This window comes from Macrotis lagotis, chromosome 5 (assembly GCF_037893015.1).
Source record: "Macrotis lagotis isolate mMagLag1 chromosome 5, bilby.v1.9.chrom.fasta, whole genome shotgun sequence".
Classification (NCBI taxonomy): Eukaryota; Metazoa; Chordata; class Mammalia; order Peramelemorphia; family Peramelidae; genus Macrotis; species Macrotis lagotis.
The window spans coordinates 219694875-219839053 of record NC_133662.1 but is presented as its reverse complement, the minus strand read 5'-3'; the positions used below and the strand labels follow the sequence as shown (position 1 = coordinate 219839053).

The window sequence follows — 144179 nt, the reverse complement described above, 5'->3', positions numbered from 1 at the left end:
GTCAGGAGGACCTGAGTTTAAATCCAGTCTCAGACACTTAATAATTGCCTAGCTGTGTGATTTTGGGTAAGTCACTTAACCCCAGTACCTTAAGTAAATTTTTTAAAAATACCTTAAAAAACAGAATAGGCCAAATGGTAAAAGAAGTACAAAAAAGTCAATGAGGAGAAAAATGCTTAAAAAGCAGAACTTTGAGGCACAAAAATTCACTGAAGGAAAAAAAATCTTTAAGAAGATATAAACATGATTATTATGGAAATGTTTCTTATAACCACACACTTTTTGGGGTTTTGTTTTTTTTTTTTGCAAGGCAAATGGGGTTAAAGTGGCTTGCCCAAGGCCACACAGCTAGGTTATTATTAAGTGTCTGAGACCGGATTTGAACCCAGGTACTCCTGACTCCAGGGCTGGTGCTTTATCCACTACGCCACCTAGCCACCCCAACCACACACTTTTAACCTATATTAAATAATTTGCTTTCTCAATGTGAGGAATATGGGGGTATTTGGGTCCCACAAGAATGTGAAGGGAAATTATTAATTTACATTACAAAGACTGGAGTCTGCCTGCATTGGTGTCTATGGGCAGGTATGTGACTGTAAGAAAAAAAACTTAACCTCAATCTGATCAAAATCTGAGATTAAATCAGGTCTGTCCCACCTAGTTCTGAGTTAACCTAGGGTCTGCATCCTTCTCCTTTGCACATGCTCAAGGAGATTACTGTTCCCTCCTCCCAGGGCTGAGTAAAGCATGGGGGCAAATGTATCAATTAGATTGGGACCCCAGACAATGATTGGGAGAAAGAGGGAGGGACTAGCCTTTCAAAGTGCATTTCTGGGATTCAGTGCTCTGCTCCCCTTAAGAGAGAGGTGGCCCTTTTGTTAAGACCCTCTTGATAAAAGCTATTTTAATCACTCTGATCCAAGTATACATGAGCCATTTGTAACACTTGATGAGGGGGTAATGCAATGGAAAGAAGGGAGAAAACTTGGAACTCAAAGTTTTAAAAATGAATGCTAAATCTTGCTTTTACATGTAACCAGGGAAAACTAAATAACATTTTAAGAAAGGGAAAAGGAAAAATCATTGGATTTATAGGCAAGAGATCTGGGTTTACATCCTGGATCTTACTATCTGGATGTCCTTTGGCAAGCCACTTAGTAATTATAATAGCAAGTCACACATTTATAAGATTTTTCTCACACTAATTCTCTGAGTTAGCATACCTATTATGTTCCTCATTGCATAGGTAAGGAAATTGAATCTCAGAGAAATTAAGTGCATTACAGCAAAGTGTTAGATTCATTTCTCAAACCTAAGTCTACTCATGTCCAGTATTCTTTCCAATATATCATGATGCCTTGCAAACAAAAATACTAAGTAATATTTTACATTTAAAATATATCATACAGAAATGAGTTCACCATACTACACTATATTGCTCTTCCCTCTCTCTATTATCTATATAACTAAACTATAAAGTGTAAACTCTACAAGGGTCTGGACTCTCAATCAAGTAAGGAATATTTGCAAATCACTGCACAGTTCTGCACACTTAGTAGGTGCTTAATAAATACTTGTTCTGACTCCTTTCCTCTTCTTCTTATTCATTTTTTTTATTTTCCCCAATATCTAGTAGAAAGTCAGCATATAAGAGGCATTTATTAAATTGATTTAAAATTGAATTGCATTATTACACTATCTACCGAGGTTCAACATCATCTTGGTGACTTTTTGAAATATTTCTATCTCAGAATAATCTTGATTCTTACTTCAACTTTCCTTTGCACTTAAATGTACAATAGATGCTAAAGTAAAATGCATTTACCAGTGCCCTCATTAGTTTTCAGCAAAGTTGAAGAGTAAGATATAAAGACATCTAAGGATAAAGTTCTTTCCTGAAAGTCTCTCCACACCCTCCTAGGGACTCAGAATCTTTGAATAACTGAGTTGCATATGAAGAAGCTATCAGACTCAGTGAATTTGTCTTCAGGGCACAAATTGTCTAGCTATCATTTTATCCCAGCATTAAATCCAACTGAAAGCTAAGAAATGTGCTGACTTGGTCACCATAAGTTTGAGTAGGATCCTTCTTCCCTGAGGGAACCAAGCTGAGTCATGAAATATCATTGAATTACAGACTTTATACTTTCTCTACCTCTTCTTGGAACTAATAAACGCTAGAACCATAATTCTAAGTAAGCAGGCTTCTACAAAATCCAAAGACAATTAGGGGTCACAGTGGATAGAGTGCTGGGGTTCAAGTCAGAAAGACCAGAGTTCAAATTCAAACTCAAACACTTACTACTGTGTGACCCTGGGGCAAGTCAGTCTCTATTTGTCTCAGTTTCTTTAATTATAAAGTGGGGGTGATAACAGCACCTACCTCATAGAATTATTGTGAATATCAAATGAAATATTAGGAAAGCAAACGTTGTAAAGAAACATTAGCACTTAGTGATACACTTCACTTCCCCTATCAATTCTAGGTTAAGAGTCTCTGACTCTTTCTGAAAAGGCATAATAGTCCTCCAATTGGAAAAAAACCACTTTAATATCCATTCAAACCTAAAACTGAAGGTGGTGGAAGCTCTATAAATAACCTACCAGAGAGCTAACCCAGTGGACTAACCCATGCAGAGCAAACACCACAGCTAATAAGGAGTCCGCCCATAACTGGGTAATCTGTCCAATCCAGATCAATTGTCATGCTCTGAAAAACCACCAAGTAATCTGCCCAATTCAACACATCTAATAGGGTAACCATACTCTGTGAGGAGCCAGTTTAGCTTCCAAATGGTCTTCCTGGCCCAACCTATGGCAAACAAATGAATGAATGTGATGATGATGATGTTTTGACCTTTGTTCTCGAAGATGACCATGACATCAGGGGAGATGATGCCCTGACAAGCACATGAATTGGATCTGAGTGAGGGGATGCTGGCTTACTTTCTCATGTGTACCTTGTCAGCCTCATTTTCTCCTCCAGAACCATCTAGGTCCAGTGGCCAGTTATGAATCAGGATGACTGGAGATGGTTCTGGATGGGAGGTAGTCAGGGTTAAATGCCGTGCCAAGGTCACCCAGCTAGTCAGGTGTCAGAGACAGGAATGGAATTTCTGTCCTCCTGACTCCAAGGCCAGTGCTCTATGTACTGCTCCACTTAACTTCCTAAACCAATGTGAATTGGCCCATTTAATAGCATCAGCTTGTCCTGTCCTCAAACACAAACCTTGATGAACAGTGGAACAACTCATCATCACCAACACCAACACTCTTCCTTAGAATAAATTTCATGAGGATTCTCCAAAGAATGTAAGGACATTGTCACCCGACAATTCCTGGAATTACGATTTGCCTTGCCTTGCTAAACCTGCACACAACTCACTATCGTTGCCCTTTAAATCTGCACCCATTCTCCCTAACTCCAGGTTTTTTAGAAAAATACTTTATAATCCCTTTTCCTACTACACCATTTGAGGAAAAGATTTTTCAAAGAACTTTTCTCAAGCTACTTGTTGGTTTTTAATGGGGGATCCCACCAATAAGTTCTCATGAGAAGCTGTATCAGGATTATTTATTTACAATGTTACTCCTAGAGCCAGGTATATCAGGTGTCCCCTCAGAATACTGAGCCTAAGAAGAGTTCTACACATGTCACTGATGCAAAGAACCATGGCCGTAGGGAATATTGAAATTAATTGGAAACAAAATTTTGTAAATCTTCACCCTTCTTCTATCACTCTGTTGAAACAGTCCATCTTGACCTCCAGTCTGACCTTGACCATGTTCTCATGGGTGAGACAAGCTAGGTTATGCAGGCACTAAAACAACATCAGAGACCACCCAGACTGGAATCTATGACATGAGACCCCTCCCCAAAAGGGAAACTCTCCAATGTGGGATTTGGGCAACTCCCAAGTCACCACCTCTTCCAGATTTAAGGAAATTATTGGGGAGGCTTGCTCTCTCTGGATTTGGGACTTCTGATTAACCTGGCAGCTGGCCTGCCAAGATTAATTAGCACTCCTAGTGGCTTTTCTTTAATCCCTTCTTAACTTCTCTATCACTTTCTTTGGAGTTGTAACTTCTTTTTTTTTTTTAATAAATCTATTTTTCATTTTACACCTGCATTCCTGAGTCAAGGAGTGATTCTTCACAGGGGAATACTGAATTCACTGCAACATAATTCCTGCATCCAATCGGAACTATAAGCAAGGAATATAAAGTGACCTGGATTTGGACCTGTTAGGGACCTGTATAAAAGTTTTACCTTGCACACCTATTAACTGAGCACTCTGAGCTTCATATTTTTTCAACCATTGAAAAAGTAGGAATAATTGTATCTGTCTCACTACATTGTTGAGAGAATCAGACAAAATACAAGAAAATATCTGGTCAAAATATCAGCTATTATTCCAGAGTCTAACTGGCAGGGTGAGTTCCCCCGGGGCACACCCAAGATAAATGGTCCCTTGTCATTGGGCTCTTGGATCATACCACACCCAGATAGAAGCCTGCAAAGGATCCGCTGTCATGCATTGTTATATGTGATAAAAATGAAGATGAATCTCATCCTTGTAACATGATTGGTTAGAGGAATTTGGCCCGATTAAGGGACTTTAGAGATTTGCAAGTTCAACTATCTTATAAAGATGAAGGGTCTGAAACTAATAAAAATTATAGTTATAGATTTAAAACTAGTAGGGATCTTTGAGGTCACTGACATTTGTTGCTGTTCAGTCATTCTTGGTTGTGTCTGACTCTTTAATATCTCCTTTTCCAGTTCATTTTACAGATGAGGATACTGAGGCAAAGAGGATGAAGTGACTTGCTCAGGGTCACACAGCTTATAAATATTTGAAGCCAGATTTGAAATTTTCTCTTCCTAACCTCAGACTTTGCACTCTATCCACTGTAGCACCTAGCCCCTTCATTTTACAAATGAGAGAAAACTGAGGTTCAAAAATGTTAAGTGATGGAGCAGTTACATGGTGCAATGGATAGAGTCCCAGCCCTGGAGGACCTAAATTCAAATCTGGCCTCAGACACTTAAAAATTACCTGGCTGTGTGACCATGAGCAAGCCACTTAATCCCATTGCCTTGCAAAAATGAAAAAAAAAATGTTAAGAGATTTCTTCAGAATCTCACTGTTTCCCCATCTGTAAAATGGGATTAATAATATTATCTACCTCATGGGGTTGTTGTGAGGATAACATGTATTAATATTTGTTAAGTGCTTAGCACAGTACCAAACACATTGTAAGGGCTTTATAAATATTTATTATTATTATTATTTTTATTATTAAAATATCAGAGATGAAATTTGAATCCAGGTCCTCCCCAATCAAAGTCCAGAACTCTAGACATACTCTACTATGAAATACTCAGAGAGTTGAAAAGGCAATAGATTTATTCTTAAAAACTTCCATTTCTTTTAAGACAGTTCAAATTCCATCCTTTATTTGAAATCATTCCTGGTCCCCCCAGATGCTAATACTTTTCTCCCCAAATCACTGTGTTTCTGTGTTGTATATACAAGTGGTTCTGCTATAATTCAGCATGTGTTCCTAAAAAATTACTGAGCTAAAGAAAATACCAATAAAATTTACTGGGTTTATGGTGAAAATGAAAATTAGAGGACACTCAAAGAGAACACTCAAAATCAGTCCCAAGGGAAGTCACTGCAGCTACAACATGGGGAGCCCCAGCCAAGAGATCCTGGCTGTGAGTGGGATAGTTGGGTTTGCCCTGGATTGTCTTGTGACTAGCAATGGGACTCTTCTGAAGTGCTCAGAGCCTATTATCACTTGGGTAGCTAGGGGAGAAATTAAAGGGGATTGGGTCACCATAGCTCTTTACTGGGGGGTGGGGTGGCACACTGAGAGTCTCCTCTTCTTCCCTTCCATGCTCTATCTCCAACTCTTCCCCAAGTCCCCCATCCCATAGCTTTATAACCCTTCCTTTAAGCAGCTATCATCACATCCTAGGTAGAAGAAAGTGACCACCATCATAATACTTTACCCTAGTTAGAGTCAAACATCTCTTCCCAGAGGCCCCAGCACTAGTTGGTGATATGGTGCCTACCTCAATCCCTTGGGAGAGGTCAGTCCCTTGATTTAGGCTCCTCTGTCATGGTGTGTTTTCCTAAATGACAAAATTTCACATGGGCAAATGTAAAATTCATGTTAAATTCAAATTGTTCCCTAATGTATCAATTGAATTAGAAAAAACACATTTTCAAAACAAGTGTATTAGTTAAACTATTTATACCCAAATATATATACATATATATATATATATGTATATATATATATATATATATATTATATATATGTTTCTTGCTGATCAGGCATTTTCAGTCATGTCCAACTTTTTATGACCCCATTTAGGATTTTCTTTGCAAAGATACTGGAGTGGTTTGCCATTTCCTTCTCTAATTCATTTTACAGAGGAGAAAATTAAAGCAAATAGACTCATCCAGGTTCACACAGCTGATAAGTTTCTGAGGCCAGATCTGAACTCAGAAAGATGAGTCTTCCTGATTCCAGATCTGACATTCTATCCACTGAGTCTACTTGCTGCTCTCCCTACATATTATCTCCTAACTAGACATAAACCTCTCAAGGGTAAAATCTTTTTTTTTTTGGTAAAGCAATTGGGGTTGAGTGACTTGACCAGGGTGATACAACTATTAAGTGTAAAGTGTCTGAAGCTGGATTTGAACTCAGGACTTCCTAACTCCAGGACCAGTGCTCTATTCACTGTGCTTTGACTTTGACTTTTTATGGTAGTCCTATGATTACCTATCATAAGACTTTCTAAGGTGCCATCATCCTTTTGGTTGTTCAAGTTCAAAACCCAGCTTTCATCTTCTATTCTTCACTCTTTCTTACCACTATCACTCAAATCCAATTAATTGCTACATCCTGTCCTTTCTACCTTCACATCTCATTCATATCCCACCTCACCTCAGCTATTAACAATCGATAGCTGGCTGGTCTCCCTGTTTCAAATTCCTTCCCACTCTAGTCCATTATCCACCCAGTTGTCAAATCGATTTTACCAAATCTTTAGACTTGGCTATGACACACACACACACACACACACACACACACACACACACACACAGAGAGACAACTTAATCACTCCAGTAGTTCCCTATGTCTCCAGGATCAATCTGTTTGACTTGGAAAGCCCTGCAAAACTTGACCCCTTGCTACCTTTCCAGTTTTCTTACTCCTTATAAAACCCCCATTGTTCAGTTATTTTCAGTCATGTCTGACTCTTTATAACCCCATTTGGGGATTGCTTTCACAAAGACACTAGAGTTGTTTGCCATTTCCTTCTCCAGTAAATTTTACAGATGAGGAACTAAGGTAAACAGGGTTAAGTGACTTGCCCAGGGTCACACAGCTAGTAAGTGTCAGGATCATATTTGAACTCAGGAAAATGAATCTTCCTAACTCTAGGTCTAGCACTCTATCCACTCTATTCCTAAAACCAGACACTCCATCTCCTGACTCCAAAGCATTTTCATTGGCTCCCTCCTATGCCTAGACTCTCTCCTCTTCATCTCTACCTCCTGACTTCCCTGGCTTCCTTCAAGTCTAAGCTAAAAATCCCACTTTATGGAAGGAGATTTTCCTGATTCTGCTTAATGCTTGTGCCTTTCCTTTGTTAGATATCTTCATTATAATCAATATATGTGTATATTTATATAACATATAGGTAGATATATACATGCATTATATAAATAGATATAGATGAACATGTCTATATCTATATATATACATATATGTGTGTGGATAGATAGATGTAGATATAGATTAGACAGAGCTATGTTTGTACACTGTGAACTCCTTGAAGGCAGCAACTGTCTTCTACCTAAGCAAGAGCTCAACAAAGATTCATCAACTGACAGAGTGCCTGACCTTGGACAATTCATTTCCCTTATTTAGACCTCAATTTTCCTCCCTATAAAATGAGGGGGGTTGAACTAAATAATCCTTAAGATTGTTCTGAATCTAAACGGTCATTTAAAAAACAAAGTAGTCCTCAGAATGTTATTAATTCAGAAAAAGCAGGTTTTACTTTGGCTGTTATCTAAAGGGGATGCACTTGGGAAAGTGGCAATGGGCTGAAGTTTGAAGAATGGGTAAGATTCCATCAAATGAGTCAAAAGGTGATTGCTAACTTTTAATTCTCACTTCTCCACCAGAACTCCACATATATCAACACTTTGTTCTTGTCAAAAATCATGAAGTTAAGACCTCTGAATCTCTTCCAAATGAGTGGGGTTTTTTTAGATTTTTCAAGGCAATGGGGTTAAGTGGCTTGCCCAAGGCCACACAGCTAGGTAATTATTAAGTGTCTGAAGTCGGATTTAAACCCAGGTACTCCTGACTCCAAGGCCAGTGCTCTATTCACTGTGCCACCTAGCCAACCCCCCAAATGAGTTTATTAAACTGATTTTCAAGTATGCCTTATCTGTATGGACCTATACCAAAGAAAGTCTGAGTATAAGTTACCCAGAGTTCCTGGGTAAAATAAAAGATTGAAGTTCAAAGGTATATTGAATAGTGTGGAGTTTAAGCCAAAAGAGAAGAGCAAGGGATGGAGAGAGATAGAGTCAGAGAGAGACATAGACACACAGAGATACACAGAAAGAGACAGAGAGAAGGAGGGAGAAGAGAGAGAGACATAGAGATAGAGATTGACTGGGGAGGGGGAGCTAAAAGGTGACAATTTGAGTCTCACAGTGAAGTTCTAATTCTTCTTGACGGCACCAAGGGACATCACACATGTATCCAGCTGTGCCCCCTCTATGTAACCTTTATGTTTCTACTGTTTGTAATTAATGACCAAGTTCGTTTCTTGGAATCAGATTGTTTCCTTTGGTGGAACAGCTCTTAATCTCTTTCAGATACATGGAAAACAATGAAATTGGTTTTAATAACTGGGGCAACTTTCTCATCCGCCAGGAGCCCTACAGTTTTTTTCCAAGAAACAGAACAACAGTGAAAAGTTATTATAGAAAACAAATTTTCAGTGCCCGTGGAAGATAATCTGACAGAAACCAGGTGGGGAATTGAGTTCACCCAGGGACCCAGACATCAGGCAGCCCCAATCCCACCCCAAGGGATTCAGGAAGGCCCTAAGCTAGATGGTGACTCCCTTGGAGTGACCCAGGGGCAGGAACTTTCCACCGGGACAAGACCTGACTCAACCTCTCCCAAGCAAACCAGACACCAGCAACCAAACTGCCAGCACAAGATTTTCCATAATGAGAAGCTTCCAGGAAAACTCCATAAATCATTTACAGTAAATTTAATAAAAATGGGTTTTCAAACATGGTAGACAGGTTAGAGAATCCTGGAGTGAAAAGCATAGCCCAAAGTCACTGCTAGACACACACACACACACACACACACACACACAGACTAACAGTCACACATACCTTCTCAAAGATCCCAGAGAGACCCATCTCTGTTCTCTCCCAGAACAAGGGATCTTTTGCCTGAAACCATCTGACATCCATACCAACCCTTGGCCTGAAACCATCTGACATCCATACCAACCCATGACCTGAGACCATCTGACATCCATACCAATCCTTGGCCTGCATCTGAGGATGAGTTCCTGGTCTCTGCCCATTCATGGAGACAGAAAGCAATCAAAGGATCCTGGTCATCTGATGGTCATTCCCATGTAGACTGTGAGAGGTCACTAATAATCGTTTATTGGAGCGTACAGAGGGCAGAAGAGAGGAAAAGGATGATCTGTGATTTTACAGAACTCCTAGGAAGGAAACTCCCTCCACCATCAGAGATCTGTAACCCTTCTGCATCTTAATAGTTTGAGACACATGACCAGACCTGCACTTTAGGGAATTCCCTTTGGCAAGCTGAGTGGAGGATGGATAAGCTTGAAATAGAGAGCCAAGTAGAAAGCTGCTATAATAGTCCAGGGAAGAGGTGATAGGTATTTAAATGCAGAGGGAGAGATTTATATGAGAAAAGTTATGGATTAAAGGAGTAAAAAGATTCAGCAACAGATCAAATAGCTAAGATACAGTAGACTAAAGAGTTTAAGAGTATTCTGAGATAATGAACCTGGATGATTGAGATAGTGATTCCCTTAATGGAAATAGGGAAATTCAGAAGGGGAATGAGTTGGGGAGAAGATGATGAGTTCTGTTTTGGCAAATTGAGTTTGATCAGCAGTTGCCTATTCAACATTTCAAAGTGCCTGTCTCAGACTAGGAAAGAAGAAAGTGATGGGGGTGGGGTGGGGGAGTTAAGGGAGTCTGAGATGAGGAGCTATTTTAAATGGGGGAAGGGGTTGGGGGAGGCAATTCTTAGCAACAGCTTCATTTTTTTAAAGCAAAGTATGAAGTAAGGGCCTTCATTGCAAAGACTGGGGAGGAAGACTTAAAGGAAGAAAAGGTTTGGAACAGATTCTGGGGGGAGTGGGAAAATGGGCAGAAATAGAAGAATCTTCTTGCTGTGATGAGGTTATAACTGACAGCAGATAGCAACGAGTTGTAGTAGACAACTAACATGGTTGTATGGATTCCTCCATTTCCAATCAGCAACAGCCACACAGGATCAAGGAGGCAGATGGTCAAAGTCACTCAAAATTGGGCCAGGTAGGAGTGGCAAAAATTGGACAAGAGAGCAAGGGAATTGAGAGTAGAAGACAAGGAGGAGCTGAATTAGTACATGAAATATGCAGTATCTGAAAAGGAGAAGAGTATAACCAGAGCAGAGGTGACAAAATACAGAAGGGCAAAATACAGAAGGGAAAAGAGACTGCTGGTCACTGTGGCCTTTACCCAGACATAGACTGTTAGATAGGGAAGAGAATCTGAAGTATCACCTAGTTCCATTCTTTAAGTTTACTGAAAACCAAAGTCCCGAGAAAAGAAGGGATTCATTCAAGTAATGTCTTGCAGACATTCAGAAGGAGCATCCAGGTTTTCCAACTCTAAAAATATACTATATCACATTCCTATTCACAGTTAATTATGCTTCCCCTGCCATAATCCTCTCACATAGACCCTTTTCCCTCTCATCACACATTTTTCTACCTTTTTACTTTGTCACAGAACCTTCAATCCCACCCCCACTTTGGGTCAGAATTCTTCCTTTCTCTTCCCCTTTTCCCCATATATAGAGAGCCCAGAATTGAGAAGTATGGAAACAGAGCAACAATGGCAATCTTGTACATGATTATAATAGAATACTATTAGATTATAAGCTCCTTGAAAGCAAAAGTTGTCTTTTTGACTTTTTGTATTCCCAATGCTTAGTGCAGTGTCATAAGAAATGATGACCAGGATGATTTCAGAAAAAACCTGGAAAGATTCACATGAATTAATGCAGAATGAAAAGAGCAGAACCAAGAGAACAAGATACCCAATAATGGCAATATTGTACAATGATCAATTGTGAATGGCTTAGCTAGTCTCAGCAATATAATGATCCAAGACAATCTCAAAAGAATTTGTCAAGATCAAAAATGTATCTGCCTGGGGGGGCGGGAATTGATAGAGTCTGAGTGCAAACTAAAACATACTATGTTTCACTTTCCTTCTTTCTTTTTTTTCTGGTTTGAGTTTTCTTCCACAAAATGACTAATATGGAAATATGTTTTACATGATTGCACATGCATATCCTATATCAGATTGCTAACTGTCTCAGCAAAGGGGTGGGGAGGGAAGGAGGAAGAGATTTTGAAACTCAACATTTTTAAATAAATATTTAAGATTGCTTTTACATCTAAGTAGGGGAAAGAAATTATTATTTTTTAATTTGTTTAAATGACTACCCTGATTGCCCTTACTTTATAATGCTGGAACTGGCTTAATGGGATCTCAAAAGCCCATAGTGAAATTTTCAATGTGTGTATTTACAATTCAGATAAAGAGATTAGAGATGGAGGCTTACTTATCCAGGTTCATGTCATGTGGCTAAGTATTAAATTTTAACTGCAGTTCTCAACAAGAAGGTACAACCTAAAGCCAGGAAAACTGCTCTTCCTGAATTCAGGCACTCACTAGCTGTTTGACCCTGGACAAGTCATTTTACTCTACCTCAGTTCCACATCTCTAAAAATGAACTGGAGAAGAAAATGATAAACCACTCTAGTATCTCTGTCAAGAAAATCCCAAATGGGGTTATGAAAAGTTGGACACAACTGAAAAAGGATTCAATAACAAGACATTCTCAGAATAAGATAATATAGGACCTAACTTAAGTAGACAATGTTTGACATGAAATGAGGTTTAAAAAAAAGGCAACTAGTTCAAGACAGACTAAAACACCCAATATAATCTAGAATCATGGAACTTTAAATTAGAAAGGTAAAATTTGGTTCAATGCTAACATTTGATAGATAAGAAATCTGAAATCCTAAGAAATGAAGTGAATTAATCAACTAAATTTCAATCCTTCATTCCATGGAAGAGCTACTAAGCCCTGGGCACTGATAAAGAAGACAGTTTTTACCATCAAAGAATATGCAGTATTACATAGTAAGGTAAAAGAGACATATATATGCATATATATCACAATATAATACATAATTACAATCATACAGTCATACTAAAATAAAATATTAAGCATATAATCACATTGATAAAAATTAATACAATCTTTTTGACACTATACAATAAAAATAGTGACCATCAGACTGACATGACACAAAATAACAATATGATCAAATGCAACCATATGAATACATAGTAACATTGATGCAAAATACATAGTAATGTTGATGCAAAATAGTAGTAATACGATTATACAGATACCAAATAACAGTCACGCAATCATGTAACAATAATACAAGGTGATTCCTTCACTAGCACCTTAGGAAACAGGGAATGCAAATATTATAGGGGGGTTTTTAATGGAGAAGGAATGTGAGTCTCAGAGAGGAAAAATGTGATAGATAATAAGATTCATCAAACTACGAATACCAGTCTTCAGAATTCTAACATGGGTATTTTTTCCCCAACAGTTAAATGGTCACTCTTGACTTGAGAATGATAAATCCCTAAAACAAACAAGCAATAAGCATTTATTAAGAGCCTATTGAGTACCTGGTGTGGGTAGCTAGATGACAGATAGAGATCTGGACCTATAGTCAGAAAGACTCATCTTTTTGCATTCAAATAAGGCCTCAGACATTTACTTACCCTGTTTGCCTCAGTTACTCATCTCTAAAATAAAGTACAGAAGGAAATGGCATATTACTCCATTATCTTTGCCAAGAAAACCCTTAATGGGATCATGAAGAGTCAAACATAATTGAAATGATTGAATAAAAACAACAACCACTTGTATTAAGCACCATATGAAGAGTCAAAAGACAATCCTTGTCCTCAAAGATCAAATGGAGAAACTTGCAATCTAATGGACAGAAAGTGCTTGCAGAATTCCAAGGGAGGGGATCTTTCTTCAGAAGGGGGCTATCAGGGAAGATTTCCAAGAATGAGATGACTCTTAGTCTGGAACTTTTAAAAATGCAGCAAGATGTTCAACAGGGTTTTGTATTGGGGAGGTGGGATGTTTCAGGCCTCGGGTAATAACCACAGATAATGATAAGCAGAGGTGACATGACAACCCTGTCTGGAAGTCAGATTTCTTGATTCCTGAGTCAGGGTTCTTTTCACTCTAAAATCTCCCAGGCTCACACAGAACCTCTGAGCTGGGAGGAGCCTCAGACATCATGTAGTCCAACTCATACCTGAACAGTAGCTGAAGCAGAAGCAACAATAACAATAAATACTCATACTGTGCTTTAAGGTTTGCAAAGGATAGTGAATGTTTTATATCTTTTGAACAGAAACCTACTATATATATGCATATATATATATGCATATCCAGTATATCTATAAACACAGGTCATTTGAAGTCATACAGAAAAAAGAATTTTCTCCTGCCTGCCAGGGCAGCCTACTCCACTTCAGAATAAGTCAGTTTTAGGGAATGTTACCTGACATTAATCCTAAATTTGTCTCTCTGCTGCTTCCACCCTCTGTTCCTTGTTCTGCCCTTAAGAGACTAAACAGAACAAATCTGATCTTTCTTCCCTTCAAACACCTAAGAAGAACTAGCATTACTCCCCCCCTCAGTCTCTATTCTCCAACTTCAACATTCCTAGTTCCTTCCTACTTTGATATGAACTTAAGGTACTCCTCTGCCCTGGTTGGCCTGTTCTTGATATTCTCCAGTTTCTCAGTATCCTTCCCAAAATGTGACATCTAGGACTGACACAACACTAGCTGGGGCGGAACGCATCAGAACTACCTCTTCATTCTATACCCCTCAGTGCAGCCTAGGGTCACATACTATTAAAGTCAGTCATACTCTTGACTCAATTGACTTTGCAATAGACCAAAATTCCAAATCTTTTCCAGGTCAGTTGTTGTCTATCTAGCTATACTTTCCCATCTTGGGATTATAAAAATGAGCTTGGAACCATCATGCCGTCTTTCATATGACAGGCATTATGATGCTGCTGCTTGCTGCCATCATCATCATCATCATCATCATCCCCACCACCACCATTTACATGCAAGCTAAGCTATGTGATTTTGGTCGTCACTGAAATTCTCTAGATCTCAAATTCTAGAGTTATAAAACTGGGATAACAGCACCAATTTCCCAAGGTTGTTGATCAAATGAGGAAATATACATATATATAATAAATATAATAAATATAATAAATATAATCTATTGCAAACTGTTAAGTGTTATATGGATATTGCCATTATTGTTTACTTGTTGTTACCTACATCGCCTCTGTGGACTTCACTTATAAAATGGCGGGGGGGGCAGCTAGGTGACACAGTGGATAGAGCACTGACTCTGGAATCAGAAGAACCTGAGTTCAAATCTGGCTTCAGAAATAATACTTACTTAGCTATGTGACCTTGGGTAAGTCATTTAACCCTGTTGCCTTGCCCAAAAAAATATAGAAAGGGGGTTTGAGGGTAGACTAAATGATCTGCAATGTTTATACTAAGACTAAAACTCAGCATTCCATGGATTCTATTAAGGGTCTTAGGGAACTGGGCTAAATACCCTGACTCACCCTCTAGCTGAACCACTGGCATCTGAAACAGCCTCTTGGGAAACTGGGATTTTCCAGTGTGTTTCAGATCCCCAGGGCCTCCACAACTGGGATGGAAAGTGAAAAAGTACATAGGGCATTACTCCATCAAATGACTGAGTTTCACATTCCATACTGGCTTTGTTTTAGGCCATCAGAATCTGTGGCAGGAGGTCTGTCTAAGAGAACTTCCCACTCCCACTCAGGGCAGATGCTTTGGATTTATACTTTCTGCCTTTTTATCCCCTTCTCTCTCATTCTCTTTTTTAGAGTCTGTTTTATTCTCATCCTGGATTATGTCAAGCATTTGAACTCCTATAGGGAATGAAGTTCCAGAATCTGCCCCTCTCCTAAGGAATTTAGGTCCTTACCTCCAAAGCTTCCAAGGTCCCCGTATTTTCTGGAATTTTCCATGGCAGAAAGAATGAACTTCTGCCTGCTACCCTGGGAACCATGCCCACTGGCCTGGCATCCTGAGGATTTTCCCAGTCAGCTTTAAAGAGGTCATTTCCAGCCCAATCCAGCTTGGGGAGGGATGGAGGAGGACCTAGAAGGGATTTGACCATTACAGCAGCCTCACTAAGAAAAAAAAATCACCTAGATACTTCAGATTTCTTTAAATCTAGATTCCTAAATTTGATGGCTCTGCTTTCTGGGACACAGCCTTAGTAATTTATCCAAGCCTATGGCAGAGTCTGGCTCCCTGAACTCTCCCCTGGAATTAAGATTCCACTTCTCACCCCACTTAACCTTTCATTTCCAACAGGATCTTGGAGTCAGAAGGACTTCAACGATCATGTTCAACCCTTTCATTCTACAAAAAAAGAAACTGAGACAGAGAAAAATTAAAAGAAGGGCTTTCCCAAAGTTGTACAGATAATAAATATCAAAACTAAAATTCAAACCCTAAGACCTCTAACTCGCAATCTAATATACTTTTTTGATCTTTTAATGTATTTATTTATTTATTCTTATTTTGTACAAATAATGTTTTTTCATACATTAATAAAATATTCTTGTTTAAGAGTAAAAAAATATGGAACACGAATTTGTATGTCATCTTTGCACAGGGACCGTGCTAATCTCTGTATCATTCCAATTTTAGTATATGTGCTGCCAAAGCGAGCACTCTAATATACTTTTGATGTTGTTGTTGCTTTTAAAAGCTTGAAATTTTTATTTATTTCTTTTCCAACTACATGCAACAGTAGTTTTTGCCAATCATTTTTTTTTTTTTAGTTTTTGCAAGGCAATGAGGCTAAGTGGCTTGCCCAAGGCCACACGGCTAGGTAACTACTAAGTGTCTGAGGCCGGATTTGAACTCAGGTACTCCTGACTCCAAGACCAGTGCTCTATCCACTGCGCCACCTAGCCACCCCTGCCAATCATTTTTTATAAGGTTTTGAGATTTACCATTTTTCTCCCTCTTTCCCTTCCCTCCCCTGACAGAAAGCAATCTGATGTAAACTCCATATTTATAATCATGCTAATCATAGATCAATCCAATTTAATATACTTTCAAACACAAACTCATTTTGAATTTAAGAAAATTGAGCCCTAGAAAGCAGAAACAATTTACTCAAGCACATACCCCTAATTAGTGCCACAGGTGGGGCCTGAATCCAGATCTTCTAAGTACTCTTTTCCCTACAGTATTCTAAATATCTTGTTATGTCTTCCATCTTTTTTCTCCCTCCTTGCCCTTAGGCAGCTAAGTTACAATGAAAAAAAAATCCACTGGACTTGGAGTCAAGAACTGAGTTCAAATTCTGACTTTGCCTCTTACTAGCTGTTTGAGTCTGGACAAAATCTTCCTTTTTTTTTGGCCTCATCTATAAATTGTATAGTAACAATATTTGCTGGAATTAATTTTTTTTGCAAGGCAATGGGGTTAAGTGGCTTGCCCAAGGCCACACAGCTAGGTAATTATTAAGTGTCTAAGGCTGGATTTGAACTCAGATACTCCTGACTCCAGGGGCAATGCTCTATCACACTGCACTACCTAGCCACCCCTGTAATTAATATTTTTAACAATAAAATTTATTAACAATATTTGTACTAACTGCCACATGGGATTATTGTGAGGACCAAAGTAAAATAACAAACATAAAGTTATTTGTAAACCTAAAAGTACTACATCAATGTGATGATTAATAATAAATATAATTCTTAGGCACCATGGCATAATCATTGACACACTGGATTTGGAATTCAGAAGACAAAAATTCTAATTGGTTCTTATACACTATTATGAGTTTCTCCTATTTATATAGATTCTCAGATCCTCCATCACCAACTGTATATCAGATATTCCAAGTTGGAATATTTGTTGGCATCTCAAATTTTACAAAATGGTGTAACTTCTTATTTTAATTCTTATTCTCTGTCACTTTTCCTGGATGACTTATGTCAATCTATTCCTCTGTAGCCCACTGTTCCTATAACATTCCAGAGGAAAGTGCCCTTGCCTGGCTTCCCTTTTCCTTTGTATGGATTTACTCATTCAACTAAATCTTATTCTAGACATCCTTATTTCTATAAAGGTTATTTCTATTCAAACTAGATCCCTAAATTAATAACCTCAGAGTCATCCTCAATTCTCACTCCATAGATCCAGTCAGTTGCCAAATCTTATCTATTTTGTTCCAAAACATTTCTCACATTTCTCCCCATTATTCTACTCATAGGTTACCATCCTAGTTCAAAACTTATCAACTCCGAACCAGACTTTTTCAGCAATTATTCTCCCTGCCTAGAATCTCTATCCTCTTCAATCCTCCACACAGCTGCCCAAGTGATCTTCCTAAAGTTCAGGTCTGCCATGTCATTCCTCTGCCCAATAAATTTCAGGTTCTCCTTATTACTTCTAAGATCAAATACAGACTCCTGTGTTTGGTATTTAAAACCCTTTATACCCCCCCAGCTAACTCTGGAATGGCTTATATTTTTTTAAATTTATTTTTATTAAAGATATAATTTGAGCTTTACAGTTTTCCCCCCAATCTTGCTTCCCTCCCCCCCACCCCCCCACCCCACGGGAAGCAATCTATCAGTCTTTACTTTTTTTCCTTGTTGTACCTTGATCCAAATTGGGTGTGATGAGAGAGAAATCATATCCTTAGAGAAGAGACAAGAAGTCTAAGAGGTAACAAGATCAGACAATAAGATATCTGTTTTTTTCTAAATTAAAGGGAATAATCCTTGAACTTTGTTCAAACTCCACATCTCCTTATCTGGATACACATGGCACTCTCCTTTGCAGATAGCCCAAAATTGTTCCCGATTGTTGCACTGATGGAATGAGCGAGTACTTCAAGGTTAAACATCACCCCATGTTGCTGTTAGAGTGCACAGTGTTTTTCTGGTTCTGCTCATCTCACTCAGCATCAGTTCATGCAAATCCCTCCAGGCTTCCCTGAAATCCTGTCCCTCCTGGTTTCTAATAGAACAATAGTGTTCCATGACATACATATAACACAGTTTGCTAAGCCATTCCCCAATTGAAGGACATTTACTTGATTTCCAATTCTTTGCCACCACAAACAGGGCTGCTATGAATAGTTTTGTACAAGTGATATTTTTACCCTTTTTCATCATCTCTTCAGGGTATAGACCCTGTAGTGATATTGCTGAGTCAAAGGGCATGCACATTTTTGTTGCCCTTTTGGGCGTAGTTCCAAATAGCTCTCCAGAAAGGTTGGATGAGTTCACAGCTCCACCAACAGTGTAATAGTGTCCCAGATTTCCCACAACCCTTCCAACAATGATCATGGAATGGCTTATATTAAATAAATGCTTGCTGATTGATTTATTGGTTGGTTGGTTCAGACAACAACTTATCATCTGATAAGTCATAAAAAGTGTGAGATCTAATTAGTGTGGGGAATTTCCAAACCACTTGTTATGGAATTTATTTTCAAAATAAATTTGTATTAATTTTTTTTTGCTTTTCATATCATCAAAATTTTCCCCAGAATCACTTCCCCAGGTCTTCTCAGAGAGTCATCCCCCATAATAAATAATATTTATAAAGGAAAAAAAGAGGAAGAAAGGGAAAATAAACTAATCAATACATGAAAAAAGTCTAAAAATTCAAGAACCACTCAGCTCTGTCAAGGAGTGAGGTGAGTGTCTTCTCAGAACTTCTTTGAAGACATACTTGTTCATGTTGATTTTACTATTTTTACTTTGAACTTTTTGTGATAATGCTCTTTCCATTTACATAGCAGTAGTCATTGACACACCAGGCATTTTTTTTAAACTGTCAAAGTCATAGATACATTGCTTATCATAACAGCCTCTCCTGGACCATGATTTAAGGAAAACCCAGGCAAGTTTCATTCATTTCCCCTCTTCAACCACTTTACTCCACAACCTCCTCTCCTACTGCCTCTAATTTTGGAAACTGAGATCCATAGTCAAATCAACTCTGCCAATTTTCCTGGATGGGTTATGCCAACCTACTCCCCCCACCTATAGCTCACTGTACCTATAACATTCCAGAGGAAAGTGCCCTTGCCTGGCTTCCACTCTCCTTTGTATGGATCTACTCCCCACAGAGGGCAGGGATTGTATGTGATTTTGTATCCATATCCTCAGAGTTAGCACAGTGTTTGCCACATACAGGTTATATTTGTCCTTCATTCTCAAAGAGACCATGACATCAGGGAGGTGATGCCATAACATGCAAGTGAATTAGATTTGAGTGAGGGGGTGCTGTGATAAATCACCAGTCTCACTTTCTCCTCCAGAGCCATCTGGGTCCAGTGGACAGATATGGATCAGGTCAACTGGAAGATGATCCAGGATGCATGGCAATCAGGATTAAGAGACTTGCCCAAGTAACATAATTGTCTGAAGGTCCGATTTCAACTCAGATCCTTCAGATTTCAGGAGCCAGTGCTCTACCCACTACTCCATCTAGCTACCCCTAATAAACACAATAAATGGTTTTTTTCATTCATTCATTCATTCATTCATTATTATCTTCATCAATGATATTTAACCATGATTCTCACAGACTCCAGTTTCAGGACATTTAGAAATGCTTTCGATGCATTCCAGAACAACCATCTCTAAGAGTCTAAGTGGAGTTATGAAAACTCAGACACAACCAAACACAATGTGAAAGGTATGCCATATGCTGGGGTAGAGAGATAAGCCAAACCAATTCCTGCCCCTAAGGATTGAGGAAGCTCTGGCCTGGAGTTCAGGAAACATCAGTATTCTAGGCTCTACTCTAATGATAACTTCCCATATTACCTTGGGCAAGTCACTTTCCTCTTTTAGAGATAAGTTTTGTCCTCTAGAAGAGCAGGAGGATATTGCAGATATATCCCAAGTTTCTTCAGTTTAACATTCAAAGACTAAATATCTCAGGGCTCATCCTCTTAGCTAAGATCAATGCCATCCCATCTGGTCTTTAGCTCATATAACCATGCAAGTCAGAAATATTGCAAATAAAATGTCTCCCTGGTGGGAAGCAGGGTTAGAGAACTTGTTCCTGCTTATTCAGTTTTAAGGGATTGAGGAGTGGAAGAAGATAGAATGGCATAGTGGAAAGAACACCAGATTTTGTTCTTGAGTTTAAATCCAGAGTGTGCTATTGTTTTTGTAGACTTGGACAAATCTTTTAAGTCATCAGTCAACAAGCATTTAAGTGCATGCTATATTCTTAGCAGTGTGCAAGGTGGGAAGATAGATAGAAAGAAAGATAAAACAGTGCCTACTCTCAAGGAGCTCACATTCTCATGGGAGGGACTGTGGAAATAACTAGGGGCATACAAGATACATTCAGAGTAGATGGATCTGATTCTCACATTACTCATCTATGAAATGACTCAAAGGTCCATTCAGCCCTAAATCCTATGAGATTAAATTAAAACCTACACCCTCTGTGCTTATGCCAATAGAAATCCTTAGTTTAGTGCAGGGATGGGGAATGTCTGATTCCCATTCGATCTGGTGCTGGCAAAGCAACCACAGGCGGAACTTGAAATTCAATAAATCTAGGAACATTTTAGGGGTGAATTAATGAAATGTTTGATCAAATATATAGTAGGCTAATTTTTAAGTTGATGATTTTGTATGACCTGCAAATGATACTACAAAAATCCAAGTGGACTGGCAGAAAAAAGATTTTCTACCCTTAGTTTAGTGGATGACCTTTAAGAGTTACTGTGGCTAAATTTATACTGAGATTTATCCTTTGGCAACACACATACTCTATCTCTGAAACACATTTGCTGACATATATGGAAGAATGAGATTGTAGTCTAATCGGAGTGCTGACTTTGGAGTCAGGAAGATCTATCTTCCTGAGTTCAAATCTGTCCTCAGATACTTACTAGTTGTGTGACCCCATCAAATAGCGTAACCCTCTTTGCTTCAGTTCCTCATCTGTGATGTTGTGATATTTATCCTTCATTTTTGCAGAAGACCATGACATCTGGGAGGTGATGCCATGACAAGTACATGAACTGGATTTGAGTGAAGGGGGCTTTGCTAAGCCACATTTTATCCTCCAGAACCATCTGGGTACTGTGATCAGATATGAATTAGGATGACAGGAGATGGCCCTGGATGCCAGGCAATCAGCATGAAGTGACTTGCCCAAGGTCACACAGCTAATACATATCTGAGGCAGGTTTGAGCTCCTGTCCTCCTGACTCCAAGACCAGTGCTCTTTCCACTGCACTGCTCAGCTCTCCTCAACAGTAAAATGAGCTGAAGATGGAAATGGCAAATCAGACCATTATCTTTTCTGAGAAAATACAAAACAGGGTCATGGGAAGACAGACATCACTGAAATTACTAATAACAACAACAAAAATGGAAGAATATGTATTAAACTCTTCAGAAGACCATCTTCTAACCCTGCCCCTCTGCACAAGGGAGAAAGGTCCAGGAGAAAAGGATAAAAGCCCAGAGAGCCTGGCATACACAAGTGCCCTCTCTGTGTCACAAGGAAATGAGAGTAAGAATCTCTTCCCTCTTTGAGGTCATGAAGAGTCAGACACAACTAGTCGACTAAACAACATCATATATAAGGTGTATTTTTGTACTGAAATACAGAGACAAACCAAATTAATACCTGCCTTGGGAAGAGCTTACATTCTACTGGGGGCCAGGGTGAGGAAGGAAGAAGAGGATACAACACATACATAAGGAAGTAAATTTAAACAAAATATTGATTGAAAGGACTACTTTCCATTATGGAACCATCAGGTCATATTCTTTTTTTTTTCTTTCGGTTTTTGCAAGGCAAATAGGGTTAAGTGACTTGCCCAAGGCCACACAGCTAGGTAATTGTTAAGTGTCTGAGGGTGGATTTGAACTCAGGTACTCCTGACTCCAGGGCCAGTGCTATATCCACTGCCGCACCTAGCTGCCCCCATCAGGTCATATTCTTGTCGATACTTGAATATTTCAGGGGATCTAACATCTTAACATGCAATAGTACAACTCATCTAGGTCATTCTTTGAACTCCAAGTTTCTATTGAAGTTCTCTCTGAAGAACTTTGGAATTAATTGTCTGTCATGGGAGATACTGGCACAAGATCACCCAGCATAATGTGCCCCCATCACTGTTATCTATGAGCAAAGCAAAATTGCAGTAGCTCAAAAGAAATGTAATTTGCACAAACTGGAGATATTTCCACTCCAAATGTTCATGTGATCTACTTGGCCTGACCTGTGGTAGTGTCCTCCAAGCTCATATTGGCCTCATCCACAGTTGGATACATTGTACCTTGACTCCAACATAATGATACCCTTTTGGTCTTCTTTGAAAAATGAAGGAAAACAACCAATTCCTTCATGGAGGAGCCAACATACAAAGACTAAATATATATGATTTTTTTTTAGTTTTTGCAAGGCAATGGGGTTAAGTGACTTTCTCAAGGCCACACAGCTAGGTAATTATTAAATGTCTGAGGTGGGATTTGAACTCAGGCACTCTTGACTCCAGGGCTGGTGCTCTATCCACTGTGCCACCTAGCTGCCCCTAAATATATATATGATTTTAAAAAAATAATGAATATGGATGAAATACCATCCATTACACCTTGTACCTTGACTCTGTAGCTAGCCTTTGCTACCCTTTGTTGCTCACCTGGTCATAGTAGACATTTTAAAAATTCTTTTTTGTTTGTTTTTGCTAGGCAACGGGGTTAAGTGGCTTGCCCAAGGCCATACAGCTAGGTAATTATTAAGTGTCTGAGGTCGGATTTGAACTCAGGTACTCCTGACTCCAGGGCCAGTGCTCTATCCACTGCACCACCTAGCCGCCCCATTTTAAAAATTCTTAAGGGAATTATGAATTCACAAACATCTTTGATGATATCTTCTATGCAAATTATCACATGTGAACAATTTACCTACACACACCATGAACTCCATTTCCTTTGAATTTCTTGGAAGTTTATAACTCTTCTAAAACTGTTTTGTTCTTTGTTTTACAACCATATAGCATCACTGAGAGAATTGAGGTAATCTAAAAAATGAGCTTTGCTAGCAGCTTAGAATCACTGAAAAGTGTTATGATATTTCTCATAGTGTTGAAATAAATTAAAAGATCCTAATTGAAAATTCTTCATTTCATTGACCACAGAAGAATCTCAACAAGTATTCTATGTTGCCCCAAAGCAGTGCTAAACCACACTAAAAAAACAGATAACTCTACCCTGGCCCCTAGGATAAGGCTTCTCCCCCTTTCATTCAACATTTTCACTCCTATTCCCTCTGGCAGTGTAATGAGAAATATCCATTAATCATTCATTCCAGGCAGAGCTGTCAGATGGCAGGAGGTAGGGGGAGAAGTGGAAAGTGCCCTAGGGGATTATGAGTTAGAAATAAAAACTGGCAGGACCACCCCTCCCCCATTGGGGAGAATTTGAGCAAGTTCCAACAGAAGAGATGCAAAAGGACACTGGGAAGCTAAAATGCATAATGAATAAATATAATTACTGAGAGATTTCAGAGTAGAGAACTGATCAAAGAAAATGTGTTAGGTTTCCCACAGGAAGTGGCGATACTGAAAAACAGTATACATGGAGTCAGAAAGGTGCATGATAACTCCTCATCATTAGAAAGAATCAGAAGAACTTTGGAGGTCATAGGACTGTTGTACATCTAGAGTTCAGCTTCTTAACATTTCTGTGCCATGGGTCTTTTAGGCAATCTGGGGAAGCCTTTGGGCCTCACTTCAGAATCATGGTTTTGAGGGGTTTTTTAATTATTCTTAATTGATGAGAGTGTTAAATATCATTTAGAGGTCAGTGAAAATGAAGAGGTAATTTTTTTTTGTCCCATCCAAGTTGACTTGCCCCTTAATCTATCCATAGACCAAGAACCTTCAAGAAGGGGAAGAGACTTCATAGGCCATTTCATCTAACCCCTTCCTTTATACGTGAGCAATTTGTTTCAAACAAATTTTGAAGAATTTGCCACAATACTCAAATCAATTACAAAGCACGTATGAAGTAAGAACCTATCCATATCCAAAAACCTAAGAAATAGGATATAATATGGTAGAGTGAGGAGGGGAGAGGGGGGAAAAATTTAAAAGTGCACAGTAGAGAACAAAAAAAAACTTGATAAAACACTAAAAAGCAGGGTAGCTTTGAAAATGATACATAGTATTTATTATGTAGTCTTTTTTAAAAAGTAAACTGAAATGGTTTTATATTGAATCCTCTTTTTATGTTGTGCTATGTACATGGAAATATTTTTTGTCTTTTCATATTTAAGTTCAAAATTAATAAAAAAATATTTTAAGAATTTGCCACACAAGGAGTAAGCCCAGGGTTAGGTTTCAACTGGAGAGCCAATGCTCTGTCCATTGTACTGCCTTGGGTCCACCCCACTCTCTCCTGGTCAGATGAATATCCTTCTTTCAGAGGACTAAACCACTGGCCTGGATCTGCCCTGGTTCCTTCAGCTGAGTGATCCAGAAGGGAAAAGATGAGGGAACTTAAGAGATGATGTTTTTAGTACCTGGTTATATAGGTAGATTTAAGAACACAATACTGTCACTCTCTGCTAACTGTAGCTTCCAGAGGCCTCCACCACTTTTACAAGTCTTGGGATAAAATCCATTTTTTTTCTCTTTATGAAGAAAAAAGGAAATTTCAAAATCTAAAATCCCAAAGAAGCAAACCACCCATCTTCAAGAGGATTAGCAGGGTAATGCTCCATCCTCCATTCTCCTCAGACTTGATGGTTCACTAACTTATTTGAAGTGTTCAGACTTTGCCTCCAGTGAATATTTGGCTTTGACACTCCTGTCAGGGTTGGTAAAATAGAAGCAATATCCAGTCACAGTCACACTAAGAGCTCAAGCTATAACACACCTTCTCCACCCCTATGTATATTTTGATATTCTCTTTTATTATTTTGATATTTCAAAGCAGACCCAAACTATTTAGGTAGAATCTTCAGGAGCTAAGGACACTATTGCTCTCTCCCCCTCCCACTAAACTTTGAGATAGGGGTCATATTTTATCTAAACTTCCTTGAACTGATGAATGAATGAATGAACTAAGTAGCTCACATAGAGCTAGACACAATAAGGACTTAATAAATACTTGTTGCTTCTGTTGTGGGAGAAATATCTCCTCTCCAAGTTCATATGGAAGGTAACTGATGTCAAAAATATATTTACTGCAATACAAAAATTATAGAGGCAAAAACTTGGGATTTTAATTATTATGCTCAAGCATATTTTTTTATTAATTTTTATTAAAGATATTATTTGAGTTTTACAATTTTCCCCCCCCATCTTACTTCCCTCCCCCCCACCCCCAGCCCCCATGGAAAGCAATCTGTCAGTCTTTACTTTGTTTCCATGTTGTGCCTTGATCCAAATTGGGTGTGATGAGAGAGAAATCATATCCTTAAAGAAGAGACAAGAAGTCTAAGAGGTAACAAGATCAGACAATAAGATATCTGTTTTTTTCTAAATTAAAGGGAATAGTCCTTGAACTTTGTTCCAACTCCACAGCTCCTCATCTGGATACAGATGGCGCTCTCCTTTGCAGACAGCCCAAAATTGCTCCCAATTGTTGCACTGATGGAATGAGCAAGTCCTTCAAGGTTGATCATCACCCCCATGTTGCTGTTGGGGGGTATACAGTGGTTTTCTGGTTCTGCTCATCTCACTCAGCATCAGTTCATGCAAATCCCTCCAGGCTTCCCTGAAATCCCATCCTTCCTGGTTTCTAATAGAACAATAGTATTCTATGACATACATATAACACAGTTTGCTAAACCATTCCCCAATTGAAGGACATTTACTTGATTTCCAATTCTTTGCCACCACAAACAGGGCTGCTATGAATACTTTTGTACAAGTAATGTTTTTACCCTTTTTCTTCATCTCTTCAGGATATAGACCCAGTAGTGGTATTGCTGGGTCAAAGGGTATGCACATTTTTGTTGCCCTTTGGGTGTAGTTCCAAATGGCTCTCCAGAAAGGTTGGATGAGTTCACAGCTCCACTAACAGTGTAATATTGTCCCAGATTTCCCACATCCCTTCCAACAATGATCATTATCCTTTCTGGTCATATTGGCCAATTGGAGAGGTGTGAGGTGGTACCTCAGAGAAGCTTTAATTTGCATTTCTCTAATAATTAATGATTTAGAGCATTTTTTCATATGGCTATGAATTGCTTTGATCTCCTCATCTGTAAATTGCCTTTGCATATCCTTTGACCATTTGTCAATTGGGGAATGGCTTTTTGTTTTAAAAATATGACTCAGTTCTCTGTATATTTTAGAAATGAGTCCTTTGTCAGAATCATTAGTTATAAAGATTGTTTCCCAATTTACTACATTTCTTTTGATCTTGGTTACAGTGGTTTTATCTGTGCAAAAGCTTTTTAATTTAATGTAATTGAAATCATCTAATTGGTTTTTGGTGATGTTCTCCAACTCTTCCTTAGTCATAAACTGTTCCGCTTTCCATAGATCTGACAGGTAAACTAGTCCTTGATCTTCTAATTTGCTTATAGTATTGTTTTTTATGTCTAAGTCCTGTAACCATTTGGACCTTATCTTGGTAAAGGGTGTTAGGTGTTCATCTAATCTAAGTTTCTTCCATACTAACTTCCAATTATCCCAGCAGTTTTTATCAAAGAGGGAGTTTTTATCTCAATGGCTGGACTCTTTGGGTTTATCAAACAGCAGATTACTGTAATCATCTCCTGCTTTTACACCTAGTCTATTCCACTGGTCCACTACTCTATTTCTTAGCCAATAGCAAACAGTTTTGATGACTGATGCTTTATAATATAATTTTAGATCAGGTAGGGCTAAGCCACCTTCTTTTTTTTATTAAGCTCCTGGAAATTCTTGACTTTTTTATTTCTCCATATGAATTTACTTACAATTTTTTTCTAACTCATTAAAGTAATTTTTTAGAATTTTGATTGGTAGGGCACTAAACAGATAGTTTAGTTTTGGTAGAATTGTCATTTTTATTATATTAGCTCTACCTATCCATGAGCAGTTGATATTTACCCAGTTATTTAAATCTGATTTAATTTGTGTGAGAAGTGTTTTATAATTGTTTTCAAAAAGATTCTGAGTCTGTCCTGGCAAATAGACTCCCAAGTATTTTATATTGTCTGAGGTTACTTTGAATGGAATTTCTCTTTCTAGCTCTTCCTGCTGTATCTTACTAGACATATATAGAAAAGTTGAGGATTTATGGGGGTTTAATTTATATCCTGCAACTTTGCTAAAATTGCTGTTTCCAGTAGTTTTTTGGATGATTTCTTGGGATTCTCTAGGCAGACCATCATGTCATCTGCAAAGAGTGAGAGTTTTGTCTCTTCCTTCCCAATTCTAATTCCTTCAATTTCTTTTTCTTCTCTTATTGCTGAGGCTAACATTTCTAATACAATATTGAATAGTAGTAGTGATAATGGGCACCCTTGTTTCACCCCTGATCTTATTGGGAATGCCTCTAGTCTCTCCCCATTGAATATAATGCTTGTTGATGGTTTCAGATAGATACTTCTAATTATTTTAAGGAACAGTCCATTTATTCCTACACTCTCTAGTGTTTTTAATAGGAATGGATGCTGTATTTAGTCAAAAGCTTTTTCAGCATCTATTGATATGATCATATGATTTCTGATAGATTTGTTGTTGATATAATTGAGTATACTAACAGTTTTCCTAATATTGAACCAACCCTGCATTCCTGGAATAAATCCTACTTGATCATAATGTATTATCCTGGTGATAACTTGTTGTAATCATTTTGCTAGGATTTTATTTAAGATTTTTGCATCTATATTCATCAGGGAAATAGGTCTATAATTTTCTTTCTCTATTTTAACTCTTCCTGGTTTAGGTAACAGCACCATATTGGTTTAATAGAAAGAGTTAGGCAGAGTTCCACCTTTCCCTATTTTTCCAAAGAGTTTAAATAGAATTGGAACCAATTGTTCCTTAAATGTTTGTTAGAATTCGCTTGTGAATCCATCAGGCCCTAGAATTTTTTTTTAGGGAGTTCAATGATGGCTTGTTGAATTTCTTTTTCTGAGATAGGGTTGTTTAGGTATTTAATCTCTTCTTCATTTGACCTGGGCAACTTATATTTTTGTAAATATTCATCCATTTCACTTATATTATCAAATTTATTGGCATAGAGTTGGGCAAAATAATTTCAAATTATTACTTTCATTTCCTCCTCGTTGGTGGTGAGTTCACCTTTTTTCATTTATGATACTAGCAATTTGGTTTCCTTCTTTCTTTTTTTTTTTAATCAAATTGACCAGAGGTTTATCAGTTTTATTTTTTTTCATAATACCAACTTTTGGTTTTATTTATCAATTCAATAGTTTTTTGCTTTCAGTTTTATTAATTTCTCCTTTAATTTTTATAACTTCTAATTTGGTATTTAATTGGGGATTTTTGATTTGTTCTTTCTCTAATTTTTTTAGTTGCATGTTTAGTTAATTGATTTCCTCTTTCTCCAATTTATTCATATAAGCATTTAGAGCTATAATATATCCCCTGAGAGTTGCTTTGAATGAATCCCATAGGTTTTGGTATGTTGTTTCATTATTATCATTATCTAGGATAAAATGGTTAATTCTTTCTATAATTTGTTTTTTGGTCTACTCATTTTTAAAATGAGGTTGTTCAGTTTCCAATTTGTCCTGGGTCTGTATCTCCTTGGCCCAGTATTGCATATGACTTTTATTGCATTGTGATGTGAGAAAGATGTATTCACTATTTCTGCCTTTCTGCAGTTGATCATTAGGTTTTTATGTCCTAGTATATGGTCAATTTTTGTATAAGTTCCATGTACTGCAGAGAGAAAGGTATATTCCTTCCTATCCCCATTCAGTTTCCTCCATAAGTCTACCATATCTAATTTTTCTAACAATCTATTTATCTCCTTAACTTCTTTCTTGTTTATTTTATGATTCAATTTATCTAGATCTGAGAGTGGGATGTTGAGGTCTCCCACTAGTAGAGTTTTGCTGTCTGTGTCTTCCTATAGTTCTTTCAGCTTCTCCTCTAAGAATCTGGGTGCTGTCCCACTGAGTGCATATATATTCGGTATTGAAATGACTTTATTGTCTACAGTACCTTCTAGGAGGATAAAGTTTCCTTCCTTATCTCTTTTAAGGCTATCTATTTTTGCAGCTGCTTTGTCTGAGATAAGGATTGGTACCCCTGCTTATTTTACTTCAGCTGAAGCAAAATATATTTTGCTCCAACCTTTTACCTTTACTCTATATGTATCTTTCTGCTTCAAATGAGTTTCTTGTAAGCAGCATATTGTAGGATTCCAGTTTTTAATCCACTTTGTTATTTGCTTACGTTTTAAGGGAGAGTTCGTCCCATTCACATTCAAGGTTATGATTACTAATTCTTTATTGCCCTCTGTGCTATCTTCCCTCTGTTTGTATTTTTCCCCCTTCCCCCCTTATCCATATTCCCCAGTATTTTGTTTCTGAATACCACCCCCTTCAGTGTGTTTGTCCTCCTATATCACCCCCTCCCCTTTCTTTCCCCTTTCCCTTTTTCCCTTCCCTTCCTTTTGTTATTTCCCCTTTTTTTTCCCCACTCCCCTTCCCTTTTCCCCTTTTAATACTTGAAAGGTTAGATGTTTTATAAGTTAACTGAGTATGTGTAGGTTGACTTTAAGCCAAGTATGATGAGAAGAAGATTCAGGTGTTTCCTCATTTGCTCCCTTCTTCCCCTCTATTACCATAGGTTTTTTGGTACCTCTTAGTGTAATGAGATTTACCCCATTCAATCCCCTCTCTCCTCCTGTCTCTTTCCTGTCCCCCTTTTTAAGGAGGTAGTGTTTTTTAGATCATTCTATTGAAGTCATAGAAAATTCTGAGTCTGTCCCTTCTAGTTCAGTATATTCTATCAAATAGAGTCAAAATTCCTGAGAGTTATTAGAGTCTTCCTCCCAAGTTGGGTTAAAGTCAGTTACACCTCTTTACATAGCAGTCTCATGGATAGGTCATGAATGTCCATCATTTCTGGCTAGGTATATTCTCTCTGTTAGAGTTACAATTCTCAAGATTTATGAGAATCTTTTTTTCCCCCATGCTGGGATATAGCCAGTTTCACCTTACTGGATAGCATTTTTTTCCTTTTACTCCCCCCCCTTTTTTTAACCTTTTCATGTGTCTCTTGAACCTCCTGTTTGATGACCTGATTTTCTGTTTAGCTCTGGTCTTTTCATCAGAAATTTTTGGAATTCTTCCATTTCATTAAATGTCCATCTTATTCCCTGGAAGAGAAGGCTCAGCTTAGCGGGAAAGTAGATTCTTGGCTGCATTCCAAGCTCCCTTGCTCTTCAAAATATCTCATTCCAGGCCCTTCAATCCCTTAATGTTGATGCAGCCAGGTCCTGCATGATCCTTACTGTGGCTTCTTGATATTTAGATTGTTTCTTTCTGGCTGCTTGCAGGATTTTCTCTTTTATCTGATAGTTCTGGAGTTTGGCCACAACATTCTTTGGTGTTTTCATTTTTATGATCTTTTTCTGGTGAGGATCTATGTACTCTTTCAATAACTACTTTACCCTCCGATTCCATGATATCAGGGCAGTTTTCCATCACTAGATCCTGTAATATTAAGTCCAGGCTTTTTTTTCTCTTCAATGTTTTCAGGAAGTCCTATAATTTTCAGGTTGCCCCTCCTTGATCTATTCTCAAGGTCAGTGGTTTTGTTGATGAGTTATTTTACATTTTCTTCTATTTTTTTCTATTTTTTTATTTTGTTTAACTGACTTTTGCTGTCTCATGGAGTCATTAGTTTCTGTAGATTCCATTCTTTTTTTTGCGGGGGGGAGTTTTCTTCATTAACCTTTTGCAACTCCTTTTCCATTTGGTCAATTCTACTTTTGAAAGAGCTTTCCATTTGACCAATTGAGGTTTTGAGAGAATTATTTTCTTTTTGCATTTGTCCAATTGAGGATCTGAGAGATTTATTCTCATTTTGTATTTGTACAATTGATGATGTGAGAAATTTATTCTCATTTTGGAATTGTCCAGTTGATGATCTGAGAGATTTATTCTCCTTTTGTATTTGTCCAATTGTACTTTCTAAGGTTTTGTTTTCTTGTTGCAAGGTATTAATGGTCTCTCCCAAATTTTTAAGCTCCTTCCTTATTTCTTTAAGGAAGTCTTTCTGTGCTAAAGACCAGATCGTATTCTCCTCAGAGGTTCCAGGTCTCTCTGAGTTAGGGTCTTTCCCTTCCAAGAATTTTCTATGGATCCACCTTTCTGCTGACCCTTCTTCATTTTGCTAAGACAGTTGGGGAGGGGCTGGTTCACAGGGGCTTGGGATCACTAAAGGCTTTACTCACTGAGTGCAGTTTCTCTGGCTGGCCAGTAGGAGGTGTTGGTTGCTTTCTCTGGAGAGTCTGTGACCTTGATTGAGGCCTTCTCCCTTTGCTTGAAGGGAGGAGTTGGAGCTATTGAATTCTTTTGCCTTCAATCAATGGTGGGCTTTACACTGGCCTGAGGTCATTTGTCAGCTGGGCTGGTTCTTCTGCTCACACACCTGGGCCTGAGGCAGAAGTAGTTTGCATTTGTTTGTTCGGGAAGAGTTCTGAGCTGTGATGGGACTCAGAGTTCCTCAGACCAGAGGAGCCCAGGGAAAGTGACCACAACTCTCCTGCACCGGAACTCTCTGCCATCCCTGTCCCAAAGCTCCCAGGGCACAGTTCCAACACCAGAGCCTCTGCTCCCTAGTTGACTCAAGCCCCTGCTGTCTAGCCCCACCACTGATCCAGCAGGTCCAGCTCTCAGGCCCTCAGACTCCCAGTTCCAATTCAGCTGTTAATCTGTCTGATCTGGGGCTGATCCTCCCTCTGAGCCCAGACTCACCCGCCCGAATTCGGCCAAAGCTGCAGCCGGAGACAAATTCTGAGGTAGATGTTCTTTCTCCTGGCTTTTCTTTCTGGGTTTTGTGGGTTGGATTGGGTGATAGATGGGGGAGAGATCAGGAGACTTTAGAACTGTGCCTGTCTTCTCTCTGCCATCTTGGCCGGAAGTCTTCTCTCCACCTTCTTGGCCGGAAGTCTCAAGCATATTTTCAAATCTCAAAGAAAACCTGAATCCTATTAAGAAAAATAATTTATTGAGAAGGGAAGTCGCTGCGGCCAGAGTGGAGCTCAGAAGCTGCCACCTCGGGCCTCGCCGCCGCCGCTCCCGCCACCCCCGGCCCCCTCCCAGCCCTCCCCGCCCACACGATGCCTTCGAAGAAGACCTTCAAGCAGCGCCAGACCTTCGAACAAAGAGTAGAAGATGTGAGACTTATTCGAGAGCAGCATCCTACCAAGATACCAGTGATAATAGAAAGATACAAGGGTGAGAAACAACTTCCTGTACTGGATAAAAACCAAATTCCTTGTACCAGATCATGTCAACATGAGTGAACTAATCAAAATAACTAGAAGGTGCCTACAGCTGAATGCTAATCAAGCTTTCTTCCTATTGGTGAATGGACACAGCATGGTGAGCGTTTCAACACCTATTTCTGAAGTCTATGAAAGTGAGAAGGATGAAGATGGGTTCTTGTATATGGTATATGCCTCACAGGAGACATTTGGAAATAAATCTTCAGAGTAAGACCTAGTACCTAGTACAAAGCTTCTATACTAGAATTTTTTAAGCCCTCACCCAGGAAAAAAAGGATGTTGCCAACTGAGACTGATCAGTTCATCTAATCACAGTTCACCAAAATAGAAGTATTATCTACTACCTTAGGAGTTTTTTAGTAAAGTTGTCTCTTGTATTATATGCATATGTAATATGTAATAATACTTGTTCAATTCCAAAAGCATATACAATATTACAGCTTTGGAAAACTCCTATTTCACCTAGGTTATCTTGTTTTTTAAGTTTTAGGTTTAGAAACATACCTTGAATTCTAAGTTGCCAATAAAATGGACATTTGAATTGCTGTAGTGACTTTTTTTAAAATAGAAATTTCAATTCCATTGTAACCTTTAAGCATTTAGTGAAATAACAGTCTTTGTTCATGGAAATTGCTAATTTTTATAGGAAGGTTTCTCTTTAACTATGTATCTTTAAGTAGGCTTGTCAAATGCCATATTTATTTTTTTAAAGTCCATTTACCATCAGTGGTTGCAGCAAAAACAGGGTAAATGGGGGGCAAAAAAGTCTAGCTTATTCTGGAATCAATGCATCTATTCCAGCTTAGTATAAACTACTACAACTTTCTTGCTGTCATCTGTTTGTTTTCTATATAGTCATCCAGAAAAACACCATGGATTCTATGGGTAAATTGATTATCTTTCTAATGCTTGGCTTCCAAAACAGGGAAGGAGGTTTCTTATATTATGGATTTGCTCTATAATGGAGAAAAGCAATATTACTGCATCTTGGCACTATAGTTAATAAATGTATACAACTTGTTTGCCAAAAAAAAAAGAAAAAAGAAAGAAAAGTAATTTATGTATTGCATTCATGCATATTTCTCAAAGGTCACAAAAATTAAAAAGAAGATAGACCCATAATTCCATCCTTCCTTCAGTGTCATCTAATTTGAACAAATTTAGTTAAACAGAGTCATAATCTCATGTATACCCTAAGGAAACAAACCTGGTCAATCAAACTATAGGCAAATTAAGTAAGTAAGGTTCCAGATTATAGAGATTACATTCAGAAGGAAGACAAATAAATTCATTGAGGGGGAGGATTTTCATGGCACCCAAGAGTCAGGAACAGTTGAGATTCTACCTCTAATTTTTATCTAAAGAATGTTTAAGGTTCTAAGTAAATTTTTGCATAACCTCAGAAAGGTTTTGGTCAGGTGAGGCTAATATTGGAAAAAAGTTGCAGGAGTAATTAAAGAAAATCAAATTCAAAAATTACAATTTTAATTGAATTGATAGACACACACACAGGCACCCCACCTTGTTATCTAAATATGTTTGACTGAATTACTGTTCCCCACCCCCAGTAGTCTACCATCATGTGCTTGCTTATAAAATTGTTTCCATTTCCCTTTGGCTACAACCTTATTTGATTATCAGTCTTGCAGAGCTACTTCTGGTAGGTGAAATCCTCTTGAGTTCTTGAGGAAGCCAGAGTTAAAAATTCCCCAACAGTTCCATCTCACAAAGGAAAAACCATCTGAACCCAAGAAACTCAAGTCTTAGGACATAGAAGTGGGACATAAATCTAAGAATTCCTACGTAATGTAACAGGAAACACAGAGGTGCCAAATGGGAGGGAGGGAAGGAAGCAAGGAAGGAAGGAAGGAAGGAAGGGAGGGAGAGAAGAAGGGAGGAAGGGAGGGAGGAAGGGAGGAAAGGAGGAAAAGGGGGAGAGAAGGAAGGATGGATTCATTAAGCACCTTCTAAGTCCCAGGCATTGTGCTAAGGGCTTTACAAACATTATCTCATTTGATCTTCAATGAAACCCTGGGATTATTATCTCCATTTTACAATTGAGGAAACTGAGGCAGAGAGAGATTAAGAAATCTGCTCAAGTTGACAAAGCTAGTAAAGTGTCTTTAGGATGGATTTGAACCAATCTTCCTCACTAATAAACCCAGTACTCTATCCACTATGCCATCTAGCTGCCAAAGCAAGGTAATGACTCTCCCTCAAAAATGTCCTTGCATTTTATGTCTATCTGTTGTTTCCATTCAGCTCCTGAGTGATTTGCTTTTGAATCCCCAACACCTAGTACAGTGCTATAGATAGGACCTGAACCTGGGTTGTCAATTATCATAGGGAACTCCAAGATGAGCAAACTCCCTCTCTCAATGAAAGCCCAAATTTTGTCTGCATCTCCTAATCTTAGAGACTTGCCTACATGGATCTTAAACTATAATAAAGGAGGGAAGAGATCATTTCAAATAGACATGGAAAGATATGAACTGATTAGGAATGAAGTGAGCAGAATAAGAAAAACAAGTTGTATTGTAACCTTGATATATTTTTGAAATTAATAATAATAATAATAAACTAATGAAGGATGAAAATAATAGAACAATTCATATAAAGTTGGCAATACTGTATAAGACAACAATCAGGAAGATCAAAGATCATCCATGATTTCAGAGGAACAATGATAAAACATGTTCTTTACCACGTGGCACAGAAGTAAAGAATTTCATGTGTAGAATGAAACTTATTTTTTTAACAACTATTAAGAAAATTTGTTTTTCTTAACTATGCATATCAGATACAAAGAATTTGTTTGTTTGTAGGTTTTTTTCCATGCATCAAAAGGTTCAGTGACTTGCCTAGAGTCTATACAGTTAGTGAGTGTCAAAGGCAGGATTCTGAATTCTTAGGACTTTCAGACCCACTTGATCTGTTATTCAACACTGACTTTCACACTAGGAGAGAATTGGAGGATAGGGTGATCACCCCTGTAATTCTGTATATTTAAATATTATTTCCCCAGGACATCACTAAAAGGAAGAAAAAACATTCTATGGTTGTGGCTACAGATTTAAAGTTACCCTCAAATGTAGTAGGGTTAATCCCACTATCTGAAAAGCTTCTCCAGAAAAAGGCTAAGACTTCCTGCTCTGATTAATTCCCCATCACAGACTGCAGTTGACTGGGCTACTGATCTTGTCTGAGTGACAGGGACCCTGGAGAGAAGGAAGAAGGTCGAAGGCTCATCAAGTTGTCAGCTTCTGGAACTAAGGCAAGATTAGATGCAGCAACCATGCTAGCCCCTACAGGGAGGAAGCGCCAGGATATGAGGGAACTGGAGACATTGGCCCAAGAGCCAGTGAGCAAGTGAAAAATTAAGAATGATTAGCAACAGTCTTTGCTGCCAGGAAACAAATTTCAGTTAGACTGTCTTGGTAGAGTACTTGGAACTTAGGAACCTGAGAAGAGGGGAAGAAGAAAAACAGGAAATCAATGAAAGGAGCACCAGAGTCACAGACCCTGAAATTCTATGCTCCCCATGAAACAGGCAGCAGGGCCGAGAGGAGATGGCCTGCAGATTGGCAAACCTCCCTGATGCCAAAGGATTAGGCCACAAGACAGGACTGTTCCTGCTCTCTCTGCTCCTCAGCCAGCTCCCCACCACCACCACCACCACCACCATAAAAAGGACAAAATATACAAGTTTGTCCCACAAACTAAGGGGATTTCAAAGACCTGCAACTAGAAAAAGAGTGAGTCCTCTTTCTGGATTTGAAGGCAAAAGACCCAGAGACTATATTGCAAAATCAGATTTGCATTTTCAAATTGCTTTGATATGATCTCTTCAGGATTAAGCTCTCTTTTGAATTTTCCATTAAAATGTTTTTCTCTCTGTGAGAGTAAATCATTGTGAGTAGCTAGGGGACAGTTCCAGAAGGCACTTTCAAAAGTTTAAGAAAAGGAAATGGCAACCACAGGTGGTAGTGCTGCTACACAGAACTACCTACAGGAAGAGCAGCCGTTCTCCCCTCCCTCTTTCCCAGGTTCTTCTCTTGAACCCTCAGCCCTACATTCATCCAGAGCCCTTTCTTTGTACTTAAAATTTTATTTATTTTGAGTTTTATATTTTTCCCCCTAATCTTACTTCCTTCACCATACCTCGCACAGAAGTCAATTTGCCAGTCTTTATATTGTTTCCATGGTATACACTGATCCAAACTGAATGTGATGAGAGAGAAATCATATCCTTTTCTTTTAGGTTTTTGCCAGGCAAACGGGGTTAAGTGACTTGCCCAAGGCCACACAGCTAGGTAATTATTAAGTGTCTGAGACCGAATTTGAACCCAGGTACTCCTGACTCCAGGGCCAGTGCTTTATCCACTACACCACCTAGCCGCCCCTGAGAAATCATATCCTTAAGGAAGAAACATAAAGTATAAGAGATAGCAAGATCGGACAATAAAATAACAGGTTTTTTCCCTAAATTAAAGGTAATAGTCCTTGGTCCTTATTCAAACTCCACAGTTCTTTCTCTGGATACAAATGGTATTCTCCATCGCAGACAGCCCCAAATTGTCCCTGATTGTTGAACTGATGAAATGACCATGATCATTGCCCCATGTTGCTGTTAGGGTGTACAGTATTTTTCTGGTTCTTCTCATCTCACTTGGCATCAGTTCATGCAAATCCCTCCAGGCTTCCCTGAATTCCCATCTCTCCTGGTTTCTAATAGAACAATAGTATTCCAGGACATATATATATATATACCACAGTTTGTTAAGCCATTCCCCAATTGAAGGACATTTACTTGATTTCCAATTCTTTGCCACCACAAATAGGTCAGCCAGAGCTCTTAACAAATAGGATTAGAGACCTATGTCCAGACTTCTGCTTTCCTATAGGTTGGAGTGAATCTGTAACAACCCTTCTGGAGCTCAATTTAGTATAAGCCCTGGCTTTCCCCACCAGGGCATCTAGATGGCACCATGACTCAGAGTTCTGAACCTGGAATCATGAAGATTCACCTTCCTGAGTTTAAATCCAGCCTCAGATATTTGCTAGCTATGTGACCCTGGGCAAGTCACTTAACCCTGTTTGCCTCAGTTTCCTCATCTGTAAAATGAGCTAGAGGAAGAAATGGAAAACCATTCCAATACCTGTGTCAAGAAAACCCCAAATGATGTAGAGGGATACTTATAGCAGCTCTTTTCTGGTGGTGGGGAACTAGAATGAGGGGATACCCAGCTATTGAGGAATAGTTGAAGAGATTGTGCTATGTTATTGAGATGAAATACTATTCTATTATGAGCAATGATGAACAGGATACTCTCAGTTAAAAAAAACTTACACATACAGATGCAATGGGAAATGTACTGTATACAAAGTACAGAAATGTTGTGGGGTGATGAACTGGGAATGACCTACATTTTCTCAGCTATGCTATGACCCTGAGGGACTTAATGATAAAGAATGTTATCCATTCCAAAGACCGAGCTGATGGAGTTTGAATACAGATTGAAACATGCTTTTTTTAAACCTTCTTTTTCTTGAGGTTTCTCTTTTTTTTTTTTTGAGTGGGGGTTATGTTTACTTTCACAACATGACTATTATAGTAATGTTTTTCATGATTATACATTTTCAACTTATACCAAGTAACTTGTTTTCTCAATGAGAGGGAGTGGAATGGGAAGAAGGGAGAGTATTTGGAACTCTAGGTTTTGGAAGTGAATGTTGAAACTTATTTTTACAGGTAATGGGGGGGGGGGAGAAAAGAAAAGGAAAAAGAAAATCCCAAAGGGGTCATGAAGAGTCGGACATGCTTGAAAACAACTGCACAACTGACCTTCCTAGTAGTGGTAATGGTAGTGGTAATCTAGACAAAATTGTCCCCTTTAGAGGCAGAGAGAGCAATGGAATTTGAATCACAGACCTCAATTTGAATGTATCAATCTGCTTTAAGTTGCCAGCATTAACCACTTTCCTAAGAGTCATTTACTGATACTGTATTTAGAAATTCAATTCAAACATTTATTAAGTGCCTACTATGGCTAAAGCACATTGCTAGGCACTAAGATGAGGAGGGGATAAAAAAATTTTTTTAATGGCACAGGCTCTGTCCTTGACAAATTTAATATTATGTTTTTGTTCAGTTGTTTCCAGTTGTGTCTGACTCTTTGTGATCCGATTGAGGGTTTTCTTAGCAAAGATATTAAAGTGACTTGCTATTTTTTCTCTAATTCATTTTACAGATAAGGAAACTGGGGCAAATGGGTAAATGACTTATTCAGGGTCACACAGATTTGAAGTAGGGAAAATGATTCTAACACTCTATCCATTGTGTCATCTAGCTACCCTAACTATTCTGCCAGAACTGTTTAAATTATGGTTAAAATTAAGAGGCAGATTTAGTCTGAGTTTAAGAGAGAAAAAATTACGAACAATTAGTAAAATACTAGAATTAGAAACTGAGGGCTTAGGGTAGCTAGGTGGTGCAGTGAATAGAGCACTGGCCCTGAAGTCAGGATGACCTGAATTCAAATCTGACCTCAGACACATAATAATTACCTGGCTATGTGACCTTAAGCAAATCACTTAACCCTATTGCCTTCAAAAAAAAAAAAAAAGAAAAAGAAACTGAGGACTTACTTTGGTATCCTTGCTCTGCCCCTTACTGGTATGTTGGTAAATGTTTTTTCATTACCTCTCCAGGGACAAATTTTTCAATTCAATCTGTGTTCTTAATATTTCCACAATCACTTTCTAAAGTCTAGAGAATCAACAGAACAACACAACAAGCCCTGGTTTATAATTGTTGCTGACTTCAAGGTGTAAATGCTTATGGTGAAAATTTTACCAGAGGTTTCTCCAGCACCATCTGGCTTCAACTCCCCACTCTGATTATCCATATGCCTTTGGCCAAGTTGCTTCCACTCCAGGCCTCAGACTCCCTAGTTGTAGAAAGAAAGGACTGACCCCAGAAGACATCCAATCTTTCTAAATGGATGACTCTAGCCTCTTTGGACTGTGTATGCCCAAGTCCTCAATGTGAAAGGAAATATCAGACTCAGCCATCAACCCCTCAATTGAAAATATGCTCCAAGTCCCCAGTAGGTGGAGTTAATACACCAGAGATGAATTAAAATCTGTAAAGACAAGGAATAAGACAACAAGTAAAGACAACCTTGTTTACATAGGGCCAGGTCAGCCTGGGGTACAATAAAAGACAGGCAAAAACCATCCTAGGAAAGTAAAGTCAGAGCAGACTATGAGTCCCAGAAAACTGCATTCTAGGATCAGGAGGCACCAGGATTCTAGAAAACTGTGTCAAGGGGAAGGGGGAGAATGAATCCTAAGTATTTAATGGAAAGAAAAAAGGAACCAGAGGAAAAAAAATTAAGAAATGATCCTTCAGACTGGACTAAGTCCAGAGAGAGGATAACAGACACTGGTCCCTGATGACTAGAAGCTGCCAAGGGACTTGTGTTTATTTATTTACCAGCCACATCTGTCAAACTCATTAAATAAGATAAAATGGCAGTTCTCTTGGGAGAAAAGTTACAGTTTACTGCAGATCTAGGATGGACTTTCCCTGGGAGATGAGGCTCACAACAAGCCTGGGAGGGAGTTACATTATTATCCTCATTTTATAGCTGAGGCAATCAGAGGTTAAGTGACTTGTCCAAGGTCAAACAGTTAGCAAGTATCTGAAGTTGGATTTGAATTTGGGTCATCCTGACTCCAAACTGAGACCTCTATTCATTGAGCCATGTTATATTATATAGTTGTAGTATAACCTGAAATTTTGTGCTTTCCCCAGAGGGTGATGAAGGATCCAGGGTTCATTAACTAGCCTGCTTTAGAGAGATGAGAGCTCATCCTGTTCATCTCTCTGTCTTCCATCAATGCGAGGCACATGTGTTTTGTGGAATATTGGACATTTAGGTGGTGCAGGTGATAGAGCACTAGCCTTGGGGTCAGGAAAATGGGAGTTCAAATCCAGCCTCAGGCACTTGCCACTTAGGAGCTGTGTGACCTTGGGCAAGTCACTTAACCCTGATTGCCTCACATCCAGGGTCATTTCCAGTCATCCTACCTTATATCTGACCCCTGGACTCAGATGGTTCTGGAGGAGAAAGTGAGATTGGTGACTTAGCACAGCACCCCCTCATTCAAATCCCAGTTCACATGATTATCATGGCATCACCTGATGTCTTGGTCTTCTTTGAGAATGACAAACATCATCAATCAATACTCAATAATTCAATTCAAGTATTTAAGAATTTCTATATGCAGAGTTGTGTGGTGTAGGGGCTAGGGAGGCCGTCTGAAAGTCAGGAAGACATGGGTTCAGGTCTAGGAATAAAGTTTTTTAACTTCTCAGAGTGACCCAGGTAACTTTCTCACCTATGCTGCCTGTAGTCATCAGCAGGAGCTAACCTCATTTCACTGACCTCATGATGGGAACAGTTTTATGAAGTCTCTAGAAATGAAGCATCCAGAGCCCTAGTATCACTCCCTCAGCCTTTGGTCATTTTACAAAACAACCTAACCGCTCCCTGCACTCCTCAGGGTTAAAAATATATTTAAAACCTGACCTACATGGTATAAGATGTCTTGGTAGATATTGTTTGTCCATCATTCTCAAAGACCATGACATTAGGGAGGTGATGCCATGACATGTATGTGAACAGGATTTGAGTTGAGGAGTGCTTATGCTAAGTTACCAGCCTCACTTTCTCCTCCGGAGCCATCTGGGTCCAATGGTCAGTTATGAATCAGGACTGCAGATGACCCTGGATGTAAGGCAATCAGGGTCAAATGATTTGCCCAAGGTCACACAACCAGTAAGTATCTGGGTCTGCATTTGCACTCAGGTCCTCCTGATTTTAGGGTCGATGCGCTATCTCCTGAGCCACCTAGCTGACCCCTTGGACAAGCTCAAACTTTGAGCTTCTCATTCCTGGAGATCTTTAAGTTAAGGTTTAAGGTTTATTTCTGAGAATGTTGGAGGGGAGCTTTAGTTGGCCAAGATAACCTCTACAATACATCTCCAATGGTGTGATTCTAGTTTTCCATAAGGGCTATCCAAACCTTTCTCTATCTCCTTAAGTCCAGAGCCCAATTTATTGTCAACAGATGACCTCATTTCCTATTTTGCAGAGAAAAAATAAGTCTATCAATTCATATTTCCACAACTCCATGTATTCAATCTTCTTTTGCCTTTTTGGTTTCACAGAGTAATTGTATAAAGGAAGCACTGTGGTACAAGGTTTATGATTCTTTTCTTTATTTTTGATAGATAGTTGTATTCTAAAGCGACTATATAATCCAGTGACTAGAGGACTGGGTCTAGAGTCAGACCTGAGTTCATATCCAGGCTCAGATACTTGCTAACTGTGTGACCTTGGGCAAGTCATGATGCTCACCTCAGTTTCCTCAAAAATGAAGACAATAATTGTACTACCTTCCAGGGTTGTAGTGATCATCAAATGAAATCATATCTATAAAGTACTTAGCACAGATTCTTTCCAATGTACGTTGTCTGATAAAGATGAGTAGCTCTGAAGGCCATTCTGAAGGAGCTCTTCTTCTTCCCTTTTTCTTTATATAAGGCCTTTCTAGTTAACCCCTGTACCTCACTTGGGCATGTTTGAAACCAAACTCATTACCTTATTCACAAAATCAAATCCTTCTCCCAGCTTTCTGTTAATGGCACCACTTTTCTACCAAGTCATTCAAGTTTAAGATTTCAGAGTCTATAGATTTCCTCCCTCCATATCTACTCACTAACCAAAATAGCTGAATTGAAGGCCTTACAAACATGTCTCTTCCTTCCTGTACCCAGAAGCACCACCCTAAATCAGATTTTATTGCTTCTTACCATAGCTATTGCAAAAACGACCCAAATGATCTTTTGGACTCTTGTCTCACCTTTATTAGACCATTCCAGGTACCATAACAATAATCTTTCTCATGTACAGCTTTGATTGTGTGATTGTTCTCAAAGGGCCTATCAAATGAGAAAAACTTTTTGTCAATCATAGGATTTGGAAGTGGAAATGACCTTAGAGAAACTTCTTTAGCTCTTATTCCTTCTAGAGAATTAGATGGGAGCAATATTATAGAGGGTTTTAAAATTCCAAGCTAAATTTTGTATTTGATTTTATAGACAATACAGAACCATTGAAAAATATGAATAAAAGAGTGATCTGATCAGATTTGTGCTTTAGTGATATTAATTTGGTGATTAACTAAATGTTTGATTGGAGATGAGAGAGATTGAAAACAAGGAAAATTCCTTGAAAGTCTTTTGCAGTAGCATGAATGAAGAGTCATTTTGGCCTAAACTTGGGTGGTGACTGTGTGAGCAAAGAAAAGGAGGCAACAAAGATTCATGTCATGAAAATAGAATCTGTAAGACTTGCTAAATGATTGCAGATAGAGAGTGTGGAAGAAGAGAGAGTCAAGGGGCAGCTAGGTGGCCGAAGCAGATAAAGCACCAGCCCTAAAGTCAGGAGTACCTGACCTCAGATGCTTAATAATTACCTAGCTGTGTGGCCTTGGGCAAGCCACTTAACTCCATTTGCCTTGAAAAAAACCTAAAAAAAAAGAAGAGTCAAAAATGTCTTGCTATGTAATCTCAGAAAATAGTCATCCCCTTGTCAAAAATGAGAATATTTTATGGACTAAGAAGAAGTATCACCAGGTAGGACCACTTTAAGCATATGACTCATGTGGCTAGAAATGTGGATGGAGTGGAAGATAGTATGGGAAATGAAGAGAGGAAAGGACAGGGGCAGTAGTTACCAGTTAGATAAAGTCAAATCAGACATAAGGTGACCCTCCCCATCCCACCACCCCCTTGGTGTGTTCTCTGATTCATCTATACCCTTTCAAGAGATGTCAACTAAAGGAACAGCTATAAAGGAGTAATAGAACTCTGAGAGATAAATCAGAGGTGATAAGGACATTGGTTATTCTATAACCATTTTAAAGTTCTTGTTCAAGAAGTGGAAATAGTTTAAGTGTTCTCCTCTCTCTGATTTGCTAAAATCTTCTGGCTGATGAACTTTTAAAACCAATATTGGAAATATGACGAAGAAACAGATTATCTGTCATGATATAAGTTGGGAGAAGGGATAATCTAATAAAGGGAGAATTATTCTTTTTTCTGAATGATAGGATAAGAGAAGCTGAAACACTGATCTTAAAAGTCAGAATTCAATTCAGCAATTCAAGTCAAGGGAAAATATATCTATCAATGAAAGCTCCCTGAAGGGAAAGGGACGATGTTTCATTTTTGTCTTTGCATCAATCAGACAAAACATATTTATTAAGTACCTCCTATGTTCTGAGCACTCTATTAAGTACTGGGGATACAAAGAAAGGTTAGAAAACAGTCCCTGCCCTCAAGGAGTTCACAATCTAATGGAGGGAAATGATTTGTAAAAAGAAACTAAAAGGGGATGGGGGGGTTGGGATGATGAAGTTTTGCAGTCTAATTGGAAATGAGATGGCTGCTCTGAGAACATTCCTTAAATGAAGGATCTACAAGGAACTCTCAGTTTGTTCTTCACCTTCTCCAGAGGTAAGAAGAGGTCCCAGAGACAAGGCCTAGTGAGGAGATGTGAGTTTAAGAGCTGATTCCATCTTTCAGAAAGAAGACATCACCAAACAATCAAGCAAAATTTATTCATTACCTACTCTATGGGTTAAGTATTAGGCCTACAAATATAATTATTGAAACAATTCCTACCCAAAAGAAGCCTATACACCCTGGCTAGCAACATGGGTATCAACCTTAACGCTTCTCTCTCTCTCTCTCTCTCTCTCTCTCTCTCTCTCTCTCTCTCATCTGTTCTGGGGTCAAAAGCTGACTTTTCTACATAGCATCTCTCAAATATGCCTTCCATCATTGCAACCAGTTCAAGTACAGGTCCTCATCCCCTCCTTCCTGGACTATTACAAGACCCTGCTGGTTGGTCTACCCAAACAAGTCTCTCTTCCTCATTCTAATCAATCCTCAACTCAGCTGTCAAATGGATTTTCCTGAAATGAAGATCCTTAGCTATTTTCTATCAATAGCTTCTCAGTAACGCCATCACTCCTCTACTTACTAAACTACAGGGGCTCCCAATTTACCTCCAGAATCAAATATCAGTTGCTCTGTTTAGCTTTTAAAGTTTATCATAACATGTCCCCTTGCTACCTTTCTAGTTTTCTTATACCTTACTCCTCTTTACTCTCTCTAAAAGGTTCCTTCCTGCTGTGAGTTCAGGCATAAGGTTCAGAAATAAGTGAATAGCCCAGGATCAAATAGCTTAGGAAGTGTCAGAGTCAAGATTTGAAACCAGATCTTCAGAATTCCAAGTGAAGCTATTTATCCCAACACACCCTCTCCAATTCCTCTTGGTTATTGCTTAGGGGAATGGGCTGGGGATTAGATTTCAGATTTCTCTGGTATTAGAAACTCCTACCAAGGCAAATCTAGATAGACTCTGCAATTTATTGCTTTAGAGAGTCACTTGGAGGCACTCAAAAATTAAACAACCAAAAGCTATTTTAACAGAACTTAAAAAAAAATAGAAGTTGTTTTAACAGAAGTTAAAAAAGTGCATCCAGCAGAAGGTGAGCTTTGATCTGCCTGTATTCTTTATCTCTTCTTCCTCTTCTCCCTTCCTTATAAAAGCACCCCCAAAGAGAAAGACAGGGAGAAATGAGGGGGGAGAGAGAGAGAGGAAAGGAAGGAGAAGGGAAGGGAGGAGGAGAGAAGAGGGAAGGGAAGGGGAGGGAAGCTTGGAAAAACTCTCTATAGTCTCAACAATCTCCTGTTTCTAGGAGAGACCTAAATTGCCTCTTCCTCTTACTTCATCCACCTCTTGGACCCTCCCTTTCTTCCTTCTACCACTGAACATCAGAAGCTCCCTAGCTAAGGAGGAAAAGTTGCTGCTTCTGGATCTGCTGCTGCTGCAGACAATGGAAATCTTCAACCTTGGAGACATTGGGCAGTCATAAATCTAAAGCTCCAGTTTTCTTCTCCTCCCAGCCTTCCCAGGCATCCAGGGGATGGTTTGCTAAGAAGCTCAGAAGCCCACAGCTAATTTCCATCAACATCTTCTTCATAGCTCCATCAACACACTGCAAACTCAGCAGCCAGGGAACTAGCTCCCAGTCCTGCCAATGGAAGCCCCAGCAGTGCTAGAGGTAATCGCCAAGGAACCACTCAGAGAGAAAGTACATTTGGCCTGGACTACTCTGAAGAAAGGTCCTGGGGAGACAGACCCCAAACTTCAGCAGAACCCAAACTGCTAGTGTTGAACTAGAGGAATAAAAGCAGGGGTGGTCCACTTAGTTCAAGGTCCTCTCCTTAGTGCTGGAGAGATGTACCAAGAAAAGAAACTTCCAGTCAGGGATACCTAAGATAGTGTATATTAGAGGGGCTGAAGGAAGAAAGGAGAAAAGGGAAATGATAAAATAACAACCACAAAACATTTATAATGTAAAAAGTGTTTATAACCATACATTATAAGTAAAGCGATATAACTATCCCATAGAAAGACAGAAAAGTCAGAGTTCACATTGTTGTTAGTAGCTAGGTAGTACAATGGTTAGTGTATTGGAGCTTAACTGGGCTCAGGTGACAGGAGCAGAGAGTGAAGCGGATGACTTTTTGTCTCTGCCTCATTTAAATCCAGTTCACTCCAAATTCAAGATATCATTCCTGTGATGTCTTTGGTCCTCTTCTGGAATGAAGGACTAACAATAAGGAGAGCTAAATCCAGTCCCCAGACTGGGGGAGTTCCTTAATTTCATTAGGAGATGCTAATAAAGACACCCTCTTCTCAGGGTTGTAGTGTGAACTAAATGAGATAGCATTTGTGGATTGTTTTGAAAAACTTAAAAGTTTACATAGATGCTAGCTGTTATTATTTCCTACTATTTTCCCCTTTCAGATTCAGGGATCCCTTGAAATTTATCCATGAACCTCTAAGACTTTTTTTTTTTTAGTTTTTGCAAGGCAATGGGGTTAAGTGGCTTGCCCAAGGCCACACAGCCAGGCAATTATTAAGTGTCTGAGACCAGATTTGAACTCAGGTACTGCTGACTCCAGGGCCAGTGCTCTAGCCACTGTACCACTTAGCCGCCCCAGCTATTTACTACTATTTTGGAGTCTGTAGGCAATCACTGGCACTGAATCTGTAAGATGGAGACAATATTACCTGTATTTCACCCAATCGTGGTATGGAAGGTACTACAGAAATGTTACCTATTGTTATCAGTTATATGACCCTGGGCAAATCACTTAACTTCCTGGATTTAAGAAGTCAGAATTCAGAGTAGCTAGGTGGCGCAGTGGATAGCCCATGGAGGACCTGAATTCAAATTCGGCCTCAGATACTTAATAATTCCCTGGCTGTGTGACCTTGGGCAAGTCACTTAACCCCATTGCCTTAAACAATTTATTTTAAAAAAAGAAGTCAGAATTCTAACCCAAATTCTAATCCAACCACCTGACTTTAGGCCCAGTGCTCATTCTATCAAATCGTCTCAAATAATGCGGTCCAGTTTGAGTAATAATAATAATAGCTCACATTTATACAGGGCTTTAAGGATACTTCACAAACATTGTCATTTTATCCTCAAAAACAACCTTGGGAGGTAGGTACTATTATCATCATCCTCATTTTATAGGTGAAGAAATTAAGGACAGATATAAAATGACTTGCTTAAGGTCACACGATTAGTAAGAGTCTTAAATTGGAGGTGAACTCAGGTCTTCTTGACTTGGGATCCAGCACTCTATCCACAGTGTCATCTAATTGACTCTATATAAGGTCTGAGGGCATTCAAGGTAAAGGTCTGATCACATCCCAACTTGATCTTACCTACCTATTCCCTCAACCCAGATCCTTCTGACTTGCCTATTTTTGTTCTTCCCATGATTATTCTCCCAGATACCTAGACTCAGAGGTCCCTGAGTTTATTTGATGCCTCCTTATTCACCTACTAATATAAGTGCTTTCAAGAAACACCTATTAGATCTACCTCTTGCTAGCATCTAGCAGTGAGCCTTTCAGTCCACTGATACCATCTTGGTTCAGCCCCTCATTGCCCCTCATCTTGCTTATTAAATAATATATATATATTGAATAAATGCAAATTTGCAACTCCAGTCTTTCCACCCTCCAATCCATCAATTTCAACTACCATTGGATAACTTCCTAAAACACAACTTTAATTATATTGATGTGATGCACAAAATTTTTATCCACTAGCAATTAAATTGAGTCCATACTCTTTAAGCTGGCATTCTAGTACAATATGACTAGATACCTTTCAACTTTATCTCCTACTTCCATGAGTAAATCTGGTAATCTGGCAAATGTTTAACAACCAGCTTTCCAAAAACAGCTTGACTCAATTTTTAACAGAAATCTACGTTGTTGTTTTAGCCATTACTTTCTTAAGTCTAGAAATCAACAAAATGATATTGCCTTTATTATTTTCTGTGACATAAAAGCTCACATCGAAAATTTAACACGCAGCTCTCAAAAACCATGAAGCTGGGTCCATTGTATCTCTGCTTCCCCTCACACTGACATGTTCTAGTCAAACTGTACTACTCTCTCTCTCTCTCTCTCTCTCTCTCTCTCTCTCTCTCTTTTAGTTTTTGCAAGGCAATGGGGTTAAGTGGCTTGCTCAAGGCCATACAGCTAGGTCATTATTAAGTGTCTGAGGTTCGGATTTGAACTCAGGTACTCCTGACTCCAGGGCCAGTGCTCTATCCACTATGTCACCTAGCCACCTAGCCACCCCTGTACTATTCTCTCTTTGCCTAATATTCTCTGTCTTTTTTTCCCTTTCTGTGGAAAGTGGGTTGGATTTGGAGCCAGAGGCCTGGGTTTAAATCCTGAATCCCCTATTGACTGAGTGATCTTGAGGAAGACATGCTACAAGAAGCCATAAGGGACATCATTTCATGGAACAATTGGTCATTTCATAGTGAATATTTGCAAAAATGATCACTATGAGAAAATGACAGCTTACACACACACACACACACATATATATCATCATACACACAAATACATATATATTATGTATACATATATATAAATATATATATATATATACAATTCTACAAAGACTTTGCTTGATAAGATTCTCCAAATCAATCAATATCTACTTAGGTGCTCCATGACTTTAATATAGAGGATAATGAAAAAATATTGTAAAATATGGACCAAGTCCAAGGAATAAGAAGGCAAAGACTTAACCCTTAGAGAAAAGAACTGAAAATCACTGGGAAAGAGTAAACATCAAACAAAAAAAAGATTAAATTGATTATATTTTAACAGATAGGAAATGACTCATTACCAAAGTGGGAAGTATCCCTGAATCTGTGTGTTCAGAGCACCAAATTGGTAGAGCAAAGGTCAAAATTCACACAAAGCTAGGAACATTTTTAAATGGTAAAAAGTGTGGGGGGGTATGATGTACAATAAAAAACATCTCCAATTGTACATATTTAAGCAAGTTATTATGAAAACATGGAATGTGGAGGGAAGCATACAGACTATAATAACTTCATGTGTTCTTGCTGTTATATTTGACTCTGTGACCCCATTTGGGATTTTCTTGGCAGAGATACTGGAGTAGTTTTCCATTTCCTTCTCTAGTTCATTTTACATATGAGTAAACTGAGGTAAGTAGGGCTAAGTGACTTGCCCAGGATCGAATAGGAAGGGTGTGAGATCAGATTAGAACTGGGAGGCTATTCTTCCTGATTCTAAGACCAGTGCTTTATCCACTTTACCACCTAGTTGCCCTTCATAGAAAAGTTTAACTGATGTGTGTGTGTGTGTGTGCCACTAAAACAAGGAGAAAAAAAGAACCTTAAAAAGATCTGATTCAGCAGGCACCTGAATTAATCACTAAAATAGAAGGTAAAGACTAAACATACACAGAGGAAATTCATGTTCAAAGCAATAAAATTGTAAGGGTATTGAGGGATCCATTCAAAAGGTATCAAAAAGAGGACAAGATAGTTAAGGTTTAGAAAAAAAGAAGAATATCAGACCTTAATCATCCCCCAAAAGGAAACAGAGCATCAATAAATATTTGCCTTATGTGCCACTTTCCAACTACAAAGCATTTTCCTATGAATCATCTGCACATATATTGAGCATATTTTTAACAAGGATATTAGTAAGGAATAGGCTGGCTTTCCCAAAGGATATTTTATAGTACATGTCTTTACTATTACATAATTAACTGAAAAATGTATAAGATCTGACTGCCTAGTGTCCACTGATTATAAAATAAATTTGATTCAGGAAAATAAAATGCTAGCTAAAAGTCCTCTTTCAGGAGAGAGAGAGAGAGAGAATAGAATAAATGAGAGTGGGGAGAAACAAAGTGGAGGTACAGCTAGTAATAGCAACTGTGGGGAAAATATTGAAGCAACTTCTCTGGTGGACTTACGATAAAGAAAGTAACTCACCCCAGAGACAGAGCCATTGGAATCTGAACACAGACTGAAGTACATTTTTTTTTCTCTCTCACTATCTTTAAGGTTTCTCATTTTCTTGGGGGAGGGAGGTTATGTTTGCTCTTATAACAAAATTATTGTAATAGTAATAATAATAATAAAGTTCACTTGCAAAAAAAAAAAAAAGAAAAGAAACCAGGAGGGATGGGAATTCAGGGAAACCTGGAAGGATTTGCATGAACTGATATTGAGCGAGATGAGCAAAACCAGAAAAACATTGTACATCCTAACAGCAACATAGGGGTGATGACCAACCTTGATGGGCTTGCTCATTACATCAGTGCAACAATCAGGGACAATTTGGGGTTATCTGCAATGGAGAATATCATCTGGATTCAGAGAAAAAATCATGGAGCTTGAAAAAAAAAGACCAAAGACTATTACCTTTAATATGGGGGGGGGGGGGGGGGGGGAGACACCCATTATCTTACTATGCATTTCTGCTGTCTCTTATATTTTATTTTTCTTCCTTAAAGATATGATTTCTCTCTCATCACATTCAACTTAGATCAGTGTATAGCATGGAAACATTGTGAAGACTGACAAACTGGCTTCTGTGGGGGGAGGAGAGGGAAGAAAGATTAGGGGGAAAATTGTAAAACTCAAAATAAATAAAATAATAAAAGTCCTTTTTCAACAAGATGCTCTATGGATTCAGCCAAATTATTTGATTCTTTGAAATATCCAATCTGCCCCCAGCTTTCCATGTTCAGGAATTTTCAAGCAGCCACTGTGAGCATCTGTCTGAGCTATCCATCCACTCCACCCCATGGAGAAGGGGAATGACTGAGAGTGTCAGAGAAACAGAGACAGAGAGAGATGGGAGAGAGAGACAAGAGAGAATCTCAAAATAGCCCACTCAGTTGTGAGCACTGAGGTTCCCTATATAAATAATTAGATCAAACTCTGAGTTGTAATGAAACTCTGCCACAAGTCTCCACAGAGTTCTTCATGCAAAGAGTACCACGACTTCAGCAAAGAGGAACATCTGGCATGTATATTCAACCAGGACTCTGGCCTGGATCTCTTCCATGATGGTGGCAAACCTCTTCACTGAAACATATGTTTCTCTTCCTGTTTTTATGCCTTATCTAATATGTACATATGATGAAGAATGCAAAATGAGACACTTTCACAGACACTACTAATGTGTTTGTTTTGCTTGGCTACACATGTTTATTAGAGGGGGCCTTTTATTTGAGGGGAGAAGTTTAGTTAAAGGATATGTACAGTTTAATGACTTTAGGGCTGTTATTTCAAATTGTTTCCAGAATAGATGTCAATTGAAAATTCCACTAGCAGTTCCTTCATCAGCTTTTTTTTGCCCACAAGTCTTGTGCTGCTATATAAAAGAACCCTGGATTTGTAGGCAGAGAATCTAGGTTTGAATCCTATGTACTTGGAACATGGTAAGCACTATATAAATATTATCATTTTTAGCAATCTGACAGGTGAGAGATAAAACCAGATTTCTATTTCTAGTGTCAGTCAGGTGGTACAGTGGATAGACCCTGGAGTCAGGAGGACCTCAGTTCAAATGTGACCTCAGACACTTAATAATTACCCAGCGGTGTGACCTTGGACAAATCACTTAACCCCATTGTCTTGCAAAAAAAACAACAAAAAAATTCTATTTCTCTGGTTTTAGTGACCTGAAGCATTTTTCATGATTGTGAGATTACATGTCTTCACTTGGAGAACTATTTCTATCTGGAGGGAATGGGAGTGAAGGGGGAGTAGAGGCAAAGGGGAAAGACCTGGACAATGATTTAACCTCCGCTTTAGGGAATTCTCTAAGTTGGAGAAAAGAGATGAATTTGCATGGATACAAACAATTCTTCACTGGAATACACAGCACCAATGAAATGGCATTCTACATGATATATTATTTTTTACAATTTAACATGTTATACGAATTACTCTTACATTCTAAAAACTGTATCATATCCATAATGTAATATATTTATATTTAAGTCTATTAAATATAATGTTTAGTTATTAGGTTATGTGATTGACATTTATATAAAGTTGCTTTACATTTAATATTGTATAACATATAGCATTTATTTTACATTTTAATGTTATAAATAATGTAATTGCTTAATGTCATATTTTAAAATTTAATAGTATACATTACACATATGATTGTAGATATTTATTTTGTATTTCAATTTATTTTTAATAAACATATTTCACATTTTAACATCATACATATTTCTTTTACATTTTAATGTATGCATAGAAATCTATTTCTTTGACATTTAACATATATCATCGAACACATTTATTTTGGATTTTAATATAGCATATGCTTTTTAAAAATTTGAATATATTACTCATTATATATTTTTATTTCACATCATTTTTAAGTATAGTCAACACAAGATCAGTTTCTTATACAAGTCTTTTCTTTGTACACTGTTTGTTGTGGACTATTTTCACAGTTCAAATGAAAGTTTAAAAAATGAGATGTAACAACAGAAAGACTCTACCAACCAATCATCTCCATCCTCTCCCCTCCCCCATCTGCCTGCTCCTCCCTTTTCCCCTAGGTTCTTCCGCCTCCTTTCTCTCTCTTTCCCTCCCCTCCCCCTCCCTTGGCTCTCCTTTCCCCTGGACTGAGCAGGCCCTGGCTCCGCCCCTCTCCCCGCCCCCTCCCTTCTCCCCTGACTGAGCAGGCCCGGGTTCCGCCCTCCCCCTCTCCCCCCCCTTCTCCCCTGCCTGAGCAGGCCCTGGCTCCGCCCCTCTCCCCGCCCCCTCCCTTCTCCCCTGACTGAGCAGGCCTTGGCTCCGCCCCTCTCCCCGCCCCCTCCCTTCTCCCCTGACTGAGCAGGCCCTGGCTCCGCCCCTCTCCCCGCCCCCTCCCTTCTCCCCTGACTGAGCCGAGGCCCTGGCTCCGCCCCTCTCCCCGCCCCCTCCCTTCTCCCCTGACTGAGCAGGCCCTGGCTCCGCCCCGCCCCGCCCCCTCCCTTCTCCCCTGGACTGAGCAGAGGCCTTGGCTCCGCCCCTCTCCTCCCCCTCCCTTCTCCCCTGGACTGAGCAGAGGCCTTGGCTCCGCCCCTCTCCCCGCCCCCTCCCTTCTCCCCTGACTGAGCCAAGGCCTTGGCTCCGCCCCTCTCCCCGCCCCCTCCCTTCTCCCCTGACTGAGCAGGCCCTGGCTCCGCCCCGCCCCGCCCCCTCCCTTCTCCCCTGAGCCAAGGCCTTGGCTCCGCCCCTCTCCCCGCCCCCTCCCTTCTCCCCTGACTGAGCCGAGGCCCTGGCTCCGCCCCTCTCCCCGCCCCTCCCTTCTCCCCTGACTGAGCCGAGGCCCTGGCTCCGCCCCTCCCCGCCCCCTCCCTTCTCCCCTGACTGAGCCGAGGCCCTGGCTCCGCCCCTCCCCGCCCCCTCCCTTCTCCCCTGACTGAGCAGGCCCTGGCTCCGCCCCTCCCCGCCCCCTCCCTTCTCCCCTGACTGAGCCGAGGCCTTGGCTCCGCCCCTCTCCTCCCCCTCCCTTCTCCCCTGACTGAGCAGGCCCTGGCTCCGCCCCTCCCCGCCCCCTCCCTTCTCCCCTGCACTGAGCAGAGGTCCTGGCTCCGCCCCTCCCCCGCCCCCTCCCTTCTCCCCTGCCTGAGCAGGCCCTGGCTCCGCCCCTCCCCCTCTCCCCCCTCCCTTCTCCCCTGCCTGAGCAGGCCCTGGCTCCGCCCCTCCCCCTCCCCGCCCCCTCCCTTCTCCCCTGACTGAGCCGAGGCCTTGGCTCCGCCCCTCTCCTCCCCCTCCCTTCTCCCCCGCACTGAGCAGAGGTCCTGGCTCCGCCCCAACCCCGCCCCCTCCCTTCTCCCCTGACTGAGCAGGCCCGGGCTCCGCCCTCCCCCTCTCCCCCCTCCCTTCTCCCCTGCCTGAGCAGGCCCTGGCTCCGCCCCTCTCCCCGCCCCCTCCCTTCTCCCCTGCCTGAGCAGGCCTTGGCTCCGCCCCTCTCCTCCCCCTCCCTTCTCCCCTGGACTGAGCAGAGGCCCTGGCTCCGCCCCTCCCCCGCCCCCTCCCTTCTCCCCTGCCTGAGCAGGCCCGGGCTCCGCCCCTCTCCTCCCCCTCCCTTCTCCCCTGCCTGAGCAGGCCCTGGCTCCGCCCCTCCCCCGCCCCCTCCCTTCTCCCCTGCCTGAGCAGGCCCGGGCTCCGCCCTCCCCCTCTCCCCCTCCCTTCTCCCCTGCCTGAGCAGGCCCTGGCTCCGCCCCTCTCCTCCCCCTCCCTTCTCCCCTGGACTGAGCCGAGGCCTTGGCTCCGCCCCTCTCCCCGCCCCCTCCCTTCTCCGCTGGACTGAGCAGGCTCTGGCTCCGCCCCTCTCCCCGCCCCTCCCTTCTCCCCTGACTGAGCAGAGGCCCTGGCTCCGCCCCTCTCCCCGCCCCCTCCCTTCTCCCCTGGACTGAGCAGAGGCCCTGGCTCCGCCCCTCCCCCTCTCCCCCCCTCCCTTCTCCCCTGCCTGAGCAGGCCCTGGCTCCGCCCCTCCCCCTCCCCGCCCCCTCCCTTCTCCCCTGACTGAGCAGAGCCCCTGGCTCCGCCCCTCTCCCCGCCCCCTCCCTTCTCCCCTGACTGAGCAGAGCCCCTGGCTCCGCCCCTCTCCCCGCCCCCTCCCTTCTCCCCTGCCTGAGCAGGCCCTGGCTCCGCCCCTCCCCGCCCCCTCCCTTCTCCCCTGCCTGAGCAGGCCCTGGCTCCGCCCCTCCCCCTCCCCGCCCCCTCCCTTCTCCCCTGCCTGAGCAGGCCCTGGCTCCGCCCCTCCCCCTCTCCCCCCTCCCTTCTCCCCTGCCTGAACAGGCCCTGGCTCCGCCCCTCCCCGCCCCCTCCCTTCTCCCCTGCCTGAGCAGGCCCTGGCTCCGCCCCTCCCCCTCTCCCCCCTCCCTTCTCCCCTGCCTGAACAGGCCCTGGCTCCGCCCCTCCCCGCCCCCTCCCTTCTCCCCTGGACTGAGCCGAGGCCCTGGCTCCGCCCCTCTCCCCGCCCCCTCCCTTCTCCCCTGACTGAGCAGAGGCCTTGGCTCCGCCCCTCTCCTCCCCCTCCCTTCTCCCCTGGACTGAGCAGAGGCCCTGGCTCCGCCCCGCCCCGCCCCCTCCCTTCTCCCCTGCCTGAGCAGGCCCGGGCTCCGCCCTCCCCCTCTCCCCCCCTCCGCCGCGCTACGCCGCCTCCCTCGGCCGGGCCTCGCCCCCGCGCGGCGCCGCCCGCGCGGCGCGTGCGCAGTGGGCGCCGGCCGAGCCGCCGCCCGAGCCGGAAGCGCGGAGCCGCGGCGGCGGCGCCATGGCCGTGGCGGCGGTGCACCTGGACTCGGACGCCTTCCTGGTGTGCCTGAACCACGCGCTGAGCACGGAGAAGGAGGAGGTGATGGGGCTGTGCATCGGCGAGGTGGACGCGGGCAGGATCGTGCACGTGCACTCGGTGATCATCCTGCGGCGCTCGGACAAGCGCAAGGACCGCGTGGAGATCTCGCCGGAGCAGCTGTCGGCCGCGTCCACGGAGGCGGAGCGCCTGGCCGAGCTGACGGGCCGGCCCGTGCGCGTGGTGGGCTGGTACCACTCGCACCCGCACATCACCGTGTGGCCCTCGCACGTGGACGTGCGCACGCAGGCCATGTACCAGATGATGGACCAGGGCTTCGTGGGCCTCATCTTCTCCTGCTTCATCGAGGACAAGAACACGCGCACGGGCCGCCTGCTCTACACGTGCTTCCAGTCGGTGCAGGCGCAGAAGAGCGCCGACTACGAGCGCATCGAGATCCCCATCCACGTGGTGCCGCACGACACCATCGGCAAGGTGTGCCTGGAGTCGGTCATCGAGCTGCCCAAGATCCTGTGCCAGGAGGAGCAGGACGCCTACCGCCGCATCCACAGCCTGCCGCACCTGGACTCGGTGACCATGATCCACAACGGCTCCGTCTTCACCAAGAACCTGTGCAGCCAGATGTCGGCCATCAGCGGGCCGCTGCTGCAGTGGCTGGAGGACCGGCTGGAGCAGAACCAGCAGCGGGCGCGGGAGCTGCAGCGCGAGAAGGAGCGGCTGCTGCGGGAGCTGGCGGCGCTGGACTGAGCGGGCGGGCGGCCGGGGCCGGGCCGGGGCCGGGGCCAGGACGGGGCCGGGGCCGGGACGGGGCCAGGACGGGGCGGGCCGGGGCGGGCCGGGCCGGGGCGGGCCGCGCTTGGCTATAAAGCATTTCGGCAGAAATCCCGGCAGCGCTGTGTGTGTGCTTTCGGTCCTCCGCCGGCGAGAGGGCAGGGGGCGGCGGGCACCGGGGGCCCAGTCCCAATCCGCCAGACCCCTGTCTTAATCACCCGGAAAACAGGGATCCATAGGGGCGGCTGGGTGGCGCAGTGGATCAGATGCAGCTTTGGGCAAGCCACTTAACCCCACTGCCTTGCAAACACTAAAAAAAAAAAATAATGCCGCATACCTGCCACAGAGTTGTAAGGATCAAAGGAGATAGGGCTGGGGGGCGCAAAGTGGCATCTAAAGGCTAGCTACTGGGGCAAGGGGGTGGAGTGGGGTGGAAGAGCCAGGAGAAGGAAGAGGAAAGACCTCACTCGGGGAAGGCTTTTATTGTAATTAATTAGATGTCAGGAGTGATTGAGCCAGCGTATGAGTATGCCTATGAGTACATACCAGTATGAGACATATAAACATAGTTATCACTAGGAGAGACTAAAGGTAGAAACAGGCTTTTATTGCCTAGATGTAATTAGATGCTGTTCATGAATATTAATTAACCGGTGTGTTCACAGACGCATCCAGAGATATGTCTATATAGGGAAAATTTAACCAGCATGTGTGTGTGTGTATGAATATATACTAGTATGTATCTGTGGGTTTGTAACGACATGAAAAACATACACATATAAACCTATGTATAGCTAAAGAGACTTCAAGCAGAGATGACTTTTATCACCCAGATGTAATTACATGCTGTAAAGTACCATCATGAATATTAATTGGCATAAAGATAAATATATTTATTATATATACATCCATATACCACTGTACATCTATATTATTTACATGCACACACACATATATATATGTACATGCATGCATTCATATATATGAATGTTTATCTTGAATAAATGGTTGATGGATGCATAATTAAGCAAAAGAGCAAGCTAGATCACCTTCAAAAGTATAAACTGGGGTGGCTAGGTGGCACAGTGGATAGAGCACCAGCCTTGGAGTCAGGAGTACCTGGGTTCAAATCCAACCTCAGACACTTAATAAATACCTAGCCATGTAGCCTTAGGCAAGCCACTTAACCCCATTGCCTTGAAAAATCCAAAAAATAATAATAATAATAAAAGAGTATAAACCCTCTTGATAACAAACTTTTTCTAGAAACAGCCCCATCTTAATATTAACATTTTCAAATCTTGAATTTTGGCTACTTGGAGAACAGTATTTTAAATTTAGAATTTTAAATGAGTATTATTCAGAGGGCAGTGAAGAGCACTGTGAGTATGAGAAAATTGAAACAAACAGTTGAAGAAAAGTAAGACTTTTATATTAAGTCCTTATTAATTGTCTAGTTACAAGTTGAAAAAAGAGGTAACTGATAGACAGCCTATGTTTTCCAATGGTATCCCTAAAGTGTTGGGAGATATAGAGGACATCCACATACAAATCCACAAACATCAGGTGGACCCTCTGCTGGACCTATGGGAGGACATGACCAAGATTCATGAAGTGGTTTGGCATAGATGAATTGTAATTAATTACATCATTTGGAGGGGGAATTTTCGTTAATAGAATGGCAGATTTGAGCATGCATATCAGTCTGGGAGAAATCACTGATATTGGATATGAAAAGAACTTGACAGCTGAAAAATGACCTAAATCCCCAAAAGATGAAATTCTCACACTGGGCTTCAAAAGCCAGAACAATTTTAGCACTGCAAAGATATGGGTAGTTAGTTCATCTGAAAAGTCAAATTGACTCAACATTGTGATGGTCCTAAAACCCTAATGACTTCTAATTGTTTTAACAGAAATAGAATATATCCAAAGACAGGGCCATGAGAGTTTGTCAACTTCATTGATCAGACCACATCTCAAGTATTATATTCAATATAGTCACTATATTTTAGAAAGATAACTCAAATGATAACTTTGAGGAATCAAAGGCTTATAGAGGATATGTTCACTGTCTTCAGACTGAAAAATTATCATGTGAACAAGGATTTTTTTATCTTTATTTTATTTATTATTATTATTATTATTTATTTTTATCTGGTTTGATTCAAAAGGATACATCCAGAAATATGATCAGGAAGAACTTCCTAATGGTCACATTTTTAAGAAATTGGATTTTATGAAGACAATAAGTTCACTGTCACTAGCTGATCAACAGAGGCTAGATAATCGCCTATACAGGGAACTGAGAAAGGGATTTGGACATTATTTGGTATTTGAATAAGATGATATCAGGTGTTTATTGAAGAGGAAGCATAGTGTATAGTGAGTGGAAAGAATCCTGAGTTTGAGTTCCAACTCTTGACTTACCTCTGGGATCTTCAGCAAATCATTTACTTTGTTGGAATTCAGTTTCTCTCTCTCTCTCTCTCTCTCTCTCTCTCTCTCTCTCTCTCCATCTCTCCATGTAAACATATTTGTATGCATCTGTGTATATATTAGATAGTGTGATAATCTCTAAGGTCTCCTAGCTGTAACATTTGTTGATTACCATTTGCTGTGATAAAGGCTGCTTAATGGTGCAAAAATACTGCTCCTGGTGCCAGAAAGATCTGAGGTCAAATTCAGCCTCAGACCCTCACTAATTGTGTAATCCTGGACAAGTCATTTAACCTGACTTTCCTCAGCTGTAAAATGGAGTCAAGCAGGTGGTGCAGTGGATAGAGCACAGGACCTGGTGTCAAAATGACTCCTCTTAAGGAGTTCAAATCTGACCTATCACTAGCTGTGAACTGTCACTTGTTTATCTCAGTTTACTCATCTGTAAAATAAGCTGGAGAAGAAAATGTCAAATCACTCTAGTATCTCTACCAAGAAAATCCCCAGTGGGGTCAGAAAGAGTTTGAAATGAATTAACCAACAAAGCAAAAACCCCAAGGATGATACCTCTCAGGGTTGTTCCGAGGATCCAGTGAGGGAATGTTTGTCAAGCTCCTGACCAGCTCCTGTCACTACAGAAGCACTTCTTCTCCCCTTGTGACAGTACAGAAATACTGTGAAGGCTCCTATACACGCCATCTGACAACAGACAATTATACGAGGCAATTACTCAGAGAAAAGTTTCCAAGGTAACCCTGGAGCTGTTCCTGAAGGATGAGTAGAATTTCAATAAATGGAGGAGGAGGGAGAGGAATATTAAATGAAAGAAGAGTATGGTCAAAGGTGTCAAGACGGCAAAATTTAGAATAGCTTTGGGGAATTGCAGGTAGGCGAGTTTGACTAGGATGGAGAGTTTAAATGTGTCAGTAGTCAGGAAATGGAGTTTGATCTGATGGGCACCATTCTATGGAGGGCCTTAAATGACAAGCTAAGGAATTTTTATTTTACTAATTAAGCACTAGAAGCCATTGAAAGTTTTTGAAGAGAAGATCAATTTTGATTCAATTCAACAAACATCTGCTAGCTGCTTACTATTTTTAGGGTACTGGCCACCTGGAGCAGCAGATCTGGGATCAGGAAGATCTGAGTTCAAATCCATTCTCAGCTGCTTACTAGTTGTGTGACCCCAGACCAGTCACTCAACCTTTTATGCCACAGTTCTTCATCTTTCAAATGAGCTGGAGAAGGAAATGACAAATCACTTTAGTATCCTTCCCAGGAAAAGGAAACCCCTAAATAGGCTCATAAAGAGTTGAACATGGGCAGCTAGGTGGCACAGTGGAAAAAGCACTGGCCCTGGAGGACCTGATTCAAATCTAACCTCAGACACCTAACCTAGCTGTGTGGCCTTGGGTGAGTCACTTAACCTTATTGCCTTCAAAAAACACACCCCGCCAAAAGAAAAGAGTTTGACATGACCCAAACAACTCATAAACATGTAAAGTTCTGTTCTAAGCAATAGGAATATAAAGAGAAAAATGAAATCCCTACCATCTTCTGGGAGGAAAAGTGTATTTGTATGTGTGTGTTTTGTGTGTGTGTTAACTGACATTTACCTACTTAAACTTGAAAACAGAAGTTTCTAACTTCTTTAAAAATTTTATAAAGTCTTTCAGTCAGTTTGAATCTATTTTAAAAAATTTTATTTATTTAAGGCAATGGGGTTAAGTGAGTGAATCTATTTGTTAAAAATATAAAAGTGCTACACCATCCATTTAGTTTGCAAGGCTATCAAAGAAAATGGAAATTTTCTGGCAAATTTTCAACAAAAACATTTGCCGTTCTGGTGGGTAGGAAAGAAAAATTAACACTGAGATTTAGGAAGCATTGCCAATGATGCATTTCCATATATATATATATATATATATATATATATATATATATATATTCAGCAATCATAGCCAAAAAAGGAAAATAAACTAAACTTCAAACTTTTGAATCATTATCACAATGTATTAAAATCAAGATTTTCAAAAATAATAAAGTTTATTCAATCACATTTTCCTTGGTATAGCTTACAATTGTATCAGTGAGAAGAGGGAGCTTATCATGATGTTAATTAAAATAATTATTTTTTTTGCTAGGCAATGGTGTTAAGTGGCTTGCCCAAGGCCACACAGCTAGGTAATTATTAAGTGTCTGAAGCTGGATTTGAACCCAGGTACTCCTGACTCCAGGGCCAGCATTTTATCCACTGCACCACCTAGCCACCCCTATGATGTTAATTAAAATAATTTTAAATGGCTTATTTCATCTTTTGTAACTACCTTCCAGTTTGTTGTAAGAATCAAATTAGATCACAGGTAAAACCTTCTAGATCTTAAACTACCATCCAAATGGCACTATGTAGCTACACTAAAGCTATCATCTTGATCTTATTCTTTTCAAACTTCTATTTATGTCTATGGTTTATAATGGACTTAATACATCAATACAAAAATACATGTAGATTATTTCTATTGGGTGGCTAAAAAAAAACTTTACTGAAAAAAATATAGCATCAGAAGAGTTTAAAGACCACTTCTCTAAAGTGACCTACAGATTTCAAGAGCTAAAAGCAGCCATATATATGATAGACAGCCTTTTAAAATTCCTACTGGACACCTGTTTTCTTTATACTTGAAATTAAAAAAAACATCAGAGATCAAGAATAATTCTAATCAGTTAGTTCTGTTAACCACTAGGTGGTGTAGTGGAGAGAGCTTTGAATGCAGGAGGACCTAAGTTCAAATCCAACCTCAGACATTTAACACTTACTGACTGTGTGACCTTGGACAAGTCACTTAACCCTGATTGCTTTGCATCCAGGACCATCTCCAGTCAGCCTGATTCATATCTGGCCACTGGACCCAGATGACTCTGGAGGAGAAAGTGAGGCTGGTGACATAACATAGTACCCCCTCACTCAAATCCAATCCATGTGCTCATCATGGCATCACCTCCCTTATGTTATGCTCTTCTTGGAGAACAAAGGACAAACATCATCATACTGGATATAAAATAAACTATATGCTTGGTTGCAAATTTCTAATTATAGAAGAAATTTGTTTAATTTTACTTGTGCAATTCAATTGCCTCTAATTGCCTACTGTTTGACAGATACTACAGTTGGCATGGAGGGTGTGAGAGTGGAGGATGCAATACATAAATAAAACATAGACTAAATCATCAAGGAATAAAATATTTATACTTATTCATTAGCTATCATGATACAAACAGATGACTTTTGTCTATACATTTCATAACAAAGGAATCCATATTGTTCTTACTAAATAAGATACAGAGACTGATGATTTAATGAAAAATAATTTTATTTAGACTTCCCAGAGAAAGGTAACTCCTTAGGAATTGCCTATTCAAATGGTACTCTAATGCAATAGTGTCAAATTCAAATGGAAATGGGGGCCACTAATCTGTACAGATGGCTCCCTGAAGGCCATATATTGACTTAGTTTCAAAATGTAATGTTATCTAGGTTTTATTTATCTTGTTAAATATTCCCCAATTACTTTTTAATTTAGTTCTGCCCTATTCCAGAATATTGTGGGAGATATTAGAAGCCACCTGTGTTTGACACCTCAGCTGAAGTGCATATCATATTCTTCCTTCCTGCCATAGCCTTTTCCAATGTATAGTTAAAAGACTGACATCTTATGCCCTGATAACGAAGGTTTAGGGTAGGGGTGGAAGACCAGGGAGAACAAGTGCAAGGAAATAATATATAAGATGATCAGGGTAAAAGTTCTACCTTGAATTGTTAAATAGCTTTTTCTGTTTTTCTGTTCTGTATTACAACCATCATCCCAACCCACACAATACACTCTAGTCTATAACCTCTGAAGGATAGAAATTAAGCTTGCTATCTGGAAACTTCCTAACAAAGTAATCCAAAAATGGAATAGACTGCTTTAGACAATAATGCATTCCCACTTTATTCAGTGAGTTGTAGAAGGGATTAATTCTTCAGTTATTGTTTAGATTAGATTGCCTCTGAAGTCCCCTCTAACTCTCAGTGATTCCATTTGTCTCTGGTTTTCTGCACAGTAATCAACAGTCTTTGACATCACCAGGAAACAATAAACAATCATTGATGGATTGAAGTCAGATGATAGAAGTTCAGATTCTGAATCTGATATCTACTTATACATGTGACCTTGGGGAAAAAATCACTTAATCCCTCTGAGTCTTGGGGTTTTTTTTAATCTGAAAAAATGAAGAGGTAGGATTAGATGATGACTAAGGACCTTTTGAGCTCCAACTTCTCATTACTAGTTATCAGAATACCTTATTCAAGAACCTTTGGCTTTCTTTGATGGGGTCTCTAAACCACCATTAAGGTCATGGTGATTTGAATTCTTTTTTTGAAAATCACCCGTTAGCAGAGTGCTGCAGGAGTCCAGACCTGGTGTTAGCCCTCCCACTCAACAAACTTAGCTGGCAAGTTGAACGTGGTGACCGCAGCTGGGATCCTCCTGGCAGCTGTCCCCCTGCTGTCTCTGGACTCCATGCCTATTAAGGTAAGGATTCTTCTTTGGAAAATGGGGGGGGGGAAGGAGGGAATCCTGCTCCTCCCAGCACATTCTCCCTAGAGAGAGTGTTTGTGGGATGAGACTTACTCTTCTTGGAGGAGGAGGGGAAGGAAAAGCAAACTATGAGCACTTTATACCGAGTGTCTTGGCATCCTGAAGCCATTCCCAGCCTCCTTTAGAGAGGTTTCTTTAGAGGGCCAAGTCTAGGGTTGCTTCCTGAACTTCAGCACTCCAACCCTGAAATGCACATCTTCATCTCGTCTCCCAGGATTCCTTCGAGGCTCATCTTGTGTACTTTCTCCTACAGCAAACCTTCAAGACCCTCCTTTATTGTTGGTGTGCCCTCTCACCTTCCTCAAATGATGATATATATGATGCGACTAAGTATTGAAGTGGGACAAGTGCTAGAACTCCAGTCAGGGAGACCTGAGTTCAAATTCAGCCTCAGAAGCTTCTTACCTGTATTTGTCATTTCACTTTATTTCTGCCTCGATTTACTCATCTATAAAGTGGGGACATTTAACACATTCACCCCTCAGCAATTGTGAGAATAAAATGAGATCCAGTTTATAAAGTGATGGCAAACTTTCACGCTCTATATAAACGCTGCCTATTAGTATTATGTGTTTATCTGTTTGCATGTATTCCCGTGAAGTCTGTCATAGCACATTGCCCTTCCCAATAGCACCAGTTTCTGGGACACACTGCCCAAAATTACATCACACTTTTTTAATGTATGAACGTCTTACGGGGCAGTTTGGCCTCCAAACCCAGAAGACGGTTCAGGTCCCGCCACTGACACAATTCTTGCTTTTGCCCATTGGTCAAGAACCCAAACCAGGCTTCAGGACAACGTTCCCAGAAGACCTTGCCTTCCTAGAGACCATTTCTTCAGGTAGGATTACCTTACATCAATGAAACCCCGGATCTTGCCCATATTTGTGTCTATTTCTGTGGGCTGTGGGAGTCCACGGTATTTACTCCCAAAGGAATGTAAGCTTTTGGAAGGAAGGGGGTTCCATTCCTGCCTTGGTCTCCCTAGTCGGCCCCGGACCGGCGTGGGCACCTGAGTCCCCGAACCAAGCCCTGCGGTTGGGGTCGAGTTCTCTGGATTCCCGAGGTCCACAGTGCTTGATCCAAAGGGTCTGTCCTTGGAGGCTTCTTTGTGGCCAGAAGCTCCTTCTGTCACTGCTGGGGTGTCCAGGGAAGGCAAGGAAAGACAGCCCCGGACCGCAGCCCCCCGCTAACTCTGGCCCCCCGAGCCCTCCAGAGCTCTCCTCCCCCCATCAGGCCCCTCCTCTCCCCGCCGCCCTCCTCCGCCCCCCGCTTCCCCCTGCTCTCTCCTCAAGCCCCTCTCCCGGCCCTCCGGCTCCAGGCACAGCGCCCCCTTCCCCACCCTCGGCTCCCCGCGGCCCCGCCCTCGGCGCGGCCCCGCCCCCTCCCCGCGGGGCTCCAGCTGAGCCGAGCCGGGCCTGGGGACTCGGGATCCCGCCGCCGCCGGGGCCGCAGGATGGGGCGCGTCCTGGGGGGCCTGCGCTGCATCAAGTACATGCTGCTCGCCTTCAACCTGCTTTTCTGGGTGAGCCCCAAGCGGGGAGCGGAGCGGGGGCCGGCCGCTGCCAGGGCGAGGGGGCAGCGCCAGTGGGGGGGCTCCCCAGGGAGGGAGAGGGGGCATTGCAGTTGTGGAGTCTGGGTCCGGGCGGCTGTGGGATCGAGAGTGACGCGAGGAAGTGGGGGAGGAGGAGGAGGAGGGGGAAGAAGAAGGGGTGTGTGCATGTATGTGCGCCTGGCTGCATGCGTGTGTGTGTGTGTGTGTGTGTGTGTGGTGTGTGTAGGGGTGCGCGCGCGAAGCTAACGGGGAAATGAAGCAGGCAGGCACACAAAGAGAAGGAGGGGGGGACCGGAGGGTCAGGGATGGATGGAGAGGCGCAAAGGGCCCATGGAGGGAGAGGACTCGGGAGCAGTCCTCGGAAACTGAGGCTTCCTCCTTCTGAACGCCCCCCCCCCCCCGTCCTCCGGGCTCCCCTGGTGGGGCACCACCTGCTCCTCACCTGGCGGGGGTTCCCCGCCCTAACCAGCCCCGCCTCCCCTCCCACCCGCTGACCTGCTTGGCCGTCAGTTTCTTCTTTCCTGGCACCGAATCCCACCCCCACCCCCCACTGAGAGAAATAGGAAACAGCCAAATTTGGGATGAAATGTCTTGGTTTGTTTTGGGGGGTCGGAGGGATGCAGGTCTGGGAGACTGATTCACCGTAGCCCCAGGTCCGGAGGTGGAAGTCCAGACCGGCTGGGGACCCGAGGTCTGTACAAGTTAGCAGCCGGCCAGGTCTCTCAAAACCCTCCACTGGCCCCAGCTCCTTTGGACTCTCAGGGATGATCTCATCCAACTCAACTCAGGAGCTGAATGTATGGACAATAGGAGGAGCGGGAACCAAATATGGTTCCCCCTTCACAGGGGTGGCACTGGGTCTCTGGCAGAAAAGATCACGGCGCCTTCCTCTTTCAAATTCTTGCAGGAATGCCTAAGACCAGACCCTTCCTAGAGCTCCCGTCACCCAATCCCACTTCTGTATCTTGGAAGAATCACTAGAGGGTCTAAATGTGTTCTTTCTATCTCTTAGCAACTCTTTTTGGGGTTACCTCATTGGATGGGGGACTGCTCCGAAAGGTGGGCTAAGATAGGGGCTGCACTTTGTTGTATTGTGTTTCGTTTCTGAGAGACAGGAGTGATAAAGGAAGGCAACAGCAACAACAAAACTATGGGTCCAGAGGTGGGAGATCCACGTTTGGATTCTGGTTCTGATACTTCTGGCTGTGTGGCATGGCCACTTTTCAAGCCTCAGTTTCTTCATAAATAAAAACGGAGATAACAATAATTATAGGACCAACCTAACAAGATGGTTGGGAAGAAAGTGTCGTGTAAACACTTAAGGACTTGATCATTTTAAATTATTCTTCTGAGATAGAAATGGGGCAGTAGTGACCTGAGCCACTTGAAACTTGGCGGTCTTCGAGGAAAGGATAGAGGGAAAGGATTCTTTCTGGTCTGGGGTAGCTGCTTTGTTTTAGAAACCTTCTACTCCCAATTGTGACTAATGAATACATGGGCCTCTGGGAGTGGGGCAGTCTCCACTTTCATCTACAAAAGCTGAGCAATTCCCAGAAGACCACATTCTCCCTTGTTTTAGACTGCCCTTAGCAGGAGTCTCCAGCCACAATGATATTAGAAGAGAAGCATTAAAACCAGGCTCAGATCTCAAATGTCAAACACATGATTTCTGCCAGCTGAGGTCTTTTCACTGAGTTTATCTTAGGAATAAATGCTTATCAGGACACAAAAATTGCAGATTTTTAAAATTTTCTTGGGAAATGTGTTATCAAGTGTTAATTATCCAGATGCAAATGATCCACCTGGATTGTCTGCTACATATTTATAATTCCAATTGCCATCTTTTCTGAACCATCTTTCTCCTCCTCATGGAGACAAATTAATTTTAAAATCTGCCTGAAAAGAGTATAATTAGGAAGGTAAATCTGCTGCAAAAAGATTTATTAATTTATATTGACAGAGTCCTAATTAAATGACCAGAATTGGTCTTCTATCTATCAGGGAAGTTTGGTTTTTTGGTCCTGACCTATAATTCAATCACTGTAGAGAACATTTATGCTCTGATTTGAAGTAAAGCTGGGCAACTTCTCTTTAAGAGAGTTATCTAGGAGCCCTAACAAGTTAAATAATTTGGCCACTGTCACAGTTTATGCATTTGAGGCCCAACTTGAACCTAAGACTTCCAGGCCTGTCCTATAGTCACCCCACCAGAACACCTCAAAAGTGTATAAGAGAAGAATAAAACACAAATCTCACCTTCAAGGATTTTCTTTTGTTTAAAAAATTATGTGACAAAAACAATGAAATTAGTTATATTACACTGTTTATTTTTTTATTTATTTTTTTAGGGGTTTTTTGCAAGGCAAATGGGGTTAAGTGGCTTGCCCAAGGCCACACAGCTAGGTAATTATTAAGTGTCTGAGACCGGATTTGAACCCAGGTACTCCTGCCTCCAGGGCTGGTGCTTTATCCACTGTGCTACCTAGCAACCCCTACACTGTTTATTAATGAATAGAAAATTATGCGGTCCCGATTGGCCTGTTAAGTATTAGACAAGAAGAGGTCTTGCACTGTTGGAATATATTATCTAAAAGTGGTCTGGGGACAAAAGACAACCCCTGCCCTCAAGGAGTTCACAATCTAATGGGGGAGGCCAAAAGCAAATGTTTACAGAAGAGCTCTATATGATGAAATTTTGGAATTTTCTTGGCAGAGATACTTGGAATGGTTTGTCATTTCCTTCTCCAGCTCATTTTATAGATGAGGAACTGAGGTGAACGGTTTAGTGACTTGCCCAGGGTCACACAGCTTATAAGTATCTGAGGCTGAATTTGAACTCAAGACCATTAGCCTTCCTGATTCCAAATCCAGTGCCCCACCTAGCTACCCATACAAGATAAGGAGGAAGTAATTATCAGAGGGTAGGCACTAGAATTAAGAGGGTTTGAGAAAGGCTTTCTGAAGACAATTGGATTTTAGTTGAGACATAAAGGAAGTCGGTAGGTGGCAATGAGAAGGGAGAACATTCTAGAAATAGGGGACAGCTAGTGAAAAAGCCAAGAGATACTATCTTGTTAATGGCACACAGAGGAGGCCAGTGTCACAAATCCATGGTAGAAAGTCCATTGTGCCATACTAACTTCTGTATAGCATGGGTTTGATAAATGTTTGTTGAATTGTTGAATCTAGGCCAACCTCCTAATTTGATATGAATAAATTTCAGAAGGGGAAAGAAGTGACTTGTCAAAAATCAGAACAGTTAGTGGGTGAGGCTTCCTGACTTCCCTTTCAGTGTGCTTTCTAAGTAGTCAGATAAGGTTTTATGGAAGAATTAATATTAATAATAAGAAAATAATAATAATAACATTTATGTAACATTTTAAAGCTCACAAAATGCTTTACAAATATTTTATCCTCAGAATAACCCTGGGGAGGTCAGTGCTTTTATTAATTCCCATTTTACAAATGAGGAAACTGAGGTAATCAGAGTTTAAGTGGCTCACCCAGGGACACAATACAACTAGAAAGTGTCTGAGTCTGGATCTGAACTCAGGTCTTCCTGACTCCAAGTCCAGAAGCCCTTCATCCCTATGCCTGACCCTTTGAAGGATAAGCTAGAATTGTATAAAAGTCAGTAAAGGACACTGCCAGGTGGGGGGGGAGGAAGGAGAGAACTTGATGTGTAAAACCACAAAAAGGAGAATAAATATAGTATGCCTTTTAACAGGAAGGCTGGTTAATGACTTGGATTAGGTGTATCTTGGGAAAAATCTATACTCTGCCCCTTAGCCAGTAAGCCTGTATTTGGTCTGCCTTGCTCAACAGTATTTTAATGGCTCTGTGATCTCAATGTGGAAACTCTCCAAAAGTGCAGATTGCAATTCATTCACTACTTTCTTTGTCTTTCATCCTCTATCTTACTAACTGTCTTTATATTCTTATTTTTTGTCTCGGTTCATTTTTAATTTTCATATATTCAATTTAGCGAGTATTTATTAGATGGTTTTGTTAAAATTTGTTACATAGGTTGCTCCTAGAAGAGAGAGCAAGGCCCCTGTTCCCCACCAACCAGCCCAGCTCAGCTCAACTCAGTAATATAACACATTCTGCTAAAGACAAGAGATGATTTGGCAAAGCACTTTTACTGGGACGAATTACTTAAATAATTGCCTCCACTTTGCACAGAGATCAAAATCTAGAAAAATCCTGACCTAGTCTATCTAGTGCCTATTTCCTGAAAAATAGGTTGGAGTATAGAGAGTGTGTTAAAAAAAAAAGGGACAAAGGTCTAGTTTCCTGAAAACTGAGAGAGTGGTTGTCCTTAAATATCTTTTAATGACATATATACTCAGGGACCCCTGAACACTCTTGAGACACAGGCTCTCCAGATTCTCCAGGGTAGCATTTCCTCTTTTAGCGTCTCCCCATACTCCAGTGGCATAGCTGGGTCTGAGCCTCTGTAAGGTGTAGTTTTTAATCCCCAACTTGATAAATCATTTTGTATCCTGCTGACAGTTTGGTTTGAGTTTCTCAAGGTTCTGATTCTGGCTTTATAAACATTCTACTCTATCAAATCCACTCCAACAGCATACTCCCTTCCCTGAGCGGCTCCAAATATATTCACTGTGGAATTTCAAGAGGGGAAAAAACCAACAACCAGCAATCACCGGCCTGGAATTACTTTCTGATACTGTGGCTATGTCTGACATGAAAGCCCTCCCTCCAGCATGTCTAAATTCAGCCACCACAATCTGATAGAACAAAGTATTCCTGGGGCCGTTGGTGAAATCACCTTTATTTTTTTTCCCCTGTTGCATAGCAATATGAATAACACGCCACCACCCACCCTGTCCACTTACGGTGATTTAAAGACAAACCTAGGAGCTGTTTATTCCTTGGTATATTGTTGTGATCTCAGCGTTTTCCTCACATTGTGCTGTGTGTACTTGGGGCTCTTAGGGCTATACTGACCCAACAGGAAACAGAGCTCCTCAGATGATGAAAGGGAGATGCCATATATGGCAAACAGAGCCGTTCCACTTTGGTTTTGACCCCTGCTAGTGGGGCAGTGGAGATAGAGAGTATGCAGTTATCAACCTCATTGAGGTGGAGAAGAGAAAATGATGACTGCAACGACAACAACACACATATTTATGTGGCACATTAAGTGTTACACAGCATCACTCCTTAGGATTTCACCACAACCTTGTGAGAGAGGTAGGTACTGCAGATATTATCCTCATTTTACACTTAAGGAAACTGAGTCTCAGAAAGGTTAAAAAAAATTGCCCAGGGTCACACAGCTAATCTCAAAATTGAGATTCAAATCCAAGGATCCCCTACCTCCCAAACCCACACTCTTTCCAGTTCTAAAGCAAGTTCTGATTTTTATTTATTTATTTCACATTGGAGTCACTGATGTCATTGGATTAGGAATAGAGGGCTTTTTATACTTAATAATTTCATCTCATATCCTACTCTATCTCTCTCTCTTAATCCATCTACAATGTGTCAGGAGACTATTACTAGCCTTATAAATTTCTTTCTGAGAGATCTGGGAGTAAAAAATACATGTAATACAATATAGCAAACATTTATTATTAAGTATCTGTGTTATACAGAACCCTGTACTCAGGACTCAGTGGGGGCTGGAGGGGAATATCAAAGTGTAGATAGACCACAGTTCCTCTTTTCAAAGTGATTATATCCTAATTGGGGAATAAGATATTAAAGCAGATAGCTTCAATACAAAAAAAATCATGATATTAGATATTTATACTAGAAAGTTGCAAAGTAAGTGTATTATGTAAATATGGGGAGAGTCACGACTAACTGAGAGGAACTAAAAAAGAGAAGTAGCATTTGAATTGGTCATTATAGGAAGAGTAAGAGCTAGACAGTGAAGAGTACAAGGTGAGGAAAAGGTGCCCCAGACTTGGAATTTCAAAATCCCAGAGCAAAGACACCAAAACAGGAAAGTCTAGTATGTGTCTAGTTTGACAGGAACACAAAATAATATGTGAAGAGAAGTAATATGGGATAAAGGTAGGAAGTCTGGGAAATGCCAGATTGGGAAGGACCTTGAGTACTAAGCAAAAAAAAAAAAAAGAAAAAGAAAAAAGAAAGAAAGAAATTGAATTTCACCTGGGAGGTAATAGGGAGTCATTGAAGGTATTGGGTGGAGGAGTGACATGATTCATACATAAGGAAGATCTTTCTAGCATTGGTATGAGGGATGATTTCCATATGGGATAAATTGGAGAGAAACAATATAGGAGAAGGTATTAGCATGGAGGAATTTGAGGAGTGGGAGATATATTAAGAAGACCTTGCTTAGTATAGGATTGAGACTACCCCCCAACTAAGTAATGAACCACTTCTTCCAAAAGTTTCAAGGCATTTTGCTTGATTGTCCATCGGCTCATCTTCACTTTTGCAATCTTTCAGGATGGAAGGAAGTAGAATAATCCTAGATGCCTTAGAAGTATTGTTCCATGGCCTGGCAAGGAAGTCAAATTATCCTAGATATCTTAGAAGTATTGTTCCGTGGCCTGGCAAGGAAGTCGAATTTCCCTGGATACCTTATTGTTCGATGACCTGACATCAACTGAAGTTTCTCAAACTTAAGGTATGGGCAATATAGGAGAAGACAGTCCTGCAGAGGACAGATTTGGCTAAATTAGAAGGATTGAGAATATCTAGGTCCTGCATCATCACCTGATATAGGAAGGCAGAAGCATCCATGAAGGAGGAAGATTCTGAAGAGAATCCAAGATCCTTTTCTAGAAGAGATCCAGCCCTAGTCTCTCTCCTGGGCTTCCAAGTTCTATCATTAATTGGACATTTCAATTTGAGTATGCCATAGGAAACTCAAACAAAACCAGGTTCAAAAAAGAATTATCTTTTCCCTAGAACTCATACCCTTTCAGATGTCCATATCTCTGTTCAGAGTATCACCATCCAAGTTCACAACCTGAATGATATTCTTACCTTCTCACTCATCTCCCATATCCAATCAATTGTCAGATCTTTCCAGTTTTTATGTCTCTTGTTTCCATCCTCCAGTACAGTCCTCCTTTGCTCAGGTCTCCAATACTTTCCACCTAGACTGTGACCATACGCTCCTAACTGATCTCCCTGTATCAAATCTCAGAACATTCCATCCTATTCTTTATAAATCCCAAAGCAAAGATTTGGCCACATCTCTCTTCTACTTGATAAATTCCAATTTCTCCCTTTTGCCTTTATTATTAAATAGAAAATTCTCTGTTTGACTGTTAAGGACCTTCACAACCTGACCCCAATTTACCTTTCCAGTCTTGTTATTCATTACTCCCCTTCCTTTATTTGACAGTTCGACCAGATTGCATTAAACTAGGCAATAGGGAGACAAAGATTAATAAGAAAATGATGCCTACCCTCAAGGAACTTGTATTCTACTGGACTAAAAATTATAGGAAATTCATTTTAACAACAGTGTGTTTTGAATGTTCTAAAGGGAAAAGCAAAAATACTAGTGTTTGAATTCTGGACTCTTTCTCATAAAGACACCATTTTCCATCTTTTCCCTTATTCTTGAAAAACTAAAGAGAAGTTGTTTAAAGGCCTAAAATTTTGTGGCTGTAACTGTGGCCTGACATTTCAAGTACAGAAATCTTGGAAACCTTCAAGAGATGCCTGTTCTTCAAACCAGCAGCATAGAGTTTATAAAAACAAAAAACAAACCAAAAATACTCCAACCAAATAATGATAAGTCAAGATATTGATACCCAGGAAATAATATTCTTCCTGTCTTATGTAACATTAAATTTTTAACCTTAGTATTATAGCATTAGCATTAGTATTACAATTATTGATATCTTAGAGATGAGAAGATAATCTCAAAATTGTAAGGCTGGAAGAAATCTGGTCCAGCTCTATCATGCCTGGGGGTGGGGGGGGAGATCAGAGGCAGTGAGTTGTTGAGTTGTTTCAGTCATTCCAACTTTCTATGACCCTTCTTGTCAAAGACACTGGAGTGTTTGCCATTTCCTTCTCCAGCTCATTTAAAGATGAAAAGCTGAAGCAAACAGAGTTAAGTGACATGCCCAAGATCACAGTTGGCAAATGTCTGAGATCACATTTGAACTCAGATCCTCCTTAGTATTCTATCTATTGAGTCACCTAACTTCCCTAAGAGGATAAAGAGACTGGCCTAAAGTTTCACAAGTAATGCTCAAAATAGATCTTGATCCCTGGCCTCTTGGCTTCCATCCCAATATTTCTTTTTTCACAATCATAAAAGCAGGGATTATTTTTCCTTTTTATTTTTGTATCCTCAGTACCTGAAAGGTGGCTCACTTTGGAATCAGGAAGACTTGGTTAAGTCCTATCTCTGATCCACACCCAGTGAGTACAAGTTACAGAGCAGGTCCAAATCTGCACCAGTGGAGTGAGTCTCCATGCATGGAGTTCCCTTCACATGAATTCATAAGTCTGGGCCAGGGATTGCTTAATTTAGTATCTTCTCTGTGCTGAACACTGAGGATACAAAGAAAGGCACTGTGTAGAAATTGACTCTGTATGGGATAAACTGGAGAAAATTTGTAGAGGAGAAGGTATTAGTATGAAGGAAGATCATGTGTGGGAGGTGGAATTTTTGCTGAGACTAGAAAGAAACCAGAGGAGTCATGTAGCAAAAAATGAGGAGGGAGAGCATTCTAGGCATGGGAAATTGTAAAGGGAAATGCCTTGAGTCTGCAGATAATGTCTTATTCAAGGAATAGCAAGGAGGTCAACATCCTGGGATTGCCCAAGAGAGAGGAGTAAGAATGGTGTAAGCAGCCTGGAAAGATACAGAATGCACCAGGTTATGAAGACCTTTAAATTCCAATTTTAAAATATTTTATAATTTTATAAATATAAATAAATAATATATTTTATCCTGGAGGTGATAGGGAGCCATTGAAGCTTATTGAATGGAGGAGAGAGGCAGGTGATTTGGTCAGATTTGTAGTTTAAGAGGATCAATTTGACAGCTAAGTAGCAGATGGACTAGAATAGAGAAAATTGAATAGACTCATTTAGTCCAAGATTCCCAAAGAGACAATATGTTCCTATATAAGAGTTGTCAACCTTTCAGGAGGGTGTGCTTCTTTCTCCCTGTTGTTCCCTGACTTCATGGTAGTGGGGAGAAATAGATTGGCAGAGAGGATGGCTGGCAATGGTGACTCACAAACTCCAGATCAGGGGACAGGTTGAGGCAGCAGGAATTCTCCTGTGCGGGAAGCAGGGGAGCCTTGGCAACTTCATCAACTCACATGGGCATCCTGCCCGGAGGAGCCAATTGGCAGCAGTCAGGGACACCAAGCACACCACCACCCCAAGCCAAGAGAATTCTCGGGGGCAGTTGTGCCCTGGGGTTCTGACCCCTTCTCCAGTGGCAGGAGCTCCAGAAGGGGAGGCAGAAGGACTGGGTGTTAAATAAACTTGGCCATTGACCTGCCTATGTTTAGGCTTGCCATTTAAACTCAATGTCTCCCTTTCTGCAAAGGAGTTGATACCTTGCTTGTCTTAACTGAACTCATAAGGATGTGGTGAGGCAGAATGAGTCACTGTGAAAACGCTATAGAGGAAAAGCACTATGAAAACCCAAGCTATAAGCCAATGTTTCCTAACGAACACTGTCCAAGCTAGCTTTTTCACAGCATATATTTTGCCTAGATAATGCTAACTGGGCTGACCACAGAAGTCTGTTGCCATCAACAATCCTGCTCATGTCTAAACCAATACTTTCCTGAAAACATTTTTTTTCTTTACTTTGCATTCATGCCTGACATGGCTGAAAATGGTGAAAACAATCATGAATAAGAAAAATGTAGGCATTCTGGATAACAAGAAATTCTGTCTACCTATATTTGTTATTGTTCAGTTGTTTTCAATAGTGTCCAACTCTGTATGATCCAATTTAGGGTTTTTTATTTTGGCAGAGACACTGGAGTGGTTTGCCATTTCCTTCTCCAGCTCATTTCACAGATGAGGAAACCAAGGCAAACAAGGTTAAGTGACTTGCTTAGAGTCACACAGCTAGGGAGTGTCTGAAGTCAGATTTGAATTCAGGTCTTCCTGATTCCAGAACCAGCATTCTAGCCACTGTGCCATTTAACTGCCTATGAGTGTGTTATGTATGCATGTATATGTATGTATATTTGTACATATATACATACATACACCAGCATATATACCATTTCATGCTAGTGTGAAAAATGTGAAAAAATGCCGATGAGGAGGCCTTCAATTACAGAGTGAATAGGTCCTCATCATCCACCTTGATGGCGCACATTTATCCACAACCCACAGCATGCATGTTCCTGTGTCTACCTGTATTACAGGGATTGGAGTATTATAGAATGAAAAAAAGCTGTGCTCTCCTCCCTTCATAGTGTAGAGAAAAAAACTGGATTCCCTTCTGACTTGGGCAGGTTTTTGTTGGGGTTTTTTTTAAGTTGGCTTCTTTTTCCAATATCACAGTGATTCTAGGCTTAGCCTAGTGACTGATATTTTTCTCTGGGAATTTAGAATGTTTCGATTTTGCTGGTTAAAAAGCCTCTTACAACCAGAATCCCTTTCCCCCCAGATTCTTGCAAGTTCTTTTTTCTATTCCTCTGTTTTCTTCATGGCAGATGGTGTATCAGTCTCATAAATAAATACAACCAATTCACAGTTATTCTTGTGTGAATTATCCAATTTGTGAATTGGTTAACGCTAACTTTTCAGTTTCTTGTTTCCTTCTTCTCCCACCATTAGACATACTCCTGTCACTTCTGCCCTATTGTCAAATGATACGTATTCAAGGTTGCAAATTAATTTGATTAGAAAATATTTAAAATAATTTTAATGGTCTTGCTCATTAACCTGAGGTCTCTGAATTTGGTTATGTATACCTATATATTTATAACTGTATTTTAATATATTTAGTTTCCTTTGTAATCATGTGTTCGTTTTCTTCATTTAAAAAACATTTTTCTGAGAAGGGGTCTGTAGAATTCACCAGATTGCCAAAAGGGGTCCACAACTTTCCAAAAGGACAGAATCCCTGGTTGATATCAAACAGATTTGTCACTAGGGCAAAAAGAAGTCATATCCTGTACCCCAAGGCTATGTAGCAATGGTTGAGACTTTATGTCCGTTCTCTTCCTGCCTTCCTACTACAAAAAATCAAGTATTGATTATTTATAAACATCACCTTACCTGAAGGCGGTCTTCCAGGAACTTCCCAGAAAGCCCGATGCAGATCTTGAGAAAGAGGATAAATTAGCAACTCAGGGTAAAGTCAGCTTTTGGTATTTCCAAACCATTCAATCAGAACTATCTTTCCTGATTCTGCTTCCCCTAGACTTGCTGGGAAAAAGTGAGCTGAGTAGTGGTCCCTTGAATTCTTTTCCAAGTGAGAGCAAAATAATATCTTTTTCCAGGTTAGTTTTTTTAATTACTTTACTTCTCCCAAATCCCCCCACATCTATACCCCTCTCCTGCACTCTCCCCAATTTTGATACTGCATAATAATAAGATGAAAAACCTATTTTTCTTCTTTCCTGAAAAAATGCCCCTTCAGGTGCTAGAGCAAATGTGCTTCTGGTTGGTAGCTCCTAATGGTAGCTCCTTTTAGTGAGCAGAATTGGGAAGAATGTTCTGTGATGCAATTCCCTTTTGTGATATGGTTTCCCAACAAGAACAATTATCAGCTTAAAAAATGATGATAGCTCTAGGCCTGAAATGACGTTTTCATTTTAGTTTTAATCCATAGTAGAGACCAAGGCTATAGGTTGGACTAAGCTGTTTGTTAAGTCATGGAGTGTTTTGGAGGCAACATTGGACTCGGACGATCTCTTGATGTCTACGAGCTCTGTGACCATGGCCAAAATCACTTAAACTCTCAACTCAGTTTCCTCACCTGTAACAGAGCAATAATAATAGCTGTGATAAGCTGCCACTTGAGCTGTAGAGAAAAAGCCAGAGACCTGGATTCAAATCCTTCCCCAGCACATATTGGTTAAGTGATTCTGTATATATCACTTAGTATCTCAGGGCTCCAAGGTAATTCTCTGTGACTAGGATTTGTTAGCCTAGGAGACGTTTCCACCTCTACCTACATGAAAATATTGGTGAAGAATTTAAATTTTAAAAAGTCCTACTTTATAGGATAATAGGATTTCAGATTGAGATTTTAAGAGACCCATGTTACCATATTTTTTTTAATTGGGGAGAAGTTGATTGATTATATTTGACTGGGGGTTTCTAAAGGTGCTCCCAGAGCTAATGTTTTCTAGGAGATCTTGAATCCTCAAACCCAGTATTTCCTATCAAGATCTTCTTGTTTCCAGGGCACATGATTGTTCTCTGATACTACTGCTGACCTGAAAGTTCAAAGAATCCTAGAATTTGGAGTTGGAAGGATCCCTAGAAATCATTTAATCCAAGGTGCCTCTTTTACAGATGAGGAAGTTGAGGATCAGAAATAGTCAGTTTTAGAATCTTGGAGATGGAAAGGATTTCAGGGACCATCTAGTCCAACCCATATCCAAGAAAGAATCCCCTCTATTTCTTAGCCAAGATATCATACCTGGAAAGAAGCAGAATCAAAATTCAAACTCAGGTTCCTACCTTCATCCTCTCAGAAAGATGTACAGATAAGTTAACCAAATGTAGGCACGGGAAATTTCAAAACTTCTACTTTAGAACTTTCCACAAGCATCGTTCAGAGAAAACAAACTCTGGAGAAATGATGGGGCTGTATTCGTACTGTAAATGGTGTCTTCAAGGCCCTGCTGGCTGTCCGATTGAAGCTATTAAGCCTTATGATTAAAATTGAGCAATACTCTAGAAGAGCATGGATAAATGACTGTGTTAAGCCAGAAGGCAGAGTTTCTGTTCCCACAAATCCATTTGCCATACTCTTTATCCTCAAAGAGCCTGAAGTACAAGTGACCGAACTGGTTATTGTTCACAGAATGTTAGGGCTAGCAGAGTTCACAGAGATCATCTACTCCACCTCCCTCATTTTGCAACAGAAATCACTGAACGTCACAAAGGATAAGTGATTTCCCCAATATAGCCCAGCTGGATACATGTCTGCTTGCCTTTTAAGATAATATAATAATAACATTAATCGCTGGCATTTATATAGTACCCCAAAGAATATTCTCACAGAAACCCTAGGAGGTAGGTCCAGTCTACATCTCATTTTACATATGAGAAACTGAGGCAGACAGGTGAAGAACTTGCCAGGATAAGCATCTAAGGTTGCTTTTGAACTCAGATCTTCATGACTCCCAACCCAGCCTATCACTTAGTTGTCAGAATCCACAACTCAACCACATTTGTGAATCATAATGCATGCTTGGATTTCCTTCACTTTGACCTAATCCACCAATAAGACATAACATGCTAGGATAGATTTAGGTATACTCAAATGGATTGGTGATCTCATCTACTTGGAGTTTTTCCCCGGGGTTGTAAATCACAGTCCATTTGTGCCTGTCCATCTTGTGACTCTTGTCCACATTCTCCCTTAAGTTTGAGTTTGAGGGTAAACCTGACATGTCGAGGATGCCCTCATTTTCTCCTGACATAATTGGGACATCAATGGAACATTCTGGTCAGCCACCTGTCAGTTCTCATTCTTGACCCATGACCAGTCCATCTTCTCTTCCTACTATAAATTTCTCTTTTACTCTCATTCTTCTTGAGACTTCCTCATTGACTTTATGTTGCAGTCTGCTCATCCTTACCATGATGCCCACCAGTACCTTCTCTGTGATAACCATTTTAATAAGGATAGGGATACAATGATGAATTTTTTTTAAAAAAGTCTATTCTCCCAAAGAGCTTATCATCTAAATGGGAGATAATACCCACAAATAACTGTAGCACAAATTAAAATATGATAATCATGTAGGCAAGGTACCTATGAAATCACTTTCAGATGAGGGAAATCAGAAAAGACAAGAGAAGTGTCATCTGAGTTTGTCCTTTTTTTTAGGTTTTTTTGTTTGGTTTTTTTTTGCAAGGCAAGTGGGGTTAAGTGGCTTGCCCAAGGCCACACAGCTAGGTAATTATTAAGTGTCTGAGGTTGGATTTGAACTCAGGGACTCCTGACTCCAGGGCCGGTGCTTTATCCACCATGCCACCTATCTGCCCTATTAGTCCTTTTTAAGAAGGAAAATATTTCAAAAGGTAGAGATGATAAAGGGGAGTTCATTGTGTACATGTCTTATTCCCCTCCTCCCAATTATATTCTGAATCATTTAATGACAGGAGATGATATAAAGAAAGAAGATGGAAAATTGCAGAATGAGAAGGGAGGTGGCACATTAAACAATCCAGTGTCAATAGAAACATAAAAGGGAAGGTAGTTGGGTCAGCTTGGGAGAGTCTATAGGACCGGGCTAAGCATGAAGTGTATATTCTATTTCCTAGGCCATGGGAAACCTCTGAAGATTTTTGATCAATATTTTCGGATCTGTGATGATAAAGAAGAAAGAGGAATAGGGGCAGAGAGGTGTAAGAGATACCAAGACAAGTTGTGAGTCTGTCCTAGATTGAGCCTGACATGATCCAGGATGCTGCAATGTGAGGAGGAAAAAAAGAGAGCTTATTCAAGAAATGCTGATGAGGTTAATTGGCAATTGTTATTATTAAACACACTCAAAAATTGTCATTTCTTCAAGAATCCTCAGGAAAGGAGAAAATAAAATCAAAATCCATTGAGGAATTCTTATTCATTCTAATTGACATGGTTTGGGCAGATGGCCACACCTAAAGGAAATATTTTTGTTTATCCACTTTGCCTAAATGCTTTCTAATCCCTTCTGGGATTTTTCTATTCTGATTTTTTTTTAAAAAAAAAATCAACTTCTTGAAGAGGCAGCTCATGTTCTAAAGACATATGCTTGCAATTTGTAACTTCATATTCTGAAAATTCTCTGGAATATGGTTAGCTACTGAAAGTTTTGAGATCCAGCTTCTTATAAATTACACATGAAAATATACAATCCTCTCTTGGTTTGGAGGGCACTGGCAAGTTCTTCCACTGATATATTTCCATTAGTTTTTTCCATCTTTCCTCTCTTCCTTGCATAAATGGTGAGCATAATTTTCCCAACCACTTACGGTTGCTTCCTTTTCAAATACTGGTGTTTTATTTTGTTTTGTTTTCTGTTTGGGGGGGTTGGCATTGGTTGCTGAAAGTAAGGATCTTTTGGGTTCAAATAATGATAACAAAGTTCTTGTGTAGGCAATAGCCCACCTTCTTGACATGCTGAAATCACAGAAGTCCCTGCAAAACTAGCAAGGTTTCTATGTTGTGTTATTTTTCCTAAAATATTCAAATTAACTTATTAAGTCCCACACACTGTTCTAAACTTAGGGAATAGGGATAGGGCTTAGACTTATGATGGGAACTCCCAAATAAGTGCAGGTCCATACCATCTCTGTCATTCACAGTCTTAGAGAGTTATCCTGAGAACTAAGAGGCCTAGTGACAAAGCCAGTATATGTCAGAGGCATGACCTGAACCCAGCTCTTCTCCAACAGAGCCTAAAAATGTTCGTTCTCCATCTATTCCACCATGGTACCTCTCTAGGCACAAAGATGGTGCCTTACCTTAAGGAGGTCACATAGTTACTGGTAAGAAACATGTGTCAGAGAAGTAAATACAATGAATAACTGGAATTACTGGAAAAGGAAGTGGCAAACCACTCTAGTGTTTTTGCCAAGAAAACCCCGAATAGAGTCACAAAGAGTCAGATTTGACTTAAAAACGTTTATTCAGCAGCTATCTTGGGCCAAGCGATATGATAAACTCTGGGCATACAAAAAGAGGCAAAAGACAATCCCTGCCCTCAAGGAGTTCACAATCTTAATGTAAAAATATGAAATTCTTGGGTAAGAGGGAGCACTAAAGATTGGAGGGCTCAGCAAAGACATTGTGCAGGAGGTGAGAGGTTCAATAGTCCAAAAAGGAGCTGGAGATGCATAGAGGAGAAATAACATTCCAGGCAAAGAAGCAGGAAGGAGTGTTGAATGGCAAGTCCATTCAATTCAACACACACTTAGGACTTCTCTATGATGCTTGCCCTTCATTTGTGAAGAAGACCATGACATCAGAGAGGTGATGCCATGACATGCATACAAATTGGAGTTGAGTATAGAGGTGCTGTGCAAAATCACTAGCCTCAGTTTTTCTTCCAGGGTCATCTGGGTTCAATGACCAGATATGGATCACAATGACTAGAGCTGGCAGGGCAACTAGGTGGTACAGTGAATAGAACACCAGCCCTGGAGAAAGGAAGACCTGAGTTCAAATGCAGCATCAGACACTTGACACAAACTGTGTGACTTTGGGTAAATCATTTCATCATTTGCCTCATATCTATTTCTCTATACTAGGTGCAAGGACTCTTGCTAAACAAATCACTCATGGTTTCTGGACCTTAGTGATCCTACCTGTAAAATATAGGTGGTGCAGTGGATAGAGCGCTGACCTTGGAGTCAGGAAGACAGGAATTCAAACTTGGCCTCAGCCACTTGACTCTGTTACTAGCTGTGTGACCTTGGACATGTCACTTAAGCCTGATTGCCTCCCATTCAGGGCCATCTCCAGTCAATCTGATTCATATCTGGCCAGATATGGCTCTGGAGGAGAAAGTGAGGTTGGTGACTCAGCATAGCCCCTGCTCAAATCCAATTCACATGCTTGTCATGGCATCGCCTCCCTGATGTCATGGTCTTCTTCGAAAATGAAGGACAAACATTATAGACCAGATATTTTCTAATTCCCATAATGCTAGTGGCTTCCTTCTGTGAATTATCTCCAATTTATCCTGAACATATTTTGTTTATGCACAATTTTTAGATGCTATCTCCTCCCATTCTATTGTGAGCTCCTTGAGAGTAGGAACATTTTGCCTTTCTTTTGTACCCTCAGAACTTACCAAAGTACCTGGCCCATAGTAGGGACAATAAATGTTTGCTCTGATTCTGTGAGGTTTTTCTTCTTAAAGTAATCATCTGGAGCCTCTAAATTTGCACCAGGGGAACATCACTTGAATGTCTCGCCTGAGCCTACCTCTTCTGCTCACTGCTTCAGTCTCTTCACCTTTCCCAACAAAACTTCTCTCTTCTATGTTACATTCCCTCAGGTACCTGTTATCGACTTTCCAAAGTGATAGCTAGTGGATCCAGTATATTGACTATATTAATGTGTTCATGGAAGCAGGCTAACCCCCATCCCCAGTCCTCCATTCTTCCTGGGTAACATGTGCATTTTCTCATTGGCCTTCTGGAAATAACAACCCTCCCCGAAAAGAATAATGTTAAAGGGGAGGTATTAGAATTAGATTGCAGAAAGATATGGGATGATTAAGTCTATCTTTCAGCCTTCTTCCTAACAATAATAATCCACATGTATTTATTATTGAAGTACTAGGTAGTACAATCATTATTCACTCCATTTTACAGATGAAACTAAGACACAGAGAGGTTAAATTATTTATCTGCAACTAGTAGAGGCAGAATTAGGACTTAAACTCCTGTCTTTTGATTCCAGTTTCAATGTCCTTTCATCCATACCATATTTTCATCTCAAGTAATACCACTAAGCTTGCCTTTATTGGGAGATTGCAGGGGCTGATTGATACCACTCTGTTCTTGACATAATAGGAATCTTTATGAACTTTTCTAAGAATTAACTTTGTTGAGATTTTTCTTCTCATAAGTGGCAGCATGAAGCTTTATCTGTAATAAGGAAAATCTAAAAGTCTTCCCAATAAGATCAGGGAAGAAGCAAGCATGCCCATCATTACCATTTTAGAAATGCTAACTATAGCAGTAAGACAAGAAAAAGAAATTGAAGGAATTAGAATAGACAATGAGGAAAGAAAATTATCACTCTTTACAGGTGATATGATAGTATCCTTAGACAATTAACTAAAAACTAGTTGAAATGATGAATTTTGGCAAAGTTACAGTATACAAAATAAACCCACATAAATCATTGACATTTCTATGTATTACCAAGTCCAGCAAGAACAGCCAGAAAGAAATCTTGTTTAAAATAACTGCACCCAGTATAAAATACTTGGGATTCCATTTGCTAAGACAAACTCAGCTACTATATGAACACAATTATAAGAGGCAGCATGACATAGTGGACAGAGCACTAAGACTTGAAATTAGGAACATCTAGAGCAGTCATGTGCCATAGTGATTAGAGTGCTTGGCTTAGAGGCAGGAAGACTAGCTGTGTGACTTGGGACAAGTCACTTAACCTTTGTCTGCCTCAGTTTCCCCTCAGCTATAAAATAAGAGTTTTGGGCTTAATGGTCCCAGGGTCCCTTCCTGCTCTAAATCTGTTATTCCATGAAAATCTCACCTCTGACACTAACTGGACGACCCCAAATGTGTCTCCTCTAGTTTACTTCCAATTCTCCAAGGAATTATTATTACTAGGGAATTGGAGCCAGACTGTTTGTTGAATTTTCAGTGTGAGCATTTATACCACAGAAATTGTCATTGCTACAAGTCAGGGCTTGATTTACTATTTCAGTGATAGTCTAGTTTTAAGAAAGTATTACTAATGAGATAAAATTTTAAAGAGGTAAAGATGGAACCAAAATAAAGGCAGGGACTCACCTGAGCTCTCTCTCAAACCCCTCCAAATACCTTTAAATAATGACTCTATAAATTCTAGAGCAGCAGCACCCACAAAAAGATGGAGTGAAACAATTTTCTAGCCTAAGACAACTTAGAATGTTGGCAGGAAAGGTCTGTCACACCAGGGTGAGAGAGGAGGGCAGTTCAGTTCAGATTTTGCCAGTACAGACCAGGCCCAGCAAACCAAGAGCCACTGGGAGTCAAAGAATCATCAGCAACTGTTTTCAGAGCTCTCAGACCACAGATGGTTAAGGGTGTTCAACAACTGGTCAGAAGGGAATCACAGGAGGTCTCTCTTAGTTCTGAGGCAGAACTCTGTTGCCTAGCTCATACCTCCATCCAAGTCATACCTTTGGGTAACAGTTCCCATCCTGGATGAAGAGGAGCACTATGACACCAGAGCTTGTGACCCCAAATGAATGGGGACCCTCCTCACAATTCCAGGGCAGTAAAAAGTGCTTGGGGTCACTCACAGACCTGAGTAAACACCTCTTTTTATATCATACTACCTTAGGAAAGCTGAAAACTTATAGGTCCCTAAAAGTATCTCTGAAAACAGCTGCACAAAACCCTTGAAGCTTGGAATGGTGTGTCCTCCACCCTGGAAGCAGAGCCCTACTTTAATTAGAGTTAAAAGTCAAGTCATAGAATAGAAAAATGTGCAAACAAAAAAAAAAGACCTCTGACCATAGATAGTTACTGTAACAAGGAAGATCAAAACAGAGACTCAGAACAAGGTAACAAAGTCAAAACTGCTACATCAAAAGCTTCCAAGAAAAAAAAAATATGAATTGGTCTTAGACCATGGAAGAACTCAAAAAAGGATTTTGAAAATCAAGTAAGCAAAGTAGAGGAAAAATTAGGAAGAGAAATGAGAGTAATGAAAAAATGTCATGGAAAAAGAATCAATAACTTGGTAAAGAAGACACAAAAATGAAGAAACTAACACCTTAAAAGTGTGTGCGCGCACAGATATTCCCTCCGAACCCCAACAGCTGGGTTATTCAATATGTACCTGCCCCTTTATAGCTTGAACTTGACAGTTTAGTAGAAGTAATGAAGTCATTCCTAGGCTAGAGACCCAGCACCTGAAATAACAGCAACAATCACAACAACTGGCATTGATATAATGCCTTAAGGTTTGCAAAGTTCTTTACAACCATTATCTCTGGGGCCTCACAATGATGCCTTATTACTGAACCAAAGACAGATTTTTGATCTGCACTGATGTAGGGAGCTCTCATAAAAGGAATTCTCCATACAGAGGAAATCACAGGCTCTTCCCCTATTGCGGTTATGAATTTATTAAAGTCAAATGAGCCAGAACCATGTCTGGTACTATTCTCTATAGAATGTCCAACCATGTGCAGTTGATGCTCAGCACATGTTTAAAAAAATATTTATTTTCATTTAAAAGTATAATAATAATAGCTAACATATTTGTAGTGTTTTAAGATTTATAGAGTGCTTTACAAATATTATTTCATTTGATCCTCACAACAACCCTGTATGTAGGAGCCCTTACTGTCCTCATTTTACAGATGAGGAAGCTAAATGACTTATTTAGAGTCAAAGAACTAATATATGTCTGAGGCAGGATTTAAATTCAAATTTTCCTGACTTAGGTCCACTGTGCCACCTTGCTGTCTCTATTAGAATATATAAGAAATATTCAGAAGCTAAGTTATCAAAATGATGCTCTGTTATTGTTCAGTCATTTTAGTCATGTCTGATATTTTATGACCCCATTTGGGGTTTTTTTGGTAGAGATACTGGAGTGGTTTGCCATTTCCTTCTCCAGCTCATTTGCCAGATGAGGAAACTGAAGCAAACAGGGTTAAGTGACTTACCCAGGGTCATTAAGCTGGTAAGTGTCAAATTTGAACCCAGGTCTTCCTGACTACATGAATATAGGACAGCACTTGCCAAAGGAACATCATCTGGGTCCCTCACCACAAATTTTAAAGGGCCTGGTCAGGACAGCCCAAGGTATCCATGTGCACTCTGGTGAGTAGTCACGCCAAGGGGGCAGTTCTCTTCTGTCAGCCAGTGATGAAATTCTTTTCAGCCACCATTCCCTTGACCCTGGAGGATATCCTTGTGGTTTCTGGAGGTGGGTGAGGCAGAGCAGAGCTCCCTTCATGGCTTAGTGGTTTTAAACTGCAACCCCTCTTCTGATTTTCCATTCTGCATCAAACACATCGGTGCCAGAGTGGACAAATGTGTTCCGTCTGAGTGGAATAATCCCAGACGGCTATAAATTAGAATTTGTGTACAGAGATTCCAAAAATGTGGCCCTGCGGTGGGATCTCCCTGAACTCGTCACTTCCTCCGCCCCCTCCTCCTCTTCAGGATTCTCCGAGGTTGCAGGTTTGGACATGTATCCGCTATCAATAGCAATTCTGCATTGTATTTTTGAAACTTCGTCATTCCCTTAAATAATTCCACAGGCTAAAATATGTTGGTTTTGGTCATGAGGTTTTTCCCCTCATAGGGTCCATAGAAGTAGCCTCCTATCCTGGCCAGGGAGGGTGCAAACCCTCTGTTTACATGGGGGAAACCCACAATACCATGACTGCCTTTTTCCAAACCAAACTCTGTTGGGCTCAGTTCTTTCCTGTCTTTTCATGAACTGAAAAATTAAGATGCCATGCCATGCTTGAAAATCAAATGCTATCAAGTCCCAAAAAAATCATGTTAAAAAAAGTAGGCAGCCCCTGTTCCCACAGCTGTGTATCATATTCATTATCCAATTAGCCTTTTCCTCAATGCTGAAGCATCTTAGTTACTTCATATTAGAGTCTAGTGGCTAGGCTGTGCCTGGGGCTCTCCTCCTAATCTGATGATTCTCACTTTTCTTCTCCTGTAGTAGCAACATTACTTTTCTCTTCTTAGGCTGCCTTCTTAGCTTTGAGCTTGAAGGAACGAGGAGGAGGAGGAAGAGGCCAACCTGGAAGAGAACTCCAGAGTTGGAAAAAACTTCAGAAAATTTAGTCAAACCAGGCAGGGAGGTCCCTCTACAATATCCCTTACAATGGATATTCATCCAGCATTTGCCTGAGAACCTTTGGTGAGAGGGAACATATTACTTCCTCAGAAGGCTGATTTCATTTTGAGACAGTTCTGGTTATTATATAAAAATTATATAGTTATTATATTAAAAATATATTAAATAGGAAGATTTTTCCCTCCTTGTGTTGGACCAAAATTCATCTCTACTCTACTCAATGTAGGTCAGATACTTCCTGAATCTCATATAAATAGCTTTATATTTCAGAAAGATGGGGGAGGCAGGGAGAGGAGGGAAGGAGAAGAAGAAAGGAGAGAAGGAGAAGGAGGAGAAGAGGAAAAGGAAAAAGAAAAAGGAGGAGGAGGCCAACCTGGAAGAAATCCCCCAAAATCACAGAGCTCCAGAATCGGGAAAAAAAAAGTCTCAGAAAATCTAGTCAAACCAAGCAGGAAGGTCCCTTGCAACCTCCCTGACAAAGGATATCCATCCAAACTTTTCCTGAGGGCCCCTGGTGAGAGGGAACCCAATACTTCCTGAGAAGGCTGATTTCATTTTGGGACCAGTCTAGTTATTATAGTCATAGGAAATTTTTTCCCTCCTTGCATTAAGCTCACATTCACCTCCACTTCTACTCAATGTATGCCAGACACTTCCTGAATCTCATATAAATAACCTTATATTTCTGAAATATCAGAGAGGGAGATCAGGAAAAGAAGCAAAGAGAGAGCAGAAGAAGCAAAGAGGGAGGAGGAGGAGGAGGAGAAAGAGGAGGAGAAGAAAGAAGGGAAGGAGGAAGGAAAAAAGAGGAAAAGGGAGGGAGAAGAAGAAATAGAGGAGAGACAGGATGGAGGGAGGGAGGAAAGGCAATAAAAAGAGATAGGATAGAGGAGGGAAAGAGAAAGGAGAGGGGGAGAGAAAAGGGAGGGAGGAGACAGGAGAGAAGAGAAAACATATGTATGTATGTGTTCATATTGTTTGAGAGGGGGAGAAAGTATGTATGCATGTTTGAAAGAATAAAATTTTGAAAATAATGCACCTTATGTGGGTATGACTAAAAGGTTTAAATTTTGACCTAATGGTGAGGCAGACTTTTGTTCATCTGGGAAACTTTTGCACACAGTAGGTATCTTGCACATAATAGACACCCAGTAAATTTCTGTTAATTTATGGATTCATTGAAATTCAAGTAGACTGTTTGAGGACAGGGAATGCCTTCTAGCATCCTTGAGATCACTGGCCAGTCTTTATATCCTGGAGTCCTGGAGAGACAAGGTCTACAGGGTCAGTAAAACTTTGACCTTTACCTTCTCAAGCTTAACCTTCACATAGGCCTCAGAATTGGTGAAAGAAAGGAAGCGAAGTGATTACTCTACCAGCTGCAGAGTCTGCCCAAGTTTTGCTTGGGCCAGCAATTCAGACTCTACTTCAAGCCACACAGCTCACAAACCCTGCCTTTTTTTTTTCTTTTTTCTTTTTCGCAGAAAATTATTTTTTCCCTTCTCACTTTCCATGGAAACTCAAAATAGCAACCAAAAAAAATATGCCTGGGCTGTCTCCCTGCCTGCAACATCATCACTAGTCAATGTAGTGGGCAATAGTTATGGGAAGAGAGGGTGTGAGGGATAAAAGGGTTATGGGTTGCATCTGAGGAAAATTCCTAATTGGGGATTGCAGACACAGGTGTGGGCTGGCTATTTTGTGACTTTGTTTTCTTCTAGTTTAGATCCTCAAAGATCACAGAACTCCCCTTCCCCCCACCCTAGGAGTTGGGGGATTATTTCTTTCATTGTGACCCTCCCGCTGTGATGTTATCTGTTGACATTTCTTAATCCATGGTGTTGATGATTGTGGTCCCGCATGACAAACGGCTCATGCCTATTTGAGAAGCCTTCTGCCAGGTCCTAAGTGCCAACAATGAATGTGTGCCCAACCTGTAGTAGACCGTTCTGATCTTGTAGCAGTCAGATCAGCCACAGTCAGACACAGGTAACTCATCTCCAGCATAGTGACGTCATTGTGGTCTTCTTGGATAACAAAGGACAAGAGCCAGAACCAACCAGCTAGCAATGCAGATTGGAAAAAAGGAGAGGGGGATAAATCCTGTTATTATTGTTGAGCCATGTCTGACTCTACATGACCTCATTTGGGGGTTTCTTGGCAAAGACATTGGAGTAGTTTTGTCATTTCTTCCTCCAACTCATTTTTACAGACAAGAAAACTGAGGCACACAAGGTTAGGTAACTTGACCTGGGCTGCACAGCTACTGAGTATGTGAAGCTAGATTTGAACTTAAAAAGATGAGTCTTCCTGACTCCAGGTCAGGTGCTTTATCCACCAGACCACCAAACTTCCCTAATAAAAATAGTTTTCATTTTTTGTGTGCAACATGTTATAATGGAGCAACCGAATTGGATTCAGGAGAGCTGAGTCTGGCTATGGAGCCTTCAGCATGTTGTTTGGTGAGCTTTATAAAATGGGTATGAGAATAATACCTTGCTTGTTGTAGAGAAAGTAACTTTTGTAAAGTGGTTTCTCAAGTAATGTGAGCTGTTATAATCATATAACCAGAATTCAAATGCAGCCCCAGACACTTACTAGCAGTGTGAACCTGGGTAAGTCACTTAACTTCTCTTTGCCTCAGTTTACTCATCTGCAAAATGGGGATAAAATAACGCCCACCTCCCAAGATTGTTGGGAATATCAAATAAGATAATGTATAGAAAGTGCTTTGTAAACATTAAAGCCCTATGGTGAATGTTGGCTATTATTATTGATTTTGGCGGTGATGATGTTCTTGACCTTCCCATTCCCCTTCTATGAGAAGATGAGAAACCAATTTAAAGACCAAGAGATTCTCACAGCCTTCAGACCATCACCAGAAGTCCTATTTCCTGTCAAATTAGGTCATGGGGTGGAATGGTTCTGGAAAAGGCAAGTGAGAAAGGTGTCTTTGCCCAGTACTTCCCTCACTATCGTAAACATAACTGTATAAGTTATGTTAGCATGTGTTTGATGATATGGTCCTCCTCAGTAATGAAGGATGAACATCATCGTGGATGTTCACTACACCACCAGCACCTTTGGCTGCCTTCACAGACCTGCTGGATCAGATATTAACACACTTATCTTTCAGTTGGCAGGATCTGCGGTCATTGCTTTTGGTCTGTGGCTTCGGTTTGGAGGCATAGTAAAGGATTTATCTTCAGAGGGTAAAACCCCTGAGTATTTCTACATGGGTAAGTGAACTCAGATTCCCTAAACTAAGTTCAGTGTAGACAATGATGGGTGGGGTGGGGAATGGGGAATGCAGGAGGATTAATAATAAACAAAATGAATTCACGGACCTCTTTCCTCACACCAGCCCTGCAAGGTAGGTAGCAGCAAAGTATTATTATTCCCTTTTTCCAGATTAACAAATAGAGGATCAGAAAAATTTGAGGACGTGCTTTTCCATGGTCAGTGTTAGAGTCATGGTGTGTGAACCTATGTCTGTTACTTTCCAATCTGGTACTGTTTCCATTTTCCCCACTTGCAATTCTTATACTTTTTCAGGAGAGAAAAGTGAGAATGAATTTACATTTACTAAATCCTTTCTGTGTGCAAAGCATTGAGTTTACAAATATCTCAGCTTATAGAAGAGCTCCTGTTCTAATGGAGGAGATAGTACACATAGGTGTCAGACCTCCAAGTCAGATGAAAAGCCACCAGCCCCTAGCCCCCATGCCCATCAAGCCCCCTATTCCTTGGGGTACAATGGCAAAATCGATGGGAATGAAGCTTCTTCTCTGAAGTCATTTCCTTATTAATCTCTAAGGAAGAGGGATGGAGAGTCATCAGAGCTCAAACCCCCCAAAATTGCCTAAGTTAACTCAGACACTTACTAGTGACCCTGGATAAGTCACTTAACTTCTGTTTGCCTCAGTTTTTTTATCTGCAAAAATTGACATTATATGAATTTATTTTCCTGGCCTGATTCTCAAAAGTCAGAGTCATATGGTCTTAGAATGAGCATAAACCTTAGAGAGCACCTCTTTGAATTCCCTTCCTTTATCGACCAGGAATCTGAGACCTAGAGAGAGTCTTAGCAACTTGTTCAGGGTCCCTATAGTACCATCATTAATTCCCTCAACTCAGTATTACTTCTGATGACAAGGTAAGGTCAAAGGGTAAAGTCTGGTCTTTCCAATAATACTAAGTCATATTTACATGATCTCTATAACATTTCGGGCACTTTACAAATATCATCTCATTTGAGGCTTACAACTATCTTACTGTTATTATCCCCATTTTACAGGTAAGGAAACTGAAGCAAATAAGTTAAGAGACTTGCCCAGGGTCACATAGCTAGTAAGTGTCTGAGGTAGGATCTGAACTCAGATCTTCCTGCCTCCAGACTCAATCCCAGCCACCTCTTTGTCACATTCTGCCAATCTAAGAGAAGAATTTTTTTTCCCCTCCAAGGAAGTGAATGGAAGAATCATAGTGCCATGAGAAAAATTTCTGTTCCTGGGCTTGAGGGGGAAAGCTATCTTGTTACTTAACCAAGTCACTAATAAGCTAATATAGTCAAGACTGTATGATTAGGGGGCAGTTAGGTGGCATAGTGGATAAATCACCGGCCTTGGAGTCAGGAGTACCTGGGTTCAAATCCGGTCGCAGACACTTAATAATTACCTAGCTGTGTGGCCCTGGGCAAGCCACTTAACCCCGTTTGCCTTGCAAAAACCTAAAAAAAGAAAAAAAAGACTGTATGATTTAAAAAAAGAGCATTTATAAGACTGCATGTTGGAGTAAAGTGGATAGAACTCTGGATTCAAAGTTAGGAGAAGCTGAGTTTGAATTCTGCCTCACACTACTATCTAGGACATAATAGGCAAGAAGCTTCTCAAAACCTCCATTTTTCCATCTGTAAAATGGAGATAATACTACTTCACAAAGAAAGTATTATATAGACATCAAAATGCTATATAAATGTAAATTACCTTTAGTATGTTTTTAAAAATTATTTTGGCTAGAAATCATCAATACTGTTATCTCACTTGTAGTTACTCCCTCTATAAACTAAACCTTTTTTTCTCTAAACAAGTCTTTTGTTTATAAGGGTCTCAACTTCCTATTCTATAAAATGGGAATTTTACAGTAGATTATTTTCAAAGCATGTCTGACCCCCTGTGTAAAAAGTGTTGGATTTTGAATTAGAGGACCTGGCTTCAAGTTTTACCTGTACTTGTGACTTTGGGCTTTCCTGGGGCTACGTTCCCTTATCTGAAAAATGAGAGAATTGGACTAGAGGACCTCTTCAGTCCTTTCCACCTCTATAGGCAACTTGAAGAGTACCATAGTGCACAGAAGAGACCATATACTTATTAACTGTGTGACCCTGGGCAAATCACTTAACCTCCATTTGCCTCAGTTTCCTCATTTGTAAAATAGGGGTAATAATGGCATCTACCTTCCAGGACTGTTGCAAGGATCAAATGATATGATAATTGTAAAGTGCTTAGTATATAGCAAGCAATATAAAAATGCTATATAATTTATATAAAAGCTTCACTGGCACATAAGTAAGCACTATTACGAGTAAATGCTATCCATTTTTTAAAAAAATTATTTATAAGCTATCATTTTCTGACCCCTAATGTCTCTTCCAGTTCCTGACCAATGATCTTCTGAATTTGTAAGTCATTTAACACCTACAATCACCTGTAGAAAGGAAGGTATCTCTGAAGTCCCTTCGTGTCTTTGATCCTGTGATCCTGATGTTTGAATACAAAATAGGAAGGATGAGACTTGATTTTCTTGGCTACGAGCCTTTAATGAACCCTGGGTTAGGTGCTGAGGATATAGAGCTCCAAAAATGAAACATTCCCAACTGGGAAAGAGCTTACATTCTAAGGGAGAAATACCAAAGTAGGAGTCATGGAAGAAAGTGACAGTTCCTACCAGTAATAACCATCCCAAACTGGATCGGGTTACCTTGGGAGGTAGAAGATTCCTTCTCCCTGGTGATCTTCAAGCAAAAAACTTTCTCTGTAGAGCAAATTCTCTTGTTCAGGTGTGATTCAAGGATGTCTGGGAATTTCCTTCCAAACCTGTGATTCCATGATCCTCTCCAGCTCTAAATCTCATTACCCTACAGATGAAGAAACTGAGGCTCAACCAGTGACTATTTTAGGATCTCTCAGCTAATAAATGCCAAAACTAGGATTCAAACCCACATCCCCTCCTGTCTCCTAAGTCCAATGTTCTCTTCATTCCATTTCATTGCTTCTCTGAGGAAAGGGCAGTGGGTGGGATGATGACTAGAAATCAGCAGTACTGTGATCTTGGTTCTCCTGTAGGAGGCATTAATAATCAGATATTCATCAATAATTAACTGATCATATTTTAAAATTACTTTCTGAATGTTGCCTCTCTACCAATCTAGAGTATGGACTTCTTACATGCTCTTATCAGACTTTCTAAAGGGTTCTTGTTAAAGATCAATCCAGTTGTGAGTTAGAAAATAGTTTTTTCTCTTGTCTTCCTTTTTGACTCCACATTCATCTTCAATGATTAGTTTAAGTTCAGAGTGTAGAAGAACATCAAGATGCTGGTCAGTGATGGGTAAGAGACCTTCATGAAGATAGGAGGCAGGAGAGGTGGCCACCTGAATGAGCAAGTTCATTAGGCAGTGAATCACAGGCGGATCGGTACCCTATGGTGAGCAGCAAGATGGTGCCCTGGACCCTCACCAAGTTCCAACCATCCTCATCAAGATACCTCAGAGGAGGCTCAGGGATCCCACTCTTTCTCTTCAAGTCCTCTGCCAAAGAGGTCTCTCTTAGGAGGTCTGTTTTTTATGCTATATAAATGCCCTTGGCATAGTCAGGATCTCACTGACACATTCTCAACTGGTTTCCTTGGAGTTAGGAGAGACCTTTTGTCTCAAAAGTTCTTTAGTCAGGGACTTCTGGTTAGTACTAGGGATACTTTCCTGACATCTTTCTCCAGTTGAATCCAGTTGGCACCTTTATGGTTGAGCAGATTTTTTGTGACTGATGGATTGAAGCTTCCTCAGTTTGGGGAAAATGGGTTAGTTTAGTGGGAGGAGAGAAATAAGGTTACAAGTCTTATTAGGGGGTAGTAACTCAGTGGGAACAAGACAGGATCAAGAGCTGTGGCTAGTTATAGAACTGAAAGGGCCAGAGGTAGGAGTCATGATCTGAAGCAGACACAACAAAATCTCAACAAATTCTGAGAGGACCAGTAAGAGATAAGGCCCAGAATTTGGAATATGTATAGTCATAGAGTTATAGTAGTAAAGTTGGAAGGGACTTTAAAGGCCATCTAGCCCAAGTCCCTCACTGTGCAGATAAAGAAACGGGGACTTGGAAAGGTTAGGAGAGCTGCCCACAATTACATACGGAGTAACAGAGGCAATATTTGAATCCAAGTCCCCAGTCTTCAGAATTAGTGCTTTTACATCTGTATTTTCTGCCTCCCCTCATTTAAGACCAGTGCAAATAACAGGTTTGGGATCATTGAGCTGAATGAACAATTTGTTTCAATTTGCTGCTCTTGGTTTTAAGAATAAATGCATGTTTATGTAATAATTAACGTTTATTTATGCAGTGTTGACTAATGTGCCAGATACTATGTTAAGAGTTGACAAATTATTGCCTCATTAGATTCTCACAGCAGAGGAAGGCAGGTGCTGTTATGTCCATTTTGCAGTTGAGGATATTGAGGCCAATAGAGGTTAAATGACTTGCCCAGGGTCACACAGCTGATAAATGTCTGAGGTCACATTCGAACTCGGCTTCTTCAGGCAGTAATCTATGTTACTCTCCCAGGCGTCCAATCCCATACAGCTAGACCCACCCCATAGTCAGAGAGCTCCCCCAACTGCCACCCCCATTCTTTCCGGAAGCATCAATTCTAAATGATGACAGACAAAACGAGTTTGCAGGGTACCAGTGATAGAAAGACAAAAGAAGACCATACGTTGCCTACCCTCGTGTAGTTTATAGTATAACTGGAGCACTGGACAGGTGTAAGGGCGTTCAATAAGAGAAACTATAATGATGAAGACGGATTTGTGCCAGTGGTTGTCAACCCTTAATTCCAGTTGATGCAGTGTGGTATTATGGGAAGAACCCTGGAGTTGGAGACAGAAGGGTAAATTGCAGCTAGTTACCGTTTATCCATAGGCAAGACACTATCTCTTTGAGTTTCCATTTTCTCATCTGTAAATTAGGAATCCCAAGGCAGTGTGGCACAATAAATGGACAGCTGACCTCAGAATCAAGAAGACCTGCTTACCCTTATTTCTTTTTCCCCCCTTCTTTTTGATCTTTGTAAGGCAGTGGGGTTAAATGACTTGCCTAAGGTCACACAGCTAGTACATATCAAGTGTCTGAGGTTAGATTTGAACTTAGGTCCTCCTGATTTCAGGGCAGGTGCTCTAACCCCTGCACCACCCTTATTTCTAATGCATGCTAATGATGGCACCCTGGATATTCTTTCTTTCAATATGCCAGGCAACTCTCTAAGACTATAAACAGCTGAACAATCAATTAACAGCTATTAAACACATACTATGAGCTGTCACTGTGCTAAGTGATAGAGATACCAATAAAAGGGAGAAAAAAAGTTCCTATCTCCAAGAATCTTACTGATGGAGGAGAAGAGGGAGGTACTTACTGGAAGATCCTCTAAATTATGAAATCACAGGCCTGATCAAAAGAAAAGTGGGGATGAAGCATCTCTCATCATGGCATCATTAGATCTATATCTGGATTGGACCTAGGCTGTCTAGATAGACCCTTTTGTGTTACAAATGAGGAAAGTTACCAAAGGTCACACAGAGAGTACATATCAGAGCCTAATCCTCTGGTTTCAGAGGTACTGCTTTTTCTACTGTATCACAGATCAAAGGAGATAGCCATATTAATCAATACATATTTTATTAAGCATCTATGTTATACATTGGGAATCATAACTCCCTGTGATAAAATGCTAAGGATACAAGTAAAGCCCTACTATGCCAGATAATCCCAAGGGACCCTCTTCCCACTGCCCACTCAGTCCTTTCCTGGCCCTTAGTTTCCAGAGACATTGAAAGGGAAAGAAGTAAATTAGTGACACTCTGGATTTCCAGTTTCTCACTCTCCCTGGGGCTGTCATAAATTGTGGGGAAGAGGCTTGAAGCTATATATGGGACACCCCCTACACAGAGGTCCATGTGTGGGCAACTTCCCTGCACCCAGATCATTTGCTGGGAAGTGATGATGCTCTGGAGCAAGAAAGGACAAGATGAGTCTGAATGAGTGCTATAAAGATTATAGAGTCCCAAGGTCTCTGTAAAGTTCTAATTTTAGTTTTTATAGTCTAACTGTTGCCAGCCTAGCAGTACAGCTACTTTCTTAGGGAATTAGGTGTCCCCTTCAGTGCTGTTCCCATAGAATCAATCCCATAGTCCCAGAGTGGGATGAGACCTCAGCATCCATGTAGCAGAGCAGACCAAACCAGACCTGAAAAGTAACCCCAGCTCTAACCACTGGGGAAGGGGGTCAGCTTCATGAAGCCCTCCACTGTGACAGACCCCATCTCCTCTCATTACACTCTCCATGTCGGTTTCTAATCCAGCCTAAATTTTGCCTCAATATAGTTTCTCATGATTGTTCTTTCTTCTGCCTCTGGAGTCAAACAGTGAAAAAAAAGGAATGCTAGAGTGCAATGGATCTGGGTTTGAATTCTGCCTCTAGAACTAGTCTGCTGAGTTTATACAAGTCATTAATCAGCTTCACCATTTATAAAATAAGGGGGTGGGCCTAGATGGTCTTTGAGGTTCCTTCTGGCTCTGAATTCCATTATCAGAAGCCTAATACTTCTTCTCCCCATGGGAACATTTGAAGTACTTTAGAACAGTTATCTTACCCCCCCCTAGTGCTTTCTATTCTCCTGGTCCCAGGAGCAGCCCTCACGTGGCACAGACTTGAGGGTCTCTAATCATTCTAATTTGGCTTCCTCTGAATGTCATCCAGTATTTGATGGGGAATAGTTGTTAAGAGCCAAAAGAAGGGCCCAAACAGTTAGCGCCATGAGCCTGGAGGAGCAGCAGAGGATTGTGAGCTCAGAGTGTTTGGGAAAAGCCTTATAGCAGATAGCAGATGTCAGATTGGACCTTGACCTCTGCCTAGGGCTTGAAGAGGTACAGGGAGTGGTAGAACAGATGGAGGGGGGAAGGTTCCTGATGTCACACAAGCAACCCAGTTGCTAACCTTCCATCCTTCCTGTACCAGAAAGTTAGAAGGTTCTTTGTCCCTGGCAGAGCAAAGCTACGTGGAGTTGAGGACTTGGTTTGTTGCTTCAAAATCCCAGGGCATGCTGTTCCCGAGTGTTCAGTCTGTCTGGCCTCAGCATGGGGCTCAGGGAGCAGTGTTTATCCAGGGTGTGCCCGGGAATCACATTGGCCTATTCTTCTGTTCCAGACGTGCTGGCCCCTAGACCCTGACTGCAGGGATTTTCCAGCTCCCAGTCTTGAGGCTAAAAGCTTGGAAAGTCCAATTGTGCCCAGAGGCACGGGGTCCACCCTTGGGTAGGATCTCAGGAAGGAAAAAGAGATTGTTTGGTTCTCACAGAAAAGCATAAGATGGCCATTGTGTTCAGGTTACTTGGTAAAGCGTGCTTACCTCCTGTACTTTCTCCTACAATTTTAAGGAGAACATAAAGTTCTGAAAAATACTTTTCTATAAACCCAATGGAGAAAATGTCCAAAAATATTAAAGAAAATTCTATTTAAAAAATTGGGTCATATGCAGGATATGTAAGAAGCGCAGGCTACACCCATGTGCCACTAACCATCTGGATATTTGGAAATATCCAGGGAGTTGGCAAAGTCTTTTTGGTTTTTCTTCTAGATATTTGGCATTATTAACCCATACTCTAATTTTAGAAAATAAAAACAGCAGTAAGTCAATGAAGTATTTATTGAGGATCTAATTTGTGAAGTACTGGGCTAGGCACTGTGGGAAAATTTTTTTTAAAGTCAAAAGTATAGCGCTGTCTTCAAGAGGTCGCATTTAATTATGGCATATAAGATCTAATTAAGATGAATCCAAATCTAACAAGCCAAACTTTGATAGGATTTAAATTTAAGTAAATTTAGTTAAATTCAATTCAATAAACACTTATTTTTAACCAATATTTTATTTTTCCCAATTACATGTAAAAACAATTTTTAATGTCCATTTAATTTATGTAATTTATTCATTCATTTATTTTTTAGGTTTTTGCTAGGCAATGGGGTTAAGTGGCTTGCCCAAGGTCACACAGCTAGGTAATTATTAAGTGTCTGAGATCAGATTTGAACCCAGGTACTCCTGACTCCAGGGACGGTGCTTTATCCACTGCACTACCTAGCTGCCCTAATGTCCATTTAAAAGAAAATTTTTAGTTCCAAAATTTCTCCCTCCTTTTCTCCCTCACTTCCCCCGGCCCTGAGATGGTATGCAATTTGATATTGGTTATACATGTGCAATCTCACTAATCACTTACTTAGCATCAATGAAAGTCACAATCCAAATAGTCACTGTGCCCAGGATGCAAAGTAGCAATAATAATGATAATAATAGCTATTATTTAATGTTTTACAGCTTAGTAAGGCACTTTACACATCCTATCTTACCTAATATAATTATTCCCATCTAAATACAATTGTGCTATTATCTCCATCTTACAGATGAGGTAACTGAGGCACAGATATGTTAAGGGAGGTGACACATCTAATAAATGTCTGAGGCAAGAACCAAACTTAGGTCTCCCTACCTCCAAGGCCAGAACTTCATCCGTCTATCACATCACTTCAGTGTGAAGTCTTACAATAGAGTTAAAAATCAACTACCTATGGCTCAGTAGTCAATTAAGCATTTATTAAAATGCCTGTTATATAGGAGATCATGGGGAAAAGATTTAGAGGTAGTGGAGTCCGGGCTCCAGATGAGTCATAGCATTATATGGTGGCTAATGCCGCATGGAAGAAAGAAAAGTGTCCAAGACTGTCAAGGTTGTACTTTATTCTCATAAGACCACATTTGGAGTATTAGGTGGGTCCCACACTTTAGAAGAGTCATTGACAAACTAAAAGGTATAAAGAGGAGAACGACCACAATGGCGAAGAGACTTGAGAACAAATGTTATCTTAAACTAGGCTCTAGGAATTGGAAATACTTAGAAATCTGGAGAAGAGACAATTTTGTGGGGAGACGTGATTGTGATTTCCAAGTATTTGAGGGATTGTCAATGGAAGAAAAGCTATACTTGATCTGTTTTGGCTCTAGAAGGAAGAACTAGGAACACTGACTGGAGGGTGCAAAGAGAAAGATTTATGATCTTATGGGCAAGAAAAACTGGAATGATGAGTGCTGTCCAGAAATGAAATGACTTGCCTTTGGAAGACCTTGAGTATTCTTAGAGCAAAGTCTGGAAAACTTTTATGGAAGCAGTAATGGGGATTCTTTCAGGTATGAAATGCTTTGGCTAGCCTCTGAGATTCCAACCTAGACTCTGTGGGGAAAAAAGTATGGACAGGTTAACGGGGTAACTTGTAGTAGAAGTAGGAGTGTCGCTAATCACACTATCTAACTTTGTATAGCATCATAATATTTACTAGGGCAAATTGGTAAATGGGGGCAGCTCAGTGGGCAATGGATCTAAAGTCAGACCTAGAGTCAGGAAGTTGAATTTTCCTGAATTCAAATCTCACTTCATGCATTTCTTAGTGTATGACCTTTGGGCAAGTCATTTAAGCCTATTTGCCTTAGTTCCTCATCTGTAAAATGAGCTGGAAAAAAAAAAGAAAAAAATGAGCTGGAGAAGGATATAGCAAATCACTTCAGTACTTTTACCAAGAAAACCCCAAATGGGGTCACAAAGAGTCAGATGTAACTGAAACGACTGATACACCAACGAAATATCTGCAAAGGACTTTACACATTTTTTCTCAGTTGACCCTTACAATAACTCCATCATGTCTATTCTGCTATTATCCCCATTTTACATATAAGGAACCCAAGCCTCAGAAAGGTTATAAGAGTTCAGAGAAGAGAGTGCTGGCTTGCGGGCTGAGGTAATCAGGGAAAAAGTGTTAACGAAGCAAGTTGGTATTGTCCCAAGCTGTGAAAAGGGCAGGATTTGGCTATACGGGGAAAAGGAGGAGGAGGAGGAGAACATTCTAGGCCGGGGAAAGAGAACGAATGGAAGCTTGGAGAATGGAATGTGAAGAGGGAAGGCCTGTTAAAAAGTGTATAGGAACTAGGATGAGATCAGGGAACAGTTAGTAGTTCAGCTTGGCTAGAATGTAGACTCCATGAAGGAGAGCATTGTGAAAGAAGGCTGCAAAGAAAGATGAATCTGCTTGGAGCTGTGCAGGACAAATTGGAGCGGGGAGAGCTGGAGGCAGAGTAGCCAGTTGGAGGCCAACGGCTAAGTCAAACTCGGATGGAAAAGCCAAGATAAAAGAGAAGTCACAAGTGAATATACAACAGTAATTCATTGAAGGATGATGTGAGGCTAACTGGCTGAAGTGATTGGTGTAGGACAATTTGGAAATACTAACCTGTCCTATGAACTCCAGTCACTTACCTAGTGACTGTACCATGGAATGAAGAAATGAATCCAGGTCTTAGAGAATAGACTTATGGGTTTCAAGTCAAATCAAAAACATTTATTAAATGCCTATCCTCTGCCCGGCATATACTAAACTAGAAATACAAAACAATTCCTTTTTCTCCAGAGTCCACAATCTAATAGGGTCAGAGAGACACATGCAACAAAAGGAAGAACTTTCTAATAGTTAAAGTTGCTCCAGATCAAATCCACTGCCCTGAGATGATAATTAGTGATGTTAAACATTTTAAGGTTTGCAAAGTGCCTAATAGATTTTATCTCATTTAATCTTTTCAACCAGCCTGAGAGATACATGCTCTTATATTCCCCATTCAAGAAAGGATAAAACTGAAGCTTAAGGAGATAAGTGATGTACCCCGGGTCACACAACCCAGTGTGTGAATATAGTTACCCCATCAGTGAATATATTTAAGTATCTATTAGAGATACTGTAAAAGATATTCTTGAAATGAGTCATAGGATTTCAAGCTGAGAGGAACCTTAGAAATCATGAAACAGGTTCTCTCATTTTATGGATGAAAAGTTTAAGTTGCTAAGCTAAAAATCTAGCAGGTAATTTAGCAGCAAGGCCATAATTGGAAAAGAAGTCTTCTAATTCAGAATTCTCTAAAGCATTTGTAAGATTGATCCCAATTGAAAAATCTTATCAATGCTCAAATCCAAACCAGAATCATGAGTGATCAGTGATCTAGACATAATAAATTAGGAATGGTGCTTTTAGACTACTTCTTTCAAGAGCCTATATCTATCCTGTCACTTTTTAGTGACCATAGAATACCCCTGGGTGATATTTTTTTAATTTTTCCATTTCTTCTTCTTTCTTTCTTTCCTGCTATTCTTCCAAGGTAGCACCTATTTAGACTGGTAATGGTGATTCAGATCTTTCTTTGTTCAGGAAACTGTTGAATTTCAGCATATTGGAAGAAAAAAGACCTTGAAGGTTGTCTAGTCCAACTTCCTTCCATTGCAATTTTTTTAGATGTCCAAGGTCTCTCATGATCACTCAGTGGGTTAATGATAAACTCAAGACTGGAAAATCTAAGTCTTCTGATGCTTAGACCAGTGCCTCCACTTTGTGACACTTGAGGCAAGAGGCCCCACAGAATTCAGGAGAAGGGGAACCTATTGTTCAAACAGTTCTGGTTCCCTTTCTCTCCCATTTCAGGTACTAAATATAAACAAATAAAGGAAAAGCAATTTTCTTTTAAATTAATGATATTTCAAATAGATATTATTATTATCTTTTCCCAACAAAATGAAAGTGCATTTAGATACTTGGAAGTAATGTGACGGTTTAAACATTGAAAAATCTCTGAGTGATAAGACCAGGAGAGGGCTGGTCTATTTGAATGAAGCATTTTTCAGAACCCCATTCCAAAGCAATGAAGTCAATTAGTTCTCATGACCACTTAGTGAAATTTGTTGATCTTGTTTGGTTCAAGTAGCTATTGTAGGAATCAACTGTTCAGATGAATATCAAGAAGTTATGTCGACTTTCTTTTTGACTCCTAATAATTGAATCTCTTGATTATGTAAGAGGGATAAGAAATTTAGGCCACTTGATGTGATTTCTCTCCACTTCCTTCATCCATTCCTCAAAATTTCTCAGCATCAATCATCAGTTGACAGTTTTGACTTTCTTGCCTTGTATTCACTGAACCTAATCATTTTATCTGTCCTCTTAAGCCCCTTACTTCCTATTTTCTCCAGGACTTTGCTCCAGATATCCTCCCCCCTTCTCTCTCTCTCTCTCTCTCTCTCTCTCTCTCTCTCACACACACACACACACACACACACACACACACACACACACACACACACACACACACCTCTTTCTGTCTCTCTGTCTTTCTGTTTCTGTCTCCCTCTCACTCACTCTTTCCTGTCTCTGTCTCTTCTTCCTTCTCTCCCTCTTCTACCTTTCTCTCCCCCTTTCTTTCTCCTCATCTCTCTCCTTTTGTCTTCCATTCTCTTTTTCCTCTTCCCTCCTGCCCTTCCCTATTTTTCTTTCTCTCTCCCTCTACTATCTGCTTCCCATTTGCCTGAAAGTATGCTCCAGTGTCCCTCATTCTTAAAAAAGTCTTCCACACTTTTTTTTCCAGTGACCATCCTATCTTTCTCCTCCTCTTCACTCTATAGTTTAAAAGAATTCATCTTTACATTATATGTCCAGAAGGATACCTTACTTCAATTTTGCCTTTCACATAGTACTATGCTTATAGTAGCTACTAAAATAGGCATTCAATGAATGAATAATGAATGAATGAAGATACATCTGTCCCTATAAATCAATAATGTTTCTCTGGGATCACCCATTGCATCTTTTTTTCTCTGTACCAATCAACCAGCCCTGTAGTGTTCCTTTTCTAAGATACCAAGATGCCAGATAGGTATTCAACTTCACCATATAGTAGAAGACTGAAGGACTTAAAGTTTCTTATAGGAACCATTGGGAAATATGATTCAACAAAGTAACATACTTTAATGAAAAATAAGGTTGGCAAAATCAGACAGTGATTGGTAGAAGGCAACTCTTCAAATACTGGCTCCTTCTACTTAGATCGCCTCTTTAAGGTCCCACATTCTCTGTGTGCCATTGTTAAGTCCCAAAGACATCCTTTTGGATCTCTGGAGGGTCCCTGAACAAGTTTGGGGGGAAATTTACATCTTTATTTCAGTAATAATTGATTTCATTTGTAATACTGTTAAGTTTTCTCTTAGATATTTAAAAATACTATTCTTTCATTTTTTTTAGGTTTTTTGCAAGGCATTGGGGTTAAGTGACTTGCCCAAGGCCACACAGCTAGGTCATTATTAAGTGTCTGAGGTCGGATTTGAACTCAGGTACTCCTGACTCCAGGGCCACTGCACCACCCAGCAGCCCCTTAAAAACATTATTCTTAAAAGGAACCCGTAGATCTCACCAGATTGCCGAAGGGGTTCTTGTCCCCCCGCCCCAGTGGGGATAGTTTTGGGGCTAGTTGCTAATTCAGAGAAGGGAGCTGCAAATAATTTGGGAGCAAAGGTAGATTGGGGAATAGACAGCAAGGATGATCCAGACCATTTAATACTTCCCAGACATTCTATACATTTTTTTTCCTCTTTTTTTCAGTGGACTTAGCAGAGTTTCTCAAAAAAAGGGTATCTAAACAGCTCCTAACTTCTTTGGGACTGCTCTTCTCCTAGGGGTCCTAGAGCAAGTACAGAATGGTCAGTGTGACCCCATCAGCCCTCAAGAAGCTTTGAAAGAGGCACATGCTTTAGGAGATGAAGTCATGTCTGCACCTGGAGGATATTAGCTGTATTTCTCCACCAAGAGGTTGCCCACACAAACATGAGCAACTTGGCGGGGCCAAAGCACAAGGTCCGAAGCTGGGTTGAATTTAGAAACCTACAGCCAGCCTTTGATGGTTACCGGGGGTGTTTAAAGAGAGCTCCCAGGCGATGTACCCTAAAGGGGAAAAGTAATTGCTCATTCTTCTGAAGGTCCTGACTCATTCTAGCCATTTCTATTCAAAGCTAAAATATCATTGTAAGGAGGATTATTAGTATAGGAATACTTTATCCAGCATCATTAGGGAATAATCTGTTCCACATTTTTCCAGATTAATTCCACAATTTTCCAGATTAATGAAGTTTACCTCTTTAGCTAAGTGGCATAGAGTGCAGGGCTAGAGTCGGGAAGCCTCATCTTCCTGAGTTCAAATCCAGCCTCAGACATTTACTTTCTTTGTGACCCTGGACAAGTCACTTAACCCTGTTTGTCTCAGTTTCTTTATCTGTAAAATAAACTGGAGAAAGAAATGACAAACCACTACGAGTATCTATTCCAAGAAAACCCCAAATGGGATCAAGAAAAGTCAGAAATGACTAAACACATACACACACACACACACACACACACACACACACACACACACACACACACACTATTTCAAGTGCTTGGATTTTTATCTTTGTTCCTACCCTTCCATAGACTATCTTCTGAGAAGTTCTCTCTCATCTTTGTCCCTTAGAATCACTCCTCCCTTCTAGGTTTAGTTCAAGAGTTACCTTTTCTGATTTTCCCAGCAAGGAAAATAGTAGTTTTCCTTCCACCAGCCCCCAAATTTCTCTGTACACATTTTGTATGTAATTTGTATTTACTTACACATGCATATGAGTCAGCTAAATGGATTTAGGAAGTCTGAGTTCAAATTCAACCTCAGATACTTCCTAGCTGTGAGACCTGGGCAAGTCATTTAACTTCTCTCAGCCTCAGTGTCCTCAGCTGTAACGTGGAGGTAAAAATAGCCCTTTCCTCCCAGAATTTGGAATGTAAAATGAAATGCTCCTTGCAAAGTGCTTTTCAAACTTTAAAGTGATGTATTGATGCTAGTTATTATCATCATTATCATTATTATTCGTTGTTCCCCCAACCAAGGTGGCAACCAGGGAAAGAGCGTTAAATTTGGAGTCAGGAAAACCTGAGTTCAAATGTGACCTCAGCCTCAGATATTTACTAGCTATGTAACCCTGGGCAATTCATTTAACCCTTTTTACCTCCATTTCCTCCTATGTAAATTGAGCAGAAGTAGGCAACAGCAAAGTATGTCAGTATCTTTGCCAAGAATTGCCAAAAAAAATTCATGAATAGTCAGAAATGACTTAAAAATGACTAAACAACAATCAAGAACCTCTTTAGGTACTGATTGAAGATTGTATTATAAGAATTGTCTCTGAATATCTATGTAACAGTAATCATTAAGAGCCAGCATGAGATTATCATGGACAGGCAAACTCTGTTAGATTTATTTTGACAAGGTGGGTAGTCCGGGGTAAGTGAAGGGGAATGCTGTACATATCATTTACCTAGATTTTTCAAAAGCATTTCACAAAATCATGCTATTCTTATGATCTGTGCTTTAGCTGGAGGGCATATTAGCTAACTGACAGTATATCCAGGAGGCTTCAGGGTTAAATGGCTGAACCCAAAGAATAATATTGGTTTTTACCAATGAAGTACCCTAGAGATCTGATCCATTGAACATTTTTCTAAGTAACTTAGATGGAGAATAGATAGAATGTTTATCAAATCTGAAGGTGACTCAAAGCTGGAAGAGAGAGCTAGCATGTAGGATGGCAGAGTCTAGCTATGAAAAATATATTAGCCTGATTCTAATATTGTGGAGTTTAATTTATAATGTGTCATAAATTTAATGTGAAATTCATTGCTTGGGTTTAAAATTCCTGTTCTCCAACCAAACTATTGTTCTGCAGTTGCATTTTACATTAGAGAAAAACTTATTTGTTTTTTTTTTGTTTGTTTTGATGTGTTTTCCCTATTTCACCATGCCTGGAAGTGCACTCACAACTGATCCCAACTTTGGGCCAAGCTGCACCTTCTTTTTTTTGTTTTGTTTTTGCAAGGCAGTAGGGTTAAGTGACTTGCCCAAGGCCACACAGCTAGGGAATTATTAAGTGTCTGAGATTGGATTTGAACCCAGGTCCTCCTGACTCCAGGGCCGGCGCTCTATCCACTGTGCCACCTAGCCACCCCCAGTTGCACCTTCCTAAGCAGTCTCATGATTCTCTCTCTACTCCTGGGGGCTCCCCAGACTGTATTAGTGTTGGACTTCTCCCAAGCTCAAGTCTCATCAGTGGGTTTGTTAAGCAGTCCTATCTGGCCCTGCAAGTATTTGAGGTGATACAGCCAAGGATGACACAGAGGGGAGCTGGAAGAGATGAAGTCCCTCTCCAACTTTACAGTTCTTCATCTCCAAGAGCTAAACCAGGTTTTAGCTGTTAGCAAGTTCTGGACAAGAGCTCTTAAGAACTGGTCATGCCAGTTTAGATGAAGGCAGCAAAATTCTTCAAGTAAATAGATTGATATCTTATAGTTGCCATCACTGAGCTTCTGTGCTACTTTAAAAAAAAAGCCATGGACTGGAATTTAAGTGTCATCTGAATTTCTAACAAGTGATTTAACCTTTGTGGGGCTCAGTTTTCTCACCTAAAAATTGGACAAAATAAGTCTTTCCCTGTCCTAACTCAGCATTATTATAAGACTCAAAGGTAAATGTCAGAGTGGTTTATCTCTCAGCTCCATGAATTCTCTCTGGTTGTTCCATTCTTACAATGCTTTCCCCTCTCCACTCTGACAACTGAACTCTATGGATTCTTTTAAGTTCCAACTAAAATCCTGCCTTCTATTGGAAGCCTTGCCCAACTCCTCTTAATTTGAGTACCTTAAGTCTGCTAATTATCTCCTATTTAACCTATATATAGCTTGCATTGCTTCTATTTACATCAGTTTCTACATCTATAAAAAGAGAACCAGTTGGATAAGCTGATCTCAAAGGTCCTTGTCAATTTTTAAATATCCTTTTAAATTTATTATTTATTTCTTTTGAACATTCTTAAGTTTTTGATTGCAAATTTTCTTCTTTGTTTCCACCCCTCCCCAATCCACTGAGAAGGCAAACAATATGATATTAATTATATATGTGAAATCATGCAAAACATTTTTATATTAGCCTTATTTTAAAAAAAACAAGAAAAATAAAGTGAGAAAATTATAATTCAGTTTACATTCAGAATTCCTCAGTTCTCTCTGTGGAAGTAAAGAGCATTTTTTCATCATGAGTCTTTTGAAATTGCCTTGGATCATTGTTTTGATCAGAGTAGTCAAGTTTTTCCCAGTTGATGATCATTACAACATTGTTGTTACTATGTACAATGATCTCCTGGTTCTTCTCATGTGACTTTGAATCAGTTCATACAGGTCATGCCATATTTTTCTGTAAATACCCCCCTCATCATTTCCCACAGTACAATACTACTCCTTCACAATTATATTCAGTTGTTCACCAGTTGATGAGCATATCTTTGATTCCAACGTTTTGCCACCATAAAAAGAGTTTCTATAAATATTTTTTAGATTTTTTTGCAAGGCAAACGGGGTTAAGTGGCTTGCCCAAGGCCACACAGCTAGTTAATTATTAAGTGTCTGAGATCAGATTTGAGCCCAGGTATTCCTGACTCCAAGGCTGGTGCTTTATCCACTACACCACCTAGACGCCCTTTATGAATATTTTTTTTGCACATATAGGTCTTTTCCATTTTTCTTTTATCTCATTGAGATGCAGACCAGTAGTAGTATCACTGGGTCAAAAGATTTTATAGCCCATTGGATCTAGTTTCAAATTATTTTCGAGAATGGTTTAACCAGTTTATTATTCTACCAAAGGTTCATTAGTATACCTATTCCTCCCTTATTCCCTCCAGTATTTGCCATTTCTGATAAGTGTAAGATAGTACCTCAGAGTTGTTTTAATTTTCTTTTCTGTAATTAGTAGTGATTTAGACCATTTTTTTCATATGATATAAATAGCCTGAGATAGCAAAGCAACTCAGTAGACAAAGCACTGGGCCTGGAGTCAAAAAGACCTGAGATCAAATTCAGCTTCAGTTACTTATAAACTCTGTAACCCTGGTAAATCACCTAATCTCTACTTTAATCCACCAGATGAGAAATGACAAACCAGTCCACCAGTTTTCTTTGTCAAGAAAACTCCATGGACAGCATTGGCATGCTGCAGAGCATGGGGTATAAAGAGTTAGACACAACTAAACAATGCTGATAGCTTTGATTTCTTCTGAAAACTGCCTGTTTGTGTCCTTAACAATTTATCAATTGGAGAATGGCTTTTATTTTGATAAATCAGAGTCAGTTCTCTCCTGACCATTTCTAAATCCCATAATCCTATGATCCCATCTTCTACCTTCAGTCAGGTTCCTATTAAACTGGGATAATTAGGAAAGAGACCTTGGTACCTTCAGGATGAATCATGAAATTGAGGTTGCACAAACTGAAGAGGCAACAAATATTATGAAAATTCTAAGAAGCAGGTGGAGGACTGGTTATATCACCCCCACAATGGGTTATGGCATCTAGGGGTCAGCAAGGGAAAGTTTGATCTCACCACTATCCCAGCAGAAAGCTCTGCTTGTTCCATTAGGTTTTCCTTCTCAGTGGCAGCACCTCCTGACTGAGTAGCTGACACTAACTCTTTGCTATGGGGAGCAAAGAATACTATAAGGTACAATGCTATTAATATTATTAAGGAGACCTGAAAGTAATGATGATATAGCAATCTGTCACGTTTACAGCACCAGCCATGTTAACTGGGGCAAATTATTTAATTTTTGTATATCTTTTATCTTCCAGTCTATCAAAAGTATTCCATCTCCAGTCTTCAGGAATCAGACACTGCTTCTATCTTATTTTTCTTCTATCATATTTAAAATCACATTGATCTTCTATTGCTGAAGCCTCTGCTTTCATTTCTTCTGGTAGGCTTGTATGTACTTGTTGGAGCAGGTGCCCTGATGATGACCGTGGGATTCTTTGGGTGCTGTGGAGCTGTACGAGAGTCCCAGTGTCTGCTTGGATCAGTAAGTGGAGGGATCCTGTCCTAGCTCCACCATGGGAGCTGGGATTTTCCCTTTGTAGCTGTACTTTCTCACTTCATAAGGGGGATATGAAATTAAATGGGATCATATGGCCAGGCATGGTAACACAAGCTATAATAATCTCTACTACTAAGGAAGGCTAAAACTGACGAATTGTTTGAATTCAAGAGTTCTGAGCATACTAGGATTAGAGTTCATCACATGGTTGACTTAATTGTAGCACTCAGACTCTGGGTCACCAGGCTGTCTAAGGAGGGACAACTGGACGCAAAGGGAAAACGGAGCAGGAAAACTCTTCTGCACTGATCTGTATTGGGATCAAGTGTGTGATTGGGCACCATACTATTAGCCTGGGTGAGATAGGAAGACTAAATCTCAATCAGTCAATCAAATCATCGAGTTGAAAGTAGGAGGAAGAATCCTCTCAGAGTCTATGGAATTATGACTGTTGTAGCTTAAAGTCAGCATTTCATGGAGTTTGAGATATTCCATAAATGACACCTTTTATCCAAGGTTTAATTTTTATTAAAAGAACAATGAGTGTATAAGATCACCAGCTTGGCCAGCTGACCCTCTTGAGATCTCTTTTAGTGAGCAGCCTCCTTTGAGCAGCCTCAAATGTTTTCAGGAAATGTGCAGCAGGATTCAGAACTGCCAAAGGCAGGGAAGGGAGAAGGAGGAGACAAGATTTTCCATATCACTCCATGGAGAATCAGAGGCAATAGTCATTATTGGAAAACAGTGTGCTGCTGATGAAGCCTTTTGTGGGCTTTTTTTAGACATTCTTTCTTATTCAAATCTCTGGGTGTCAGAAATGACATCCAATTCATGGTCCTCAATCTTCTTTCTCTCACATGTGTAGGTCTTCTCAGTCCTAGTGGGGGTAGATCTGTGGTAATGTCTGATGAACAAAAGAAATCAATCCAGCAACAAGCATTTATTCACCATTTGCTATATGGCAGATACTCTGGCTGTATGTTAGGGGGATATAAGACAAAAATGAAACAGTCTCTGCCCTCAAAGAGTTTACATTCTACTAGAGGTAACATTATGTTCATATCTAAGTATATACACACTATAAATACTCCTCCCCCAATATAAGAATTAAAAGAAACAGAAATGTTCTGAATATGAATTTATTCATCATTAAGTACTTTTACTATGTACCATATACCTAGGACTAGTTATTAGTTAAAATAGAAATAAAGAAATCATGGTTTCTACCATCAAAAAGTTGACTATCAAAAATGTTTCTGTAAAGGATGTAAGATGTACATAGATAGCTATGACAAAAGAGAATACAGTACGTTCCTCAGGGAAAGTTTCACAGAGCAAGAAGTATTTGATCTGGGCCTTGGATGTATGATGGAATTCAGTAGCAACAGGTAAAAGTGAGGGTAGGGAGGATTCCAAGCATAGGGAATAGCATCTGGGAGGAAAAGAGGATGTTGGAGCTAGGGAGCTGTCCAAATGAGACTATGTAATCTAGGTTGGCAGAAGTATACTAAGGTGGAAGAGACAATCGAACAACTCTCTTTGATTTCCAAGTTTGTATTAAGGGAAAACCAACAGAGCCCAGGCAAAAATCTATCCAGAAAATCCCAGAATCCATAGAACTCTTATTGCTCCCCCAGAATTCATAGAAAGAAGCCTTAACATCTTATGGAAGGAAACTCATTTTTGCAAGTTCTTTCTGCTGAATCAGTCTGTTTTAGGAATAGAGTTTGGTAACTAAACTAATGAGATCACCCTTTCCTCTCTGCAGTTTTTCACCTGCCTACTAGTGATCTTTGCTGCAGAGGTAACCACTGGAGTATTTGCATTTATAGGCAAAGGAATGGTAAGTAACAATGACTTTCAGTGTTGACTTTTTAGTGTCTAAATCATTCTTCCCAAAGCTTATGGGTAATATAGCCAACCTCCAAAATGAAATGGAAAACCCAAGGAACCATCACACCAGGAAATAGACAACAGTCAAAAGCATCTTCACTCTGATTATGGAGGAGGGATTGGAATTATGGGAAAAGGAGAGAGGCATATGCTCTGATTTCTTGTTTAATAGCCCTTGTTCCTCAAGGGCATGAATGAGAAAGGGCCCTTCTAGATTCTGATATTGCAAAATTTAGCCAGATTCTTGTCATGGATATAGGTTTTAAATTCACCCTAAGCATGGATACTGAAATACAACAGGTAGTTGTGGAGATTCCAAAGAGGAGTTATAAGAGGGAAAATAGGAAAGGGAGGAAGGAAGAGAAGAGAATAAGAGTGACACTGAATTTCATGAGAAGTTGGGAGATCAAGTGCCATGACTCCATATCAGACACTTGTATTTGCATGCTGGGTACTGGGGATATAAAACCAAAACTATCCCCATCCCCAAGAAATTGACCTTTTTTGAGGGATCCAGTGGATAAATGAAAACAGGAAAATTTGAGCTAGGAGAAAGTTCTAACAGCTAGAGGGAAGAGGAGTTGACTTTTGAATTGTGTCTTAGAAAGGTCTAGGGATTCAAAAAGACCAGAATCAAGAGGGAGAACATTCCAGACAAGAGAGTGCCCAGATTAGCAGATAAGAGGCAAATAATGATCCAGCAAAGGTCATTAAGAAACAGTAATTATAATGGGTTAGAGGAGAACAGGGACACAGTCAGGGGGAGAGACTATCTAGAAAGAGAAGATGACCAACAGTGTCAAAAGCTTCAGAGAGATCTAGTAGGATGTTGAGTCATTTTCAGTCATGTCTTTTTTCTTTCAACCCAATTTGAGGTTTTCTTGACAAAGATACTGCCACATCCTTCACTAGCTCATTTTATAGATGAGGAAACTGAGGTAAACAGGCTTAAGAAATTTGCCCAGGGTCATACAGATAGCAAGTGTCTGGGGACAGATTTGAACTCAGAAGATGAGTTTTCCTGACTGCAGACCCAGCACTCTATCCTCTATAAGGTGAGGAACCAAGAGAAAGACCATTTAATTTAGCAGTTAAGAGATTCTTGGTAACTTGAAAGAGAACAGTATCAACTGAGGAATGGAGTTAGAAACTAGATTTTTAAGGCATTTTGAGAAGTGAATGGAAAAGATCATGAGTTTATAGATTTAAAGATGGAAGTGACTTGTGAGGCCATTCAGTCCAACATTCTCATTTTAAATTCAAGGAAACTGAGTCTAGAGAGATTAAATGATTTACCCAAGGCCATTTAAGATAGTTAGCTAGGTAAGTGGCAGAGTCTGAATTTGAACCTACATCTTCTAATTTCAAATTTATCAGTTTCCTACTACACTGCTGCTTCCCGAATGGAGGCTATGGATTTTGATGACTCTTTCCAGGACTTCAGCTGTGAAAGGGAGGAGAGCTATAGAACAGTAATCTGAGGGAATAGAAACCTTTATTTGACTTTTCCATCTCCCTCTAAGGATTAGGGAGACTTAGACACATTTTTCAACAGCAGCAGAGAAAGGAGGAAGAAGGGGGAGAGAGAGAGAGAGAGAGAGAGAGAGAGAGAGAGAGAGAGAGAGAGAGAGAGAGAGAGAGAATGATAGTGAAGGATCAAGTTACCAAAAGAAATATAAAAAGATGGAATCAAGAACACAGGTTGGGTTGGCCTTGATAAGAGAAAAGCACTTCTTCCTCAGGCACTAGAACAAATGAGGAGAAAATAATCAGTGGTATAGATGTTGAGAATCAAATCTCTGCTAAGAGTAGGACTTAAAAAAGAAAAGGCAAAATTTGGAATAGTTGTGGAAAATATGATAGTTATAGAAATTAGATAGCTATAGGAGACAAGATTTTGTGCAAAATTGAGGACCTAATTGAGATCTTATAACAACAATTTGTGGTAGACAAAATCAGCATGATTACTTGACTTTCTCTAGTAGTATTAAATTGCATATGAGTAGGAGCAGAGAAGATAGATGGTGGGGAAACTGAGGAATGAGCTTGGCAAGGTTCAGGCAATGTGAAGACAAAAATAGAAATTTCAGTATAAAAGATGCATACTATATTTTTGAATTGGTCAAGCAGAGAGTCAAGACTGCAAACAAGGTATATGATGACAAGGAAGGGGCAAGAGTAGAACAGAGTGGGATATAAAAAATAGAGATCATGAAAAAGATGAAGAATAGAGTTAGGAATGAGACTGAATAAGAGAGAAGAAAAGTGATAAAAATAATAAAAATATGGAATATGCTCAATATTTTTATATAGTAACTTTTTAAAGTAGACATCTTTCTAGCCTGTCTTAAATACAGCTCCCTAGATGGGAGTGAGACAGTCATCAGAAGCTATTTTGAGGTTACTGAGTTTGAGGTTCAGGCCTTACAAAGAGGGGAGAAAACCTTTTCAAGGAAGCAATATACTGTATTCATGAGTGCAAACATTGTTTTTCTTTAATGAGAAACCTCCTTGCAAACTATCTGAAAGGAAAGGAGCTCTTTTAAGATGTTTTACTAATTCAAGAGATATTTTTGATGTAAAATAGGGGCATCTGTCACACGTTCCCTCTTCTCTCTTGGCTCCATACTTTAAAACTCTCATAGTCTTTACCCAGCCTCTCCTCCTTTACTCCTCCTGTCTCTTAGGAAGAGTTGACCATGACTTTACCAAGGTCAACTCCTTTTGTTGTGCCTTCCATCCTCTCTTTCATTTCCTCCAGTAACTTGCCACATGAGTCATTCTTTCATACTCATCTTCATCTATTTATCCACTGGCTCTTTCTCCATGCCTGCAAATATGCTCAGATTTTGCACATACTTTTAGAAAAAATTTCATTTGATCCTGCCATCCTCCCAGTGACATACTGTATCTCTTCTTCATGAAATAGACACTTCATAAGTACTAGCTGTTTCTTTTGTATTATTTCACTGACATTCTTCACTACCTTGTTACCCACTTACTTCTCTTTTACTTTATGGCTTGCCCAAGTTATCAAAATTCTCTTTACTGTTAAGTCCAATGACTGTTCTCAATCTTCACTACATTTGACCTTTTGCTGCTGTTGAACATCCCTTTCTCCTGAACACCTTTCCCTAGGATTCTGTGACACTATTGTCTCCAATTTTTTCTCTCCTGTCTGATCACTCCTTTACTGGAACATCAACCATCTCTTGATACTTTAGTGAAGGTGTTCCTATTCTGAAGCCCCTTCTCTTTTTTCTATACATGCTTTTTTGGAGATCTCATCATTTCCCAAGGATTGCATTATCATTTCTATGTAGGCATCTCTATGTACCATATCTGTATTTATAATTTTGGCCTATCTTTATTCAAATTCCTAACCACTATCTGAACATAATGACCCGGATGTGCCATCAGCACCCCAGACTCATTATGTTAGATTTGAGCCTCATTACATCTCACCTCTAATGTGCCCCTCTTCTGAAGTTTGAGGTCACCATCATTCTCCCAGTCATCAGGTTCAGAACCTTGGAATTAGCCTCATTTCTTCCCTCTCTACGCTCTTCTTCCCTCCCTTCCCATGATGACTGATATTTGTCTTTCATTCTCAAAGAAGACCATGACATCAGAGAGGTGATGTCATGATATGCAAGTGGATTTGAGTGAGGGGATACTGTGCAAAGTCACCAGCCTCACTTTCTCCTCCAAAGCCATCTTGGTCTAGGAACCAGTCCCTTGCCATCTCTTGTCATTTCTACCTCCACAACTTCTCACGTCTCTTCTCTCTACTTGTACAATCACCACCTTACCTCCATTCTTCATTCATTACCTCTCACTATCATAATGACCTTTTAATCATTCTCATATTCTCCAAATTGTCCATAGTATTAGCCATTTCCCAAACTTGATATCCCATGTCCCATCCCATCACAGTCCTCATCCCTCAAATGTATAACCCCCCCACCTGTTTCCCCTTGTCTTCCTCCAAGGTTTAACTAGGATAGTGCCTCTTTCTGAAAGCCTTTCCTGCTGCCTTCCGTTGTGCTCTCTCCCAGCTCCAATTTCTTCTTACGTTGTTTCTTTGTCTGCACTTGGATTCTCTCAGAACTCTCCTCATGGTCAGGGTCTGTATTTTTTCTTCTTTCCTTTAGGTCTCCAGCACCTCACTCTGGGCTTGCCACTTAGGAGCACTTAATGAATACTTGCTGAAACAAAATCTCTTTCAGTGGCGCATAGGCAATCCCAAACTGCCCGAAGCTCTATTTTGTCACTCTTTATTTTAAGGTTTTTGCAAGGCAATGGGGTTAAGTGACTTGCCCAAGGCCACACAGCTAGGTCATTATTAAGTGTCTGAGGTCACATTTGAACTCAGGTACTCCTGGCTCCAGGGCCACACTGCACCACCTAGCCACCCCAATTTTGTCACTCTTAAAATAAAAACTACTTGAACATATAGAGTAACAAGTTAAAAATTCATACACTTTTTTTCTTTGCTTTTCCTTTTTCTTTTTTGTGGAGGGGGGAAGGAGAGAGAGAGAGAGAGAGAGAGAGAGAGAGAGAGAGAGAGAGAGAGAGAGAGGAGAAGAGAAGCAGGGAACCTTGAAAGCAAGGAAACAAACAGAAATTTGCCACTTAAGATCTCCTCTATCTGCCTCTTTTCTGTAGGCAATCCGAGAAGTTCAGACCATGTATGAAGAAGCATATAATGATTACCTTAAAGAGAAAATGAATAAAACTCTCATCACTTTCCACTCATCAGTAAGTAGTTACATTTATTTTTTTTCCTTCTCAACTGATTTCATTTCAAAAAATTGTTCCAAGCCAGGTCTTCCAACATCAGCCTGATTGGTGAATGGAGGCAAAAATAACAGGCCAGCAAATAAACTTTGCCATTAATGGAGCGCCCTCTATTTGCAGAATCTTGTCCTATGCCCTGAGGAAAAAGAGCAGGAAACCACCCTCAGTCGAATGAGAATCTAAGAAAATATACTCTAAAAAAAGATCAACCTATAAGCAAGACCCCTACACCAGTACAAAAATGAGCCCAAAGTTTCCCAAGTTATGTTTTTGTGGAAATTAATATTTATTACACAGAAAGAGAACAGAGTTCCAGGAGAAAATTTTCAACACTAGCAATATCCACCTCCCCCCCTAGTAATTTTTAAAATATGAAATCATATGCTAATAATTAACATGATGTTAGTATAAAATTTAATAAGTTAAGTAATAGACTTTATATTATATATTTATATACAAAAATTATAGTATACCATTCTATTATGTAATTATATTATAATCAACATTCATTAACATTTGTGAATAATTCATTTATAATTAATAAATACAATTTATGAGTTATGATCATATATAATTAATATAATAAAATATAATTGTTAATTAATATCAATATCAATATAATTCAATATTAATTAATCTTATTGTTGATTAATATATTCAATACTCAGACATAATTTAATCTGTTATTAAATTGATTCAATGATTATTTTATCTGTTAAATTATTTGCTAGAATTAATTATTTCTTATATTAGCATATTTATATGTTATACATGTTTGTCCTTCATTCTCAGAGAAGACCATGACATCAGGGAGGTGAATGCCATGATAAGCATGTGAACTGGGTTTTGAGTGAAGGGGACGGGGCTGTGCTAAGTCACCAGTCTCACTTTCTCCTCCAGAGCCTTCTGGGTCCAGTGGCCAGACATGAATCAGAATGACTGGAGATGGCCCTGGATGTGAGGCATTGAAGGTTAAGTGACTAACCCAAGGTCACAACAGGTGGTAGGAGTCAAATGTCTGAGACCAGATTCAAACTCCTGTCCTCCTGACTCCAAGGTCAGAGCTCTATCCACTGCACCACCTAGCTACATGCTATATATAGAAATAATCTTGTATAGTCATCATATAAATATGCTAATGTATGACTATAATTGATGCTAGCATAATTTAACAGATTAAATTATATGATATAAAAATCCTTATGTGGTCATTCATTATGAAAATAGACTTGATTTCTTCTATTTTGATCAAAATTTCCCCATGCATATTTTATCCCTTATATCAGAATTTTGGCATTCCATCAATATATTTCAAACTTCCAAATGATAAGATTGATTTGGGAAATGCTAGTGTGGACATGTGAAGACTGAAAGCACTTGGGGTAACAAATTAGAAAAAAAAAGGTTTTGGTCCTAGCTCTGCTACTACCTTAGACAATTCACTTCATCTCTCTTTTCCCATCATCAAAATGACAGGATTTGCCAAGCTGATATTTAAGACACCTTCTTATCCTCAAATCCTTTGAAAAATATTTTCCTGAGATTGTAAACTTGAAAGAGTGGCTGGTAGTAACTAGTATTAGACAGGAAAGATTTTAGAGAAAAGAGGGATTCCCATTTCTCAATTCAGACTTCAATTTGTTGTCCAGATGGATATATAGCTCTATTTATGAATTCTCTAGAATGGTAAATCAGACAGTCCTTCACCCTCAATCGATAGAGAAGTTCCAGACAGACCTCTGAATTCCACCAATATTCCTCCAATGTTTTTCTGTTTGTCTACCAAAGATGAGGCCCAGAACTGGTCTGTGGTCAGTACATAAGCCCTGATCTTCTCATACTAACAATTTGCAGACATCATTCCAAATCCTGTCCAATGACAGCTTTGCTGACACTTGAACTTGCTGCTGGGGCCAATCAATGCCATAATCTCCCCAGTTTAAAAGGAGTGAGAGGAATAAATTGCTAACAGCCAAAAGAAGTTTTTGCATTAAGCAATAATTGATTTCCTAGATTATTTGGGTTCCTCATTCTACTTACTCTAATCCATTTCTAAGATGACTTCTGACAATTCTTTCCCCCCATTTAATGCAGTACTTTTTTTCATGGTGTTGGGACAGTCAGAATTCCAACAGATTTTTGATTCCCCTCCAATTTTACTCCTCTTTTTAGGCATAATTATTTAAACAGTAGCTCCTGTGACTCCATTGGAGGCCTGCTGAATAGACTCACTGGTTATTTTTTTTTATTTTTTAAATGCCCAAACTTCTCTGCTCTTCTCTGCCTTATCTTAAACTTCTTTTCTGAACCACTCTAGTTTCTATGCTGTGGAAAAGAGAGCCCTGATCAGGTCCAATCCACATGTCCAAAGGAGCTCCTAGGACAGAAAGTAAGTTTGTCTTTGTTTTACCATCTACTGTTGATATAGAGGAGGAAATGTACATTCAGATAGGGAAAACCAGGGTTCAGAGCTTAACCCTGTGGGAAATCACCCTCATTCCCAGTTGTTTCATGAATAAAAGAAATATCATCCCGAAGGGACATGAAGGGACATGTTTCCAGGAATATTGAGATACTGTCTGGTGAAGGGGACGATGTCCCAGACTCAGAATTAAATGGACTGACTTAAGGTTCAGCCTCAAGCATTTGCTGGTTGTGTGACCTGTACTGCCTTGAGTGACTGTACCATACAGGAGGAATGAATTCAAGGGAAACAAAAATTACTGTTGGATTGGTGTGTGGGGAATAGGTAGCCAGAGCTTTACTGATTATTTAGCTGGTATTCTGTGGAAAGGAGTCATCAGAAGACACCTTAAGATAAAAGAATCCACTGTAATGCCCATCTTCTTTCAAAACAGAAGAACTGTATAGATGAGATTGAGAACGTGATCAGTGCTAAACTGCAGCTCATTGGGATCGTTGGAATTGGAATAGCTGGCGTCACGGTGAGTGACCCTCTCCTGTTTCAGGAGGAATGATCCAGACTCCTGCTGCCCCAGATCATTTGACCTATCTTATATTTAGTTGGGTTATGACTACATCCTGGGAGAGCTTATCAAGCAAGGTATTAGTGATGAATCCCTGGGCCTTTTAAAGAACAAGTCCAGTTTGATGTGCCAATCCACAGTCCTGTAATACTCACCTCAAACTAGAAAGCTAGGAATAGAATAGAATGGGGACTTGGAATTGGGAAAACCTGAATTCGAATTCTTCTTCAAACAATTACTATTTGACCCTGAGCAAGTCCTTTAACCTCTCTGGGTCTCAGTTTCCCCACCTATAAATAGGGCCAATAAGAACCCTCTCTCCCAGGATTGTTATAAAGATCAATTGAGATAACAAATGTAAAGTGCTTTGAAAATCTTAAAATTCTATATAAATACTAGCTATTAACAATATCAATATTATTAGTAATTGATAATTATAGTAATAATTAAAGCCCAATCTTGTATAAGCACCACCGTCATCTTTATAGCTGCTCAATCTAGACATCCAGCACCAGAATTGAATGTATGCCTTCCAATTTTATTGTCAAGGCAACATAATATGAGGCTAATCCTTCCCACTTGTAATTAAGTTAAGCACACTCTTAATCTTGATAAAAGCTGTAACTCTTTACCCAGGTTTCTGTGGCCTTTCCTTGGTGAGTCAGTAAATCACTGCTTCACAGGAAGGAGCATAAAGCAGAGGGACCAGTAAGGGAAGCTCCCCTCTGACAGGATGAGACTGTTTCCCAATCTCCCAGCCTAGGCTAGTCTTCATCCTCTAAATTCCCAAGAGGCAGGATTGTCTGACCCATGCCATTCCCTTATCTAATGGTGCTTTCCATCGATCCCATAGATCTCAAGGGAAACAAGAAGAAGCAGAAGCTGGGTTGGGAGTGGAACACCCTTAACCCATGACCTCCACCCACCACCTCTTCAACAGTAATAGGCTGGAGAGAGTGTCTTGATCCTACATTTTAAGGATTGCTTAGAGTTTCCCAAGAATGAGATTAGAGACAGTGACCACATCAGGGCAGCAAATTATGCAATGACTGCTAGCTGTGGTGGATGCCAGGAGGTCAGATCTTCTGACAATCCTCTAAAATAGCCTCTGGCTCCCTGGGTGTTGCGAGGAGCAAATGAGATAATAATTTTAAAGTGCTTAGCCAAATATTGATAGTTATCATTATTGTCGTTGTTATTATTATTATTATAATTAAATGGAAATCTCAGGAAGCTAGGTGGTACAGTGGATAGAGCTCCCAGCCTGAAGTCAGGTGGAACTGAGTTCAAATCTAGACTCAGACTCTAGCTCTGTGTTCCTGGACAAGTCACTTAATCCTGTGTGCCTCAGTTTCCTCATATGTAAAATGAATTGGAGAAGGAAATGGTAAATCACTCCTGTATCTCTGCCAAGAAAACCCCAAAAAAGGGATCACAAGGAGTCAGACACAATGGTAAAGTGACTGAACAGCAACAGGCTGGAAAAGTATCTAGTGAGCAAAGCAGTTGACAGATGTCTCCCCCAGCCATGAGTTGCAAAGAAGAAGAGGCTGAAGTCCATCATGTCCTGAACCTTGCAGTTGTCCTCATGGCATCACTTGCTTCCTCTGATTTCTATTTCTCAGTTCTCAAATAATAACCTAATAACTCAAATTTGAGTAGACATTTAAGTTTTCCAAGTACTTTCCTTGTAGCAGCCTAGGAAATGGTGCCAGTTTTATTAACCCTATTTTCCAAATGAGAAGAAACTGAGATCCAGACAGGTTAAAACCCTGGCTCACTCAGCTAGGAGGCATCAGAAATGAGGGATCCTGTAGATTTTCAGAGCTGGAAGAGATCTTGTAGGCAATCAAGCCCATTTTACAGATGAGGAAACTGAGGACAAAGTAGGTTAAGTGACTTGCCCAGGATCATGTAGCTAATAGGTGTCTAAGCCAGGATTAAACTCAGATTTCCAGAGTCCAGTGTCAGCTCTCCATCCACTGTGTTCTCTGGCTGCCTTGGAACCCAGCTCTGCTAAATATTCTCATTCTGGGGTTCTTCTCTTACTACTTTCTACCTTGTCTCAAAGACTAGGACACAGAGTGTCTGACCTCTTCTACATTCATTAATTTGTGGATCCTAACCAGAGCTAGGGAATGGATTAGAAAAAACAGAGTTGAAGTCAGTGCTTCCCCCATTCTCCTTCCAAAGAAACATTTGGCCTAACTCCTATGGTCAGAGTAGCCACAGGTAGAGAAGTTTTTCAAAATGAACCAAAATTACATATTTCTTCCTTTCCCAGGTACCTCCACTGCCCCAACACCTGCCCCAGACCCATATTATCATTATCTAAACTGTGCTCTCTTTACTGCAATTTATTATCCTTCCACCTAGAATTTATTAATCCTCTATTTCTTATACCAGAAATGGATCGTTTTTTCCTTTCATGCCAATCTGAACAAATTATATGACCTCATTAGGCCTCAGTATGATTTAGTTTTAGACAGTCTCCCAGATGTCTTCCAGATCTAACTATCTTTGATTCTGATACGTCCTTGTAGAACCAGACTCTTTGTTCCTTGACAAGGTGAAAGGTAAAACCTGGATACTTTGCCATTTAATAAAGGGTAAAGAGGGAATTCAACTCTGTTAGAGCTCTCTCTTTTCTAGACACTTTCTTAAGTACCTTTTGGAGACTCTAGCCTTTCTTTGTGGTCGGACCCAAAACACTATTTGTAATGAAAGGAGTTTCTAACTGAATAAGAAGTAGTCTATGAGTGAAAGGAGTATTCTAACTGAATATTCTTACTGAATTAGCCAGTCACTTGTCAGGTCAGCAAAGGAGAAACTTTTAGGCAGGAGCAGTCTTTTGGCTGCTCTTTAATTAAATATAATAATAACAAGAATGACAAAAGCAATAATGATGATGTTAATAGCATTTATATGGCCTTTTAAGGTTTGCAAAGCACTTTACAAATATCTCATTTTATCATTACAACAATTTTAGGAGGTAGGAACTATTATTGTCCCCATTTTATAAATAAGGAAACTGAGGTAGTGAACAGTTAAGTGACTTGCCCAATGTAATACAATTAGGAAGTGTTTGAGACTGGATTGAACTCAGGTCTTCCTCCTGACTCCAGGAGGAGTCTAAACAAAAAGTACAAGTCTGGGGTTGCAGTGAACCCAGATCTTTTTTTAAGTTGGTTTTTTTTTACAAGGCTTAAGTGGCTTGCCCAAGGCCACACAGCTAGGTAATTATTAAGTGTCTGAGTTTGGATTTGAACTCAGGTACTCTTGACTCCAGGGCCAGTGCTCTATCTGAACCCAGATCTTTTACCTACAAATCCACACCCTCCTACACCAAGTTGCCCCAATTTAAGGAGGGATCCTGAAAATAGGAGGGATCACTCTTTTTCATCGGGTTTTTTTTAGAAGCCAATCCCAACTCAAGAACCATATTTTAGGTATGAATGCCATTTATCAACAACATTATCATCAATCTTTCAAAAAACAAAAACCATTTTCTTTTAGCACACAAGTTCTCACTTTTTTGTGATTGCTTTGTTTTGTTACTGGTAGGGGGAATTTAGGAAGGGGAAGTCTTAAAACTATGTTTTATCAGTATACAGAACTTTTAGTATGTGAAATACTTTTGTCAATATAGACCAGCTGCTCATCAATAATTTACAGTTTCAGAAAGCTATGTTAGACTAAGGAGTTGAATGACTTGCCCAGAGTCATGCAATTAGCATGGATGAGAACCAAGGGAATACTGATAAATATTTCACAACCAGCTCTCCGAAAAACAAAAATATGTGCATGGTAAATGTTTAAGTTTAATCTATATTATCAGAAATTTTTTCTTCACTTTCTTAAGTCTAGATAATTAACAAAACAATATATCAAACTCTGACTTGTAGTGTTTGCCCATTCCAAGATGTCAATGTTCATGTTGAAAATTTAACAATTGGTTTTCAAGAGTCAGAATGAATGAGTTCCAGCAAACCCTTGAATGACCTGTCTTTTCAACTCTGCTATGTCAAATGTAATACAGTGAGATGTTATGAATTGGATTCAGAAGACCTGAATTTGAGACCTACCTCTCCCACTAGGTGTTCTTGTGAATGTCATACTTTCAGAGACTCAGTTTCTTCAACTGTAAAATACAGTTCCTACCTTACCTGCTTTATTCAGTTGCTGTGAGATTCCTATGAAATGATGTATGTATATATATATATATAGATATATATATATGAACATACTTTGAAAAGTTCAAAGTATTTTACATACATAAGGTATTAATCTTATGTTACTAAAGAGGAAATTGAGGCTCAAAGAAAATGTGGAAAACCCCAAAGAGTCATATGCTTTGTAAGGAGGAGAAAGAAGAAGAGGAGAAGGGAAAGAGGGAGGAGAAAGAGAGGAAAAAGAGGAGGTAGAGGTGGGAAGAGAAGGAAAAGAAGGGAAGGAGGAGGAATCTTCTAGTCCTGCTTTATAGAGCCTTCTTATATTACATTAACAATTATTTATGAGGAAGGAGAGCATAAATACAGAAACAACATACCTTAGTCCCAATGTCCATATCAGTGTCTACCAAGTCAAGAATAAAAGTTCTTAACCTGGAATCTGTGAACTTGATTCTTAAATGTATATATTTTATAGGGCATCAAAATGGATAAGAGTGCTTATCCCAGCATCAGGGAAACCTGAGTTCAAATTAGACCTCCCACACTTACTAGTTGCATGACCCTGGGCAAGTCACTTAATGCTGTAAAATGGGTTGGAGAAGGAAATGGCAAATCACTCCAGTATCTTTGCCAAGAAAAACACAAATGGAGGCACTGAAAATCTGAAACAATTCAGCAGCAACATATTTTTATATTTCTATATGATTTGTTTCCTTTATATTTTATTTGATGCATTTTAAAATGATTCTGGAAAGGGGGCCATAGGCTTCACCAAACTGCCCAAAAAAGAAACCCTGCCCTAGAATAGATGAAAGGAACAGTCCCTGCACTCACCAGCTCATCACAGATGGGCCAAACTTCGTTCTTCACTTTGCCTAGACATCCAGGCAGTTTGGGCCATTTTTGTCCATTAACATACTGTTCTTTCTGTTTCAGATCTTTGGCATGATATTCAGCATGGTCCTCTGCTGTGTGATCCGTAATTCAAGAGATGTAATATAAAACTCTACCTGCATGATATGAAAAATCCAGGACTATTAGTAAATGTCACAAGAGGCATCATCTTACTCAGCTGTTAAAGTGGAAAGGCATTAAGGTCTAAAATGATTTGATTTCCAGTGTACATTTGCACATGTATGTGAGTGTGGTACATAGCCTTCCTTGCCATGTGGGCAAGCGATTGTGTCCTAATGTTGTCAGACCCAGGTGCAGCTGCCCATCATCTGGTATGTATAGGGTATGCTGAAAGTCTTTCATTGTGGATTCCTGTTTCTCTCTGTGATGACATGGTGTGGGAGGTTGGGGTGGGGGGAAGAGAAGGGGTGGGGTAATAGCCAGTTTAAAAAAAACAGCAACAAAAAAACCAAAAAACTTTGATTCACTTTTAGAAGGTAATGTTCAAGACACCAGCAGTAAGGCCCAGGAATTCCTGGGGAGAGGAGACAGAAATGTGGTGACCATGAAGCACTTCACTGAGTTTGTGGGAATGACATAACCTAATGGAAGTGTGATCTCATATATGGTCCCAGGAGATAATAGACTAGAATCTTGGAGTCCAAAGTAGTGGCAAAACTAAAATGAACAAAGACAGCTTAATTTGAATGTTGTTCTTTCTTAAAGTGTCTATGTATATTTACATACACACATGTGTGTGTGCAGATACAATGTATATGTACATTGTATGTATATGTATGTATGGTGTGTGTTACAATGTATCTATTTAATATGCTACATACTGTGTGTTTACACAATGTAGACATGTGGGTATATAGACACATATATGTTACAGAGTAAATATACACAATGTGTATAGATGTGTGTGTCTAGATGGTGCATACACACACACACACACACACACACACACCTTTGCACACACATACACCTTTACTCCCACCTCCACATACACCCCCCCACCTTTTGAGAACAAATGCCTGCCTCACAGACAATCCTATGCCCCTCTAATGCTAAATATTCTTCAGATTGAAAATCCTTAGCTCTTTAAGCGAAGATTTTTTTGAATATGTGTCAGTAGCTCTTTTTATCCTCTTTTTCTGCCTCCTCTTTGAGCTATGGCAGATAATCACACCTTTAAATGGGCTCTTCTCCTGAGCCCTCCTATGTGTTTTGGGATGTAATAAGAATAGGAAGGTAAAGTCAGCTCATCTGCCCGTTGCATGTTGTGGGCAAGAGATTTGGTGTTTTATCGGCACTGTACCTTTGAAATACCTCAGGACTTGAGTTTACATATTTTTTCCTAATTATTTTTGTATTTCTTTTCTTATTTATTCACTTAGTAAACTCTTCTTCGTAGGTCAAGAAATGCAAAAGACTTCCCCTCTAATTAAATAAAAATGAAAGATTATAAACTCATATTCTCTCACGAGCTTCCTTGCCCTAGAAATGAGCACTTTCTCCTAACACAGGTGTTTAGAACAAAGACACAAAGAACCCTCTCTGTGCATAGCTCCCCTGGGCCCATTTGTTCATTGGCATTTGAACCCAAGTTCACAATCAAAATTGCCTGCTTTTTTGGTTGAGCAGACTTACTAAATATAGATTGAAAGAGCCAATGATATTTTTAAAACCTTACCAAAATGGCAAGATAGAGGACTTCAGAATATATCCAGCTGACTGGTATGCCTTGATCAAGCTCCTCAAAATACTTAGCTGACAAGAGTTGGCTCCCTGGAATCCTCTCACTCCCTAGCATGGCTTCGTTGGCTTCTTCCATCCGCTCCCCCGCTCCCTCTCTTCCACACACGCTCCTACAACTGCCATCTGTGGAATCCATCCCTAAAGAGACCCAGACTGTGAAGGTTAAGTAAGGCCCAGATTAGCATGGTTGATTCACTGTGCCTAACAGCTGAAAGAAACATCTTCATTCCAACAAAATACATTCATTTGGTAACTGTCTTTGTTCCAAGAGTTATAGAGTAAAAAAAAAATCCATTAGAAAAGTCTGGATTACCATTTCTCCTTGGTTTTTTAGTCTTTCATGTGGCCAGAGTCAGGAGGGGCTGACCCATAAGAGCCATCCACCCAGGGGGTTCCTCCAGTCATGATTCTGTGATATTTTGTATGTGAAATCTCAGCCTTAAAGAGATGACTGTTGCTCAGAGCGTGATAACAGGGGTCATCAGATTAGAGAGGTGCCAGTCTGGGTGTATTTTAGGATGAGTGCCCTGTGCCGTGGTGCTTGAGTTATTTAATTTTTTTTACATTTCTCTTCACTGGAGCTAATCTAAACTCAGCCTCAGAGGCTCTCTTGAGTTCTTGATGTAGAAACATGAAACCTAACCTTCCTGATACTGGCCAAATAGTGTGTCAGTTGTTTCATAATATATTTTCTATAGACTACAACTACTCGGCTTAAAAAAGACTATTTGATTCCTATGCAACTTCATACTCCTTGGGACAGTTAATCTAAGTATCTCCCCACCATCCCATACACAGAATCTACTATGAAATGGAAAAACTCTTTTACAATAATATTGAAGCTATAAGAATTAACTCTCACCAGATAGGTTCTTTTATTAGTTTTAGAAGATATATATTATATGGGGGTTTGTATGTAAATATGTATGGATGTGCATATATACATATATGTGTGTATTATATACAAAGTCAGGGATGTGCCAGCTTGCAAAAGCTGCTTGTTCAATTTTCACTGTAAGCATTTACACCTTGGAAATCAGCAAATGTGACCAATCAGAACTTGATTTATTGTTTTGTTGATTGTCTGCTTAAGAAAGTAATGGAGAAAATGTTAATACTGCAGGTAAACTTAAATGTGTGCTAAACATCCATTTTTCTTTTGGAGATCTAGTTGGTGAATGTGACCTGGTATAGCCCTGCACGTCGACCTGTTTGGGAAATGTCATTTAACTAAATGACGTTGCACCCAGATCTGTACTGAAGTGTACTATGGCTCTGCTATCTTTTGTACCATTGCCTTAATTTTGGGATCATTTCTTTTTTTTTTGTTTTGTTTTTCACTATTAAAAAACAACCAATGAAATAATAGTTCTTTGAAAATAAAAAAAGGACTCTACTGATCCCGAAGTATTTCATTTAATGCTGTAATAGAGAGAGGTTTATGGATTGGGATCAGAAGGACCTGGCTTCTGGTTCTAGCTTCACCAATTACTGGTCCAGGCAAGCAGGCAACAAACATCATTTAAGCACTTATCATGTATCAGCACTAGAGATACATGGCAGAAGTAGACATCCCTCTGCCCCACCAGCCCCCTTCTTTCATTGATGAGTTCTTCCATTTTGAAGATAGACTTAGTTTGGCCATATTTCATTCCCCTCCCAGGCCTGCTTTTGACTCACTAGAATTCATCTCTATATCTCAGCTTCCTTCTTATCCTGGAACTCCCCTCATGGGAGGTTTTCTTACCCTGAAATAATCATTCCTCTTACCCCCTTCTCCCATTGGTGAGATTCTCCAAGGGCTTCCATTTTGAGAAGAGTCCATCCTTCATTCCCCCTCCTAATTGCTTTTGATTCTCAGGACTTTGCCTTCATACCCAACTTCTCCTTGCTTTTCAGCTCCTTTTTATTTTGTTGTTGTCTTACCCCATTAGAAGGTAACGAGAGCGGAACCTCCATGAGTTCAATTCAATTCAGTACTACTAGGGGCAAGCCCTGTGTTTAGCACTTGATGCCAGGGACTACCTTTCTTTTTGTGTGCATTCATTTCCAGAGCCCTTAGTACAGTCCTTAGCACATGGCAATAAAAAATCCTGATACTGGCCAAATGGTATGTCAGTTATTTCATAATATATTTTCTATAGATTGTAACTACTTGGCTTAAAAAAGACTATTTGATTCCTATGCAACTTCATACTCCTTGGGACAGTTAATCTAAGTATCTACGTGTTTACAGCCCAAGAGGAGAATTCATGGATCCTGCTCTTAATCCCAATCTCTTGTATAAAGAAAGGGAGATCTTCATTTCCCAGGTGGCGTGATTCTACAATCTAACTGTCAAACAGAGAAGGGAGATTCAGGGAGCAGTGTCAGCTCTAGAAGTGAAATCAAGAATAACCCAAGTCTAAGAAGATATGGAAGGGACTTTCTAGCATGAGCAAAGTTTCTGATTATCATATTTCTTGGAGTAAAAAAGATACCCATGTGGCCCCTGTAACGGGAGAATAACAAAGGACCAAAGTTATGGGATGAGAAAGAAGACCTCTACTTTACAGCTCCCTGCTGTTTTTGAGAATGACTTGAATAGTACTGGTTTAAAGAGAAGGGAATTGCCAGGCCAGCAGTCCAAAGCATATTTGCTTCCTGGGAAGAGTCCAAAGCACAGAGGACACTCCCAGGTCTGGGAGGAGTGGTATGGGAGAGCTAGACTCACTGGGATTTTGGACTGAATGACCTACTACTAACTTAAGTTCATTTCTTCCAAAGGTAACTCCAGTGAGTTCTTTGAATAGTTTGTGAGATTTCTATATCGGTCTATGGTCATAAGTGGTATGGTATGTGTTTGTATGTATACGTATGTGAGTGTACATGTGGGGGGGTAGAGGAGAGAGAGAGATAAAGGTTATCCTATTTAAAAATAGATTACCTAAATAATGAAAGGGTCGGATTAAATGAGCACTATATTCAGACCCAGAACACTGTGTGTTGAGTTGGAGGAGTCTTCCCACTGGTGAGGGTGTTCACAGTCATAACCTGGCATTCTTGAACTCTATCTAGGAGAGTGGCAACTTCTAATCTGAAGGATCCCTTTCATTTTAAGGATTCAACTTGGGAAACCCCAGATTGGGAAAGTCAGTGCAAACCATCTGACACTGGATTATTCTCAATAATGATTGGATTATTCCCAATAAAAGAAAATCTAGCTTTCAAAATTCCTATTATATACTTATATTGCAAAGTAGAGGGAACATGGCAGTGACCCATGAGGTCCACCTCCAGCAATTTTTTCCTATGGGGCCACCCATTTAATGCAATATGGTACTTAAACAGGAAAAATTGACAATGGCTCTTATATTCCACAAATATACATGTTATGTATGTATTATATATATGCATCAATATGAGCATAAGCTATATGATGTATGTATATGTGTTTGAAAGAGATAAAGGTTGGCCTATTTAAAAATAGATCACATAAATAATGATAAGGTTGGAATAAATGAACACTAAATTCAACCCTGGCACACTCTTGGATTAAGTTGGAGGAGTCCTCTCATTGGTAAAAGCATAGGTGTATATGCACATATACCTATATACACGATTGTACATATAATATATGTTGTATATAAGTGTGTATTATTGTATGTGTGTATACATATACATACATATATACATATATATATATATATATATATATATATATATATATATAATTTGTGTGTATGTGTAGAAACACACACCTGCTATTACTGTGTAGCCCTGGGCTTCAGTGTCCTCATCTATAATAATAATGTTAATTATGAAAACAATATTTAGCATTTTATAGCAATTTAAAGTTGGCAAGATATTCACAAATATGATTTCATCTGATCCTCACAACAGGCCCAGGAGATAAGTGCTATTCTTTTACTGTAAATGTAAAAACTAGGATTCAAACCCAGTTCCACTAACTCTAAATGTATCACTTGGTCCATTGCCCCATCCTGTCTACACTGGGGTATTTACTTACCTATATACATGTGTTCCCCTAGTAGCTCATCAAATCCCTGGAGGGCAAGGATTGGTTTTGGCTTTGACTCTTTCTCCCTAGCATTTGGACTAATATGTAGCAAAAGCTTATCAAATGAATGAATGAATGAATGATTTTATCAGAGCTGGAAACCAAAGATGAAGCATCATAACCCCTATTCCTACATCTAATTCATTCCTCACATGCACAGTAGCTTTCATTTATTTATTCAGCAATAACATTTCTCTAGTACTTCAAGGTTCGCCAAGTGTTTCTATTATACTATCTCATTTGATTCGAGCAAGTATCTATTAAGCATCATCATATTTATTAAACATTGAATCATATGACAAGGATTATGCTAGGCCTTGAGGATAAAAAGATAAGTCCATAAAAAAAGAAGTGCACATTCACCATGACATATTCAAACAGAATATTAAACAAGTATCAAATAAAGATTTTTCACTATTGGGAGAAGTTCAGATTGTAATTCAAGGTGAAGCTACTTTGCTGTTCCCACTAAGCATTTTCCCTAAAATCCTATCACAAGACATGAGTTTTTCATGACACCAGCAGTGAAAAGAGGACAAGTTGCATTTAATATAAATACTGGAGGTGGGGGAAAAGCTCCTATTACTCAATGGCTATAAAGGATTTAAACTTCTACATGTAAAATGATCATGGCCTCGTTACTCAGCTTTGTAAATTGACCTTTAGGGGTATAACTTTCATAGGCCAGTTGGCCCACCAAAGGAATTAAATTAGAGAGAATGATTCTTAGATTGTTTACTGGGTCTTGGGTGAAGTTTTAGCCTGCCAGGAAGTAGGGTACTGGATTACCTCTTCTGCCTGTGCCCTACTTCCTCACACATCATTGTCATATCCCTATCCCTGATGCTGTGACACCCTGCTTCTTCCCTCCCTGCCTCCCTTCAGGGCTGTGATCTTCTTACCTATACTCACAGGACTTCTCTCCCTAAGGTTCGGTAGGTTCTACCTGCACCCTGCTTCACATCAGACAAAAGGCCTCCTCATTCACCACTGCTACTCCCTTCACGGAGTTGAACTGATGTACAGATATCTTGTCTTGTAGGGACTCTCCTATCTGCTCTTCCATGTTATTTCACCTCTTTTTTCTCAGAATGTAATTCCTTTGGGGGTGACCAAACCTCTTTCTTCATCTAGTTGAGGAAGGAAGGTGGTGCAATGGAGAGAGCACTGGATCTGGAATCAATTTAAGACACTTACTAGATGTGTGACCCTGGGTAAGTCACTTTACTTCCACTTCAATTTCTTCAACTGGATAATGGGAATAATAAGAGCACATTGTTGTAAATATTATTTATAATACATTATTTGTAACACATTTGTAACACAATATCTGGTATCCACCTTCCTTCTCCTTCAATAACCTTGAAAGTTCTCTCATGTTTCTACTCGCTCAGGGAAGGAGGTTTTGAAATAGGAAGTCATACACAATTGTTATGAAATACAGAAACATTTTAATCATTGGGTGTTCTAAGTTAGTTTGATGAAGGTGAAGTAAAATTAATAATTAACCATGGAGAGCAGCTTGCATGGCTCTCTCAAACAGGAAATCCCATCAAATAGGGCTTCTGTGGTTTGGTACAGTAATTTGTCTTGACACTCTCATGTACACAATCACTGTAGTCTGTATTACATTTACCACACTTGCAGTTCACAGCCACAGGGTATGAGAAATAAGGAGCAACATGGTGAGGGCAACCTGGCAACATCACTGTTCTGTAGATGATATCTTTATATGTGCACACATCCTGGGAGAGAGCACTTTTGGGGAGGAACAGCTTGCCATTGCTGTCCTGAGGAGAGAAGAGAAAGGTGATCATCCCTTGACAGCAGTTTTACAAATTGAGCATAAATGGTAGTAGCATATCAAAATTAATATAATAATAAGATAGCATTTATAGAGCATCTATTATGTGCCATGCCAAGCACCTTACAAATACTATCTTATTTGATTCTCACAACAACCCTTCAAGGGAGATATTGTTATTATCATTTTATGGATGAAGAAACGGAGGCAGAAGGAATTTATAATGACTTGCCCAGGTTCACACAGCTAACAAGTATCTAAAACCAGATTAAAACTATTTTCTTCCTGACTCAAATGATTAACATTGACAAAAAGGGAAAATATTGGATGTTGGAAGGGATGGTGGAACACTAATGCATTGTTAGTGAAGTTGTGAACTGATCTGAAGAGCAATTCGGAACTATGCCCAAAGGGTTACACAAAACAGCATATCCTTTGATCCAACAAAATCCACTGCTAAAACTATACCGAAGACATTCATTAAAAGACAAAGGACCTAGTTGTTCAAAAATATTTATGGTAGTTATTTTTTTGTGATGGTACCATTGGAAATCAATTAGGGAATGGTTAAACAAGTTGTGATAAATAATTGTAATGGAAAATTATGGTGCTATAAGAAATAACCAGCAGAATGATTTCAGAAGAACTTGGAAAGACTTAAATGAACTGATGCATAGTGAAATGGAAAGAACCAGAGGAATGGTATACATAGAAACAGCAATATTGTTTGATAAAACTGCGAATGACTCAGCTATTCTCAGAAATACAATGATCCGAAACAATCCCAAAGGACTAATGATGTTGCATACTATCTCTCTCCAGAGAAAGAACTGATACTGATTGAATACAGACTGAATTATATTATTTTTTCATTTTCTTCCTTTTTTCTCTTATTTGGGTTTTCTTGACTAATGACTAATATGGAAATCTTTTATATAATTGCACATATATAACCTATATCTGATTTCTTACCATCTTAAGGAGGATGAAGGGTAGGGATAGAATTTGGAACTCAAAACTTAAAATACAAATGTTTAAAAATTGGGGAAAAAAATCCTCCTTACTCCAAGCCTAGCACTCACTGTACTGTACCACCAACTATCTCTAAACATGAAGTTGAAGATCTTTCCTTTCTGTTAAAGAAGGGTTCAGTCCTCAGAATCTGGATTCTATTCCTCAAAACCTTTCTCCTCCCCAGCATACTTTTTTCCCTTTTAATGAGATTTGTGATATTATAGGCTCTCAGACTGGTGACTTCTCTACAACTCATAGTTTCAAAGAGTGACCTGTGGGCATAAGGAGTTAGATGACTTGCCTAGGGTCACAGTCAGAATGTGGCAAAGGAAAGGCTTGAACCTGGTCTTTCAGACTCTAAGGCTCTTAGGACCTAATTAACATGGTTATTCAACTTCCCTATGTCATAGAATAAAGTGATAGTTGCCCTAGGAATGAGAAGATCTAGGATGAATTCTACAATTCACTTCAACAAGCATTTATGTTTCTACTATGATAAACACCATGTGCAGATTTAGGGAGGAGGTAGAGTATGCAGACACAAAATGAAACCTTACTTGTTTTCTATGAATTTACAATTTTTTTAGGCAATGGTGGAATAGTTTACAAAATGTACACCAACAAATGTGACACACGGTACAAGATAATTTGAAAAGGGAGAGAGCTTTGGAAAATGGGTCTCAGGGTCAAATATCTATGCAACATGTTGACAAATCACTTTACTTTAAGAAGATTACTTTCCTTATCTGTAGAGTGAGAACAATAACATAATCCTGGCCTAACTCACAACAATGTCATGAGGATCCAATGAGAAAATACATGTGTAAAAACTGTGCAGATGTCCTATTGTTTCTTCTTTTGTTGGCTGTGGGAGGAAAGGGATCTTCTTGGACATGTGTTTCTTGGACCAGTGATGTAGGGGAATTCTCAGTGGGGAAATCCCCTTTCTAATGTAACCTCCCCTGTAACCTCCAGGTCTTAAAGAATTACCCAGGGTAATACTGAAGGGTTAAGTGACTTAACCAATGACACACAATGCTTCAGAGTTTTGACTCAGACTCAGGTTTTCCTGATTCCAAAGGTTCCCATCTTCATCATTACCATCAACACTACTACCCCTATAACCATCACCACCATCAATGTCATATCACCATCAACACCACCACCACCACCACCACCACCACCATCACAACCATCACCACCACCAACACCATCATTATCATATCACCATCACCACCACCAACCACCACCATTATTATCATCATCAACATCATCATTAAACATATTATCAAGTGAATTAATCATATGGTAATAAGGAAGTTTAAGAGCTAGTAGGCAAACCAAGTAAGGTTAAAAAAAAACCTAGAGAAGACCTCAGCCTATAGGCTTAACTCTCTGCAGAATATTTATGGGGGAACAAGGATGAGTGGTAGAGAAGAAGAAGACTTGGAGATACAAACATCATTGGGATCATGGATCCATTTAAAGGTATTCAGGAGTCTAGTTTATGGCAATATTAACACTCAACACATTGTTTTCAAGATTACAAGAAAGAGGGGGCAGCTATGTGGTACAGTGGATAGAGCACTGGCCCTGGAGTCAGGAGGACCCAAGTTAAAATCCAGCCTCAGACACTTAATAATTACCTAGCTGTGTGACCTTGGGCAAGTCACTCTTAACCCCATTGCCTTAAATAAATAAAAAAATGTTAAAGATTACAAGAGAGAGTGCTCATTTTGTAATGAGAACTTGGTTTTGAATCCTGGCTCTGCTCCTTACTATTTATTCTATGGGCCTCAGTTTTCTCATCAGTTAAATGAAGGACATTGAATGAGGTGATCTCACTAAAGATCTTTCAAGCACTCAATGCTATATATTTCATTTAAAGAGTTAAAAATGGAATTCTAGAGTCTTAATGGAGCTGGAATGGGTCTTGAGAGTCTCCAGTTTAACTCAATTTTATATTTGAGAAAATTGAGACTGAGTTTAGAGCAGTATGTGAAGTATGGTGAAGTATCAAAGACACATAAAGTTAGCAATTAGTAGTGATACCAATCTGCAGTTAACACCTCATATAAACAAGAACAACATTTGCACTCATTACTAGATTGACTTATGACCACTGCCAATCATATGTGTGTCTCTCATTGGTTGGTTGCTGTCCTTGGTTCTTGAAGAGGACCAAAATGATGTCACTGTGTTAAAGTCAGGTTCCAGTGTGTCCAGCTATGGATGATCAGACTAATTCCAACTTCTATTAGGCATCTACTGAAAGCAGTAGGGGTTATCATTTCTCCTAAGCCTTTTTTCCAACCAGAATGAATGTCTAAAATCTGTTGGCTTCTAAAATGTAACATGAATAAATATGACAATTTGAAAAACAGCTATGCTTTCTCCCCCCCCCCAATATAATTCCTTAAAAGTAGTCAACTTTGCATACCCGAGTCATGCAGTATCCAGCACAGATGGTGGTGTTGATGGTTAGGCAGTATGCGCACTCTCTCCTTTCGATATGCATGGTATATTCAGTTGGAACACAAAAAGACATCGCTTGTCCAAATGCAATGCCAAAAAATAGAGACATCAGGAGAGTAGCAATCATGCTAAAGGCCAAAACAAAAATGTTAAGAGTAACCATTACATGAATTGTCAGTCACATGGTTTTCCCTTTCCTTCTCCAGTTCATTTTACAGATTAGGAATTGAGACAAGGTTAAGTGACTTAGCCAGGGTCAGATTTGAACTCAGGAAGTTGAATCTTCCTGACTCCAGACCCAGAACTTTATCCACTGTGCCACCTAATTGTCCCTGCCTTTATTGGCAAATGGTAAAATGCTGGAAAACAAGATTATTTCAAGAATTTCATGGGGGAAAATAGTTTACAGACTATCTGGTGCTAGTATATACTCAGCCCTATATCCTATACCTTCTGCATTACAACTTTGAACTTGGAGTAAGAAGACCTGATCTAATGAAACAATTTCAGTACTTACTAGTCATCATACCACAGTCAAGTCCCATAATTTCTTTGAGCCTTAGTTTTCCCATCTAAAAGGTGGGAATAACAAAAATCACACTACTCACCTGAGTGGAAATCACTTTGAAAACTACAGAAGGGTTAAGGTAAATATGAGGGAGTGCCTGAGGCACTGAAAGGTCTTTAATCATCAATGAAAGGTTCAGTTCTATTCATTACTATCCTTATTTAAGTCAGAAAGTGAACTAATGCATTTTATGAAGATGTGTCAGTAATATCAGTCAATCAACAAAAAGGATTTCCAGTAATCAATCTCTCAGCTAACCAGAAAATTCATTTCACCAAAATAACTCAGACTCCAAGTCTGTTCAAATAAGTCTTTACTTTCCAGGAATCATCCATAATGCTTCTTAAATGTAACATTTCCCCCTATAATACTGTGAGAAGGGTAAATAAATGTACAGAACATTTGGAATTGTGTAGCTATGGAATCATACAGTAGAATGGAAACTTCCAAGGGCAAAGACTATTTCTCTTTTTGTCTTTGAATCCCCATTGCATGCATAGCATAATGCATAGTTGGTGCTTAATAAATGCTGGCTAATTTATTGATTGATAAGGCAGGGGAACCTTTAAGTGCATTCTGGAGCAAACTCCACCCCACTTTTTGATAAGGCTGCTTCATTATGGGGTAGCAGAAAGAGAAGTGAGCTAGGAGTTGAGAAATCTGTGATATTTAATAGTCACATGGCTTTGGACAAGTCACTCAACTTCACTGGACCTCAGTGTTCTCATCTGTGAAATGTGAAAATTGGACTAGATGGTCTCTAAATTCACTTTTTTTTCTTAGTTTTTTTTTTCAAGGCAATGGGATTAAGTGGTTTACCCAAGGCCACACAGCTAGGTAATTATTAAGTGTCTGAGGCTGAATTTGAACTCAGTTACTCCTGACTCCAAGGCCATGGCTCTATCCACTGTGCCACCTAGCTGCCCCCTCTAAAGTCACTTCTAATTCTCATTGCAATGAAAATGTGACAGAATTGGAAGCAGAAGACCTAGATTTCAATACCTAGCTGTGATACATGTGCCATCAATCATGTAAACTCTCTGAGTTTGTCTCCTATTGATAAAATTCGATTAGTAATACTTTAGACCACAGAGTTCTTAGAAGAAAGTACTTGGAAAACCTTAAAGTACAATACAAATGTACCTTATCGTTATTATTTTCTATCAATAAATGGTGATGAGATATAGTGGATAGAGATCAACCTCACAGTCAGGAAGACTTAGATTAAAATTTTACCTCTGACACATGCTCACCTTATGGGCAGCTAGGTGGCACAGATCTTGTAATAAGGAGGTCATTAAAAAATTTTATTTCCTGCCTCTAAAAGGTCTCTGAAGTGAAGAAATTGGTCATTTCATTTTGAGTAATACCCTACAACCTTCTATTCTCCCTTAAAATCTACTGCCTATCTTGTTTTGACATCTTTCTTCAATCTGTCTTGCCTTCACTGTTTGACATGTTTACTAATATCTTTCTCCATTTGTATATGAGTGGTACTCAATAATGTCAATTGGTGATATCTATATTACTAAATTTCATAAAGATTTAAATAAATGGGGTGGGGGCAGCTAAGTAGAGCAGTGGATGGAGTACCAGCCCTGGAGTCAGGAGGACCTGAGTTCAAATTGGACCTCAGAGACTTAATTACCTAGCTGTGTGACCTTGTGAAAGTCACTTAACCCCATTACCTTGCCCAAAAAAAAGATTTAAATAAATGAAACAGAATCCTATGACTGCCAGGTCAACATTATAATTCAAAATTTTTTTTTACCAAAAGTAACCACAAAACACAGAATTTTGACTGTTATTCTGTCATACCATAGATTTCATTTGATTAAAAATCAAAATAAAAACTAATAAAAATGGAAATGAAAAAAGAAACTTGTCACTATCACCAACCAATGTCATTTATCATTTCATAGACTAGATGACCAACTGTCCCAAATGAATCAGGAAGATATTTTGTCCCAATGATAGGTACCACCTGGCTGGGCCACTGAACATACAAGATTATGGTCATTCAAGTTTTTAAGTCTGCAAACTCACATTTTCATTTTCTTCCTTCATGCTAGTGGATTTCAATTGCAAAAAAACCCTTAAAATTACAAGTGAGCAAAATACACATTCAAAGCAAGTAAGAGTATAAGAGTTATATTTCAGAACCCTTTTCTGCATGCACACATACCTGACTGCAATGATGAACAGACACAGCAATGAGCCACACAGAAAGCTCTTGGCTTATTTTATACCCTTCAGGATAATTCCCTACTGATTTCCTGTTTATATAACTGCATTCAAGTTACCGCTTTCTTATCTGAGATACATCTATTACACATTCATGCTGAACCCTAAAGAAAATGTGTTTAGTCAACCAAGATGATATCTTCCTCTGGAAATGGTGACGTTATTTCAGGATGCTTTTGCCTCTTTTGCTTTTGAAAACAAAGTGCAGATTTCAAGCATTAGCACTTATTAATTTTTCCAAGTACAGAACAACCAAGACAATAAAGAAATTAATATCAGAGTCAGTATTGGAGAGAAGGATTAATTTGGGGATTTTTGTACTCAAATTTTTAATCTAGGTTTTAGACAAGGCTAGCCTTGAGTCTTACTTAGCTACTAAGCAAAATCAATCACTATATAGAAAGTTTACAGCTCTTTTTGAGAGGTGGGCAGGGAAACAGATGGATGGAAAATAGATCTAAATTCATTAGTGTAGGGAACTTCCAGTGAGGATATTTCTTCTATCAATTTAGATAAGTATCTACTCTGCTGCATATAGTCTTTGCCTGGATCACTGTGGAGCTCAGTAACTGGTTCATACAGTGAGCTTGTGGCAGAGATAGGATTTGCCACATGACTCCAGTCATAATTGTTCAAAGTAATTATGCTATCTTGAGTCTATAAGACAGTGAAGCAAAAATCACACAGACAGAAATTTGGTCTAGCAAATGTATCAAGTGCCATCATCACATGTGGCACATGTGAGCTGAGTTCTGTTGGGATGCTTCTGGTGGATCATGTGTGCTGACTCAGTACCAAAGGACTTGATGTTCTGGGGATGATGAAGTAATCTCCTTTATTGGTTGCTTAGCCCAAAAGCCAGAGGCAAAGGGTGTATATGTCAACGAGGATTAGCCACTGAGCCCAGGATAGGATGCCTTCTCAGTAGACTTTGAAGGGGGAAGACAACCAGCTGCTGTGCTTGATTTGAACTCTGCCAGCATCTTACTTTTCCCCCAGAGGATGAGGTCCTCAGCCCCAAACTCACTATCCTAGATAATGGATTAGCTTTGACCTCAACACCCTCAGTTACCTTTCCCCTGTTGACTGGATGACCAGAAGGCAGAGCAAAAAACTCTTCTTAATGCCTCCATTTATTAGAGGCTCAGAATTTCTAGCCATTTCCCACTCAATATCTTATTGGGCTACATAGAAGTAAGAGAAGCAGTGGGGAATAGTGAATAGAACTAACTTTGGACTGAGGAAGACCTCAGGGCAAGTCCTATCTCTGCCACAAGTTTACTGTATGAACCAGTTACTGAGCTCCACAGTGATCCAGGCAAAGACTATATGTAGTAGAGTAGATGCCTATCCAAACTGATAGAAGAAATATCCTCACTGCAAGTTCCCTACAACAATGAAATTAGATCTATTTTCCATCCATCTGCTTCCCTTCATCAGTCTTCCCTTCACTCAAAAAGAGATGAAATTTAGGTTCAATTCCACTGACATCATGGCCCTTCCCCAACACCCTCTGATAGGCTCCCCTCAGGTTTCTTTTGTGTATTGTTTTCCTTTATTAGATTGTAAGCCCTTTAAGGGCTGGGACTGTCTTATTTAAATCACCCATACATAGTACAGTGCCTGGTCCAGAGAAGATGCCTAATGAATGCTTACTGCCTTAACTTGTAGGCAACTTCTCCTCTTGCTTTCTTCTTTCTCTCTCCAGGACATGCATTATCATCTCTCCTTTTCCCTTCCCCTCTCTTCCCCTCTGCCTCCCCCAGTCTCTTATCTCTCTCTTTTTCTTCCCCCCTTCTCTCTTTTTCTTCTCTCTCTCTCTCTCTCTCTCTCTCTCTCTCTCTCTCTCTCTCTCTCTCTCTCTCTCTCTCTCTCTCTCCCCCCCTCTCTCTGTCTCTCCTACTAGCAGGAATGAGGGTAGGCAAAAGATTTCTCTCTCCTTTCTCCCCTCTGACATGTACTACCTAGGCAAACCCAACATTAGACCACATAACCTTGGATACTTCTACTTTTAGTCTTCATCTGAGCAAAGGTGATTGAACAGAGATTTTGTGATGAATATTTTCAGAGGTTGGAACCCCTAGATACTTTGGTGAGGTCTGACAAGGAGCAGGAGGAAGTCTTTGCACCTGAACTATTATCAAAAAAGATGAAGAAAAAGTAAAAGGATTCTGAACCCAATCCCTAATATGACTGATTAGAAGATATGAGTTTTCAGACAGACCAGAGATGAGATAAAGATGAGATATCTGGTCAATAGTCCCACTAAAAATATTTTTATGGTTTAAGTATCCACCTCCTGGAGAAGATAGTAGGAATTATGGGTTAGTGTAACATGTTTTAAGTCTTTAACAATGCCTATTTATGAATCTTTTGTGTTTTAACATTTATTTTGTGTGAAAAAAAAGGATTCCTGTTCCACTGAATACTTTTCTACTCCCTTTGAAGATATCTTAGACAGTGAGAGCATAAAGAATCAAAGACATATTGAATACTCTATAGTTTGCCATATCTGTGACAGCCACCAGATAGCGGGCCAAGCACTCAACTACCAGCTAAACCTGGTTGGTTGGTTCTTGTCCTTCATTTTTTTTTAGGTTTTTTTCAAGGCAAATGGGGTTAAGTGGCTTGCCCAAGGCCACACAGCTAGGTAATTATTAAGTGTCTGACTCCAAGGCCGGTGCTTTATCCACTACGCCACCTAGCCACCCTATTGTCCTTCATTTTTGAAGACCAAAATTACATCACTATGTCTGAGACAAATTACAGTGTGTCTGACTGCAGCTGATCCAGACAATACGATCTCAGGATGCTCTATCACAGGTTGGGTACAAATAGTCCATGGGAACACCTAGGTGTGGGTAAACTTATATGTCATGTTTCCTTTGAGCTGCTTCACTTCTCCCTCTTATAGAGCACTCTCCTCTCACTATTGAGGACATGCCATGCTGGGTGGTCCTGTGCCGGGGTCTCCCATGCTATACAATTAGTTCTAAAGTTCTTCAATGAGATCTTCAGGGTGTCTCAGGATTGCTTCTTCTGACCCCCTTGTGAGCACTTGCCCTATGTGAGTTCTCCACAAAATGGTCTTTTTGGCAAGCATACGGACATCTGGCATTCTAACAATGTGTCCAGCCCATCATAGTTGCACTCTCTGTAATATTGTTGGAATGCTAGGCAGTTTAGCTTGAGACAGGACCTCAGTGTCTGGTCTCTTCTTCTGCCAGATGATCTTCAGAATCTTCCAAAGACAACTTAAATAGAAGCAATTCAGTTTCCTGACATGACGCTGGTAGACAGTCCAGGTAGACGTTCAGTTTGGTCATCACTCTAATACCTCTTATCTCCCACACTTTCTTTCAGAGCCTCCCAAATACTGAACTAGCTCTGCCAATGCATGTATCAACCTCATTGTCAATGTACACCTCCTTGGAAAGGACACTGCCAAGATAAGTGAACTTGTCCACAATTTTCAAAACTTCTCCATTTTCTCTAATCTATGGTTCCACAAATGGATGACATGTTGATGGAGCACCTGGGTTTTCCTGGTGTTCATTGTTACATCAAAATGAGCAAAAGCAGCAGAGAATTGATCCATACTTTGCTGCATCTCAGCTTCAGAGGCTGCATTGACTGCAGGGAAACAAACAGAAGATCATGCACCAACACTCCCTTCACTTTGGTCTTGGCTTATAGCCTTTTCAGGTTAAAGAATTTGCCATCAGTGCAATAGTTGACCTTGAGGCCGTGTCCATCCTCAGGAAAAGTATTTGATAACATGGCTGAAAATATCATGCTAAAAAGTATGGGCGCAAGGACACATCCTTGTTTTATTCCATTGGTGACTGGGAAATCTTGAGACATAGTCCACTATCCAGAATCCAGGCATGCCTACCATCATGAGACTGACATATAATATTGATGAACTTCTCCGATCAAAAAATTTGGCAGCAAAAGTAATTTAACCTAACAGGAGTGAGCAGGACTAAGCTATTTCAAGTCCTAAGTCCCTTTGCACATGTGTATATGGAATCTGTTGGAACCTTGGGTTCCTTTTAGTCTTGGTTCCTTTTCTAAGGATATGAATAACAGTGACTCAGGATTTGAACTCCATCCCATGGAGATGCTGTCTATCCTAATTTATCATGTTTCCCAAGCACACTTGGATGTCTCTTTCAGCAACCAGTCTCAAAGTTTTCAGTGTCATTATGAAAAGAAGGAATCTTTTCCCTACAGATGGCTCACTCCTGCTCTGCATCTGCTGCTCTGTGTGATTTCAACTCCACAGCACAAGATGCCTCTCCTAGGTTAAGTTCATTGTCTCTATTCTCATCACCATACACTTAAGTCATGACTTGACTAATGACACCATCTCCCCCAACCTCTTCCTCCTGTTGATTGGAAGCCTGGCAGGTGGGATACCTAGGCAGACGCTGGACTTTTGTTGAACTTGCTCCATATTCTGTATCTGCTGCTCTTCCTGGTTTTTACTCCCTGGAAGAAGATATCTTCTGGGCTGGGTAAGCCTTATGTCCTCCCCCTTCCTCGACTCTCTTTGTTGTCTCTCTCCATTCAGGTACCTGTGGTGAGGGGAGGCAGAGTAGGCAAAGCTGACCTGAGCCTCTGATTGCAAAGGGTTGAGCCCATTATAGGCTGGGATGCAGGGTCCTTAGTCACACTGAAATATTAACTGCCACAACCTCTAAGCTCAAGCTGCAAGGTCAAAATGGAGCCATTCCATCCAGCCCACAACTTTATGTCTCTTGGGCCTTCCCAGCAGGGAATGATCCTCTCTTTTCAGTCAGTTAATTAGCATTTATTAAACACCTGCTATGTTTATAGAGGCAAAAGCAAAGCAGAGTCTTCATTCTCAGGGAGCTCATCAGGGAGATGACAACATGTAAACTATTATGAACAAAGAAGATATATAAAGGATAAATTGGGGATAATCAATAATGAGTGACAGGAGATGGAGTGTCTTGTTTGAGGAACCACAAGCAACAATCAGTGGGAAAGAGTAAGGTATAAGAACACTATAAAGGTGAGAAAGGGCAGACTATAAAGGGTTTTGAATTCCAAATAGAGGATTTTACATTGGATGCTAGAGGTTATTGATTCAATTTGAAGTATGATGAAGAGGGAAGAGTCAAAGTTAAGATCAACATTTCAAACATAGTTGTTTTAACAGAAATTATAGAGAAGGAAGCCATTTGGTGCTGGAAATATTGAATTTAAAATGCTAAGGAAGACATTTGTCCTTTGTAACTGAAGATGCCAGTTTGGAACTCTGAGAAAAAAATAGTCACTGGAGATAAAGATCTGAGAGTTATCTGAATAAAGGTATATTTGAAGCAATGATACTTCCAAGGTACAAGAGGAGTAATGAGGATTGAGAGAAAGTGGTCAAAAGACAAAATTCTGGAGAGATACCAAGATAAGAAGTGAGGAAGAGGTCAAAAAGTCAGGGAAGGAGATGAAGAAGAAATCAGAAAGGTAGGAAGAAAACAAGGGAATCGGGAATCTGTAAAAGAAGTGTAACTTCTACTGTCAATTTTCTTTTACAATAATTATCCATGACTCCCACCATTTGGGCATTTAGTTCCATTGATGGGGATCTTTTGGGTCCCTTGTAGAAGATAAAGACAAGTATAGAAGGCAACTTGCTAAAGAAAGAAAGTCTAAGCATAACTGAAGAGAAGAAAGCAAGTCATTGAGAGGATTATCAGATAAGGCTTTTGTAGTAATGGGGAAACTATCACAAATCACATTAAGTTCTTTACCTAACTTTAAAAAAGAGGCAGAGCCAAAATGACACAGTAAAGGCAGGGACTCTCCTAAGCTCTCCTCCAAACCTCTCCAAATATCTTTAAAACAAATTCTAGAGTGGTAGAACCCACAAAATAGATAGTTTGAAACAATTTTCCAGTCCAAGACAACTTTAAAAAATCAACAAAAAGGTCTGTTGCAGGAGGCTAGGTGGCACAGTGGATAGAGCACCGGCCCTGGAGTCAGGAGGACTTGAGTTCAAATGTGACCTCAGACACTTAATAATTACCTAGCTGTGTGGCCTTGGACAAGCCACTTAACCGCATTGCCTTGCAAAAACTAAAAACAAAACAAAACAAAAAAGGTCTGTTGCCCCAGAGTGAGAGGGGAGCACAGTCCAATGTACAGACCATGCCAGTGGCCTCTGGCCCTAGCAAACCAGCAAAACTGAATGTGACAATTGAATCAGTGCCAGCAGTAACAGTTTTCAGATCTCTCAGCCCACAGTTGGTAGGGGATTGAACAAGAACAAGGGATCAGAAGGAGATTTACAGGGATCCCTTTGCTGGCACCAGGGGAAGGTGTATTGCCTATACTTGAATCTAGGTTATAGGCTAGGTCTTAGTC

The 144179-nt window shown here is 40.1% G+C and overlaps 3 protein-coding genes and 2 pseudogenes across 4 annotated transcripts; 3 read left to right on the top strand and 2 right to left on the bottom strand.

Annotated features, from left to right (window-relative positions):
* Positions 1–16151: 16151 nt before the first annotated feature.
* On the bottom strand, positions 16152–16250 carry LOC141490271 (U6 spliceosomal RNA; annotated as a pseudogene).
* Positions 16251–32860: 16610 nt separating this feature from the next.
* LOC141490067 (microtubule-associated protein 1 light chain 3 beta pseudogene) lies at positions 32861–33573 on the top strand (annotated as a pseudogene).
* Positions 33574–55791: 22218 nt separating this feature from the next.
* On the top strand, positions 55792–56657 carry LOC141490066 (lys-63-specific deubiquitinase BRCC36). The gene has a single exon (XM_074190334.1). It carries the CDS (start codon positions 55843–55845, stop codon positions 56626–56628), a length of 786 nt encoding a protein of 261 aa, XP_074046435.1. The 5' UTR covers positions 55792–55842; the 3' UTR covers positions 56629–56657.
* An 8522-nt stretch (positions 56658–65179) lies between these two features.
* On the top strand, positions 65180–129185 carry TSPAN2 (tetraspanin 2). 2 transcript variants are annotated; one of them, XM_074188509.1, is made up of 8 exons: positions 65180–65259; positions 90126–90228; positions 109002–109099; positions 110883–110957; positions 115676–115768; positions 118125–118196; positions 118666–118752; positions 123903–129185. In XM_074188509.1, exons 1-8 carry the CDS (start codon positions 65191–65193, stop codon positions 123966–123968), a joined length of 663 nt encoding a protein of 220 aa, XP_074044610.1. In that variant the 5' UTR covers positions 65180–65190; the 3' UTR covers positions 123969–129185. The 2 variants fall into 2 exon arrangements, with proteins under 2 accessions (XP_074044610.1, XP_074044609.1); XM_074188508.1 differs by lacking the exon at positions 65180–65259 and having other exon boundaries at positions 65767–90228.
* A 1977-nt stretch (positions 129186–131162) lies between these two features.
* On the bottom strand, positions 131163–135101 carry TSHB (thyroid stimulating hormone subunit beta). Its single transcript, XM_074190333.1, has 2 exons — positions 134940–135101; positions 131163–131471 (listed from the first exon to the last, which is right to left on the bottom strand). Exons 1-2 carry the CDS (start codon positions 135099–135101, stop codon positions 131217–131219), a joined length of 417 nt encoding a protein of 138 aa, XP_074046434.1. The 3' UTR covers positions 131163–131216.
* Positions 135102–144179: the final 9078 nt, after the last annotated feature.

What these genes read in the sequence shown, in the direction of transcription:
- TSHB (XM_074190333.1), bottom strand. Translation starts at nt 135,101, where the DNA reads ATGATTGCTACTCTCCTGATGTCTCTATTTTTTGGCATTGCATTTGGA. An exon ending in CTGGATACTGCATGACTCGG is followed by an intron (nt 131,472 to 134,939) that starts GTATGCAAAGTT and finishes TTCTCTCCTCAG; the next exon opens with GACAGCAATGGCAAGCTGTT.
- TSPAN2 (XM_074188508.1), top strand. Translation starts at nt 90,033, where the DNA reads ATGAACATCATCGTGGATGTTCACTACACCACCAGCACCTTTGGCTGC. An exon ending in CCCAGTGTCTGCTTGGATCA is followed by an intron (nt 109,100 to 110,882) that starts GTAAGTGGAGGG and finishes TCCTCTCTGCAG; the next exon opens with TTTTTCACCTGCCTACTAGT. An exon ending in AGGAGCTCCTAGGACAGAAA is followed by an intron (nt 118,197 to 118,665) that starts GTAAGTTTGTCT and finishes CTTTCAAAACAG; the next exon opens with AAGAACTGTATAGATGAGAT.
- LOC141490066 (XM_074190334.1), top strand. Translation starts at nt 55,843, where the DNA reads ATGGCCGTGGCGGCGGTGCACCTGGACTCGGACGCCTTCCTGGTGTGC.